This window comes from Malus domestica, chromosome 13 (genome assembly GCF_042453785.1).
Source record: "Malus domestica chromosome 13, GDT2T_hap1".
NCBI lineage: Eukaryota > Viridiplantae > Streptophyta > Magnoliopsida > Rosales > Rosaceae > Malus > Malus domestica.
In genome coordinates, this window is record NC_091673.1 from 13,120,790 (window position 1) to 13,259,119 (window position 138,330).

Here is a 138,330-nt window from a genome sequence, read left to right on the forward strand (position 1 = left end):
AATATATGGGTGCAAACTAAAAATAAAAATATATAATAAAAAATTTAGTCATAAATATAAATATACTAATTGTAACATTTTTAACACTAAGGGAATATATTTAAAAATAAAAAATATTTTATTATTGAAATAATTAATGATGTTATTAATACCCAATGATCTTGATCAAAAATTGAAAAAGAATAAGATTTTAATCAATAGAGTAGCAAAATGAGGAATGAGAACCTAATTTCTCCTTATTTAAATGTACCCACCAGTTCAAATATTTTCTGAAATGGAAGTCCATCTCTTCCTCCTTTGTTTTATTTTTCTGGCCGTGTGTAACTAAAACGACCCAAGTAACTCTCTAATGCGTGGAATCTTTATTGGATTATCCTTCTCCATGTTCCAATCTTTATCTATGCCTTTGCTTCCATTCAAATCTTTATCCTTCTGCACATTCAAAGAAACAAAGAAAATGAAAAGATTGACTTATTTACCAGATTGCATCGTTTATATATGAAAGGACAGCCCTGGTCATGTTATGATTTATTCTATCTTGCCGATAGAATGAAACGAAAGCAAAGAGAAACATGAGAAGGAGAAATGAAATTGATGAATGGTAAACAAATGTTGGATGGCGAAAGAATAAATCGATGTTGAGAAAGAATTTCGAACTTTTGTCACTGATTTGATTGCTCAATTCTTTTCTCGAATCTGGTATGTTGGTTGTTCTTCTTCTAGAGAAGCACCAAGTTTTCTCTATCAATGTGTTGTCTACACGTAAAACAAAAGCTATGAAGGTATGCAAATGAACTATTTATGTTGCCTTATTTAATATAGGTTTTTATGTGTTCTACATGTCCTTCATTTTTTCGTATTCTTTTTTCTCCATTTCTATTTTATTTGATTTATAAATACATTAAGTTCTCTTTTAATTGGCTATATAATGTGTGTGAGAGGCTTTATTAAACATGCGCACAATGGATGTCTTACACATTTGTCACATTTAACACACGTCAAGAATACAACTAAGAAAAGTATTACTCTCTATCTTGATAGATTAAAAAACATGTATTAGCATGTCCTAACATATGATTCTGTTTTGAGGGTCTAATTTGTCAATATTTGAAAGACACTCTTGTGCTCTCTTCAAAACAATAGGCAAGACAACAATATTGTTGGGAACTTTATCTTTTGTTCGATCACATCTTCTCAGTATCTCCATTAGCCGTTAAAACCTTCTCTATTAGAAGCAACTTGTCCTACAGCTGCATAATAAGCTCATATTAAATGCTTCATTAACAACTGGAGTGTTGTCAAATGGCATGTAGGCATACTCAATTGAAGGTGAGGTTCTGATCATGACAGAGTGCAAGAAATCCTGCATCATATTCAACCGAAACACCAATTAAAAGGCAAAAAGCTATATAATAAATTTTAGCTGGTGTTTGTTCTAAAACTTTAATCCATAAGAACCACAAAGGAACCTAAAAAAGTAGGAACAACCACATTTTAAGCTAGAAAAACGATAATTTTTTCTTTTTAAGTTTTTACCTATACATGCATAAAGCGTATGTCTAATTTCATGTTATATCTACAAAGAGTAAAGCAATTACAATTCATCTAATCTGAAGAGTTAGAAACGGTAGCCAACCATGCAAAGAAGTTCTCCATAAAAAAAGGAATGCAAAGAGAAGGATTTCTCAACGACAGACATCTTTTGCTCAAGATTTCTCTTGTCAAACATTTGTTTAGTAGAAATTGTTTACCAAGCATCATGATCATGATGGTTTTTTTCTCAGGCATTTCATTAAACTATACACATAAAACAAAATATAAAATGTCAAACAAACCAAATATTGGACTTGCCGCTTCCAGTTGCCATGGAAATCAAGTAGTCACTTCCCTTCTCTATGTTTATCTGGATATCTTTCTTTCTGTATAGAGGACCCATAGTTGCTATCTGAAACATTAAAAAATGAAAAGTAAATAAAAAAGAAAAGGGAGACAACTAAAACACGAAAATATAGAGCAGGGGACGAAGAGAAAAGGTCTTCCCCGGAAAATTTGACCATACCAATTTGATCTCAATGGTAAGTGGGTAGTGTGCCAAAGACAGACAAAAAAATGAAACACAAAGGAATTGAATTAAATTCCAATAAACTCCCATACAATTATATGGCATAGATGACAAATCAGTAAAAAGTGGAGAAAGGAAACCTGCTTCACCCACAGAATCACCAGAGACAAATACCCAATCCTTGTTCATAAATCTGCAAGATAAGAAAACATAACTATATGCTAATCTTAGAACCAAACTATGTGATCCATTGAAAAAAAAAAAACAGAAACAATGAAAAGAGTGCGGTGATCCAACAACTGCATGGAATCATAGAAGAGGAAACCTGTAATTCTCTTCAAATTTATGAGCGAGCAGTGGCTTTTGTATCATCTTCTCTTCCTGCAAAACTGTTTCAGTTTTTTCTTTTTAGTTTCTTACTTTGTGTCCTTCTATATATCTCTCATCCAGCAAAACTGCTTCTTTTTGCACGATTAAGGCATTTCTTTTCCTCCTCAACCCTACTCTGCATGTTCACGTTTATCTCTCCTTGTGCCTTCTCCATGTATTGGTTTTAAATTCCGTTTTATTTTTTCTTTATTTTTTTATTTATTTATTTTTTCCAATACAGTTTTTTGTTGAGTTATGATTTTTTACCAGTTTGTCCCTGCTATTTTGTTTCTATTATTTTCAATTAGTTGTAGATTTTTTTGTTTGAGGGGCTTTATTGTCCAATTATTTTTTATGAAGCCTTGAGACACCAAACCCTCATTTTGACTTTCTAATATTAAAGATACATCTAATACAAGGGAGTCTTAATGAAGCACTTATGTTACTGTTTACTTTTAACGTTAAGGACATTTTTACTTTAAAAAGTTACTCATGATACTATTTACTTACAACACTTTTTTGTCCTTTTGGTTAAAACTCAAAATTTTCAAGTTTCTTTAATTAGTTTTCCTTTAATACAACTATATTTTACGGTCGAACATTATATTTAATATCAATATGATGATTGTATTATACTTGTAAACATTAATTTAAAATTAATATCAATTTATTATGAGTGATACATTATGTAGTTTTGCCAATATTTCCAATATTTACCGTAAACTAAATATATAATTCTATAAAAAAAGGTTTTAATTGCCGTAGTTTTTTATTTTGAACAATATTTCAATCTAATTTAGAATACGAGAGCGAAATTCAAACTGTGTTGCATAGGAGAGGGTACATTGTTCCTAGTCAAGGTTTTAAAAGGTGCTAGGTGCTAATAGGACGGCGGGTGCGGATCTTGCACCTAAGCGTTTAGGCGGTGGCCTAGGCGGTTTTTATAATTATAATTAAATTTATTATATAACATATAAATAAAGTCTATTTATACTTAAAAAAATACATAATATTGTATTCGGGTTAATTACAAAATAAAATAATATATAAATTATAAAGTATCAGAACATATTGAAAACATGGAGAACAAGCATATAACGAGTGTTCATCCAAATATCTACAAGTCTCTTATAATTTAGCGAAAAAATAAAATACAAAATGAAACTAATTTATTTTTTTGTTTTAGTGAGAGTCGCGACCCGCCAATGCCTACATAGAGTGCCTAGGCAGTCCTAAGTTCAATTTCTTAATTTTCAAATGCATAAGAATTAATCAAGGTATAACAACAACTCTACAGATAAAATGACATTTTTACTCTCTTAAATGGTCATAAGTCAGTCTTTTGAGCTTGTGGGATAAATAGGGTGAATTAAGGGTCCCCTACGTTTGTTTAGCCCTCCTTCAATATCGTTTGTATCCAAAAAAAAACAAAAAACAAAAGAATTGCATAAAACAAGCACGAAATAACAACTTTGAAGGCATTCCCCTTCGGAGCAAACCCTACTTTATTGGTTTTTGCTTCGGTTGCTTGCATAAAACAAGCATGAAATAACAACTTTATAATAAATAGAAAGTTTATGCTTCCCATAGAAACAAACGATGCAGTTGCTTAGTTATTGAAGGGGTAGCAACAAAGCCATTTTCTGCTCTGGCACCGGCTTACTGATTCACGTCGGGGAAAAAAGAAGTTAAAGAACCGGCGGCTTCTGGAAACAGTCGTTGAGGTTGGACCCCATTTCCTTCCTGGACATGGCGATGATCGTTGGTTGCTGATGACAGGCTAGAGTTCATGTTCACAGAAAATGGAATGGAGTCTGCAGTCTGTCCAAGTGAAGGTGTTGTCTGCCCTTTCCAAAGCCAGTGCATCAAGTCATTTGATCTTCCCATGGAAGCGTGCGCCACTTGTGAAGGGAAATTGGTTGGCAGCTGCTGCCGGAAGTTGGAATGAAGGGGATCATTGCTTCTTTGATAACCGAAACCAAATGGGGATTCATAACTGGTTTGAACACGCACGAGACATGGAAAAGGTGCATGCAATTAAGATTCAAGATGGTATTAAGAAAAATGAAGGACAATGAACACAATGCGGTTTTCAAAATGACTTGGGAGATTTGAGTATATCGAAAGCTTACCCGCCCTCAACAACTAGAGGAACAAATGGTGCATTTGGCATGCCAATATAATCAATCCCGGAACTCAAGGTTGCCGATGGATACAAAGACCAATTAGCACCACCAGTATAGTCACCGGTTGAAAGCAAATTGGTACAGCTATCACAAATTAAAGGTTCGGGTCTCCAGTCAATCCTGGAAGGATTCGAAGGAAATACCTCGCTGGGTACCGGAAGGCCAGTCCATTGATTGTAGGTATAAGGATTACCAGAAAAGACCGAATAAGGGTCAAGCAAACCCGCTTCAAAATGTGGTTCTGAGCCTGTTGTGAAACTAGTTTTATATCAACTGATAATTTGAACTTAAGGTGAAAGCAAAAGAAGATGAACTTACTGTGACGGGTAGGCGATAACCATCCCATTTCCCTACAAGTTTTGAAACATACATATATAAGGCAAAGATCAAAAGAGGCACTAATCATGTTGTGAAGTTCAATAAACTGCTTGGAAATAGATGTGAGTTTCATGATTTCTGCACACGTTAACTTTTTTCATTGATTCTGTTTGCACTTGGAGCACACCGAAATTATCTCTCGTTATGTTCCTACGGTCCTCTTGGGCCATAATCTCTAGAGAAGAATCAGAATATCAGCAACCTAATTATTTCTGTTTGATATAAAATCTATCAAAAGGAAAGAATTGAAGCACAACTAGCAAATGCCAATTGAAGTAACGGGACACAAGTTAATTTAACATATCAATCTGACCTATTAAATAGACAGCCTACTCAACACGAATTTACAGTTTTCACATGTTAATAAAACAGAACGATTTGTATATTCTGATGACAATTAAGATGACATGAGAGCAACATCTAACACAAAAGCAGAAGGAGAGTAAGGAGCTTGCAGAGTCGAAACAGTGTTTACCATTCACCGTGATGGAAACGGCGTAGCATAGTTCCCTGTAGCCCCTGAAACATCCACAAACGTATTTACGAACTAAGAAATATTTTTACAAAGAACATTAAACATCCAGGTATGGTGTGCGATGGACAATGCTACTCACGAAATGGATGAAATTTACAGTCTAACAATATAAATTGGTTTTATCTATTTACAGATTTATAAACTACGCACATTAGTTATCGCATCTTGTTATGTAGGGGGGTGCACATCGTATTGTTTCTTGGCTCATACTCGCGATTCACTCAAATTTTACAACTTCTGTGAAGCTTGTTTGATTTGAAAAGAAAAAAAAATATTGATAAATGCTGTGATTACTTTTACCATGTCAAGGAACTCTATAGGACTGTCCTCATAATCCATCTCGTCCTCAGATAGGTCGGGCTCACGGTCAGGGCTACGAGATACATAGTACCTCCATTTGCCATTCTCAATTTCGCGACAATTAGGGCATTCCATGATACCCTTTACATTGAATGCAGAACCAATGCAATCTGAAGAAACAAGAGAGATAAGCATAAACCAGCACACTACATTTAGACCAAAAGCCATTTGAAATAGCTCCAACCAAGTTTAATGAGAAAACCAACAACTATGAATTAACTCAATTTAAACACCCTTGAGTTCTAAGATTTACATCAATGCTGTTGAAACAACCAATTTTCGAACAACTTAGGCACACAGAATCGCAAAAACAAATTTCGGACAACCTGATTTTTCGAAATCCTCCAATGTTTTCCTGATCCACATTTAAACAACACAGATAGCCTTGTTTTTCATGAACACACATTCAGGACATTGACTATTGAACTCATAGTGTCGGTAGTTCCAGCATCAACACACATTCAGGAAATAACAAAACAGTAATTGTGAACAAATATTAACTCCATAGTTATATTTACATACACAAGTATATGTGTGTGTGTATATATAGTAAATCCCAAAAACTGTAGAATTTTTAATATGTTGTGCTGAGCTGACCGCTAAAAGAGGAGTGTCAAAATCGATATCCTATAAATATACAAAGGATATACATACACAACATTAGGAAAAAAATTCAGTTAAAGCAAAAAAAAAAATTGTTCAAAAAAGGAAATAAAATTAGAGAAAATGATTTTTGCACGTTTTTTTCTCATTCTACACATCGCGGTTTTTTTTGTTCATTGATTCCTCTTCAAACTCAGCTCGATTAAAAGGCCAGAAATAAACCCGGGTGTGCATGCGAAAAAAATGGTATGAAAATCAGCTCACCGAGGTGAAACAAGTGAGAGCACTGAAGCTTGACGATAGTGCGGCCACAGTTGTCAGAGACGCCCTCCATGCAGATGGAACATTTCACGGCTGTGGCGTCGTCGGATGACAAAACGGACGACGGAGAATCCATTTGCGCTGTTCAAGCACACGAGAAACGGCAGGGAGAAAGAGTGTAAAGAGGAGCAGAGAAGCAGAGAGGAGCAAAAAGACGCAGATATTTATACGGCCAGAGGACCAAAGTTGAACAAATTTGTGTTTCTCCCGCGTCTGTATATGGTAACTTGTTTTATCAGAGTGGCAAGTGTATCAATGCGAATTAAAAGAGGGTTTGGTTTTCCTGTGGTCGAGTCTATGTGGGTCGTTGAGGCGGTGGAATAGCCGGCTGACACGTGGAGGGGTTTTCGATATGTCGGATGGTGATTGGTTGGTTGATGTTTGGATTTGTAAGCTTCGTGTGGTTTTAGACGTGTTTGAACATTGAGTTGTATTGATGATGAGTGGGCCAAGGATAATCTAACGGTCGTGATTCAATCTTCGATGCGTTCGAGAAAATAAATTGAATTTTTATTTAAAAAAATTCAATTTTCGTACATGTGAGCGTTACGGTAGTCTAGTGCGTTCCACGTAATTGTTATCAAAGTCATTATATTAAATGCGGGAGGATATTATTTGCTTAACAGTTGACGTTTGTCTGTCAATACGTGAACACTGTGTTGGCTTTATTTGCATCATCATGAAATTTGTGTGACAATTAAAGTCGTACAATGCAATTTCCTTGTTTGTCTTGCGCAATTGAAAAGGGATAAGGAATTTGGTTGTAAAAAATTTAAAATTATAATCGCGATCAGTTTTTGTTGTTGATACTCAATTTCTACAAGGCCCGATTGAGTGACTTGAATAACCTCAAAAGGAAAAGGAAGAACATGTGACGATTTTGACAGGACCAAACCTAAAATTACATGCATACATTTGCGTGGAAAGTTAAGCAAATCTTAATACTTGAGCGACTGACTACTTAAGGCTGAATAAACTCCAACAAAGAAGTAATTAAGGATAAAAGAAAATTTTAAGAAAAACTAATGAAAATAGCTTGAAAACTTCGAGTTTTTATGAAAATGACAAAATAAAGGGTAAAGTGAATAGTACCAGGATTGACTTTTTAGTGTAAAATGTGATTTTTTGTTAAAATAAACAGTATTGGGTGCTTGTTGTTAAAGTTCCAAAAAATATAAGGATAAACATGATATATTTAGGAAATGGTTGACAAACCATGTATCCCTATTAATTAATAAAACAATCACTGTCAACCAAAACCCTATAAAATTACCAGTTTATCCATCTAATTAAAACGTAACATGAATAAGAAATATATGGCAGAAATGTAATTTCACACAACCAAATTTTGCTTTTTTTTTTCTTTCCAAAACCTCATATACATGTAATCCTAACATATCTTTAATTTAAAAAAAAAAAAATCTTCCCACTCCCACATTCTCTATCACTCTCTTCCTCTCTCCTTCTATTTCAAAAACAAAAATAAAAAAATTTCTCAAATACTTTGTTTGTGCCCATATGCTATTATAGATAAAAGATGTGCAAACCATTCCACAAAAAAAAAAAAGATTATTGTTCAAATTAGTAGATAATGTCCTTTAACAAAAAAAAAATGTAGATAATGTCCTAATCAAATTTGAATTAATTGGGCCTTGTTTTATTACAATTCAACAGGCCTTTTTAGGCCCAAATTAAAAGTCCAGAAACTCCTAACAAAGCTAAAACTAGTCCGACCCAATCATCCAAAAAACCTCGTTCTACTCGGACTTGGAAACGAATATCCCCGATGGCTTAGAAGAAATTTTACAGAAAAGCGAGTACATTCCCGTAATTTCCCAGTTGCCCACCATCCTGCCATCTCCGTGTTCTTCCCAAACCCTCGCCTTGCCTATATATATCGGTTGCCAGGAAATTCTCACTCCCTCTTACTCTTTTCGCTGCGTCGCTCTCTGCCCTCCTCTCAAATCCCAATCTTTGTTGTTGGAGCGATCCGAGCCGCAATTATGTTGGTTTACCAAGACCTCCTCACCGGTACAATTTTTTCCCTAATCTTGTCCTGCTCATATTCAAATTAGGGTTTGTTTTTCTTTTTTTCGGTTCCAAAATTAGGGTTTCGATTCGTTAGTTCTAATCTGTTTGAAAAAAAAAATATGAAGTTGGATCTCTGTTTAATCTCCAAATTTTATGTTATGGTACGGATCTGGCGCCAAATTGTTGCTTTCCCGCCGTGTAAATTGTTTTACAAATCCTTCGATTACAAAAAATCTAATTTATATTGCTCGGTGATTTATGATTATCGAACTCTTTCTGTATTTATTTTATGTAACTGGGTACTGGGTACGCATGTTAATTATACTGTGCGAAGCTTTTGAATTTTATGTTAAACTTGCTAATTTATAATTTTGATATGTTGTTAGGATAGTCGTGTAATTAGAAAATATTGGAATTGGATATATCTGTGGATATGGTGGATATTGTGACGCAATTTTTAAACTAATTGTGTAAACTACTTGAACAGTTGAACTTAGAAAAGATTATAGATTTGTTTATGATGTCTGCTGGATCTGTTATTTTTTTTGTTTTCTTCTTTTTTTTTTTTAATTTTTTTAAATTTTAAATATGATGTTCTTGTTTTCTTTAACTAATATATTTAGTTGATTTTCTTTTATCAAGTTGTTGACCAAATTCATGCTTCTATTATAGGCGATGAGCTTCTCTCGGACTCGTTTCCATACAGGGAAATCCACAATGGAGTGCTCTGGGAAGTTGATGGCAAGGTGAGTTGGTCGATTCTTTGGTTTTTTTATTTTCGTTCCACACTTGTTGAACTGTATAGGGAAAATGCTTTGTTGTTGTTGTTGTTGTACTTGTTGAACTGTCTTTGTAATTTTATTATAAGTTTAACCGCTCGTTAGAAATATTTAGCTGTGTTTGCAATGTAATTTGAAGGTCAAATGTATAAGTTTAAGCTTTTTCCTGCGGGGTGTAGTCAAGGTGGTTGTTATTGAACTTTGTGGTTATAGGTTTATTTTGATATGGATCACCTGTATAAGGTTAATATGTTGATTGTTATGAATTGCGTAGTTGATTAACTGTAAGTTGTTTGAATGATTTTTGGTTCGCAGTGGGTTGTTCAAGGAGCTGTTGATGTAGACATTGGTGCAAATCCATCTGCTGAAGGTGGAGGTGAGGATGAGGGTGTTGATGATCAAGCCGTCAAGGTTGTTGACATTGTTGACACATTTAGACTTCAGGTATGTGGTGCTTACTGTACTGTTGCTCTCCAAGGTTCTTTGTGAGTAGAAATTGATTGTTATTGTCTGATGCTTGCAGGAGCAACCTCCATACGACAAGAAGCAGTTTGTCACATGGGTGAAGAGGTATATCAAACTGTTGACACCCAAGTTGGAGGGGGAGAGCCAAGAGGTGTTCAAGAAGAACATTGAGGCAGCAACCAAGTTTCTGCTTGGGAAGCTCAGCGACCTCCAATTGTAAGTTTTGTTGATACTGCGCCCATGGTGATTGATTGTTCCGTAATCATAAACTAATGTCGTGATCCTATCAGTTGGGGGTTCACTCGTTTCTATGTTACTCAATGATATTAACATTGAATCGGATGTTGTTTGCAGCTTTGTTGGGGAGAGCATGCATGATGATGGCGGTTTGGTCTTTGCGTACTACAAGGAGGGCGCGACCGACCCAACATTTATCTACTTTGGTCATGGTTTGAAGGAGGTCAAGTGCTAAGCAATTGGCCGAGAGAGTTCCAAGCAGAATGCATGTTGTAATCCTAGTCTATATTATTGCTTTCTTTACTTTTTATGTTTAGAATTGGAGGATGAGGAGTCTATTTTTGCTTTGTTTCGTTAGAATATTGCGCGTTTGTTGACTTGGATTTATGCCTATCTTGGTTTTAATGGCTTTTCAACTTGGATTTCTAATTTATGTGGTTCTAAATTTTGATTGCGAAATAACATTGTGTTCTACATTTTACCGCCTTCAAGTCGCTTTCGTATGCCGTCAAACAGTTGAAGGTGTGAATAGTTGGAACTGGTAATAGTTCTAGTTCATCTTTCAATTTCACCAACAAATCTAAATATGTCCCCTTTTCTTCACGCATTTTCCGGAGTTCTGGAGAGAGCCGCAATCAATAGGATTTTCTTAATCTTCCCTTCCCGAAAGAAAGAATGTGAGATTTCTTTCTTTTTTCTGCAGGAACCACAAGATTGGATCTAGCTGTAAGAAGAATGTTTGGCTAATGAATGAGTACTGAGCTTGTTTGTCCTTGTCAAACCTGGGATTTTACTGTAATTTGAATGCCTCCGGTAGTTTGGAATATTCCGAGGATACGGTCCTCGGTTACAAATATACCATCTAACGGTCCTTGTTTGCGAATAGGTTTTTTTAGCCAAAATAGTCAGATTTGCATAACACATTACTTTGGTCTTTGAGATTGAAAATCAATATAAATGGTTCTGAGATTGTCCATCATCTATTATTTTGGTCATTTCGTTAAAAACTCCATTAAGTGTCCCGGAGCTCTTGGCCGAAAATTTGGGCAATTTTCAAAGCTTCGTAACTCAATAGTTTCTTAATCAAATTCGGCCCATAATATATCAAAATGAAGATAGGAAAGTGTAGAACAAGATTATACCTATTTGGAAGCCCAATGGTTGCCGGAGATGGCAGGAAAATAGCCTAAAAGGTGACTGGTGGTCTGTGGAAAAACTGGAAAACTCGTCGGAAATTGAACAAACTTTAAATGTTCATAACTTCCTCAATGCTCAACGAAATTGAGTGATTCAAAAATGAAAATCGAGTGATTCAAAAACGAAAATCATACTTCTTGACGAGACGAAGAGAATGGTACCTTTTTTGACGACTAATTCGCTGTGGTTTGGCCGGAAAATGGCTCGAAAGTGGCTAACTAGAGACCAAGACAGCCACTTTCGAGCCATTTTCCAGCCAAATCACAGAGATTTAGCCTTTGAGAAATGTATCATTCTCTTCGTCTCGTCAAGAAGTATGATTTTCGTTTTTGAATCACTCGATTTCATTGATTATTGAAGAAGTTATGAACGTTTAAAGTTTACCTAGTTTCTGGCGAGTTTCCCAGTTTTCCCGCGGACGAGTCACCTTTCAGACTATTTTTTGGCCATCTCCGGCAACTATTGGGCTTCCAAATAGGTATAATATTGTTCTACACTTTCCTATCTTCATTTTGATATATTATGAGTCGAATTTAGTTTAAAAACAATTGAGTTACGAATATTTGAAAATTGCCCAAACTTTCGGTCAAAAGTTTCGGAACATTTAACGGAATGACCAAAATAATGGATGACAATCTGTGGACAATCTCAGGGACCAAAGTGATGTGTTATGCAAATCTCAGGGACCATTTTGGCTAAAAAGCCTTACAAATATAGCATCTGACTTTGGACTGAGAAACTCTAGCATTATGGTTAATAATATTCATCTCCATCAAGAATTTATAGATTTTATGTTCGACTCTCTTGGAAAATTCCCACTATCGTTGCCTAGTGATCTTCTTATTTACTTGTGAGTAAACAAATCTTAAGTTTGAATGTCATAAATGATAAGTTTGTAATCAATTTATTCTCTCCACCCTCTTAATGTAAATACTAAATATATTTTGTATTTAATTTAATTTAATTGCGTAATGTTACCTCATAGTGATGTGCTTAGATTTATTTGTTAAATCCGTTTGAGAACCGTAGTAGCATGAAATTATGAAAAATATGTCATGTTTTGGATCACAGAAGTTGATATAGATTGGGAAAGAAAATCGCATATACAAAATTCAATAGTAGCCAAATAGTTTAGTGCTTGACAAGTCTCTTCACCATCATCGAAGAGCAATTTGCATGGTGAGCACAATAGTTGCTTACATTTCTCATAATTATCCTCCAAATACATATTTGAATTTTGTCACATATTAATTAACATATTTTTTATTCGAGATTATAGGAATGCGAAGATCAATCGCACACAAGAACGTGAGTTTATTACGACCATTTTAGTTTTGTGGACTCTACAAAACATGAATGACTAAATTAGCTCATTGACAAGTGTATACGATTGTTCATAACACGTGGAATAGCTGGCTAACACGTGGAGTGGTTTCAATATGTCGGATGGTGATTGGTTGGTTGATGTTTGGATTTGTAGGCTTGGTGTGGTTTTAGACATGTTTGAACATTTTAAAGTTGCATTGATGATGAGTCGGCCAAGGATAATATGACGGTCGTGATTCAATTTTTGATGCACTTTAGAAAATACATTGAATTTTTATTTAAAAAATTACGCATGCATGTGAGCGTTACGGTAGTATAGTGCGTTTCACGCAATTGTTATCAAAGTCATGATATTAAATGCGGGAAGATATTATTCGCTTAACCGTTGACGTCTGTCTGTCAATATGTGAACATTGTGTTGGCTTTATTTGCATCGTCGTGAAATTTATGTGACAATTAAAGTTGTTGATGCACAAAACAGGAGGTCTTGGAACAACGTAAATTCGACCGTGAATCTGCATGAAATGTAAATAACACAGGATGTATTGTGGTTCACCCCAAGGTTTGGGCTACGTCCACACTGATTATATATTTATTTGAGGGGTGAGGGAGAGAACCTCTGAATATGAGAGGGGATGTGAGAGGGGTGAAAAGGCTTCAGAAATGGTCTCCCCTAATTGTGAGGGTGAGGGGTCCTTTTATAGAATAAGGACTCCTCACTCATCACATATTTGCCCTTTCCTTTATCACATAATTACATTTAAGTCCCCCGAGTATTTGTACGAGATCTAAATACGAGGCCTTAAATATGGTATAAACAGTAATCCCCCAAGTCTTCAGTCAAGAGAGTCTTTTGGTTTGAGACTTGAAATTCAGTCCATGTGTGGGCCGAAGTAACTAGATGTTATCTTGAACTGATGCTCGATATGAGGCGGTACTCAATCTGAAATGATGCTCAACTAATCTGAAATGATGCTCAACTAGAAGTAGTACATGCTGCGAGGCTGCTCGACTCGTGGCTTATGTTGCTTTGGTTGGCTTGGCTTGTGGCGTTGAAGGTGATGGAGTCCCTTTTATAGAATATGGGCTCGCTCCTCAATACATAAGTGATGGGTTAGGAGTGATGCTCGCGGCGAGGCGGTTGCTCAGCTGGCGGCGTTGCTTTCTAACGAAGGTGAGGGAGTCCCTTTTATAGAATAAGGGCTCGCTCCTCAATACATAAGTGATGGGCTAGGAGTGATGCTTGCGGCGATGCGGTTGCTCAGCTGGCGGCGTTGCTCTCTAATGAAGGTGAGGGAGTCCCTTTTATAAAATAAGGGTTTGCTCCTCAGTACATGAATAATGGGTGCTCTCTAATGAAAGTGAGAGAGTCTCTTTTATAGAATAAGGGCTCACTCCTCAGTACATGAATAATGGCCTAAGTCCCCTAAGTAATTTTCATGAGGCCCAATATATGGTACATGATGTAGTCCCCCAAGTCTTCAGTCAATAGAGTCTGTTGGCTGGAGACTTCAAATTGAATCTATGTATGGGCTGAAATGGCGGTTGTTCGGAAGCGGTATTTGTATACCCTGTACTGAAGTTTTGTAGGTGAAGCTTTGCAAGTGAAGCTTTGAAGCTAGAGCTCTGTGAATGAAGCTTTCGAAGCTGGAGCTTTTGAAGCTAGAGCTCTGTAAATGAAGCTTTTGAAGCTAGAGCTCTGTAAATGAAGCTTTTGAAGTTAGATTGACATGAGTAATGCTCATGAATGTTTATGTTGATTGACATGAGTGATGCTCATAGATGTTGTCATGAGTGATGCTCATGAATGTTAACATGAGTGATGCTCATGAATGTTGACACGAATGATGGTTATGAATGTTTATGTATGATTGTCATGCGTGATGCTCATGAATGTTTATGTATGAATGACATGAGTAATGCTCATGTATAATTTGGAGTATTGGGCGTACTTTTGATCACCTGGTTGGTGGCATGAAGAAGAGTACAGGTTGTACATTTCATCACTTGGTTGGTGGTAATAGCGGCAGGTTGCAGAATAATTTTGAAGTACTGGGCATACTTCAGATCACCTGGTTGGCGATAATAGCGGCATGTTGCCGAATAATTGTGAAGTACTGGGCGTACTTTTGGTCACCTGGTTGGTGATAATAGAGGGTCTGGCTCTTTTTGGCATATGAGCCTTCGCCCTCCACACGACATTGCAGCCTATTATTTTGGGCTTACCGTGTTTTTTTTAATACCCTATGATGGGGTTTATACAGATATCTCTAAAACATAAGAAAAATAAATTACATCATTAAAAAATAATGGTTTCGACAGTTGCAGATCGTTGGTGCGTACTGCGCCTACTGCGTACTGGGTTGCTTCTGTTGGTAGCGTTCGTTGGCTTGGATGGTTTTTGAGAGACTGGGAGTAACAGCTGCTGTCAGATCTGAATTCGAATGACCTGGCTTGTTGGCCCATCATCACCATGGTTATGGACTGCACCACCCCACTACGCATCACATTAATATTATATGTTTTTGCTTTTGTTTCCTTTTCCACCGCACATCTCTCTTTTACTGCATTTATTATTCTGTTGCTGAGGTCCAGGTGCATTAGCCTTTGTAGATGGCAGACAAAAGTAAAGTGAAGTTCTCTTTACTTTGCTTTACTTTGCAGATTGCAGATGACACTCAAGTTCTCTGTTTTTACTTTGTAGATTGCAGATGGCACTCTGGTTCCCTGCTTTTACTTTGTAGATTGCAGATGGCATGTGAGGAAAGCCTCCCTTTTCTTTTCCTAGCGTTCCGTGGTCCACGAGTCCACAACATGTGATCTATACGAAAAACACTTGAACAACATCAGAGCTCGGCGATAGGAGTCTCAAAGATGGCTTGCTCAGCTTTCTGCACCTCCTTCTCGATCTTCCTTCCCTTATTGGATTTGTAGTACACACTCATGAATGTTCCCAAAGCTTGAGTCCTCTCAGCCTGTTCTTTCAAAAGCTGCTCGTTACCTACCAAGAAGAACAAAAATGCACCAACCCCGTAACCAGTTGCGATGTTTGACTCCTAGACACAATAGTTATAATTTAACCCAGTGTCTTGAACGACATTCGCAGAGCTTCTCTTCTGCTCAGTCACTCTCCAGACATCTCATCTCTCTCTATCTCTCTCACTGAGTTGCCACTAGCTACACCAAATCGCAGCCAAACGACGACACCCACGAATTCGAATGAGAAAAGTCAAGCAAAAAAGATCGAGAATTTCCTTTCACTGTTAGGAAACGATTCAAGAATTCAATTCTCCAGCGTTGTAGTGCAAAAGCTCGTGGCTAGATTTTCCCGAGAAAAAAAGAGGGAAAGATTTTGCCGAGAAAATTTAGGCAGTGTGCTGTCGATTGAGCAGGAACGCGGAGACCCCTACCGATAGATGGTTGTTCAGATGGAACAACTTCTTAGAACTAGCCGTGAATGCCAGCGCGTGCCAATCTCGAGTTCCCTATCCATTTCTCTAGTGCGAGCAGCAGCTGAGCAAACAATCGTGTCGAAGCGGCAGGAGATGGCGTACTGACGGTCGAGGTGTTCAAAAGGGAAACTGCTCGAATCCGTCTTTGGCGTTCCGCCACGCGTCCTTCCCGAAGCTTCCGATGTCGCTACGCTGGAACGCCTGGATGTTCGGCACCTGGCAGTGGCGGTGATGGTAATAGCCTTCTGAGGATTGAGATCATGGGTCGCGCTTCTTGCGATTGAGATTGTAGCGGTGCCATTCTGACTTGTAATGGAGCTTCTGCTCTGAGTCGTCCAGAAACTCCTTGTTGCAAGAGTTGCATGTTAGCCCTCACATTTTCTCTCTCTCTAGCTTTCTCTGAGTCTGTGCTACTTTAATCTATTGTTCACCGACTTGTAAAACTTTGTTAATGAAAGCAAAAGATTTTCTTATATAACACTCTGCAGAGGGCACAGAGAGATAGAGATATGAGTGATTGTGTTTCCATTGCTGCCGCCGTGATCAGGAGCTGAAGCGGGAAACATGGGTTTTGCAGTGATTGTGCAGATTCACGGTGGAGGTGAAAAAATGAAAAAAAAATCGACACAACTTTTCGTATCGTTTCCCACAGACGGCGCCAAATGTTGATGCACAAAACCGAAGGTCTTAGTACAACGTAAATCCGACCGTGAATCTGCATGAAATGTAAATAACACAAGATGTATCGTGGTTCACCCCAAGGTTTGGGCTACGTCCACACTGATTATGTATTTATCTGAATGAGAGAGAGCTCTAAGAGTGAGAGCTTTGAGAGAGGATGAGAGGGCCTAGGAATTGGCCTCTTCTAATTGTGAGGGTAAGGGGTCCTTTTATAGAATAAAGACTTCTCACTTATTACATATTTGACCTTCCTTTATCACATAATTACATTTAAGTCTCCCGAGTATTTGTACGAGATCTAAATACGAGGCCCTAAATATGGTATAAACAGTAGTCTCCCAAGTCTTCAGTCAAAAGAGTATTTTAGCTGGAGACTTGAAATTCAGTCCATGTGTGGGCCAAAGTAACTAGATGTTGTCTTGAACTGATGCTCGATATGAGGCGATGCTCAATTTGAAATGATGCTCAACTAGAAGTAGCACATGCTGCGAGGCTGCGAGGCTCGTGGCTTATGTTGCCTTGGTTGGCTCGGCTTGTGACGTTGAAGGTAAGGGAATCCCTTTTATAAAATAAGGGCTCGCTCCTTAATACATGAACGATGGGTTAGAGTTGATACTCTCTAATGATGGTGAGGGAGTCCCTTTTATAGAATAAGGGCTCACTCCTCAATACATAAATATGGGCTAGAGTTGATGCTCTCTAATAGTGGTGAGGGAGTCCCTTTATAGAATAAGGGCTCGCTCCTCAATACATAAATATGAGCTAGAGTTGATGCTCTCTAATGGTGGTGAGGGAGTCCCTTTTATAGAATAATGGATCGCTCCTCAATACATGAATGATGGGCTAGAGTCCCCCAAGTATTTTTCATGAGGCCCAGTGGAGGCCCAATATATGGTATATAATGTAGTCTCCCAAGTTTTCGGTCAATAGAGTGTTGGCTGGAAACTTCAAATTGAATCCATGTATGGGCCGAAATGGCGGTTGTTCGGAGGTGGTATTTGTATACCCTGCACTGAAGCTTTGTAGGTAAAGCTTTGCAAGTGAAGCTTTGAAGCTAGAGCTCTGTAAATGAAGCTTTTGAAGCTAGAGCTTTGTAAATGAAGCTTTTGAAGCTAGAGCTCTCTAAATAAAGCTTTTGAAGCTAGAACTTTTGTAAATGAAGATTTTGAAGCTGATTGACATGAGTGATGCTCATGGATGTTGACATGAGTGATGCTCATGAATGTTGACATGAGTGATGCTCATGAATGTTTATGTATAAATGACATGAGTAATGCTCATGTATAATTTGGAGTACTGGGCGTACTTTTGATCACCTGGTTGGTGGCATGAAGGAGAGTACGGGTTGTACATTTCATCACCTGGTTGGTGGCATGAATGGCTAGTTGCCAAATGATATTAGAGTACGGGTTGTATATTTCATCACCTGGTTAGTGGTAATAGCGGCGGGTTGCTGAATAATTTTGGAGTACTGAGCGTACTTTTGATCACCTAGTTGGTGGTAATAGCGGCGGGTTGCCGAATAATTTTGGAGTACTGGGCGTACTTTTGATCACCTGGTTGGTGGTAATAGCGGCGGGTTGCCGAATAATTTTGGAGTACTGGGTGTACTTTTAATCACCTGGTTGGCGATAATAGCGGCGGAGTGCCGAATAATTTTTTGTAGTACTTAGCGTACGTTTGGTCACCTGGTTGGTGATATTTTGGGCTTATAGGCCTTCGCCCTCCACACAACATTCCAGCCAATTTATTTTGGGCTTGCCGTTTTTTTTTACCCTCTGATGGGGTTTATACAGATGTCTCCGAAAAATAAGAAAAATAAATTACATCATTCAAAACAAAGGTTTTGACAGTTGCAGATCGTTGGTGCGTACTGCACCTACTGCGTACTGGGTTATTGCAGATCTTTTTCCATGTGCATATTCCAGTGGCTTCTTCAGAAAAGTGGGAACATGCATGATGAAAGTTTTATTTTTCAAAAGTTGATGGCATCTTCTGATGGCTTGCCTTTACCGCACCCATTTTTTCCGGGAAGTTCATCCATAAACCTGTGCAGCCTAGTCATGATATCTCTTTATCCTCCTCATTTTTCTTTTTCTATTCTTTTCCTCCCCTTTTCTTTTTCTAACATTATGATTGATTCCAACCCATAGGCTTGCCAGGCGACAGTGAGCACAATCATAACCGAAAACAGCCACTGAATGACACTATTCTGTCTCTATACCTTTTTCTTTTCATTTCTTCCCTTTTCCCTTTTCTGAAATATTCTCTCAACAACTAGTACATCATACATTTAGCCCATCTTCCTTTTTCTTTTTCTAACATCATGATTGATTCCAAACTTTCAATTCTTTTCCAATGGATTGTTGTCGGAGACGACACATTTCCAAGCAATTTCTCATCGCCCTCACAGCAATGGATGAACCTCTACTTTCATCAGGGAGAAGCAGCAAATTGGGAGAGAAGGGGAGTGAGAAATGGAGCTCGTACGAGTACGTGGGAAGAGCTGGGTCGGTGATTCCGATAGCGGCGCTAGTTGGGACTGATGATTCTGATCGAGAGGCGGCTGCTGATTGCTACCCGTCTTCTATCCATGTTGGTCTGGTTAGTGGTATGAACACTGCGAGTTTCCGCCTTCATCAATACGTCCTTCAGATTGGGGGGGCGAGGTGATGCGAGCCTCTATCAACGAACGCGACCCATGATTCACAAAAGTTGAAATGGGGTCTCGACCCATGAGCAGGTAATAAGGTCTTAACCCAGAAGCTGAAATGGGGTCTCGACCCAGGAGCAACAATCAGAAATATGGTCAACCCCAATTATCTTACATATGGTCCAAAAACGATCCTCCCCTGAAGGAAAAAAATATATATATTGCTGCCCTTCCAATTCTGGTGTGCTCGATCTCCCACTGCTCCGGTTCAAACCACTGGGTTCATCATCCTTGACTTCCCACTGGGTGTAATCAGGGGTTAGGTGCAAGGACAACAGCTGGATGCGACGGCTGACGGCTTGGGATTCGTCCTCCACCGTTGGATCTGGGCTTTGCCTCTTCTTTTGATTGATCTCGTAGACACAGATTAGGAAGAGGTTAGGTGGTTTCATGGGGAAGAAAGATTTGAACAATTGGAATTGGGATGATCTTCTGGTTAGACTGTTTTTTGTACGGACGCGACCCATGATGGTGGATTTGCGCGGAAGAGATGGCAGGCGACGGCGTTGGTATATGCGTCTATGCATGATGAGAGGGTTCATCATCCTTGATTGGGAATGGTGTGATGACGAGCTTGTTGTCAGTTTTGGACCCCGAATGAAAGTCGGAGCTTCAAGACGAAATCTGCGTCTTTATCCACTAAAACACTTGTACCCATCTGGCGACGCTGTCTGTGCCACCTCGTCGTTGAGTGGAAGCGGGAAGGTATGCACTTGTTGTGCTCTTCACCGGGAAGAGGTCGTTTTGGGCTCTGATTCGAGGGCCGTAAGCGCGCTGCACTTTGAACGGCGAGACGGAGAAGACGACGACGACGGCCGTACTAGAACGGCAGACGGGCGTGTCGATGATTGAGCAACTGGTTCCGGAGATTACAACGCATGCCCTTAGCTATCTGGACTACCCGAGCCTATATAAGCTTTCGATGACCAATTCGCTTACGTGGAAGGTCGCCAATGACGATAATGCTTGGATGGCACTTTACCATAAAGTATGTGATTACTGAATTTGAATTGCATTTGAAGTATTTGAATTTGGGTGTTTGTTGGATTTTGATTTTTGGTTTTTGCAGATTCACGGTGGAGGTGAAAAAATGAAAGGAAACTGACACAACTTTTCGTATCGTTTCCCACAGATGGCGCCAAATGTTGATGCACAAAACCAGAGGTCTTGGAACAACGTAAATCCGACCGTGAATCTGCATGAAATGTAAATAACACAAGATGTATCGTGGTTCATCCCAAGGTTTGGGCTACGTCCACAGTGATTATGTATTTATTTGAGGGGTGAGGGAGAGAACCTCTGAATATGAAAGGGGATGTGAGAGAGGTGAGAAGGCTTCAGAAATGGTCTCCCCTAATTGTGAGGGTGAGGGGTCCTTTTATAGAATAAGGACTCCTCACTCATTACATATTTGCCCCTTGCTTAATCACATAATTACATTTAAGTCCCCCGAGTATTTGTACGAGATCTAAATACGAGACCCTAAATATGGTATAAACAAAAGTCGTATAATGGAATTTCCTTGTTTGTCTTGCGCAATTGAAAAAGGATAAGGAATTTGGTTGTAAAAAATTTAAAATTATAATTGCGGTCAATTTTCGTTGTTGATATTCAATTTCAACAAAGGCGCGACTGAATGACTTGAATAACCTCAAAAGAAAAAAAAGGAAGAACATGTAACAATTTTGACACAACCTAACCCAAATTACACGCATACATTTGCGTGAAAAGTTAAGCAAATCTCAACACTTGAGCGACTGAGTACTTAAGGCTGAATTAACTCTAACAAGGAAGTAAATAAGGATAAAAGAAAAATATAAGGACAAACATGATATATTTAGGAAATGGTTGAGAACCCCTGTATGTAGATAAATGTGCAAACTATTCCAAAAAAAAAAGAAAGATTTTTGTTCAAATTAGTAGATAATGCTCCTTAACAAAAAAAAAAAGTAGATAATGTCCTAATTAAATTTGAATTAATTGGGCCCGGTTTTATTACAATTCAACAGGCCTTTTTAGGCCCAAATGAAGAGTAGAAACTCCTAACAAAACTACAACTAGTCCGACCCAACCATCCAAAAAACCTCGTTCTACTCGGACTTGGAAACGAATATCACCAATGGCTTAGAAGAAATTTTACAGAAACGCGAGTACATTCCCGTAATTTCCCAGTTGCCCACCATCCTGCCATCTCCGTGTTCTTCCCAAACCCTCGCCTCACCTATATATATCGGTTACCAGGGAATTCTCAAACCCTCACTCCTTTGCTGCGTCGCTCTCTGCGCTCCTCCCAAATCCTAATCTTTGTTGTTGGAGCGATCCGAGCCGCAATTATGTTGGTTTACCAAGACCTCCTCACCGGTAAAAGTTTTTTCCCTAATCTTGTCCCGCTTATGTTCAAATTAGGGTTTCGATTCGTTAGTTCTAATCTATGTGAAAAAAAAAATCGAATTGGATCTCGGTTTAATCTCCAAATTTTAGGTTATGGTACGGATCGGGCGCCAAATTGTTGCTTTCCCGCCGTGTAAATTGTTTTGCAGATCCTTCGATTTATTGCTGCGCTAATTGTTTTGATTTATTTAGTGGTGATTGTGTGCATGTAATTTGTTTGTGGGTGCTTTTGCATGTTGTTTATAATTTATGAAGCCACTGGATTTCATCTGAATGATTACAAAAAATCTAATTTATATTGTGATTTATGGTTATCGAACTCTTTCTGTATTTATTTTATGTAATTTGGTACTGGGTACGCATATTAATTATATTGTGCGAAGCTTTGGAATTTTATGTTAGACTTGCTAATTTATAATTTTGATATGTTGTTGGAATGGTCGTGTAATTAGAAAATATTGGGATTGGATATATCTTTGGATATGGTGGATATTGTGACGCAATTTTTAAACTTATTGTGTAAACTACTTGAACAGTTGTACTTTGTAAAGTTTATAGATTTGTTTATGATGTCTGCTGGATCTTTTTTTTCTTTTTTTGTTATATGATGTTCTTTTTTTCTTTAACTAATATATTTAGTTGAAGTTCTTTTATCAAGTTGTTGACCAAATTCATGCTTCTATTATAGGCGATGAGCTTCTCTCGGACTCGTTTCCATACAGGGAAATCCACAATGGAGTGCTCTGGGAGGTTGATGGCAAGGTGAGTTGGTTGATTCTTTGGTTTTATTTATTTTCGTTCCCCTCTTGTTGAACTGTCTTTGTAATTTTATTATTAGTTTAACCACTCATTAGAAATATTTAGCTGTGTTTGCAATGTAATTTGAAGGTTGAATGTATAAGTTTAAGCTTTTTCCTGATGGGTGTAGTCAAGGTGGTTGTTATTGAACTTTGTGGTTATAGGTTTATTCTGATATGGATCACCTGTATAAGGTTAATATGTTGATTGTTATGAATTGCGTAGTTGATTTACTGTAAGTTGTTTGAATGATTTTTGGTTTGCAGTGGGTTGTTCAAGGAGCTGTTGATGTAGACATTGGTGCAAATCCATCTGCTGAAGGTGGAGGTGAGGATGAGGGTGTTGATGATCAAGCCGTCAAGGTTGTTGACATTGTTGACACATTTAGACTTCAGGTATGTGGTGCTTACTGTACTGTTGCTCTCCAAGGTTCTTTGTGAGTAGAAATTGATTGTTATTGTCTGATGCTTGCAGGAGCAACCTCCATACGACAAAAAGCAGTTTGTCACATGGGTGAAGAGGTATATCAAACTGTTGACACCCAAGTTGGAGGGGGAGGGCCAAGAGGTGTTCAAGAAGAACATTGAGGCAGCAACCAAGTTTCTGCTTGGGAAGCTCAGCGACCTCCAATTGTAAGTTTTGTTGATACTGCGCCCATGGTGATTGATTGTTCCGTAATCATAAACTAATGTCATGATCCTATCAGTTGGGGTTCACTCGTTTCTATGTTACTCAAATGATATTAACATTGAATCGGATGTTGTTTGCAGCTTTGTTGGGGAGAGCATGCATGATGATGGCGGTTTGGTCTTTGCGTACTACAAGGAGGGCGCGACCGACCCAACATTTATCTACTTTGGTCATGGGTTGAAGGAGGTCAAGTGCTAAGCAATTGGCCGAGAGAGCTCCAAGCAGAATGCATGTTGTAATCCTAGTCTATATTATTGCTTTCTTTACTTTTTATGTTTAAAATTGGGGGATGAGGAGTCTATTTTTGCTTTGTTTCGTTAGAATATTGGCTTTATGCCTATCTTGGTTTTAATGGCTTTTCAACTTGGATTTCTAATTTATGTGGTTCTAAATTTTGATTGCGAAATAACATTGTGTTCTACATTTTACCACCTGCAAGTCACTTGCTTTCGTACGCCGTCAAACGGTTGAAGGTGTGAATTGTTGGAACTGGTAATAGTTCTAGTTCATCTTTCAATTTCACCATCAAATCTTTATATGTCCCCTTTTCTTCACGCATTTTCCGGAGGTCTGGAGAGAGCCGCAATCATTAGGATTTTTCTAATCTTCTTGTGAAATTTCATTTTTCCGCGGGAACCACAAGATTCGATTTAGCTGTAAGAAGAATGCTCGGCGAATGGATGAGTACTGAGTTTCTTTGTCCTTGTCAAACCTGGGATTTTACTGTAATTTGAATGCCTCCGGTAGTTTGGAATATTCCGAGGATAATCGGTCCTTGTTTACAAATAGACCATCTGACTTTGGACTGAGAAACTTTAGCATTATGGTTAATAATATGAAGTTTTAACAAAACACTTCCGTATTGTTCGCTTTTAACGAAAAATCACATTTTTACCTTTTCCTAATACTATTCACTACACTTTTATTTGTCATTTTTCCATTAAAACTGAAGTTTTTTTTAGACTTTTCGTTAGTTTTCCTTTAATAATAATATTCATCTCCATTAAGAATGAACATGAATCCTTTCCGGACCCCAATATCCTAAACCTAAGAATCAAATCATCCGGGTTGTTGAAATTTGATTCAACGGCTACAAACAGGGGATTCCTCTAAAGTTATAATAATTGTAGCCATTAGATCAAATTTTAACGGTCTGGATTAAATGATCCCTAGGCTTAGGATATTGAGATCCAGTGAGGATCCGGGTTCATTAGGAATTTATAGATTTTATGTTCGACTCTCATGGAAAATTCCCACTATCGTTACCTAGTGATATTCTTATTTACTATTGAGTAAAAAAATCTTAAGTTTGAATGTCGTAAATGACAAGTTCGTAATCAATTTATTCTCTCCACCTCTTAGTGTAAATACTAAATATATTTTTGTATTTTTGCATTTATTTGTTTTGCTTAATGTTGCCTCAGAGGGATGTGCTTAGATCTATTTGTTAAAACTTAAATCCGTTTGAGAACCGTAGTAGCATGAAATTATGAACAAGGTGCCATGTTTTAGTCGGTCAATTTTCGATGGTTGGATCACAGAAGTTGATATAGATTGGGAAAGAAAATCGTATATACAAAATTCAATAGTAGCCAAATAGTATAGTGCTTGACAGGTCTCTCTCTTCACCATCATCAGGGAAACAGTTTGCATGGTGAGTACAATAGTTGCTTATACTTTTCAAAACCGTCCTGCAAATACATATTTAAATTGTGTCACATATTAACTAACACATTTTTTATACGAGATTCGAGGAGTGTTAAGATCAGTCACGCACACGAAGGTGAGTTGATTACGACCATTTTAGTTTTGTGGACTCTACAAAACATGAATGACTATATTAGCTCATTGACACGTGTATAATTGATCATAACATTTCCTAGAACCTGCATTAATTAGATTCAATTTTGCTAATTAATTATATCCTCGCTAATTAGTTTTGAATAACAAACAACAAGAAGAAGCTTAACTAATTGATGTAGGTTTAGGAGGTGGTGTTTGAGGTTAATTTAGTTGGAGTGCTTGGGGTGGTAACGGTTGGAGAGGATAGTAGCGTGCTAGTGCTTAATGCCGGTCGTATATATGCAATGGATGCAGTCGAGTCAAGTGGTAATATTATTCGGAGTAAGATTCATTCCCTTCTTTTTTTACTTCCTCTTCCTTCTTCTCCTATTTGAACGGTCACGGTTAAGCCACGTTAACATCTTATATTAATTTTTTATAAAAAGAGAAAGACAAAATAGAGAATGTGAAAGGAGGGGATAGAAAGAGGAGGGGAGAGAATCATAGTCCATATTATTCATCCTACATTTTTGGCAGCTGCTTGGGTTTTAAAATTAAAAGATGACGCCTAGACCTGCTTTGTCACCCCTAGCCCATCTAGGCGCGTAGGAGCTAGGGTCAAACCCGCTGCCTGACTAGCACCTAGTGTCTTTTAGAACTTTGAACGTTGACTAGCTTTGTCCAACTCCATTTACATGCACATCAACTAAACTTATCCAAAAACTCAAATGAAAGTTTTATAGCTCAAGCTGTTAAAAATATTTATCTACGTAGTTAAAGGTCTTAAGCTCAACTTGCTCCTCCCTATCACCGCTTACACAAAAAGAAATCAAATAAAAATAACAAGAAAATGTATTTTTCTGCTCAGCTTTCTGTAGGTAGCAACTTGAGACTTCAAATCAAAAGTGTTAGCTGATGTCGATTTATAAACTTATAGAACACACTCACTCATTTAGGATATCTTTCAACCACATTTTATATGTGGGATTCAGCTTTCAAGGTTACAAAATATAGATTGTTTGAGAACATCCGTTCGGATACTGAATTAGATGCTCAATAGGTACATGCAGTGGCAGATTTGAGGTATCGTTTGGTATGCAGACGGGACGGGATAGGACGGGACGGAACGGAGAGAGAGCAAAAATGCCCTTAGATGGAAACAAGGAGGAAGAAGAAGGAGACGGAGAGGTTATAATTTTGTGTTCCACGAATGTGGAACGAATCGTTCCAGGGGGTGAGGCGGAACGAAAATTCACCCAAAATTCGTCCAGTGAAACAGTGCATTCCACTCGTTTAGGCGCACCAAACGTGGGACGGAACGCCTCATCCCACTCTGTTCCGTCCCGTCCCACGTACCAAACGGTATTCCAATCTTAAGGGATCACAGTGTTAGAGGTTCAAGTTTTTAGATAGAAAAAGTGTGAAGCGTGCAAAAAAAAAGAAAAAAAAATCAGTTTATTCAATGAGGAATTTCTTCGAACACTTGATGAGCTTGTTGTTGTTAGCCGAACCAAAAACAATCTTATGAGTGTTCTTGAGAGAATTTGAAGAGTGTTGTTGACGCAACATGCGGGAGACATTTCGTCAAACATTTGGTTTGCACAAAAAAGACTCGGTACCATACATTCGGAAGATCCTTAGAAGACCTTCATATGTATATTTCTCAGACTCCGACTAGTCTTAAGACGACTTAGGTCCCAATATACATCTGTCACTGGATACGTGAGGCCATGTTCATGTTTGGTAAAACTAGTTGTGGGATTTATGAAACCTGCTACATATCAGAGCCACGAAGGAGGAAGCTCAAACCCTTGGACACCCTAGATTTGGTTTGGGGAAAAATGAGCTTGGGAGCGATAAATTGTTGTATTTTCGTGTTTGGGAAATTATTTTTTTTATGCACGAGAAAATAGAGAGAAAGTGAATTTCTCCATCAACTTGATTCTTATTTTGAAAAACTAAAACAAACATTAAAAAAGAAGTGACATTTGCTGATGATGGCTTGCTTTTTATTTACAGCACTTAATTCACCTGTAATGTAGTTGAATTATTTATTTATAATATATATATATATATATATATATATATCACCTTCCTTTGAGGGGTCTACAGGAGCCAATATTATGAAATTTGATTACCAAAATAAAGGACGGTGGGGGAGCTATTAGCCTAATTTGATGTGGAAATTAATTAATGTTTAATTAAACTTTAATTGAAATGAAAAGACTCCATCTTATCTCAACCTAATCACATGCTTTAAGTTAAAGCGATCGTTGTTCCCCAAAAAAAAAGTGTACGAGAAGGATGATAGGTTGAGATATATATCAAGGGTGATAGGGGGGTGATAGGGATCAGCTTAGAGAAAAATTAGACGAAACTAATTAAATTCAATGTTAAATGATGTGTCATATTTTAGGTTGGTTAGATTATTAGGAAACTAATGAAAATGGCTTGAAAACTTTGAGTTTTAATGATAAGGACAAAATAAAGGGTAAAGTGAATAGTATCAGGATTGACTTTTTAATGTAAAAATGTGGTTTTTCGTTAAATTGAACAGTACCGGGAGCTTTTCGTTAAAGTTCCCTAGATTATTATTATGTTAGTCTAGATATAGCGAAATGCGGTATATGTATAATCTCTAAATATAGAGACTCGGATCCCATTAGCATATATGACTGTAGACCCAATTTACCAGAAAAATTAAATTAATTAATTAATTAAAGACCAAAAGTAAAGATTGAGAATTTTATTTTTTTTTTTAACAAATGATATTATTTACAGTAAGGGATGGGAGGTGGGCGGGCTAAGTCTCCCAATGTGTATGTAATAATGTGGTTAAAATCCATTTTTAGCGAGAATCGAACTTAAGACCTCTCACTTACAAGTAAAAAGAAATATCACTAGATTATAGTATTAAATGATTAAAAGTGTGTTACAAGTAAAAAATTGGGAATTAGATATCAAATCATTCGATTCATTCCTATGTTAATTAAAGTTTATATGGAGAGAAAAGTGTGTTTGATGACGTGTATGTTTCGTGGCCTTTTCGATTCCAAGAGGGCATGATGAGGACGATAATGGACGATATAGTGTATAGTATTTCGATTATGTTATTGCGTACAGAACAATCTCATGTTTTACTCATTAATTAATGGATGTCTTACTCTTCCGATTTATATAGTAATTATATCGAGTTTATATTCATCCGGTCTAATATATTGTATTCGTATTGAAATACACATTTTTACCAACGAGTCTTTAGTACATTAGTAGTTGTCTTTTACTTGATTAGAGGAAGCCGCATGTCGAACTTATAAGAATATGAAAAAGATACATATTGTTTTGTTATGACGATGTTTGTGGAGATCTGGAGTGAGTTAACCCCCATCGAAAGATTAAGAAATCTTACAAGGGTACTTAGAAAACTAGTTTACACCTAGTCAATAAGCTTTAGATTGAAACTTCAGCTTTCTTAACAGTATTAGCAACTCGTGTTCCACATCATCCAATATATCCACATTCTCATTGAAGTTGGTTATTGGATTACCACCTCGACTCCAAATTCCTTGAGAATGAGAAATTGAATTTCTAATTTGGTGTAGACCTTACTTCTCTTTTGATTCCTCTATAGTTAACGAACACATGAATAATCCATAGGCAAGTCCAATTCTTTAATAAGTCATGGATTTTTTTTTTTCAAATTAAAAAGAAATTTCATTATAAATTGTCAAAAATTTACATAAGGCAAATATGTCAAGGTAGAGCGAACCAAGAGGCTACACATGCCAGATACAATACAATTACTTAAACATGATGGATCTAAATTCAACCAATAGAAAAGATATTCACGGTAACTAAATATTGCAAGTGGGAGAACCATCATAAATGCACCACAAGGGAAAACCCGCAGCACCATATGGTGCAATCGTTGACAAAGAAGCCATATTATGAGTCACTTCCAACTAACATTGAGCTTTCCCCTCATGGTTCCTTGCCTAGTGCACAAACCAGAACCGGTGCTGCAAAGGACTCACATTGACAAAACAAGAGAATAACTACAACCATAACCACAAAGACGCTCCTCATTAAAGTGAGAGTGCGACTATAACTACAAATGCTTTCCTTAATAGAGTGAGAAAACGATCACTACTAAACACACAAGAAGGAAAAGAGAGGAGATGATGGATGCTTAGATTTGTGTGGAAATCTCATTAATTTTATGTTGAGTTCATATTGTATATGTCATGGACACCTCCGTAAAATAGCAAAGTAAACATATAAAAATATAAAGTTAGGTATCGTACGATAACTATTTCTGTTTTTAGTTTTTATTTTTTGGTTTGCACTTTTCTTTTTTTTTAAATTAGAACTTATTTGGTAATTACTTTAAAAAAAATAAAAATTGAAAACAAGAAATGAAAACTCAAGACTACTGTAGCTTTCAGTTTTTGCCTTGGTTTTCATTATTTATTTTTTTAAACTGAAAATTGACAAAAAAACTTAAAATAGTTACTCAATAAGATCAATTTTCAATTAAAAAAAAAAAAAAAAAACTGAAAACGAACTGCTTATCAAATGAACACTTAGAAAAGCATGGTTTTTTTAAAGAATTATTAATTTTTAACTCAAAAAGTCCACCTAGAAAGCTACAGGGTTCATTTTTATGTATCTCTTTGCTGTCATCATCTTTACCACTAGTATGAATGATTATACAAACCCATAATTAATCATACAAATTACGTGGGGCTATCCTTCGTGGGTATCATCGACAAAAAAAAAGTTTGATGAGCGTAAATGCATAAATATGAAATGTTTAATTAGGTAAGCTTTTTTTTTTTTTTTTTTTTTTTTTGGAAAATTAGGTAAGCTTAACATCTCAAATCTTGAATCATTGAGTGTTTAGCCGGTTGTATTTTGGGTGACACTCGTAATTGCATTGATCTGCACCAATAGTATCTCAAGATTCAAGAACCTCTCTTTTTTTGACAATTTATTATAGAGAACTTTAACGAAAAGCACCTGGTACTGTTCACTTTAACGAAAAACCACATTTTTACACTAAAAAGTCAATCCTGGTACTATTCACTTTACCCTTTATTTTGTCCTTATCATTAAAACTCAAAGTTTTCAAGCCATTTTCATTAGTTTTCCTTTTATTCTATTCTAAATCACTCTAGTTAAGTATAAAGCGAGTAAATACATTGTCCAACCGAAAAGACATGAATAAATTTCTTTCATATTGTTCGTGATCAGCATCAATGCCTCCATGAGACGAACTTAGGATTAAAACAGCATTTTTTTGGGGGTAATTTTTGAGGAATGATTTAAGTAATATTTAGTTAATGAAAATCTTCTTTGTAAGGATTCCAAAGATCCTTCAATCATATTCATTCATTATATATCGTGTGGTAAAAAAATATGATAAATTTTTTCGTCTAAAATTAAATATAAACAATACCTGACGAAAACTGACCGTACGATGTACGATAAACGAATACGATTAGAGAATTATCAAAATTCTTCCAAGAGAATCCGAAAATGATCACCATTCAATGTAAAATAACATAAAGAAATAACAAGGTACAAACTTTCATGTGTTCATCGTTTTCGGTGGAGGTGCAAATCTCTAATTAAACCGACCCGCACTACGACTTATTGTGTTGCCTGCTGCCAAAGTGCCAAGCCTGCAACTGTGTGTAGATATGTATTTTAGTATTACCAAATTTAGCACATTGCTTTTTTATGCGTGTGATTATTCTATTTCATGAACCCTCGTGTGTGCACAATTTCAGAGCCAGAACTCGCAGTTCCCACCGTCCTATTTCTGAATTTCACAAAAGATTCCAGCCATATTATCTTCACACTAATTTTTATGGGGTCTGGAGGTACGAGATATTTTAGATTTGTTTAAGCGTCAAATTTTTTATTCGATATAAAAGATTTAAGAGATAATATTTATGTATTTTGATGCGAAAAAATAATTTATATGAAACGAATGTATCATCTTGTGACATTTTAATTCGATAAACAAATTGTCATATGGGGCAAAACGTACCCATGATAACATATTATTGAACAAGGAACGTAACAGACGGTGCACTTGTTTTATGTAAATCTTTCTATTAGTGCGAGTTTGACCCCCACCATCCTCCTCCCTCTTAGCATTTAACAATTTAATCCAACAACGTTATCGTTTGTCAAGAGATTTAACGTGAAAAAAACTTGAAATATCTTATACTCTGAAACACCATAATATTTTAAAAGATTTTGACTAGCATAAGGAAAGTTACAGGTGATTATGATCTCATTTGTTTGGACCATACTTCGTCAATTCCGAAACTACCAAGCACCGATCATCTCCATATTTTTAGGGGCCTCTTGGCCACCATCGTGCAATTCACTAGCAGCAGGAATCGAACTTAAGACGTGTTGTGTGAATTATGAGCCTGAAATTCATTATCAACCATTAAGCCATCCCGTGATAGTTACTCTTCAATGTGCTACAGAGATGGTGTCGGTTGATTCAAAACCTTAGAGATGGAGCTGGTTGATTCACCTACTATATCATCATATTCACCAAAATTCTAAAAATTATTTTAACTCCATATATAGAACTTTTGTAAAACCCCAAGAAAAGCCAAATGAGAACAAAAATGTATTTTCTGTTTAGGAAGGGAAGAGAAAAATGAAAAAAAAAATCTTTTTCGTTCAAAAGTTGCTGCATTGGTGGGTGTAGAAAGAACGACAACCAAACACGGCCTTAGCCGTCGGGTCCCCCTTTTGGAATTGGTTCCAAACCCAAGGCCCATATAAAATTTTAAAAATCCAGGGTATTTCCGTCAATTACATTATTTATCCAAAAAGCCTCTCTTCCAGTTCCGGAACGACGCATCCGAAAATTAGGAAAATTCGAGGACAAATTAGTCCTTTCAAAGTAATTTCAATTTTGTAAATAGCCGTTTAATAATTTTGAAATTTATAACGACGTCGTTGTCCTCTCTCTCTCTCTCTCTCTCTGACTTTCTCTCTCTTGTTGTCACAGAAAGATTATTTTATAATCCAAGCAAGCCGTCCAAATCTCTCTCTCTTCCGTGGAGCCTCTTACCATCATCAACCCCATTTGCGAAGCCAAATTCCAACAAACCCTCCCTCCCTCCTTACAATCAAAATTAGGGTTTTGCTTTCTCCCAATTCGCTCGCAGATCTGATCGAAATTGCTATTCTTTTCTTTTGATCAATTGATAACCGCAGATCTTGGTTGCGTAGTTTCTTCTATTTCATCCGGTCCGGTTCGTCCGATTGCGAATGCAAGAATTTGATTGATTTTCTGCATTGTTTGGTGTGGAATTTCTGAGATCGATTCGATCGAATTGCAGATTCTGAGGGTTCGAAATCGCATTTCCGTTGGTTTTACTTTCATGTCCCGCTTCGAATTCGAGTTTTCTCCACCCTGTGAGTATATGTAGTTTCATGCAGATCATCGTGCTTCTATTCGTTTGAAATTCTTGTGCTTTTTGCGTTTTACGTGTTTATATAAACGCATTTTGGTGGTGTGTTTTTGTGGAGCAGTTGTTGGTATTTAGATCCTGAAAATTGGCTCCTCAAAGACGGTCGCAGCGCCACATGGGTGGCCAGATGCAGCAGAGCAATGCCGCCGCGGCAACCGCTCTGTACGACCACGCCACCGGCGCTGCCGCAGGGCCTCTGCACAATGCAGGGCCGACAGGTGATGCTGGTGATGCGGTCATGGCCCGTTGGCTCCAGTCCGCCGGGTTGCAGCATCTGGCCTCACCAGCTTCCACGGGCATTGACAATCGTCTCCTTCCCAATCTCCTCATGCAGGTATTGTTAACTTGTATTTATAACCATTACCAATAAGATTGTGCTATCTTATGATTCTTATCCTCCTTTTACATGTGTGAATACGTGATCACTGATGTCTAAGTGTTTGATTTGTAAAAGGGTTATGGAGCTCAATCTGCCGAAGAGAAGCAGAGGCTTTTCAAATTAATGCGAAACCTCAATTTCAATGGGGAGTCTGGTTCTGAGCCATACACACCTACTGCCCAATCTCTGGGAGGAGCTGCATCGGATGGTTTATATTCTCCGGAATTAAGGGGTGATTTCGGAGCGGGGTTGTTGGATCTTCATGCTATGGATGATACAGAGCTTCTGTCCGAGGTATAGTTCTTAAATAATTAATGAATATTCTGCCTTTAACTCAACTTGAAAAGTTCTGCATGAATTGATTCTGTAAATTCATAACAACAGAAGCCAGTACATCAATAACTCTCGTGTCTACTAAGTATCAGACGATGAGGTAGATAACTAATCGGTGACAGTCATTTTATTTGAAGTTGCCTTACAACGCTTTATGCTATTATTCAAGATCTGCAGAATTCTGACCAGTTGTGCGCTTTGGTATATCAAGTTGTGACACCATTATTTTGGTCTGAAATTACGGCCCAGCTCTTATGAGCTAAAATAAATTGAAAATTCAAATGTCTCACTTGTTTTGCTGGGATACCCAAATGCTAAAACTCAGATTTGGGTTTTGACTCTAAATTTGGATTGGTCAAGGAAAAGTTTTATTTTATGTTATTTCTACCCGACCATCTTGGATTTGGCAAAAAACTTATATTTGGGTTTTGAGATTCTGGTGCATTGGAGAAGGAAAAAGATTTTTATTTAGACCCAAATCTAACATCTATGCTGCAGATGGCCAATATTTGATTCTATGGCTAGCACGGTTCCATTCTTGTTTCCTTTATCTATCTGTAATTGGTCTGTTTTAGATTTGATATATATTTATAGCTGCAGAAAAACTGTTTGTACCTTTGTTGGAAACTAGGAAGCAAGAGGAGTTAAATTCTCACTTACTTTGGAAATGTTGTGCATAACGATTACAGCTATCGGGCCATAGGAAGAAAAGAACTACAATTTCTGTTCTTTCTTGTTCTGTTCCTTTTTTTGTTAATAAAGTGCGGTATTGTTTACACGTGCAGCATGTCATCTCTGAACCCTTTGAGCCATCACCATTTATGCCTGGTGGTAAAGAATTTGAGGATGAGTTGAATTTGACAAGTAATAGGCAGCAAAGAGTGCTACCTGATCCAGATCCATCATTTCCATTAGCCCAGAGTGAAAAGGAGAGCACAAAGGAAAACAATGTGGCTAAGATTAAAGTTGTGGTATGTGTGCTTATATCTGACTTGGTTCCTTATTTCTGTATGAATGCTTTGTATCATATACCATTTTTGGCATCTTCTGTTGTGTGATTTGGAGGCATATGATGGAATGTCAAGTCTATTACGTTTCATGGAAATTTTGAAAGATTTGTGCTCTAATGGTTAATATTAGGTACGCAAAAGACCTTTGAACAAGAAGGAGCTTTCACGGAAGGAGGAGGATATTGTAACCGTGTATGACAATGCTTATTTGACAGTCCATGAACCCAAACTAAAGGTTTGTTCTCAGCATTCACAAGGCACCAGATGCTACTTGAACTTTTAGCTGAATTTTGTTTTTGGGATTGAAGTCTCTTTTCCTCACATATCTTCTTTGGGATTTACTTTTTGTTCTCATATGATAGGTGGACTTGACTGCATACGTGGAGAAGCATGAATTTTGTTTTGATGCTGTACTGAATGAGCAAGTTTCAAATGATGAGGTCAGAGACTAAAATTTCCATGTACACAAGTGTCTAAATGTTACCTAATTCCTTTAGTGTTTAGGATACTGTTGCATATTGGGCATAGTCTGTTCCTCTACGATTGTTATCAGTTCGATAGAATAAGTTTGATGACTTTAAATGCTTTTTGGAACAGGTATACCGGGCTACTGTAGAACCAATCATTCCCATAATTTTTGAGCGAACAAAGGCTACATGTTTTGCTTATGGTCAAACAGGTATGTTGTTCATATGATCTTCCCTTTTAATACACTACATGATTATCAGCTTATCCTTGTTGATACTTTATTCTTTTCCATACATGTATTAGACAGTCATCAAAATGCAGTATCTTTTCATTGGTTGAGTTATTAATTGTACTGAGCTTGTGATAAACTGGAGTTTAGATCTGAGACATTATATTAGTGGTTTTACTTAATGCTATGTGATCCTTTTCAACGAAGTTAAATGTCTGCATTATTGAAGTACTAATGAGGTTTGAATTATAGGTAGTGGTAAGACATTCACAATGCAACCGTTACCTATCAGAGCTGCAGAAGACCTCGTCAGATTGTTACATCAGCCAGTTTACCGTAACCAGAGATTCAAATTGTGGCTTAGCTATTTTGAGATTTATGGTGGAAAGCTCTTTGATCTTCTCAGTGATAGGAAGTACATCTCTTTGCTTCATTGGTTCTTTTATTTTGATGTTATGAACATATTCAAGTTCATTGTTTAATTTTTTTTCTTTTAAATTTTTAAATTTAAATTGCTACTATATTCGAATGGGATTTGAACCCAATATCTTATTAGAGGAGGTATAGGCTTGTAGATACTTTGGGGAATAGGCTATGTTAGTGCATTATAATAGTCTGATGAGTAAAAAGATTGGGTGCAAGTTAGATTCTGTGGAATCATTATGGTATTTGGGTTCTGATTATGTGCAATTCTGGGTTCGACATGCATTGTGCATCATTTTCTTTTATATGCAACACATTTCTTTTCATGCCATTTAGACATAATGTACATATGTATATGTATATGTGAATTTTGGTTCACTTGGCGGTGTACTTCTATAACTGTGTTATGACATGAGTGACTTCATTCCTTTACAATAGGAAACTATGTATGAGAGAAGATGGACGACAACAAGTTTGCATTGTTGGACTGCAAGAGTTTGAAGTTTCAGATGTACAAATTGTTAAAGAATTTATTGAGAGGGGGAATGCTTCTAGAAGTACTGGATCGACAGGTGCTAATGAGGAGTCTTCTCGGTCTCATGCTATTTTACAACTTGTTGTTAAAAAGCACACTGAGGTAAAAGATTCCAGGCGAAACATTGATGTAAATGAATCTAGAAGTGGGAAGGTTGTGGGAAAGATCTCTTTTATTGATCTTGCTGGTAGTGAAAGGGGTGCCGACACCACTGATAATGACCGACAAACAAGGTAATCTTCCAAGTTTATCTTTTTTTGGGCTGTACCTCTTCCATCAGGATAATGCTTCTTAGGCTATAAAATAAACCATTATTGTTCTTCGCATTCATTGTAATGCAAGTTTTATATTGGCATGATGATTTACTGGCTACTGCAGTTTCTTTAATTAAAATGGGTTATTGCAGAATTGAAGGAGCAGAAATTAACAAGAGCCTTTTGGCACTTAAGGAGTGCATTCGTGCCCTGGACAATGATCAGATCCATATACCTTTCCGTGGAAGCAAACTCACAGAAGTGCTCCGTGACTCCTTTGTTGGAAATTCAAGGACTGTTATGATATCTTGCATTTCTCCAAATGCAGGGTCATGCGAGCATACACTTAATACTTTGAGATATGCAGATCGGTATGCTTTATGCTATTGTCAACTTAAATAACTCTAAGGACTTTGCTACTGGTTAATGATTACACTTATGTTTCAAACTAAAAGATTATTTTATACAAACAGCGTGAAAAGTCTTTCAAAGGGTGGCAATGCTAGAAAGGATCAAGCCATAAATTCATTACCACCAGCGAATAGGGATGTTTCATTAGCATCTTCTACACTGGTTTCTTCTGAGGTAGAGGATGTCCGTGAGCAACATCAAGAAGTTAAAGTAGCTGATACAGGTAGAAGAGCTGTGGAGAAAGAAAGTTTCTCATATATCCCTCCTACTCCAGAGTTTGACAAGCAGCCAGCAAAGTCGTCATCAAGTAATCCCATCAATGTTCGGGAAGAAAGTGGGGTGCCTTCTGGTTCAATGGACAGGGAGAGATTTGAAATGAATAATTCGTATGGTGATAATTACAGTCAGAAGTTGCCCAATTATTCTAAAAACTCGGTTGATACAGAAGAGAGAGTACAAAAGGTGTCGCCACCTCGTAGGAAAGTAACCAAGGATGAAAAATCAGAAAGGCTGGGGAACTGGCCGAAAAAAGTTGGTTCGGATCTCTCCACCACAAGCTCTAAGCAGCAAAGTACCGGAATTTATAATGCAAGCAATGCTGGATCCAGACAATCTGAGCCTGAAGTTCCTGATGGGAATATCAATGCCATTCTTGAGGTTGGTACTCTGTGGCCTAACTCATTTTAACCGTGTAGTTATTTTTTTAAGTTCTCCTGCACCCCCTGCTAATTTGTTGAGTTCTTTGGACTGTTTAGGAAGAAGAGGCCCTTATTGCTGCCCATAGAAAAGAAATTGAGGATACAATGGAAATTGTTCGCGAAGTAAGTGAAAATTTTTGTCTTTTGATTTTAAAGATGAGATTTTCTATTGGCTATTATCAGTCGTGCATAACATGCAAACTCTCCGTTTTAAGTTATTGTTTGGTTTTGTACGTTCATGAACTTTGAATGGCGTTTTTTTTCATCTTTTCACATGGTGCTCATCCCTGTTGTTTGGTTACCAGGAAATGAAACTGTTGGCGGAAGTGGACCAACCGGGGAGCCGCATAGACAACTATGTGACCCAGTTGAATTTTGTTCTTTCCCGCAAGGCAGCCGGTCTGGTTAGCCTTCAAGCCCGGCTTGCAAGATTCCAGCACAGACTAAAAGAACAGGAAATACTAAGTCGGAAAAGAGTACCTCGTTAAGGCAGGCACTTTGTTTCGCTGCGCACTGTATCTTGTATTGTAGACATTACAAAGCAGGAGGCCTGTGGGAGAGGATTTGAGGCATTGCAGACTCCGGACTTTGTTCACATCCAGACTTCTGGCTTGAAGCACGGGAATGGGGATAGGATTCGTGTCTTTTGCCGGTAATTTGTGTTTTCTTTTGTAATTCTTTAGATAAGTCCGTCGATGTGTTCTTGCCGAGTTCCTCTGGATTTTGGATTTCGGCTGTTGTGTAATGGTGACCGGGGATTTGATTGCACAAAGTATTTTCTAGTAAAGGAAAAAAAATGAAAATATAAGGTTTATATTTCATTTTGTTTGGTTTTTACTGTTCCTCGAGTAGCCATGTCAGAGAGTTGCAAGCCCCTTCTAAAGGATTTGGATCCTCTCCTGAGCTAATGGAGAGGATCCTCCTAACCACTAATCATGGGCCGTTGGATTTTTATCCAACAGCTATAATTATTATAACTTTAAAAGGGCCCTCCTGGTTGTAGCCGTTGGATAAAAATCCAACGGCCATTGATTAGTGGTCAGGAGGACCCTCTCCATTAGCTCAGGAGAGGATCCAAGTCCCCTTCTAAAGGGCTTGCAACTCTAGTGCTAAAATCGCATTTACTCCTGCATCTGAGGTTTTGAGACCGTTTCTTTTTACCACAATTTTAACCACTCGAAGGGTTTCAAAAGCACTTGAGCAATGGTTTGAAGGTGCCTTGAGTAGCTATATTTCTGAATTCCCAAAGCATAAGCAAATTGGCCAAAACAAACGAAACCTTTGTTTTATAAATAGAAATATTTCTCACGACAGTTGGATCAAGATACAAAGGACCAAAAGGAAACCTGCAGTCTAGGATTTGTTCAGGCTCTCAACATTTATGTTTCCGGCAATCAAGGTTCCCACTTGTATTGTATATACAAGTAACTATTTCCGCATCGTGCTCTGATAAGCCTTGACTTACAGGACTCACCTCGCCAGGACAACTCTCAAATCACTCAAAAAAAATGCGAAACTGGCACGACCGGCAATAACACTATGAATCTAATGCAGACATTGATGGGCACACCTACTTCATGATATCATTAGCTAATTCCTGATTGGTACTACAGCATGTCAAAAGCTTGCTTCGTAGACACAATCAGTCTGCTCTCAATTTTAGGATCTCCTTCGCTGTTCTCGATCGAAAATATGGCATGTGTTCCTGCAATGACAATAAAAACAGGGTTGAATCATACTAACTAAAAGTTGTTCAGCAGAGCGAGGAATGGTTGGTAGTGCGAGTTTTTCATGGAAACCTAATCCAAGAGCAGGCCATACATGAGCAGTTCATTCTATTGCATACTAGTACGAGAGGAAAGAAGAAGAAATAAAAGGAGCCAGTACCGAGATTCTTCCCCCTAGAATATTGGCTATAATTTCCCATTTTAAAGGTTTGAATGCATGTGCAGTCAAATAAATATGAATTAGCAACAGAAGCATCTCTATATGCGTTACCTGTTTGAAACAGAGCCCAATATCCCTGCTATAAAAGTCAGCATATTTAACCATGAAAACACCACAGTCATACCTGTTATAAAGAAATTGATCAGAACAATTAATTATAAAGAGTTCGCAAAAAAAAAAATATTAATAATAATTTCCAGCAAGTGTCAAGACATGCAATGTTAGCCTACCCATTCTCCTGCTCAGGAAGGTTGTCAACATATTCTAATTCCCAAGAACTCAAATCGATATCCTCTCCACTCTTGTCCTTCACTTCATCAACGTAGTATTTAGCCTGCAAATATACACAGTGAACCGTTAGCTGCAACTCAATTGATTGAATGGATTTACTACTTTTCCTACCATTTTCTCAGGGCCTGCCATAAGAATCGAGAAAAGGAAAAAGAAAAAGATGAATAAACTACCAGGTGGGCCTAATAATATCTTCTGGCCTGCACAGAATATACTGTTTTTCTTTTGGCCGTCAAAATGAGGCAAATAAACAATAGTACCGGATGGATCAGCTAAATGAACAAAAGGGAAAATAGTGATACTTCTAACTATGATGTTAAAATCAAAGTTCTGACAAGCCATTGTTTCCAGAGATGTGATGTCCATATAGACTGGTGGAGCCAGAACTTCATATGGGTGGGCGGACAACCTAAATTTAGTAGCCATTTCCTAAAACTGCACAATTCAAAGCCATATACCTTGAGGTGGGAGACAAGACCACTAGCAGTCTTAACATTGAGACGGCCTGGTAGCCATAGTGTTCAAAGGGTTGGTTGGGAAATCATTATGTGCAACTACATAACAAATGAGGAGTGTATTGTCTGCACTACTTTTTGGCCTTCAAGCTTCTAGACAATTAATTCAAATATCACTTACCACCAATTAAGATTTTTTACTATGAAGAGTTAATTGATGGTAGATGATTGATGAAATGGTTGCTCAGACATCATGAACACTAAAATGTTTCTGAGTGGAGAATGGCTTTGGATTCAATAATTTGATGTGCAGATTGCATACCACATTAAGAGTGCATGCAGGGAGGGATATTCTTCCCAAGTTCCGCAGGCAAGGCTGACAATATGATTTTATACACTTTTAAAACCCAGACAGTTCCCACAGATGGTTTATAAAAGAGTAGCAGGAAATTATAAGGTACCAACAATGGCAAGAATTTTAGTATTATAAAAAAAAATACCAACGTCCCATACCCCTTACCACAAAAAATAAAATAAAACAGGTGTTATCGAGGGTAAGCACCATGCATCAATAAATTATATCAACAGCCAAACAAAAGATGACTACAAAACGTACCAATATTCTCATCACTTGGGTATCCCTTCCTTTGAGTGAATCAAGATACTGTAACTTCTGATCTACCTTGTTAATAACTGCCAAGCACCAATGTATTTCTTTGTGGATGGGGACAAATATCTGAAAAGAAAACCACTTATGAAATAAATGTGATTTCCGTAGAACTGAGTATATGGTGTAAGGAAAAAGGTTTGATTAAAGTTACTTTGTCGCAATCAATGAGGTAGTATCCCAACTTTCTTTCGGTAGTCCACCTTCTGACAGATTTATAATCATAGCCACCTTTCCCACTTATCAACTGCACATTAAATTTCAGAAAAATAAGAGCATGGAAAATCTTAATCGGACAGCAAAGATGGTACCCAATCTAGGCAAATTATTACTAGGAGTGTGAATGCACGGGCTGAGTTGACAGGCCTTGCCTGCAGTTAGCCTAAAGAGCACATGGCTGAGCTCTCAACCCAGCCCAGCCATCAGGCCTAAAGTTGATCAAAATGTAATATACGTAAACAATGGGACAAACAACTGGGGCATTTCGGGTCAGGCTTATATCAGGCTGATTTATTTTCTGAACTTCAAATCAAATGTTTTAAATCAGCCACAACTCAGACGAGACTTGTCCTAAAGGTCGATGAAATTGCAGCACAATTTGACCAATTGAAAATAAACTGGAATTAGAGCTTCATATATTATTAACATTTTCAAAACATATATTGTTTCAACTCTTAAGGAAGTTTCATAAATCAAGGAGTGACTATATAATTCATAATAGTGTGCACTTATCTAGACAAGAAATTAATGATATCAGCAAAATATTTGCCAAACTCTTCTGACTGTAAAAAGAAAAAAAGAAAAAAGAAAAAAAGAGAGAACTAAACAGGATATGCATATACAAATATGTGCCGAGAACCATGACTAAAAGATATAAGAAGACTACATGCAAATTACAAACCTTTGTATAGAAAAATGTGTTGAAGAAGTGACATTTTAAGAACTTTTGTGGTTCTCTCTTCTCCCTCTCTTTCAGCAATTCAAGGTACACATTTATGACCTGAAAGCAAGAAAGTGCACGTTATCAAGAAACTAAATTACCAGTTTGGTAAGCCCGTATAAGTCCCACATCAACCATTAAAAACAAAATCTAATGAAGAAACTTAATCTTTGTCATTGCTAAAAAAAAATGTAAACACATAACCTAAGAATACCTCATCCTTCAACCACGCCCCTGGTCTAAGGCACTGCAGAAGTTCACCAGTTATCTCTATGTTTGAGTTCTCATGAGTTACCAAGATCCTCTTCCTGTTGAAGGAACCCCAACAATGTTATAGTTTACCATACACCAATTTTAAAATGAACCAATATATATGCATAAATCCATACCGGTTGGAGGAAGAAAATGCTTGCTCAATCTCCGCCACTTCCTCCTTTCTAAGAGGGACAAATGGTTCAACGGGCACAACCTAAAAAGAAATGGGAATAGCTTATTAAGACTTCGTTACCAATCATTACTTCCAGGTTGATACAAGCTTTTTAACTTTAGAATTAGTAACAATTCTTCAAACTACATACCAAGCATATCCCCAGATAACCAAAGAAATGAAAATTATACTTTATAGTTTATAACAGGTAGAAAGTTAATGCAAAACGATAAAACATTCACCTCCACTGGTTTCTTTTGTGGACGCAGCGATTCAAGCATATACCGTTTCTTCCAATGGAAGTCAATTTGGAAATCCAAATGTTTCAGTTTCGGAGTCCGCCTCTCTACACTCTCAATCAACAGCTTGTATGCTGCCTTACTTGGCACACCCACCTCACGATTCAGCGACAGTGAGTCCAACATCTTCCCTGCACTGTCCTCTTTGAAAGCAGTATTCGTAGTTGTGGTCAAGTCTGAAACCACTGAAGAAGCCGATGGATGAGTAGCCTGAGTTCCACAATCCACCATCTTCGTATCCAATTCCTGCCCATAATCCACCACAGAAGGCCCTTCTTGGTCATCTTCCTCTATAGCCACAACTTCTTCTATGCTTGAATCCTCGGAAACCCGATCATCTTCAACCTCCTTATCCAATTCAATCACCTCCTTGTCCTTGGTCGAATACCGAAATGCACTGAAGGCGACGTTCTTTGCCTTGTCCAAATGGTAACTCAGTACATTGCCCATCGACCGCTCTTCAGGAACCCCTCTAGTTTTCGGACTCAAACCACGAAAGGACCCGAATTTTTGTGTTCTGCAAGGGGCGTGAACTCTAGGCAATGGGGGCTTTATATCCGGGTACCGAGAGAGCCTCGAACCGGCGCTTTTAGAAGAGACGATGAGTTGGTTCGGGCTCTGATTCACGTGAGACAATCTGGGTCGCTTCGAGCTTTGAAAATTAGGCAAATTCAGAGATGGGTGCGCACAATTGAAGCTCAAACGCTCGTCCCCTCGCTTACGGTTGCTGGTTAGCGCTCCCATTGATAGACCCGGAGCTCAAAAACCCTAGAAATTCACATCTCATCTGATGAAAACCATGTTAGGGCAAACAATCACCTGGCGAAACTTAAAACCCTAAATGTGGCGCAATCGGAATTCAAAATTAGGGTTTTTGGTAAGCTGCGAAGAGGAAAAAGGGGGGAGAGAATGGTTCGATTGGAGCTTGTTGAAATCGGAAATTTGAAGGGAGCAAAAACCCTAGAAACGCACCAGAAAATCTGTGGAGACAAAAGTGTTCCCGCTTCAATGAAGATTGAAGGGCTTGAGAAGAATTTTTTGATTTTGTTTAGTCGGAGAGTAATTTTAATTTTGACGCAGTTTGAGTTGGGATCTGCATTTCCCAATTTTGCTCGTGTGCGTTTTAAAAAAGAAAATTTAACCAAAAACTTCAAATACCGTTTCTTTTAACGAAAAATTATATTTTTATATTAAAAAATCAATCTTTATACTATTTATTTATCTTTTATTTTACCTTTATTATTAAAACTCAAAGTCTTGAAGTTATTTTTAATATTTTTCCTTTTAAGAAACGCTTCGGCTTTTTGGTAGAATTACTTTTTGTTTTTTTACATCGATATTATTTTAATCTCTACTAATTAATAAAATATTTATTGTCAACCAAAATTTTATGAAATTATTAGTTTAACCCTTTAATTAAAACATAACATGAATAAGAAATATGAGGCACAACTGTAATTTCATACAATCAAATTTTGCTATTTTTTTTTTCAAAACCTCACTTACATGTAATCCTAACATATCTCTAATTAAAAATAAATAAATAAATAACTTCATACTCTCACATTCTCTATCACTCTGTTCTTCTCTCCTTCTATTTCAAAAACAAAAATAAAAAAAAATTCTCACACACTTTGTGTGCACCCATATGCTAGCTATTTTTAAAATAACTAAAAAGTTTTTGGTGAAATTGATTTTACGTTTTAAACACTTTAAGTGTTTTTCAGAAGAAACACTATTTTTTGCATAAATCATTTAAAGTGTTTTTCAAAGATCCACTTAGATTTTTACTCATAATGAATTTTAAAAATATTTTCACTAAAAACGCTTTCAGTCATTTTATAAATATTTCCAAATAAGCTATACATTAAGGGGAAAAAAAACAATTCTTTTTTATGCAAAAAAATAAAGAAAAAAAAAACCTTTCACCCATTACTATACATAAGGTTTTAACTACTTTCGTTGTGACTTTCTTAGTGTTTACGAATAACCAGTAGTTCAAATCTTAACAAGTAAATAATAAATTAATTAGGAGAAAAATTAGTTTCGAACTAATTTCTAACTTGGTTGATCATTAATTATATAAACATGCCTGCTTGAAGAAATGTGTATGAAAATCGTATACGTTAAAGAGCGAGTGCGAAAGAAATTATTCATTATATTATGTGATAAACATAATTTTATGGCTTGAATGTCAAAATGATCAACGTGTTATAGTCATATGGCCAATTTAGTCTTTGTGTTTTTTATTTAGCTAATTTAGTCCTCGTATTTGTCTTTGTTAGCCAATTAAGGACATTTCATTTCATCTCTATTAAAAAATTCATAAAAAATTATAAGAGATATAATTACCTTTTATCTTTACAGAAAAATGATTTGAGAAATAATACATATAAGAGAAAAACGTCCAATATGAAAAAATGATTAAGGTTGTGATATAGAAAAGAGAGGGGGTAACGTTAGGGAGGAGGTCGGGAGTTGGGAGGAGAATAAATTTTCTTTTAATTTATTTCATTTGAGATACTTTAAATGGTAAATTACATAGTAGCCCCTCAGGTTTAAGGTCTATTACAATCTCATACAACGTCTTTAAAACATTTCACTTTCATACATCATGTACCATTTTATTTCAAAATAATACATCCGTTAGATTTTCCGTCCATTAACCTGTTAAATGCTGACGTGGCTGCCACATTTGTGCTGATGTGGCTGCCAAATGTGTGCCACGTGGCAAAAATAATAATTTTTTAATTTTTTAAAAAAAAACATAAATCTTCTAAAATAAAAAAATAAAAACCCAGAAGCTGAACAAAACCCCACCCCCGTGAACCCCCCTTATCCTTTTTCTTCCCTGCTCCCATCTTCCCACACCCCATACCTGCACCAGAGAACAACCCAGATCCCATATCCCCGCGAAACCCATACCCCATATGACCACCCCCAACCCATATCCTATTACCACGCCCCCCCGGCACGAAACCTAACCCAGATCCCATTACCACCCCTCCGACGCGAAACCCATATCCCCCCCCCCCGAACTGCAAGGACGTCATCCTCACCCGCATCATCTTCGTCGTCGAAGACGACAACGAGCAGGAGCAGCAGGGCGACAATGAGAAATCTCGGTCGACGACGAGATCAGGTGGTGACGAAGGACCTCCATGAGGAGCAGAGGGATCAGAGAGAGAGCTCTGCGGTATAGGCCGCGATGCAGCGCAGGACCCAAATTCACCGCCACGGAGACGACCAGAACGTTGAGCCCATTCCGACCCAACCCCTCATCCTCAATCTCTTTTGGTTTATAAAGATATTGACGACAAGGATCGTAGTTTTGGGGTTATTGAGTCGAATTGCGATGTGGGTATGGAGGGTTTGGACCTCGATTTGAGTTTAAGGTTAGGGTTGGGATTGTTGTTTGGATGGGGACCTCGATCTGATGTGGGTCGTCGCGGGGGGGGGGAGGTAGTAGGTCGTGTGGGTTTTCAGGTAGGTCGTACAAAGAAGGGGATCTGGGTTGCGGGGAGGTGAGGGGGTGAAGGTGGGGTGTGGGTTTTCATGTGGGTTGCAGAGAGGTGAGGGGGTGGGGGTGGGATGTGGGGTTGCGGGGAGAAGAGAGGTGGATGAGGGAAGGTTTCAATTTTTTTTTTAATTTTTTTTATTAATTTTAATATTTAGAAGATTTAGGTTTTTTTTTTTTTAAAAATTAAAAAATTATTATTTTTTCCACGTGGCAGCCACATCAGCACAAATGTGGCAGCCACATCAGCATTTAACAAACTAATGGATGAAAAATCTAACGGAGGTGTTATTTTGAAATAAAATGATATTGGATGTATGAAAGTGAAATTTTTTAAAGTTGTTGTATGAAGTTGTAATAGACCTCAAACCTGAGGGGCTACTATGTAATTTACCCTACTTTAAATCAAGTAAATTATTTTATAAATAAGTTTATAATAATTTATATATATTTTTTTTACAGAAATTAGATAAGAATGTTCTTAATTGGCTAATAGAGATAAATACAAAGACCAAATTAACCAAATTGAAAACACATGGATTAAATAGAAGACAAGAAAAGTGAGACGAGAAATTTGGTTGAATGTTTGCTCAATAGATATAGCCATAGGTTTGAATAGACGTCTAGCAACCGAACAAGACTGCAACTAAAACAAACATCGAATGCTACAGAACTCACCTGTACCCATTTGCATCAGTGAACGTAAAGATTGCAAGTCTTCGCTGCTCTCGAAGCACGAGTATAAGCACGTAGCAAAGATCGAAAGATGTATCAAACGCCCACCCGTAATCCAGCAGATAAAATACATTACATAGTCCACTTGGGGCAACACCACACATACGATGATATAGGTAAATATTTGACTAGCTAGCATAGCACTTGAGGTGCGAGCTTAACCAAATCCACTGCACACATTGTTTACTCAGACATTCGAAAAATAATACAAAGACAATTTTTCATGGGAGAAGACTTTAACACACCATTTTTCTCCACATGCACACCCCACGCCTGTTACCGACTGTTTGATCAAACGAATAAAGAAAATCAGCGAACAAAACCAAACAAAGGATGCAAATGGAGAAAAATGGTGTGTAAACATTTCCCTCTTTCTTTCCCTCAACACAGTATTTCTTCGCAAGAGAATCCTTAAATAAACAAAAGGCAACTACTTGTCAACACAGCAAAAAGGTCCAATTGTCACCTCGTATGTCGAAAGCCACCTTATTCGGTTGTGGCTTTTATCTGAAAAATAAGAAAATATCTGTGTCAGCAAGGAGGATAGTTACCATCATGTTCCAGATAAATTTACCACTGAAACTACCTCTGTATAATTCATTATTCATACAAGCTGTACAACAGCAGCCACTCTTAGGGCCCCGTTTTGGAGAAGATCAGCAAGCTCGTCAAATAGCAGAGCCGACCGCCATCCCCAGCCCTTGGGAGCTTTTGGTAAAAGCGTGCCTGTTTGCTTGAAACTCCCAAACACCATGACTTCCCTCTTTGATGGGCAAATTAACTGCATCATACAGGTATATGAAGCACGGATTCAATATACAAGGTTCTGGCGTAACATGAAAATGGGCTAAGTTGACAATGTTTGGTCACTTTGGAATGTTACCTGATAGCGGGCTGTAACCTTTTCACGAGAATCAACATACATCTGCACCTGTTTTGGGCACAAACCGTAAAGTATCAATTAACAATCATATGAATCACAAATGTGACAAAACATACTCGTCAGCAAAACACAGTGAAAAAGGGTGATCCTTTAAATGTGAAGATAAGAAGCATTCTTCTCCATAACTAAAATAACCCAATCATGCTCGAACAATCAAGGGAAGGCTGGCTAACCTTTCTGAATGAATCAGTAATCTCTGCCTTACGTCGGTGAATAAATAATCCTGAAATAACAAATATATGATATGCATTCAGCTTAAGCAACAAATTTAAAATATAATTCAGAAAAGCAAAACAACATGCTTCCAAGGTATATATCATTAAGCCAGGAACAGTACCAAGTGTTCGACGTCCTTGAGGATCTTCATCATTAAAAGCCTGAACGCTAACCTATAAATTGGAACAGAATACCCATTCTGTCTGAGAGCATGGAAATTGGAAATCGGAAAAGCATCACCACATATGTAAATCTTATATTGAAAAGAACAACAAGTTTGTACTCAAACACCTTCCATAAAGAACCAGCATAAAAGACTTCTGAAGAGTGCTTCACTTGGCCATCACTAAGCCTGTGCACATCCTCAAATTGCACCCTGTAAAAAAAAGGGTGACTTGTAATTAGTAGGACAGACAATTGAGCATGATGACCAATCATTACATCCACATTATAATATTGTTAATGACATTCGGACTTGAGCAGATTCTGACTCAACCATCCTCACACACACAAAATCCAGTCCCAAGCAGAAAGGAATTGCATAAGTAGATGTGCAAAGGCACTTATATAATTAGGTAATCAATTTGTAAAGGAGACTTCTAAGCTAGTAGATCATAGGACAGCATCCTAAAAAGAATGTATGATTATTATTTTCCAAAGAGAGTTCAAAATCTGAAGCGCAGGTGGAAAGGAGTAATGGAAAGAGCTCACATACCCAAAGCGGAAAGGAGGGAAGTGACTTAAAGGTGTTTTCATATCCAATGAGATGGAAGAACTGCTTGCATTATCCCACTCAATCCCAAGCGCATGGTCTGACGACTCTACCATCTGAATGGGTACACCACTAGTACTTGGCACCGACATGGACGTTCCAGCCATTCTGCTCTGCATATCCATCTCATAGCCTCTCTCTGTTTGCTCCCCATGAGCATTAGCTACATTGTTCCCTCCTTGGCTTAGCCCAACTAAAGCTGTTAATCCATCTCCAGACAGGTCCCCATTATGGTCAGCTCTAGCCTCTGAATCATCATTAGCAAGAGACTGCTGGCAATTTCTGTTGCCCATGCCAAATGGCACACGGGAAAAGACAAACCGAGTTGGAGGCCAGGCAGTTGCTGGTACAAACGTAGTTCCGCGTCCGATACCAGCAAGCCCATCAACAGGACCCCTGACATGCACACGTACAGGCCTAAAGAGACCATTTCCTTCACCTGGGGCAGACTCAGCAACATATACACCAGGAGAATTATTCTGATTATGCTCTTGCATGTAGTATCCGGTAGTAACTCCCTGTGAGAATGAAAATTGCTGTCTGCAACTGCAAGCTATATTTGTAAGACAGCAATTTTTGCACGTATCAGCACCAACTTCTTGGACTCTCTGGCTTAAAAGCATCTACATGATTGCATACCAAACAATTAAGTCAGTAAAAAAATAAACAGATAGGTTTTCTTTGCAACATATTGATATTTAAACACACATAGAAACAAATAAGACATCTCTTCAAAAGCATAACCGCGGGCAACAATGTGTGTATGGAAGAAAGAGATGCCTGGCTTTCTCAAGGTGAGAGGTGGGCAGAGAGCCCTTGCAGTCAGTCTGCCAGGGCCTGTAAAAATAGTTCTTCGACTGAAGCAATTTATCAGCACTATGGTTTATAAGATATTTTCCAAATGGTTAACTATACCAGTTAATAGGGATAGCATGTTAGACATACAAATTGCATACCAATCAAAATTACTATAAAAACTAGATGCACCTTGTTTGTGCGCACAACCAAAACATTAACAAAGTAACTGTAATGATTGCTCTTTCATTTCCCCCACACTTGTTTAGCAAAAGAAAGATGGACTTAAAAAGAAAACAGATATAGAAAGAAACCTGCAGCCAAAGACCATCGTTTACAGCTTTGCAGGGGAACCCCAGTTCCTCAAGTTGCTTTCGTACATTCAAAAGTGCCTCAAAAGACATGTTGCAGTATAAAAGAGATCCGCCTTCAAATATATTAACAAATGCATCATATTCCTCCCCACCCACCCCAAAGTTCCCTTTAGCATAACCTTTAACCTGTCTTCTCCCTACAACCCTGCCACCCCATGAAAGAGGAGGCATGCCACATCTTCCCCAATCATTTGGCATGAGCTCACTAGTGGAAGAGTTCATTGAAGAGCATTGCCTTGACTGGTCCCTGGCAAACCAACTGTTGTTATTTAAGTGATAGCATGATCCTTCATCAGATGGCCCTTCCATAGCCACTCCATTTGCCCCCAGTCTACTTGCTCCAACACCAACTGGCATTTCAGCATAACATGAGGTTCTCATCACACCTATTTCCGATAGTGAATTTTTTAATGATGAAGGACCACCCATGCTGCAGTTGTATCCTGGCTCCAAATTGGATTGAGGTTCCACAACTTGTTGGACTTGCTGTTTGGAATTTGAAACTCTTGTTTGGAAATCAACCACACAGTCTGCAAGCTCTATCAAAAGACTACGAGCAGTATTATGGCCCTCTACGTCATCTTTTAGGGTTAAGCGTCCGACTTCAGACTCCAACCTTTTGTTAGCAAAGCTATCAATCAGATTCTTTCCCTTTGCGTTAGAAGAATCAGATGGAGTATCCGTTCCTGCCTCAGAACTGGAACTTCCATGATCATAGTCTTCCTGTTTGCTTTGAGCACCTTTTGCAAGGAATGCATAGAATGCCAGCTCAAACCTTTCCACAAAGGAAAAACAAAGAACACATCAAAAGGAACTCAAGCTGTGATTAATAAACCCGAGTTAGAGGCCGTCAATGCTCCTTACCGTTTCTCTTCACTGGGTACCCACAGCTCATCAGAGGTCAGCAATGCAAGCAGGGTTTGAGCTGAAAGTTTTGGAAGCACCTGTCCATGACCATGTCAGGAAATAGAATATGTAGCAGTAGGTTTGCATTAACAAAACTGAAAAACCTTGAAATATACTTAATCCTTATAAAATCAAATATACTGAGTCATTGACAATGGATAGATCCAAGATCGTACCCAGTGCACAAGGCTCCCGCTTTACGCAAGGTCTGGGAGAGGTGAATGTCGGCTAGCCTTACCTCCATTTTATGGAGAGGCTGCTCCCAAGTCTCGAACCCGAGACCTACCGCTCATGGGCGAAGGCACTTGCCATCGCACCAAGAGAGAAGAAAAATTGAGATATGCTATCATAATTAAATAAAATAACAGAGCTTAAGCCATATTTTTCTAGACTGGGCAAGGTTAAGTATGCTAATATTGCAAAGAAAAACAAATATGTTCCTTCGGCATCCACTGTTTTGTTCTTCTCTCTCATCTTTTCTTATGTTGTCATGTTATATGATCTCAAAGGAAAACAGAAGGAAGAAGAAAATGTGTGCAAAACCCACAAGTGATTACTACAAAATAAGCACACCATCTTTTACCTCTTTCAACTCCATGGAACCACTTTGACAAAGGTAGCCCCAGCAAGCATTTCTTACTCGTTCTCCATGTATGCCATAATCTTGGCTCTCTGCAAACACCTAAAAGCACAAGTAGGCATTCTCAATTACAAAAGAAAATGGTAGCATGTGGGTCATACATAAACAAAGAAGCGGCACAAGCATTTCGAACCTGATAGGCTAAGAAGTTTGAAGTCCATAATTCAGATATAATGAAGTCTGTGCATATTGCACACAAATCCTGCATCAAAAGAACATCAAGCCGTAACCTAAATGCACATAAAGGGACGGGACTTCTAGAGTGGAAAAGAAAATAGTCACGCAAAGTAAAAGAAGAAATCAAAACGAGAAAATGATACCTGAAGGTCAAGAAAAGAAGCGGCAGCCAAAACACGAAATGCATTGTTATCATTAAGCTTGGGGTGGTGACCGTACAGATACGCCAAAGCCATTGCAATTGCTTCTCCGTTAACATTCTTATCGTCAATATGTAAGGTTAAAACGGGGGCACTGGCTTCTTTCCAAGGTCCATGAAGCATGTTCCTGCCAGACACATTACAGTCCAGCATATGAAGATTGCACAAGGTGATTAGTAAGCACCTAATTGCTACATAATTACGCGTGCATTATCGAAAACAAAAGTAATTTCATCAACTCCCCATTGCCAAGCTCAAGCTTAATAGTGCAAATGCTAATCTAGGTACTCTCCATATATACATACATCCACATAACTATTCAAATTAACAATAAAACCCCACAATTATTAATTCAACATCATCCAACAACGCCGATGAAGCCGGCGAGGGGGCGAATTCAAGTTGCATTTTGGTAAATTGACAAAGGGGGTTTAGGGAATTGGGGACAACGGACCTGAAGTAGGGGCTGCGGGAGAGAATAAGGCGGTGGAGGTGGTAGGTGGAGCCCATGGCGTGGACGACCATATCGGAGAAGGCACCGGAATTGAAGCCCTCCGTCTGTATGTGGTCGCAGAGGGCGGTGAGGTTGCAATCGAGCGCGCGCAGCTCGCCAGTGGACCGGTCGTTGTCAGAGTGCTGCGAGGGCTGAATCGTCATTTTCATCTGCGGCCCGTACGATCGCGCCGGCTTGGTCGGGTATTGCGGGTCCATGTGAGCCGCAGTACCACTGGAGTTCTTCCGATTGCGAAGTCTATGAGAGTGTCGATGGGAGTGAGAGACCGGTGTTAGGCATCAGAGAGACGGAGTTTGTTGATGCGCTGCCGTTGTTACTTGGTGCACACGAGAAACGCGACATGGATGGGCGTGGGTCGGATCCGCTTGAATTGACCCGTTTAGCTCGCCCCGAACCATCTTCGTATATTTTTCTTTCATGGCATGTTTACGTAGAATAATCGGAATAAAGAAAGGGAATTGAATTCCGATTACGGAGTATTTCGGTGTTAAATAAATATTAAGGAATAAAAAAAGTGGTGGAGCCCACACGAAACAAGGAATCCAATTCCTGAAATTGGAGGAACCAGATTTCCTAGTTTTGTGAAGTATTTGAATTCCCTGAGGGCAAGGGAATCGGAATGCATCTTTTATTCCAATTATGCTCTCAATTGTTTCTTATTATCCCAACATTGCCCTTCATTTGACACTCATTATGTCATTTTTAATAAATAAATAAAACATATTTTTATATTTTTATATAGATAATTTTATTATATAAATTTAATTAAGAATTTAATTTAATTAATTAGTATGAAAATAATTTATTTATGTAAGGGCAATTTAGTCATCAACTTAGTTTTCATTCCGATTGAAGTGAATTAGTAAACAACTTATATGGACTCAACATCATTCTTGCCATCTTTTAATAAATAAATAAAACCTATTTATACATGCTTATATAGATTAATTTTATTATATAAATTTAATTAAGAATTTAATTTAATTAATTAGTATGAAAATAATTTATTTATGGAAGGGCAATATAGTAATCAACCTAGTTTTCATTCCAATTGAAATGAATTAGTAAACAACTTATATGGACTCAACATCATTCCTACTCCGATTCCTGACAGTTTTAGTAAACAACTTCAACAGGAATCTTATTATGATTCCACCTAATTTCAATTCATCCTCAATCCAATTCACCCTCAATCCAATTCCTCTCAATTTGATTACGGATTAGTAAACGCGCACTCAGTATATTGCACAAACACCACGTGGAAGATATTTTTGGCAATTCCACACCTACAAGGCTACACACACCTATTTTAATGTGGATGTCAATATAGTAAGGGGTGTGATATCCACACATCCTTTTTTACTTCTCCCACACCTTTTTGGTTTTCAGCCATCGGATTGGATGAATGGAAAAAGATCAATTGACAAAAATTAACAAGGTGTATGTGAAGTAAAAAAAGGTGTGTGGATAGCACATCCCTATAGTAATATACCATCTACGTCTAAATTTTGATTAAAATTCACTCATTACACATCACGTGACACATGGGCCTTTCAAACCATTTTTTAAACATTGATGACCTAAGGTGAAAATCAATCATGTTGAAGTAAACTCGTGCTAACATATCTTTTTTCTTTCACAAAGCTTTAAAAAAATTAGATTTCAAAAGAACTTGAAGTATCAATTACAAGGGCAAAATTGGTTGTGCTGTAGTCTAGCCCAAATTTGGTGAATAATAATTAGTAGGTATGTTAGACACTGCTAGTTAGGTTGATGTATTCATCGGAATTTTGAATTCGCTTTAGATACAGAATCAGTGACTACAACTCAGTTAGGAATATGATGATATGTCATATTTCTTATAATACAAAATGTTGTCGTTTAAAGATTTGTCTGGCTTTGCCTTGCTATCCGGTTTATTTTTGTTAGGAAGCTAAAACCAAATGCCTAATAAAAAAGGAGGTAATGCTCTAATGCTACGTATCATCCAAGTTAAAACCAAAGCAACCCACCACTATAGATGGTGGGTTGTTTTGTGGCCATCTTATGGTCATTCGAGCTATCACAAAAATACTTATATTTTATTAGCACTCCATATATTGTTGAATAAATCCTTTGAAAATCAAATACAACAACATCGATCATTAAACGGCTCTCTCTCTCTCTTTGTTTCTCTCTAGAAACCCAAATCCACAAGCTCCATCACCAACTTCAAGCTCAGCCACCGACCCTTACTTTTGCTCAAGGTAGGCAGTAGCCCACTACTATTTCTTCCCTCCTCGTTCCCTCATTCCCTTCCCTTCTCTCTCTTCTGCCTTTTCCATCTTTTTCCTTCTCTCTCATCTCATCTGCTTCATCCCCTTCCCTGCATCCACCTCTTCTTTCTCTCCCCTTTCTAGTCTCCTCAATTCGTTTTTATTCCTAGTTTTCGCCTGAGTTTATGTTAGTTTCCATTGAGTCGAGTCTCAACTATCCCCTGAGCTTGTCTCATATTTGGGTTTCATGCCCCTTACCTGGCGTTTTCGCCTACTTTTATGGCTTTCTGCCTTTTAATTTTATTTTCTCCCTCATCCTTAGTAGTGATACTCCATCCCCATCCCACCATGTACTTGGATGGGCAGGCTTCGATCCGAAATTGGATTTTATATCCACTACCCTCCTTCATTTTCCCTCATTCAACTGGCATGTCGGATCTCCATCGAGACCAAGTGTTGGGTATTTTACATACCCCCTTAGCCTCACTCTCTATCCATATGATATTTTGTTTGTATATATTTGCTCTATTCTCTCAGTTCGAAGTTTGGCTTCCTCCTAGGATGTGGCGGCGGTGGCGGTATGACTTATGTTGCTTGAGACTAGGGTTTTTTGTTGTTTGTTATCGCAGCCTACGTGCCTAAGTTTGTAAGGGCCTCCCGTTGTATCTTGGGTTGCTGTTCTCACTTTGCTTGGGCCTTTTACTTTATCTGCTATAGTTTATCGGGTTCCTTTTGGGCCTTGTATTAGTTTTTATTGTAATGAAAGTTTATATTGACAAAAAAAAAACATTTGAAAATATGCATTAAATAACTTATATACCTTTTTTTTTTTAGGGAATTGTTATTAGCACTCCAAATTTTCTATAATTAAAAAGAAAAAATACATTTTTAAAGAGTGTGTAATGAGATTTTTTAAGTGCTAATAACAATTCTTGTGCAGCAGTGTTCTATTTGCAACTCATATGCATCCTTTTTCATAATTTCTCAAGTTCCACAGGTACTTGTTGCATTTGACTAAATACTTGTGGATGCAGGTATAGAGTATCAAATTTGTCTCAGGTGCAAGATATCGAAGAAACCGAGTTATAATTGTAGCATTAACTTCAGTAGCAGTTATTCAGGAGCATGAGTTTAGTTTCGAGAACCATCGATGCTTTAATATAGTGTTTTGCCAATTGTTCAGGTTACTTGGTGTTGAGAATTGAAGATGTGTGTTGGAGTTAATGACCCTCACTGGTGGACGCACGCCTCCCCAACCATTAGAGGACCTTTATTGTCTGTTACAGTAGATGAAATCAAACTCTTGACCTAGAGAGCAAATTTTTTGTGTTGTATGGCAAATTGCCTATGTTGGATATAGTTGTTGGGCGCCCATACTGGTGAATAACCACACATTTTCCCTTCATATGAGTATGGTCTCTTATTTCGCAATTCAAAATGCTTTACAATTTATGTTATATAACTATGTAAAGCCATATATTGCGGATTTGATGATGATCATCATTCTATATGCTATTGGGAATTGGGAAAGTTGATACATTGGTCAGTTTGATTTGGACGGTTTTTGCGATATAATTGATCGCTTACCCCGTACCCTTGGGGGTTATTGTGTTCAACCCGTCATGTGCGGCCCAAGACACAAGATTTCGGGTGTCTGGGCCTTACATGCGAGAGAGTCTTTTGTTTGGACACCTGACTAAGGGCAAAAGACAGGGGGTGGGACCTGAAAGTGGGCTATGGTGAGCCTGCAAATAAGAGAAGTAGGTAGGAAAATTGCATAATTTGGATGCCAAACCATAGAATTTCTCCTTACGTGCAAATGTGAGATAGGGAAACTTTTTGTTTCAAAGTCGGAGGAATATGTTAATCCAACCATCGGACTTCAGAATTTCTCCTTACCCTAGGCCCCCCAAACATCAATTGCCTTTTCTCATGAGGACTTCCATGGTAAAAAGGACTAGGATTATCTCTTCTTTTCCTTCCATCCCCTCCTCTCACATTTTATATTTTATCTTTCTCTTTCTATATAAAATTAATAAATTAATATAAGATGTTAACATAGCTTAACCGTGACTGTTCAAATAGGAAGGGAGGGATGAGAAGGAAAAAAAAAAAAAAGAATCCTACTCCTAGTAAAAAAAAAAACATCGACTTCATGCCACGTATCTTAATACAGCAGACTCTAGTTCTTAATACGGCAGACTCACTAGAGTATAATCCGTTTTGTTGAATGTGACCGTTACAAAAGGGAAGGTCCAACGGAGCTTTCTACCGCTTTTCAAATTTTAAAATTAAAAATTAAAAAGGTAAACAAACAATTTCTTCCCCTACTTTCTTTATCTCTGTCACACAGACCAACCCTCATTCATCATCGAAACCCAGAGATTTTCAATCTCAATCTCACATCTCTTTCTCTTTCTCTTCTATCTTCTTTGCTCCGTCACCGCGTTCGGTCTCCGATTTCAATGGCAATGGCTCTCAGACCCATCGACAATGCTCTCCCAACCACACCGGAAAGACCCAAAAAGCAAACCAAAGTTGCTGTTCCTATGCAAAAGCAGCAATCCGGCCTCGTAAATGACGAAAATCAGGCTCCGCTTCCTGCAACCGCGGATTTCGCCATCGATTACATCTCCTCTGAGAATCTCAAACCCATCTCAGACCCGGATCTCAAGATCCAGGTAATTCTCTATCTCATTGGATGTCCCTTGCACGCGAATTCGACTCCCTTCATCTGTGTATTAAAGTAATTTATTTGAAATTTCAGAGCTTGAGTGAGGGATTCGAATCAAAGGATTGGGTAAAGGTGTGTGAGTCTCTGAACAATGTTAGGCGTTTTGCACTCCACCATTCTGCTCTTCTGGCTCCTACTCTGTGAGTGCTTTTCTTCTTAGTTCCAACTTTCGATTCTCTGCTGTAACAAGTCCACTAAAACGACGTCATTTTTGTATGTACAGAGAGAATGTTGTAGTGGTGCTGGTGAAGGCAATGAAGAATCCGAGAAGTGCCTTAATCAAGACCTCGATTATGGCTTCTTCCGACATCTTCACCGCCTTTGGTGATGGTTTACTTGACTCCGCAGCCTCTAATGCATTTGACCAATTGGTGTGCACCCAAACTTTTCTTGTTTTCTTAAATTTAGGGATCGTTTGACAACAATTTCGTTTTCATTTTTTTTATGTTCTGATGAACGGCTTGGATTGTTCAATGGGTTCACAGCTGCTGCAATTGCTGCTCAAGGCATCTCAAGACAAACGTTTTGTGTGTGAAGAAGCAGACAGGGCACTGAGCTCAATGGTGCAGTCCTTGACCCCTCTTCCTCTGCTTCAGAAGCTCCGAGCTTACGCTTCCCATGGCAACCCCAGAGTCAGAGCCAAAGCTGCCGTTTCCATCGCATCTTGTGTCGCCAAGATGGTATATACTATGAAACCAAAATGTTCTCTTGAGTTTTGACGTTGGACATGCCATTTTTCTTGTTAACCTTGTTATGGAAAATGGGAATTTGGTACCGATTTTCAGGGCCTTGAAGGATTGAAGGATTATGGGCTGGTTTCTCTGGTACAAAAGGCTGCAGATTTGTTGAATGATAGGCTGCCCGAGGCGAGAGAAGCAGCGCGGGGAATTGTGATGTCGGTATACAATGCCTATACAGAGAATGAAGAGGAGAAGCTGCGGGAAAATGAAGAGGAGAAGCCGGAGAAGCAGGAGATTTGGTTAAGCTTTTGCCAGTCTAATTTGTCAACAATTCATGCTCAGTCCATGGTCAAAATTACTTCTTCTCAGTAGAAAGGTTAGAAGAAGACGGTGGATTAGGGGTTGGGTTTTGCTGGTAGTAGAAGCTAATAGTGGGAGTGCTAGTTTGGTTTGTGATTCTGCTGGTAGCTTTTTAGCTGCAGTTAGAGTTTGAGAGTGCTATGAATTTACATCTTCCAGCTTCGTCTAAAAGCTGTTTTTACGTAATTTTATGTTGATGAATTTCTTCGTTTAATAAAATTTTCGTTCTTGATAATATCAAGATAGCCGACCGACCCCACTTAGTGGGAAAAAAACTTTGTTGTTGTTGTTGTTGTTGTTGTTGTTGATAATATCAGAAATAGCGAAATAGTTGCAGAACGGTAGTAATTTACCAGCAGTGCAAGTAACCAAACCAACCCCTCTCCGACTGTCTCAAAGAATATCTTTGAGATCTACAGGGAAGCAAGCGGGCGGTTATATACAGGGCGACTCAAAGACTTCACTGTAAAGAAATTTTCAGCTGTGTTCTGGTGTCTGCGATTAGAACGTGCCACAATGAAAGTCAGCAAATAATTTCACCAAAAATCGAAATCATTTCAGCTCTCTTCCCACAATATATTGTCTCTCAGTACGAACAAATACATGGATTCCTACAGTTGAACTATTTCCTATTCATTTGAAAGAAGAGAAATATCACACGACAGAAATACGAAAATCTCTGTAACTGCATTTCACTATATTTTCCTACAACGGGGTCATTCAACGCTTCCCTTGCATGTTACCAAAACCACGAGGAGACCTTCGCTTGAGATCAGCAGACCCAAGCCATCGTAATATCAGGAATGTGGCAGAACTCTGAAACCAAAAGCATTCCTGATTGGCGGAAGAACTCTGAAAGAGGAAAAAAGTCTAAGCACTTCACTCTTGTTCAACCAGAGAGCGCAACGCTGTCTCAACTTCTTCAAAAGGTTGCCCGGCATACAGCTGAAGCTGCCCTCTCTTCACAAAAATCAGCTTCATGTTATCTGACTTTATGGCTTCGCGAAGTTCCTGCAAAACATAAAGTTGCTTTATCATCTTAACACTGATGACTTGAATGAAGAAAAATGCATGTCTAATGGGAAAAATTGTACTTTGAACACTTTTAAAAGTTGAAACGCCGACTCCTTTGTCCTCATGCAATGTTCAGCAGCTTCAGACTCATAAATATTGAGTAAAAGTATGAGTAAGTTTTGTGAAATCAAATTAGAATTATTACTTTGTTTGGTAAAGGAACAATATCAGCCCTGAAATCACCCAGATCTTCGAAAAAAGTTTCCAATAGTATACAGAAGTTATTGGCATCAGTGCGGTGTTCGAAAGCGACAGTATAGGAAAAATCACTCTGGCTTTGGTGCTGAGAACTGAGCTTTAAGGTATAGAGTCCGCCTTGCCCCTCGCTACCAGAACCTCTACGGATCATAATAACCTGACATGGGATACATAGCAATTTGACTGTTAGTTGGAGACAAAAAGCTTACCCAAATACCAAAATAAGACACAAAAAGAAGAGCTTATTGATCCGATAAGTAAAACTTGTGAACGTAATTCATAACGGAGCATAAAAGGGAAAATATACAACTAAAATGGCATAACTATAGAATGAGTGACTGAATCATAAAGCATAAGATAAAGATTGCAAGTATCCATTTTATGACAGCATCAATGAGTGCTTAAAGTTAAATAGTTGGCTAAGATGATTTGGTCAAATGCAACAAAGTTCAATTGCTAAACAGGCAGCACAACTTATAAAAAAATGTAAAGATAGAAAACTACGAAAGAAAATTAAGAAAAGTTTCGGGATATACCAGAACATAAGGAAGATCCAACCACCACGGATCAATATCATTCTTTGATCGATTGCCACTGACTTTGTTAGCCACTGGTTCCTTTTCAGCTTCTTTGTTTTTTGAACTGCCATTTACACTCAATACAGCATTATCACCAGATTTTATGGTAGTTTCCTGAATTTCTTTCTTTGAGGAAGACTTTTTCTTCCCCAACGCCCTTGATTTTCTTGACTTTACTCCTTCAGAGGACTTCCCTCGTCTTTTCTTCTGGACGGTACCTACAAAGTTTAACAAATTAATAACAGAGCCAAGCTAACAACGAAGTATGCAGTCTTTGTGCAATTCAAAAGCTTTACCATTTTGTGGCTCAATAGTTCCAGCTCCTATGTCGTTTCCGCTATCCATACTCCGAGTTCCTTTCTCCAAATGGTTCCCGTCATTTTGCAACTTGGGTTCGTCCTCTACGGTCTTGGAAACACCTTGTCCAATATCACTCTCTCGCTGGTTTTCACCATTATCCGAATCCAACAATTCTTTACCATCACTACCAACACTTGCATCTCCCGCCACTGTATCTACACCGCCCGAACCTCTCTTTATCCTCCTAGATTCACCATGCTCATCCAAACCCCCAAACCCCTTGGGATTGCTTTTCGCTTCGGCCTTAAACTTGACCTTTTTCTTAAACAGCAATGTCCCATCCTCCTCTTTAGAATTCCCATCTTCTACTTTCTCATTCTTTTCCATATTACTCACATATGGACCCTGCAACTTCTCCCTTTTAGAATTCAAACTCCTCTGCAACCTAACCAACCGCTCTCCGACCTCTTTTTCGATGCCTATTCTATTCCTTGCATCAGAAATATCATCTTCATCACCGATACTTCCCTTCTTCAACTCCCTTTTCTCCGACTTTCGTGCTTCCCTCGCCATTGCTCTAATTTCCTCTATCCTCTCGTCCAATTGTATCTCGTCCAAAGAAATCACATTGCCCAATTCAGACCCAACATTCGAATACAAAGCTTTCCCTTTCGATTTGCTTAAAGTTTTCGACTTCCCAGTTTCCTGATCAGGATTATCATCTCCCAGCAACCAAACAGTAAAAAAAGCCTGAAACAAATAAGCCCCAACCACATACGCCCCAAATTTAAGGACGGACTTGGCAGAAAATTTACCAACAATGCCATTTTGCTCGGGGGTCGTCACAGACACGCTCAGTTCTTCAACTGTATCGCCTTCTGCGGCAACGACGTCGCTTCGGTCAGAGCTAAGTTCGGTATTGGAGTCGTTCTCGGAAGGAGTTACCGGGGACTCAATGGGAATTACAGGCTCCGTCGGGGGTAGTTCGGGAAGGAGAGGGGTTTTGGGTGGCGGGTAGGGTCGAGTTAGGGTTTTGAGGATTTTGGGGCGCAAATGGTTTCTCCGTCGGGTGGGTTTTGACGGTACGGAAACGGAGGCTGAGAGGATTGGTTTGACTGGTTTGGCGGTGGAGTGGATTGGGTGTGCGATGACAAGGGAGGTGGCGCAGTGCGCACCCGCCATTGGTGGTTCAAGAAAGGAAAGGAAAGGAAAGGAAATGCTGCTTTGGTTTGAATTTCAGCTGGAAACTGTATTTGGAGGGGCTGGTGCGAGATAATTTGCGCCATGTGTGAATGTTTGGGAACTTAGCAGGTGAACGGTCAAAGTCCTAAAAGCCCATTGACTGAAGGAATGGGTGTTGTCATATTGTGGGCCAATCTTTTCTTTTGTAGTGGCCCAATATTTTAGTTTCCTTTCAAGGTGAGCCCATCTAATTTCTAAACCCAATCCACAAAGGAGTGATTCTCTTAACTTTTAATCTCTCTCTCATTCTCTTTCCCGTATTTAAAGGGTTACGAATAAGACATGTTACATCTTGTGTTGACTTTTTTTATAGAGAGAAAGACGAAGAGGAAAGTGTGAAAGAAGGGGAGGGAAGGGGATAGAATTATGAGGCGAGGAGAGCGAATGAGATAGAATTAGGAGAGAAGATAATCCCACTTATAGACAAAAGGACGAAAAAAGAAAAAATCGAAGAGAGAATTCACTTTGTCAACTAAAGATAACGTCTTTTAACATTAAAAAAGTTGTATCAATAACGAGTTTGTAACCAATTTATTCCCTACCCTTTAGTGTGATTATATCAAACTTTGAAAATTATGGATTTTTTTACCACAAGATTGAGGATTTGGAACTCAAAATTCTAATAATTTTTGTTTTGTGTTAATCCGGTGTTAATCTAGTTAATGGTGAATTCAAAAAGTTTTCTTACTGATTACAAGATGAAATTCGCACGTCACTTTACGTAGTTGTTATTAGCTCCTTTCCCTTGCTTATTCTCTTTAATGTAATGGCTACATAGTAGCTTTCCTTAAAGAGAGCATCAAAAGAACATTGTGAAATGACATGAACTTTTATGTAGACCCGCCAAGTTTTATGAAGTTAGTATTAAGTGTCCAATTACTAGTTACAACTTAGTTTGAGATGGTTACATGTATTAATGCACATTTACCATCTCTAATAGGAAGCTTATATTTGGAGCACCCATTGTATATTTTTAAGTCAAATGTGTGAAGTTTTATTCAGAGCATAAAAAAAATAGAAAGTAAATAAAACGACAAAAATTTTGTACCGAATTTAACACTTTTAACTTTTGATGCATTAGAATGCGGTTGTGGATGCTGAAGTCCCAAATTATAGTGTAGCAATTAACAACCCGAGAATCCATCATTGGATAAGACCTAGCATTAATTTGGATGATAATAATGTTTTGTCAAATTTATATGGAGTAAAAGAAATGAATTTTGGAAACAGAGTATATCAATTGCTTTGTAATTCGTCATAATACGTATGTAAGAGTAGAAATTATCTTTGTTTAATCATAAAAATTTGACCGCTATCCACAAATACATGTATATATAACCCCAAATAAATATGACTCTATGTTAGTTCAAGTCCCAGAGATGATTCACAAGAAGCAGCTCTCGCGGCAAAACGTTTTGAGCGTTAAAGTCCCACATCGGCCGTGAGAGATAATTGAGCAAGCAAACAGGCGTATAAAATGAACACTCCAGCTCGTTTCTGATCATACCTTTCTCGGCCTTTTGGCTAAGATCAAGTGTAGTATCTGTTCTTATCAGTTTAATATCTGATACGTGGATCAATGGTCCACACGATATTAAATTAATTTTTCTGGGAGGAAGGTCCATCACAGTAGCTTGCTACTGGGATCTTCGCGTGTCGCCCTAGTGTTGCACTACTGCTAGGGCTGGCGCACTCCACCAAAACGAGTAAAATTTCTAAATTACTGTATTTATAATTTTGAAGTTCTGTCTCAAACAAGGCGAACTTCAATTTATCATTGTAAGGAAATTTTGTCTAACTTCTGTGTGTTCATTTGGAGTTAAAAAATAAATTAATAAATATGATTATTCTCTCGGTAATCCGTCTCAACCGCATTATTTTCTGTCCAAATTTCAACTTTTCACGAAGTCGCAAAACCCAAATGAAAAAGAAAGCAGAAAACTCAAACAATTTCTTCTTACCAAAGAAAGGCAGGACGGCGGATAGGATATGAACATATCGTTTGGGACCATACTCATTTGACCCATCTCGTTGAACCATTAGTCATTTGCAGAAACCGACGCCAGATCTGACCAGCGAGAGAGGAGAGATTTCAGAGGAGTCGAGCGCGGTTGTTGCACAGAGGGGATGGAGGCCATGGTCCATGGAGATATCGAACGACAAGTCCGTTGTCGTTGCCAATGGCGGTGGTAGCCAGGCTGTTGCCAGCGGCGGCGACGGTTGCGATGTCGCTACAGCTGAAAGAAGAAGCTAAAGATAAAGAATTGGATTGTACTGAAAAAACGACGGCTTAGCGCCATTGTCGGTGATGGCCGCATGCCTAAAGGCGAAGAACGAGATTTGGGCGGCTGCGTTTGGGAATTTTTTTGGTTTCTAGTTGGGATAAGGGTTCCCCATATGTTCTGGAAGTGTTGTGGCACAATTTGTGACGTGTCGAATTAGGAAGTCCAAATGGGCAATGAAGTGGGCCCCGCGATGGTCATGTAGTCAATTAATTGAAAATGTAACAAATGTATGACATTGAAATGAAATTGTGAGTATGCATGAAATTGTATGTTTTAACGAAGAAATTGTAATGTTTTAAATCTTAACTTTGTAGACAAATTGATGTGTCTGCTGCAGTATAAAATTCTTTATGCTAATTGTTCACAAATTCAATGGTTTAGCTATTTAGACTCGGCGCTTTTGTAAGAAACTTTTGCTGTTTACAAGCATTTTAGTCCCACATCGACCAAAAACAAAGAAAGCGTGTTTTGAAAGTGAAATCAGGCTTCTTAACAATTTTCTCGGCCTTCATAATCAAAAGAAATTGAGCATGTTTCCCATCTCTTCTCGAGAAACAAGTGGGTTATGATAAATTGTGCTCAAATTCATATGCGGCAATTCCGTCGATATCTCTTCTTTAGTTGGAGGAAGAATCCGCACGAATCGGATATTTTGAGGAACATATATAGAGAGAATTGGTTACATAATGTGTGGTTGTTAAACAAGTATCGGTTTTTTAGCAAAGTACGGAATGCATCGTCAAATATTCAATATGATTCCACAAGATCTAATTTCGTTCAAGTTACGGATTCTCTTACCTTTTAAGGTGAGCCCATCTAATTTCTAAACCTAATCCACAAAGGAGTGATTCTCTAACCTTTTAATCTCTCTCTCATTCTCTTTCCCGTATTTAAAGGGTTACGAATAAGACATGTCACATCTTGTGTTGACTTTTTTTATAGAGAGAAAGACGAAGAGGAAAGTGTGAAAGAAGGGGAGGGAAGGGGATAGAATTAGGAGGCGAGGAGAGCAAATGAGATAGAATTAGGAGAGAAGATAATCCCACTTATAGACAAAAGGACGAAAAAAGAAAAATCGAAGAGAGAATTCACTTTGTCAACTAAAGATAACGTCTTTTAACATTAAAAAAGTTGTATCAATAACGAGTTTGTAACCAATTTATTCCCTACCCTTTAGTGTGATTATATCAAACTTTGAAAATTATGGATTTTTTTACCACAAGATTGAGGATTTGGAACTCAAAATTCTAATAATTTTTGTTTTGTGTTAATTCGGTGTTAATCTAGTTAATGGTGAATTCAAAAAGTTTTCTTACTGATTACAAGATGAAATTCGCACGTCACTTTACGTAGTTGTTATTAGCTCCTTTCCCTTGCTTATTCTCTTTAATGTAATGGCTACATAGTAGCTTTCCTTAAAGAGAGCATCAAAAGAACATTGTGAAATGTCATGAACTTTTATGTAGACCCGCCAAGTTTTATGAAGTTAGTATTAAGTGTCCAATTACTAGTTACAACTTAGTTTGAGATGGTTACATGTATTAATGCACATTTACCATCTTTAATAGGAAGCCTATATTTGGAGCACCCATTATATATTTTTAAGTAAAAAATGAGAGGTTTTATTCAGAGTATAAAAAAAATAGAAAGTGAATAAAACGACAAAAATTTTGTACCGAATTTAACACTTTTAACTTTTGATGCATTAGAATGCGGTTGTGGATGCTGAAGTCCCAAATTATAGTGTAGCAATTAACAACCCAAGAATCCATCATTGGATAAGACCTAGCATTAATTTGGATGATAATAATGTTTTGTCAAGTTTATATGGAGTAAAAGAAATGAATTTTGGAAACAGAGTATATCAATTGCTTTGTAATTTGTCAGAATACGTATGTAAGAGTAGAAATTATCTTTGTTTAATCATAAAAATTTGATCGCTATCCACAAATACATGTATATATAACCCCAAATAAATATGGCTCTATGTTAGTTCCAAGTCCCAGAGATGATTCACAAGTAGCAGCTCTCGCGGATAAACGTTTTGAGCGTTAAAGTCCCACATCGGCCGTGAGCAATAATTGAGCAAGCAAACAGGCGTATAAAATGAACACTCCAGCTCGTTTCTAATCATACCTTTCTCGGCCTTTTGGCTAAGATCAAGTGTAGTATCTGTTCTTATCAGTTTAATATCTGATACGTGGACCAATGGTTCACACGATATTAAATTAATTTTTCTGGGAGGAAGGGGTCCAACACAGTAGCTTGCTACTGGGATCTTCGCGTGTCGCCCTAGTGTTGCACTACTGCTAGGGCTGGCGCACTCCACCAAAACGAGTAAAATTTCCAAGTTCTTGTACTTGTAAATTTGAAGTTCCGTCTCAGACAAGGGGATCTTCAATTTATTCTTGTGATCAACAACGTTATATAAAATTTCCAGTTCCGTCATAAGCAGAGGGAAATTTTCTCTAACTTCTGTGTGTTCATTTGGAGTTAAAAATTAAATTAATAAATATGATTATTTTCTCGGTAATCTGTCTCAACCGCATTATTGTGTCCGAATTTCAACATTTCACGAAGTCGCAAATTGAATTCAAAACCCAAATTAAAAAGAAAGCAGAAAAAACCCAAACAATTTCTTCTTACCAAAAAAAGTCGGGCGGATAGGATATGAACATATCGTTTGGGACCATACTCATTTGACCCATCTCGTTGAACCATTAGTTATTTGCAGACACCGACGCCAGATCTGACCAGCGAGAGAGGAGAGATTTCAGAGGAGTCGAGCGCGGTTGTTGCACAGAGGGGATGGAGGCCATGGTCCATGGAGATATCGAACGACAAGCCCGTTGTCGTTGCCAATGGCGGTGGTGGCCAGGCTGTTGCCAGCGGCGGCGACGGTTGCGATGTCGCTACAGCTGAAAGAAGAAGAAGCTAAAGATAAAGAATTGGATTGTACTGAAAAAACGACGGCTTAGCGCCATTGTTGGTGATGGCCGCACGCCTAAAGGCGAAGAACGAGATTTGGGCGGCTGCGTTTGGGATTTTTTTTGGTTTCTTGTTGGGGATAAGGGTTCCCCATATGTTCCGGAAGTGTTGTGGCACAATTTGTGACGTGTCGAATTAGGAAGTCCAAATGGGCAGTGAAGTGGGCCCCGCGATGGTCATGTAGTCAATTAATTGAAAATGTTATGACATTGAAATGAAATTGTGAGTATGCATGAAATTGTATGTTTTAACGAAGAAATTGTAATGTTTTAAGTCTTAACGTTGTAGACAAATTAATGTGTCTGTTGCAGTATAAAATTCTTTATGCTAATTGTTCACAAATTCAATGGTTTAGCCATTTAGACTCGGCGCTTTTGTAAGAAACTTTTGCTGTTTACAAGCATTTTAGTCCCACATCGACCAAAAACAAAGAAAGCGTGTATTGAAAGTGAAATCAGGCTTCTTAACAATTTTCTCGGCCTTCGTAATCAAAAGAAATTGGGTATGTTTCCCATATCTTCTCGAGAAACAAGTGGGCTACGCAAAATTATGCTCAATTTCATATGCGTCAATTCCGTCGAGATCTCTTCTTTAGTTGGGGGACGAATCCGCACGAATTGGATATTTTGAGGAACATATCTAGAGAGAATTGGTTACATAATGTGTGGTTGTTAAACAAGTATCGGTTTTTTAGCAAGATACGGAATGCATCGTCCAATATTCAATATGATTCCACAAGATCTAATTTCATTCAAGTAACGGATTCTAGCCAAGGTCAAGTGGACCGCCTGACCAATTGATTGGTGACAACTTGTTATTGAGAAGTTTGGTAGAACGATGTAAGTGGATGACGAGGATGATTGATCATCAAAATCTGATGTTGCCATTGCCAAGTGCAAAACTTACGAGGGCTAAGCTAATTATCTTGACTTGAAGATTAAAGATATGGAAAAATGAATGATAGTTTTGATATGGATTAATAATTGTTACATCTATGTAAAAGCTAGAGTGTATATATTTAATTTTGATTTCTTTACACTAATGACAATTTTTAAAATTAGTATTTTTAATAACGCGCCTAAGCTGTTTCGGAAGCAAGGCGGCCATAAAAACATCTCTACTAAGTGGGAGTAGGCTTAAACTCGTCTAGACATGGTCGAGGCATGCCTGACACGTTCGACCGGCGTCCTCTCTATTTAAAGGTTGCCTAAATATGGATTTTTATCATTTGAAATCTGAAAGTTTTAGTTGCAAAGCCATTGCAATTTGAAGAAGACAACCTTGTTTAGATTGATTTCTTTTGCTAATTTTTCATTTTCTCTACTATTTTTTGTTTTCTTTAACTTTTTTTCTCTTTAAACTGACCCACCGATTGTTGTTTTTCAGCTGTCCAACATATTCTTTCAGTACATTCTCTCATCACATTTCTATAAAAGCATCTTACATCTTTATATTATTTTTTCTTAAAAACGTGATTGGCCAACAGGAAAAAAAAGAGAGCATCTTTTTACTTTTATTATTCTTTTTGTAATGTTAAATATTAAATACTAGTTTCTTAAATGTTATATTATCCTTGTTTTTCTTACCAAATAATGTGTTTGCACTTTAACATACACCCCAGTATCTTACCGAAAGAACAAATTCTACCTGTGAACATAGATTTTATGGTGTGAATTGAGTTTTATAAAACATGCAAGTTATGTTAAATTTCGTTTGGTAATACCTTTTTTTTCTTTTTTTTGGTGAACAAACAGGCCACTTAGTAAATAAATAAATTTTGAATAGAAATCCATACTATTAAGAAAATATATAAACAAATAAATGAAACGGGTTGAGCCCCGTTTCTTTGGCGGGTCGGAACCGGAAAAAACAAACGGCTGCAAGGTTTTGGCTGGTTTTATCCTCATTCGCATGGTGTTTCCCTCTTTCTGCTAACACTTCAGTGGTAGTCACAGTCCCCAGAAAAGGCGAAGAAGCTGCTCTTCCAATGAACTTCAAATCCTTCGCCGCCCACTCTTTGGCGCTCCAACCCAGGGAGGCCGCCATGGCTGCGATTCAAACCTCCCCCTACCGGGTATACACACTCACACGAGAAATATATCTGTATTGGATATACACGCGCACACCAGCACTTATTTTGAACTCACAGTTGAGTGTTCACTTTCTGTTTGGTTCCCGAGAAAATGTTAGGAAAGACTAGAAACACTTGGAAGTTTCGGGAGGGCCTTAAAATTGTTCTGCTTTCTGTTTGAGATTTCGAGCTTCGTCTTCTTCCTACATTTGTCCCATGGTTTCTGGGAAAAGGAACGCAGGTTTCAACTGTTTGAAGAACGTTTTGGGTTGCTTTTTTAAATTTGTGATGATTTTCAAAGTTGCGATTTTTGCTTTTTTAAATTTGTGGTGAAGTGATGATGTACTTGAATTTGGAATTTCAGTTTGAGTTTATACTAAAGTGGATTACAATTCGGTTTCATGTGTCTGCATAATGTTGCGATTTTTATCGGCATGTGAGAGTATGAGGCATTGTTAGGCTTTTTTTATTTTGGCGCATCAGTTGCTTGATGGAATGTCACACAGAGACTTTCGATGGCGTTCTCTATGGTCGGAGTTTTGAGTGTTTTTTTTTCTTTAATTCGGTACCAGATTGAGATAGAACAAATAGAAATTACGAAATGTATGCGGTCTCTTGTTTATTGTAAGTGAAATTCAAAAGTGAGAGAGCTGACAGAATTGATTTTTCAAGATTTGGAAACTGGCATTATTTTTTTCTTTCTATTTTACAAAGTGCAAAGGGAACTCTATAAATGCTCTTAACTTCTAATTGGAATTCGACAACCAAACCGAATCACAATGATGGTAATAACCAACTGTGAACAAATTGTACCTTACTATTAACAAATAAATTTAGATTCCCTTCCACAGTTCTGAATTGTTCAGTTTCTTTTCTTCTTCTGAACTTCTTTGGACATAATTTTTCTTGAAATAAATGGCTTGATTCATGATTGAGTTCAATTTCTCATTTAGACACTAGATTTGTATCTCATTTAACTCCATCTTAAATCTTCTTAATATTTTCTAATAAACAGAACTGACAAATTGTGTTGTACATGGATCAGGTTCTGTCGCCAAGAACTTGCTCATCCTTTAGGAGCACAGCTTCTGTTGGCTTATTTTATTTCAGAGATAGGTCTTCAGTTAAAGTATTCTCCCTCTTTAACATCGCACACTATTCTACGTATTCCAATGACGAGTTTGGTTCGTCCTCAAAGCGAAGATCTCGAGGACCTGTTATGGCCGCAAAGAAAGTAGCTGAAGGTGTTTTTCTGTGTTATTATTCTTCTTTCAAATTTGGTGCTTGTAGCGTTGATCTGTCACACGATTTCTAGAGAAGTCCTTTTGAAGTATTTGTAATTTTTGTCTGAAAACCAAACGCAATATTCCTTTTATTCTTCTCCTAATTATTTGGGTTGATTGTTGTTGTTTAGGGAGAAAGCAAGAAGAGGGAAAATACAAGCACACAGTTGAGCTGCCAAAGACATCATTTAGCATGAGAGCGAACTCTTTAATGCGAGAGCCTGAAATCCAAAAAATATGGGATGACAATCAAGTGTTCAAAAGAGTTATTGGTAAAAATACAGGGGTGAGTTTCATACCATGCCTTAGATTTAGGTATCTGTGACCTGGCGTGACTTATTGGCAGACTTTTGCTTTCTTGGTCAGGAAAATTTCATTCTTCACGATGGTCCTCCATATGCCAATGGAGATCTTCACATAGGCCATGCTTTAAATAAGATTTTAAAGGATTTTATCAATCGTTACAAGGTATTTATTCCTCCTGTACTTATCCATTCACTATGATATTTTTACACATATTTGACATTCATTTTCAGCTGTGACTGTGAGTGAGGTAATTTGGATAGAAATTACTTAGGATTGACCAGTTTGGCTTGATTTGTCTTTATTGAGAGTGACCAATCAATCAAACAGTTGGACCACTCACAAACAAAGGTTTCCCTTGAAAACAACTTTGAAACTGAAAAGTGTTGGTAAACCAAGTTTTAATTAATTAAAAAGGATTGTTCCAGATCACCAATTGCTTACTAGCTTTTCGTATACATGCTTGGCCAATGTTAATATTCTAGCACATATCTTATATGTTCCAAAATGAATTGAACGCTTGCACGAGAATTTTAGCTCTCATTTGAAGAACATGGTGATATCTTGATTTCATTTGTTTCTGCAGTTCTTTTAAGTATCAGAATAGGTATAACATTACAACTTTGGATGCTGGTTAAGAAAATAAAAAAGCATGAGAGTTTCATGCTGCCTTACAGTTATTTATTCAACTAACATTTTGACAAACTCTTCTCATAACATACTAAAATAAATAAAACAAAACAGCTTTAGTTACATAAACCCAGACCCTATCCTCTTTATACATGCAAACTAAGCTACATTTGATTGGCTGTCAAAGCTCAATGACCCTTTCACAAAAATAAGTAAAGTTCATTCCTGTATTCTTTTTCTGTGGGCAGCTTCTTCAAAATTATAAGGTTCATTATGTGCCTGGTTGGGATTGTCATGGCTTACCAATTGAGTTGAAAGGCAAGTAATGTTTCGATCATATTCATTTATGTCTCATGAAAACCACTTTCAGAGGGAAAATAAGTTGAAGGGTTCTGTTGAATCCTCTCAGTTTTCCTAATGTAGCCTTAATTGCTAGAAATCAAGGTTTTTATTTTTTTAATTAATTTTTTTTATTGAGAAGTAGAAATCCAGTTTGAGTACATTAGGTTTATTTTCCTGGGTGAATGTGCTGATTAACTTGGGCATCATTTCGATCATTTCAGTTCTGCAATCACTTGATCAAGCTGCTCGAAAGGATCTTACACCAATAAAGTTGAGAGCAAAGGCAGCTAAATTTGCCAAGCAAACTGTTAAAACTCAGATGGAATCATTTAAGGTAAATACCCTTTATCGTCTCTCACATTAACTGTTTGTTTCTTGGCTCTATAAGAGTGATTCTTTGCAGATTATTTTCTTGACCCTTTAGGCTTAATTTGCAATTTAATTATGTTGAATCCACTGCTTGGAATAGTCTTGAACATTGATTGTTTCATCTGATTGCAGCGTTATGGAGTGTGGGCAGACTGGAATAATCCTTACCTAACTCTTGATCCAGAATATGAAGCTGCTCAGGTAGTTACAATGTTCATGATTTATTTGTAGACAATTTAAAGTTTTAAACTGAATGTAACCTCTAGAAGATGGTCAACAACCTATACTGTGGTAAAAAAATGTCTACTAATGGACTTCAGATAGCATTCTTTTTTGTCTAACAAACATTAAAAGGAGAAATTAAGAGGCCTAAACTTGCTCATCATTCTGTTTAAGGATGTTGATCTTGTATGTGGTTGAGTCAGTACACGTTTGTCTCATTTGTGTCGTATCATTTCCTAGATAGAAGTATTTGGCCAGATGGTCCTTCAAGGTTTCATCTACAGAGGCAGGAAACCAGTTCACTGGAGCCCCTCATCACGAACTGCTCTTGCAGAGGCTGAGTTGGAGGTAAATTTTTTTCTGCTTAATGTAAGTATATAGAAAATGTCACTGCTATGACATGTGCAGTTTGTTACTCTGTGGAGCTTCTGAACAGTTCTGAATTCTGACCAGGCTTAGATTGTGCTCTATCTCATGTTCACGTCTATGTATAAATGTGCTTTATTTATCCAGAGAAAACGGTTCATATGGCCTTCAAGATTTTCCAGTTAATTAATATTATAGACCTGGTACAGAATCATAGATTCCTTCATGTTTTCCTTTCATAATGTTTTTTCCATCCTTCTGTAAAATGCTGTCACTTTCTTGTGATGCTTTTGTAAAAGGATGTCAATTTTCATGTATTATCTCATTTTTCTTTCATACATTGTATTGGTATAGTTCCTATTTACTTGACTGAAACTTTTATTTGCAGTATCCAGAGGGGCATGTTTCGAGAAGCATATATGCCATTTTCAAATTGGTCAGTGCCTCTCCAACTTCAGGTGGCTTATTAAATGAGTATTTCCCAGATGTGTGCTTGGCCATTTGGACAACAACTCCCTGGACTATTCCAGCCAATGCTGGTGAGTGCCTATTCCAAAAATCTAAATTATTGGTAGCAGCATATTACTTCAGTATTTTTGTACAGTTTTTACTCGTTATATTAGTCTTTTTCGTTTGTATGGATCTCGAGGTGATAACAGCATACTAAACCATAGTATTTGGTTAAACTCATCTATGCTTATAATATCCATCTCTATTCTTTACAATAAGCTGTTTACTGAAGCTGCCTGTAGTTATTCTGCTAAAATTTTCTTCAGCCTAGATTTTGCAAAAGAAACTTCTTGATCTTAAGTTGTTATTAGTCAGTCATCTTTGTTCTTAATCTGTTTTATGCCTTGAATAGAAATAGTGTCAACTGTTTGTAATTAAGCATTAGCTTGATTTGGAAATTTGGATGAACTGACTTGGAAGAGAATGTACCATTAAAATCTTGGCCTCTTCTCACTTGTAAATTGTAATATAACTTGCTACACAGTTATTTATAATTAAACATCAGCTTGATTTGGAAATTTGGATGAACTGACTTTGAAAAGATGTACCATTAAAATCTTTGCCTCTTCTCACTTGTAATATAACTTGGTACACAGTTATGGATTCTCATCTTGCTGGTAATTGGTGTTAATTAATATGTCTTTTCCTACATAATTAAGCATTCCCACTTGTAGATATGACATATGAGCACCTTCCTTGGTCATTTAAGTAATAATTTTACTGTCCCTGTTTCATTTCACAGCGGTGGCTGTGAATGCCAAGCTTTTATATGCCATCGTTGAAGTACAGTCACTCCCAGAAGATTCTTTATCTGATGGAAATAAAAAGGGAAGGTCTGGAAATCTTTTGAAGGAAGAAAAGAAGCCTTTCCTTATTGTTGCTTCAGATCTTGTGCCAGCGTTAGAATCAAAATGGGGTGTGAAGCTTGTTGTTAGGAAAAGGGTGTCGGGTTCAGATCTTGAAAACTGCAGGTTATGGATTTAAAATGATACCTACGAAGAGATGTATTTATTTAACATAATTACCTCCCTTTTTTAATCACGGATGAAACTGAAAACTATTGACTGAGGTGTGATTTCTAATTTTCATTTCAGGTATGTCCATCCGGTTTTTAATAGGGAATGCCCCGTTGTCATTGGAGGAGATTATATTACAACAGAATCAGGAACAGGACTGGTCCATACAGCTCCTGGACATGGCCAGGAGGATTATGTCACTGGCCAGAAGTACGGACTACCTATGCTTTCTCCTGTAGATGATGATGGAAGGTTCACTGAAGAAGCTGGAAAGTTTTGTGGGCTTGATGTACTTGCTGATGGTAATATTGCTGTCATGAAATACTTGGATGAACATTTATCAATTATCATGGAAGAATCCTACCGTAAGTTCTTTCTTTCCCTTGAGCATCATAAGGGAACTTTCCTATTATTTTTTCTTTCGGGTTATTGCAAGCTGAGTCAGTGACAAGCTCTTCCTTCTGTTATGCAGAGCATAAGTATCCATATGACTGGAGAACAAAAAAACCCACAATATTTAGGGCAACTGAGCAATGGTTTGCTTCGGTAGAAGGGTTTCGTGAGGCTGTTATGGATGCAATTGGTCATGTAAAATGGATTCCACCTAAGGTATTCGTGGGGACGGCATAATGGGCTAGTCTTGTATGACTTTATTTATTGTATGCATAATAAGGTCATTTTAGTTATCTCGGGCTCTTACATAGTTATTGTGCCCTTTGCCAGCTTGTTCTTGCTGTTCAGTGTTGCTTCATCATCTAGCAGAATTTGAATCCTTGTTTTTGCAGTGTTTCCGAGTACTATATGACATCTTCAACTGCATTTCCTTCACTCATACTTAGCACAAGTCCCAATTCGCCTTCATTAAACTTAATAAGCGGTTCAGTTCAGCCTGCCTAGATGGAAAATGTGCTTGGAATTGTGAAGTTTATGTATTATGTTTTCCTAGGAGTTTTACTGATTTAGCAGTTTTAGATTTAGTCATTATTTATAGGTCTGGATTTACATTAGTTTGAATGCTATTATTCAGGCAGAAAACAGAATTTCTGCAATGACTTCCAGCCGCTCTGATTGGTGTATATCGCGGCAAAGGACATGGGGTGTTCCAATTCCAGTCTTTTATCATGTGGAGTCAAGGGAACCTCTGATGAATGAAGAGACTATTGAGCATATCAAGTGTAAGAGCCAGTTAGATTTACACTTCCTCTTTCTGTCTACTTATTTCCAAATATTATACTTATTTCCAAATATTAGTGTCTAATTAAGATCTTATAGAAATTAATATTTGCTTTAATTTTGAGCATCAGTTGTGAATATTTCCAACTGCATATGAGATGAGGGTTTTCTCACTTTTTCTAATGCATGGTGTCTGTCTGGCACACACAGGTGTGTATTTGTGTGCTTTTAGTACATATAAGAACTAAGAAGATAGATCAATGAATGAATATCCAATATACAAAGACTGCTCGAATGATTAGCCTACTTTTAATTGTTTTAAAGATGAATGGTGTATTTAATAGGTTAAATTTTGATTCTTTCAGTCCTCTGTTTTTGCAGCGATAATATCTGAAAAGGGTAGTGATGCGTGGTGGTACATGAAGGTCGAGGATCTTCTCCCTGATAAATATCGTGATAAAGCATCTGATTATGAAAAGGGGACTGATACAATGGATGTATGGTTTGATTCAGGTATTGATGTAGTTTTTATTTAACCTTGTCAGCTCTACCTTGTGCTGCTATATAAGAATATTCTCTATTACTTGGTAATGGCATGAATATAGATAGATAATTTCATCATTGATGATTTTCCCTTACAGAAGGGTAGTCTGGAAATATCTCATTTTGCATCTCAATCCATTTGTATCTTCGTGGTCATTTTTATCACATTGATATATGCAACTTCACTTGTTAGGTTGAAACATATAGTGGTTCGTTGTTGGTTCTTTTGTATAGTTGCCTTGCCTATACCAGAACATAATTTTTTCTCGGTCAAATATTCCAGAACATAATTGAACTTTGTCTTTTCGCTTACCATATTATTTATTGGGATCAGTCGGTGTTTACTACTTTGGATGCGTGTACATAACTGCATCTAACCTTTTCAGTTCTGTAATTTAATCTTTTATGTTTCTATACATGTATTTAAGTAAATGGTTAAGTTCTATTTCAGGCTCTTCTTGGGCTGCAGTGTTGGGGAAAAGAAATAGCCATAGTCTTCCTGCAGATTTGTACCTTGAGGGTATGGATCAGCATCGTGGGTGGTTCCAAAGTTCTTTGCTAACAAGTGTTGCTACTAAAGGTAATGAGAATCTGGACATGTTCATTTATCCTCACTATGCATTATAACATTGAAACTGGTTTTCTTAATAATAATTAATAACCAATAAAACAGAGGGTTGATTTTTATTTTTTAAATTTTATTTTGTGTAAATAGCACATTTTTGCATTACTCCTCGTGTTTGAAATGTGATTAATTTTGGGGAGGTGTCATATACACATTTTCGATGGAAGTCTTCTTCTTTATTTAAGACAATTAAACATCCTGTGGTTCCCTTCACCCATACCTGATGTAGGATAAATATGTTTAAAAAGGCCGCATTAATCCTTCCATTGCATTATCTTCATACCCTTGACTATGAGTATTGGCATCATAGCTTAATAAAAATAGTACATTGAGAATGCAAACCAGACTTAGATTGGTTGCCAGGTAAGATCTTTGGAATTAAATCTTGACCGCTGCATTGTAGTGATTATAATGTAGTCTAGTCTCTAACTACAGTAGTTGAACGCTGAGGGAAATGGTATGTAATTTAAATAGTTTCAGCAATGCTAGTATATAATTGTTTATGTCCAGGTGTTCATTCTTCTGATTTTAAGCCACAGAGGCTATTTTCATTTTAGAGAGAAGTATTTGTTTCAAACAGTGACACTGCTTGAATCTGTTACTTTGCTTTGATACAGGAAAGGCTCCATATTCCAGTGTTATAACACATGGATTTGTATTGGATGAGAAAGGTTTGAAAATGAGCAAATCTTTGGGTAATGTAGTAGATCCACGGACTGTGATTGAAGGAGGGAAGAACCAAAAGGTAAGTAATTGTTGTGAAGTAAATTTAAACCTACTCAATTACCATCTGAATCAATCTTCAACAGTATCTGCATACTAAAGTCTTCATTTCTCTGCTGGCAGGATGGCTATGGAGCGGATGTCCTGCGTCTTTGGGTTTCTAGTGTAGATTATACAGGCGATGTTACAATCGGCCCTCAAATTCTCCGTCAAATGTCAGATATTTATAGGAAGACGCGAGGAACATTGAGATACCTTTTGGGAAATCTTCATGATTGGAATGTATGTTCAACTTTCACAATCAGTGCTTTTGAATTCAGATGTCTGACCCTATAAAAAATTCTACATGTTTAGTCATCTTAAGAATCCCAGCTTTACTACCTCTTGCTGGATAACTATCTCTTAATCCCAAATACACAGATTGGTGCACATGCTCACAAAGGTATAAAATATCGATGATATCGGAAATATCGGTAGTCCAAAAACACGGAAATTTTGATGGAAATATCGGGATATTATCGATATCGATAATAATTGAATAAAAACCACGGAAATTGTAAGAAAAACTTGGAAATTTTTATTGAAACTTTGCAGGATGTTTATTTAGTCAATTATCTATTAGTTTATCACAAAAAATTGGAAGGAAATGCATTGCATGATGGATTTAACTGATTTAAGTTGATTATATAGCGAGCTGGCAAACATTGTGAGTGTAGAAAATATGTAGTAATTAATGAAAGAAGTTTAAACACACCATAATCATTTATATATAATGAATTAGTACAATATTTTACACTTTATACATTGCATGGTAAGATACATAAGTGACTTAGTACCACATAGAGTTCCTATCAAGGTCTAAAATATCGATGATATCGGAAATGTCGGTAGTCCAAAAACACGGAAATTTCGATGGAAATATCGGGATAATATCGATATTTTAAACCTTGCTCACAACTCATGTATAAAACCTGTTTATTGCTTCTTTTTGTAAGTCTATGCTGCAAGTGACAATGCTGTTTCAGGCAGTTTTATCTCTTGGTCTGTTGTTTTCACTTATACATAACTACATCATTTTGGCAGGCTGATAGTGCTATCTCTTACCACGATCTTCCCATGATTGATCAGTACGCACTGTTTCAGCTTGAAATTTTTGTGAAAAACAGTAAAGAGTGCTACGAAAACTATCAGTTCTTTAAGATATTTCAGGTGAACTTTCTCTTAAGCCTTTTGATTTGATTTAGTTATGTTTCTGTTTAAAGTGTATAGTTTTATGGTCAATTAAATGATAGCATTGCATGTGAGGCTTTGTTTCTCGAAATGGCTCCTAGAAATATATGTTCACGGATGTAGCAACTTTGGATTATCTTTCGGTTGCCATTATGGCTGACCAAAGTTGAGTACTTTGTACATAAACCAAATAATAGTTGAAGAAAAGAGTGTAAATGTATGGTGGGTCTTACATCCCCTTTGAAATAAATCTTACCATTGTTGTTTTCATACTGCGATGGCAATCTGAGCCATTGTAAAAATCATTTAAAAATGCATAGCAATAGTTGCCATTAGTTGGTACTGAATCCTGATTGTATGTCAACTTAGCCCCCTTAATTTAGCTGGAATTCCATGCAACTATCTAATTAGCTTTCTTCATATTCTCAGATCATACAGCGGTTTGTTGTCGTTGACCTGTCAAATTTCTATTTTGATGTCGCCAAAGATCGGCTTTATGTTGGGTAATTCACCTCCTGCTCTATCTACCAGTTTCTAGGCATCTGCATAACTCTTGTACCTTCCATTGATCTGTCACCCTCGTGATGTTCATATGCTTTTACATTGCAAGTCTTCATTTTCTAGAATTAGAGATGAAGCATAGTTTATCATTTCAGGGGTACAAGTAGTTTTACTAGAAGAAGTTGTCAAACAGTTCTTGCAGCACTTCTCCTCTCTGTAGTGAGAGTGATTGCTCCGATATTACCTCATTTGGCTGAAGATGTATGGCAAAACCTTCCGTTCCAGTACACTGACGATGATGGCTCTGCTGCCAAATTTGTTTTTGAATCAAGATGGCCAGCTTTGAACAACACATGGCTCTCTCTTTCGAAAGAGGAAACTAATTTCTGGGAAAAGGTTCTTGAGGTAATCACCATTCTGTTTAATGTTCTTCACACATTAGTACAATTTGGGGTTTGTGCAGTCCATGTCCTTGTGACATATTACAACTGAGTTGTTTAAGGGAAAACCTTGGAAAATTTAAACTCCAGTTTCTTATTGGTTGTCAGTAAAAAAATTAACGATCTCATAAACTTGATGCTCTTGAATCTCATCGTCTATTGTTCCTCTCTAAGCCAAAATTAACGATAACATACACTTGATGCTCTTGGTTGTCTGGTTTTGACATTTCGTTCTTGTTTACTTTCTTTTCCTGACAGGTTTTATTCACCTGTAAAATAATCAGATAAATCTAGATTCTAATGTTAGAAGTGCTCTTAGAACAATGAAAGAAATGCCACGGTTGATATCTGTCTCTGATGTATTTCACTTGTTTCTAATGCGTATGCACTTGTGAGCAGTTGAGAACTGAGGTGAACAAAGTCCTGGAGGTTGCTCGTACGGAAAAGCTAATTGGCTCTAGTTTAGATGCCAAGGTCTACCTTCACACTTCGGATTCCGGTCTGGCCTCTAGATTAGGTGAAATGTCTGAGGCCAACAACGACGCAGACACACTGCATCGCATATTCATAACATCTCAGGTAAGTTCAAATTCCTACTCGCTGGTTCACCTGGTAGCTAAACAGACATGATCCGCCCTCTGATCACTATTTACATTTGTTTATATGAATGCAGGCAGAGGTTCTTCCTTCGTTGGAAGATGAGCTGATTGCGAACATACCTCACAAAGGAGAATACCTCATCGAAGAAAACGTCAAAGTCTGGATCGGAGTGTCTCGTGCCGAGGGCTTAAAGTGCGAAAGATGCTGGAATTATTCACCTCAAGTTGGTTCCTTTCCAGAGCACAGCACGCTTTGCGGCCGCTGCTATAATGTGGTAAATGTTCAACAATCTCCATCTCCAGCTGTAGCTGTGGTCAGTTGAGATTCCGTCAGTTCGACATTTGCTCCGATTCCCTTCCTTTCTGGGTTGAGCAGACAAGCGTAGAGCATATTGCTTAGAGCTGCATTTGTACAGACTACAGAGCATCATTGAAGGTTTTGACGAATATTTCAATCAATACAATAATCCAAGTGTTGTACGGAAAATCCCTCCATTTTTTAGGAAACTACAAGGTCCAACTACAATGGTACTTTAATGCAGGATCTAACCGTTGATTTTTCGGACCAATCACAAGTATTATATTGACAGTGAAGAGCACGCCGAGAGTTTAACCGGACAAGGACTGGGATTGGGTTTTCCTTTTTTCGGGAACTAACCCCAATCTAAGTTGGGTCAAACTAGGTGACTGATTAATTAGCCTTCTAAAATACTAGAACATACGTGTCACGATCTTAAAGGTCAACTGAAGTCAACAATCGAGGCATTTTCGTTATTTTCCACCTTTGAGAATTAAATTATATTAAAATCAGGAACGGTAGTAACATCTACTCTTTTGAGAAGGAAAATGCTAGAAAGACCATATTTTTATACCAAATTTGTGTATCATCTGACGTGGTAAATGATGTGTATATATATGCCACGTTAATTAATAAATTTTTCTGACTGGATGTCGACTGTACACATCACTTACCTCAAGAGATATTGCGGGAATATAGTAAATATGTGGTCTTCCTAGCCGTGACAAGCTTCAGTTTTATAATGAATTTTATCAGTCCACGTAAGACTGAATCTGGGACGCACCTTGTAATGTCATAAGATAGTTGTCTAAAAATAAACAGTACATTTCTTTGCAAAGGATCACCATCTCAAGTTGGTTCCTTTCCAGAGCACAGCACGCTTTGCAGCCGCTGCTATAATATATGGTTGATGTTCAACAATCTCCATCTCCAGCTGTAGCTGCGGTCAGTCGAGATTCCGTCGGTTCGACATTTGCTCCGATTTGTTTCTGGGTTGAGCAGACTAGTGGCTTTTGTACAGCACATTGCTTAGAGCTGCATTTGTACAGAGCATCAATTGAAGATTTTGACGAATATTTCAACCAATACAATAATCCAAGTGTTGTACATAGGGTCCAACTAGAATGGTACGCTACGTTCCATGCAAGATTTGACCCGTCAGATCTCTATATGCAAAATCTAACCGTTAATTTCTCGAACCAACAGTGGTACATACCATGAATTCTTTGTTTTACTGTGTAATGCAAAGGGACATCGAATCTATCAACCTAACATTGCATAACATTCAGGGAGTCAACCCTATAGGAAAACTGAAGACAGTACTTTCCATGGATCATCAATGCAAGACAACCGGGTGGCCATGTAGCAACCCTAAACCCTACAGGGTAAAACTGCCTGAGTCGATGACCTAACGTTGAACAACGTTCATGGAAGCAACCCTAGTGGGCGGAGGAACAAGGCTTATCACAGGTGGTCCGAGCCCTCAACTCATTTCTCAAAATGTAAGACATTCGGGTACACTCGCAACGGAGTCTTATTGATAAGCTGGTGAAATCAAGATAAAATTGCATAAATATGCTGCACAAGCCACTCAAGTGAATACCTAATTTACAGGGGTTAAACCCTAGGACATGGAGGAAGTGAGAGACCAGAGTTAAACGGGAAGTGGTGGACGACTAACAGGGAACCCTAGCACTTGCTGGAGTAAAACAGTTTATGTTACAAACAAACAGAGATCAAATGTTCTTCCAAGCCCCCGCGGATTTGGCAAATTCTTCCAGTAAGATCTTTGAGCCTGAAGTCGGTGAGGGTTGTTGTGGAATAAATTCAGAATCGTCCAAATCCTGGGAGTGAATGGGTATAATGTAAGAACACAAACCAAGTCATTATGCTTTGAACCGAAAAACAATAATTCAGATATTCAGAAGGATAGGATCCAGTTGACGGTGATAGCCCTTACCTGTGTCTGTATTTGCTGATGTGGTTGCTGATCTTGGGCAATTGTGCAGGCTTGCGGTTGCGACATTCTATAGTAGGGCTCTTTGAGATCAAGTTTACAAGAAGACTGCTGAATTATTCCTCCTAGCTCAGCCCCAGGGCCCCACATTTTAGCTGAAGGTGAGGCCATAACTCGTTAGAAAACCAGAAAAAGAAATCTGAAGCCAAAACAAGTATTATATTAGACACTGACCTGCCAAAGTGAGATATATTGTGTAACTCTGAGAATTGTGGGCAACCATGTGGAGTCGGCCAGTGATTTCTTGTCCTGCCATCACATAAATTGGCTGAGAGAGAACGCAGCGTAATTGGTACCAATGGGTTGTTGGTGCACCAGGCGCGGTGGTAAGCCACCTTTGTACGGTACTGTAAATAAGCAATGTGAAAGCAGTTATGAGACCCACAAATTTGCATCATAAATGAAATGCAGAAGATTATATTGATTACACAAATCATTGATTCAGATGATTACCTCCCATCAAACAAGACATCGAACCAGCATGCTAACCCATGCACTCTAGTGCCTACAGCAGCTGTAAACCGTAAAGGTATGTCGATTTCATACAAGTCCTCTTCGCTTGTTTTGGTAAAGTCAATCACATGAGACATGGAAGGAGCCACCAGTAATCTTGGATCAAAGGCATCTACCACAGGCTGTACGAGAATAAAACAGAATAATTCAGCACATCATCAAGTCCTAGCAACCAAAACAACCACCAATAAAATGTCTTGCACAGATAAACTTTTGGATCCTGGAATTTTTAAATAATCACTCACCAAGGAAATTCAGCCATTTCGGTCTGAGGGATTTGCAAAAAGCCCTTGGAAAGTTATTGATGTTGCATATGTCCACTTATTTTTGTTGTTTCATTTAAGAGATGCATAAACCCCCCTTAGCTCAAAGGCCTAGGCAAGTCAATAAAAGTTGCTGGGTTCTTACAAAACCATACCAATCAACTAAGGGAATTAGATTCTTAAATAGTGATGGCAGAGGGTACGTAGCTATCCCTTATTTCACTAGACCATGAAAAGTGAAGAGCGCGCCAAGAGTTTACCAAGAACAGGATGAATGGGAGATGCACAGAGTGACAAATCAAGTTTGATTAGGTTTATCGTCAAGCGTAATTTCATGGAATAGGAAATAGGAAGAATCCAGGAAATCCTAAAACTAAAATTCCATTTAACAAGTTAAAAAAAAAAGATAGTTTAATTATTCAAGTTCTTATTTAACCTACACATGTAAACTATGGTTGCAAAACACAGCAATAACGTACAAGTTTTGCAATACTTTTAAGTTATGTGTAAGAAATATATAGACCTGTGAAAAATATCCCTTGAATGCAGATCCATACAACGGTTGCAAATCAACTCCATAATAATTTTGTTGCTGCCAGAAGAGGGCCTGTATATTTACAAACAAGAACATTAATCTACATCAAATAAGAGAGGAAATTGATTGCACTACACGTTTATAACAGCAATCTAATAGAACTTTTAGATCAGCTGCATTGTGCATGGCTTGTAGGTTACAAGTTTCTGAATGGTTATCCATGCATAATGTCCTTCCTTATATAAATTAACGAAAAATGATGACGACATACGCACCTTATTTGCTATTTCAACAAACAAATATTCATCACTGAAAGGTGCCATGTGAATCCTGCGGAAGTAATCAACTTGAATTGATGAGAAAAATAAAAGTAACAGATATAACGATTTTGAATAGGTACTAATAGTAATCAATATACACTAGGACCACAAGCAAATGAAATGAAAGATCTAACATAGCAATATAGCATCACCGAACAACCCAAGAGAAAAATAACGTGGCCAGGCAACATGTAGGTAATATGATATCGAATATTTTATCATGACTAGTAACTAACATTACCTAACTAATCCTGATCTGAACTAAAATAATTTTACTGCTGGGAACCCACTTCTTGTCTAAAAAAAAGGTAAATATCCCACAGCTGACATCTTTTTTTTTTTTTGTTAACCTAGAGTTGATATTTTCAAAGAGTGTCCCATGATACAAGTAAAATAACGTAAACAAGAGATACCAGAAAACAAAACATAGAAGAAATTCAAAGGTTAAATTACCTTCCCAATGTGGGGAACATTTTCCCATTTGGTTGAAGAAACCGATCTCTTGCAATCACATAGGTTTCCAGCATTCTTTCATTAATTAACAAAGTGCCTAAAGCCATGACAAAGAAAAGTTTACATTAGGACTAGTTTCAGACTATCAGCGGAGCAGATACATCAAGAAAAGCAGGGCAACATCCATTTGAATGTCTATAGCAAATACATATAGAGGCTTACCCATTGGCTCTGAGATCAGGATATCTGCTTTCTCTGGCAATTCAACCTCCTCAATTTTACCTTTGATTACCTACATGTAGATGACATATGTTCCCATTAGAGAACAGGAATGAAGAAAAAAAGGACAAAAGATTCAGAAATGACATCATTAGTCTCACAGTTATCCTTTCACCCAGTGAAGGGTTCCCTGCAATTAGCTTGCGTGCATATTCTGCCATTTCAGATGCTTCCACAGCATAAACATGTTTAGCACCAGCCTATATTGGGAAGAAAAGAAATAGAAGATCGAGAAGAGGTATGCCAAAACAAAATATGCAAGATTACTATACACAAACTTAATTGATCAAAGAGCTGAGTGTACCTGAGCAGCAAATAATGACAAAATACCACTGCCAGCACCAACATCAACAACCACACGACCATTAAAATCCACACGATTTTCTATGACTGCAGCATAATAGGTTCCTGAAGTAGATAACCAGGGCACTTACTAACATATTCAACATCAACTCATAGGATATTTTTAGTGAAACTAATAAAATTTAGTGTAAATACTAAATTTACAATATGGATTCTGAAGCTCAAGAATACATCTCAACTCCAAAACAAAAGAAACGTGAAGTTGAAAATGAACAAGAATATAGTTAGTGAACTAACCTGTCCTAACATAATCCTGTAACATGTTCTGTTGATGTAGCAATTGTCCGTAGTAATGGAAATACATTTTAGCAGAAGACGGCTCTATTTTGTCGTCAAACTTGCTTTTGGTAGATGATAGTTCTCCATTTGGTAACTTTTGTCCTGCAAGAGTGCACAAAAACGGATTAATTGACAAGAAATGAACGCCGCGCGACAAGAAGCAAGACAGTCAAAGTATAGGAGTATTTGCATGGAAGAACTCATAAGACACAATCATGTCACAACAGAATAGCTATGTTCTAGATGTGCAATGATATTCATCTAGTACTGCTTCGGTCAATTCATCCACAAACAGAAGAAATACGTCAAAATAGTCATAAGTAAACTTTCGGAACAGAACCTTGATCAACAAGGTCCTTCTTCCATTGCTCAAATGCATGATGGAAGGCTGCACTCTCCTCCTCGTTATTAAAACGAATAGTGACTCCCCTTGAATACGATTTCTGGTTCAAAAGAAGTAATGTTACAAGAAACAAACATCCGACAGATATTGAATGAATCGTATAAAAATGTTGCGCACAAAGGTACAAACAACGAACAATGTTGCATGAAAAAGTACAATCAACGTGAAAATCCACTGTGATACATATTTGGCACTGCAAAAGTTTGCAAAGTAAAATCATCAAAATGCAAACGCGTAAAGATAAACTATTTCGGTTACCTCTTTGTCGGTATCAGAACCTTCCGTTATGCAAACCGACTGCACCGGACCTAACTTGAATAGCTGCGGACGGAAGAAACACATACCAAAATCAAACAACAAACTTACAACATTGTATCAAATATTATACTACCGACAAAAATCAGCATATTCATATATCTATGTATAATTAAATTTTTTAAGCAGTAAAGCCAGAGTAAACTGTTCTCAACTAGATATTTTATTTTCCTTCACTTTCTCGGCAACCAAACAAAGCTGAATACTTCTTAACTTAAAAAGACTAAACTGAAACAGCATACTCCAAATAAAAGGCAAACCTTAGCAGTTCGGAGATCGACATTGAGGCGGGCATCGGACTCAGCCTCCTGCTGAAACCGGAGCTCTGCAACTCCGTCTTCGGCGCTGAACCGAGCCACCGCCGGTGCCAGAGTAAAAGAAGACGACGACGAAGCGAGCTCGGAGGCGGATGCCAATGCAAACTCCTGCCGCTTCTTCGCTGCTTCTGCCGCAGAGCCCTCCATTATCGCCTTCTCCAACCTCAATCGGGATATTTACTAAATTAAAAAATCAAAAGAATAAAGGAAAAAAAAAAGGAAAAAGAAAAAGCAGCGACTGATTATTCGAAGTCAGTGGAGGAGTGAGAAAATTAGGGTTTGGTTAGAGAGAGAAAGTGAAGGAGGGAAAGGGTTGGAGAATTTGGAGAGCCGCCAGAGAACGAAACAAACAAGAGAGTTGGGATTTTATAGTGAGAGAGCGAGCTTTGAGGAGAGTTGAGTTCACACATTCCTCAGAGAAAGGTTCCAACGTGGACATGTGCTGACGTGTCCATTGTGTTGGCGGTGAGTTGAGAATCCGGATTCTGGTCAGATTTTTTTTATGAAGATTTCGGAAGTTTGTAAATTGTATTCATTTATCATAAATTGTGTGATTATAAATTATATTTTATTTAAAATTAAATACAAATACTATCTTATAAAACTAGTAGTACGATGTAAATGAACATAATTTACGAATCTCGAAAAAAAAATTCGGAGAGGAGAGAATTCTGTTACTGCGATTGCTGGATTCGGTTGTGGGACCCAGGGGGAAGCGGAAGGGGTTTCCTTGCTTGTTCGGGGAGTTGAAATTTTAAAGGTAGTGGGGTTTTGGGTGTGTTAACGGTTTGTTTGGCCCAAATTTAACAGCTCGCATGCTTTTGCTTTTGAGATCTTCTTTTGCTACTGGGATGTTCATGGGCTGGACTGGACCCACCACTACTAACTTGTAAAATACACTGTGTTGGGCTGGGTCAGGAATTTTAGCCCAAAAACTTAGGTAAATTTTAAATAAGAATTGTCGTTAGATTCTTAATAAAAAAAAACCCACGATTTTAAATCAATGAAATAGCTACATTGGTGTAGGGGTGGGCAAACGGGTCCTGGACCCGCGGGTCGGGACGGGTTCAAGCGGATCGGGGCGGGTACGGGACGGGTCTAAATATTTTGGAGAAGAAATGGGGCGGGGCGGGGCAGGGTGGAGGAAATGACGGGGCAGGACGGGTCTAAAAATCAGGAAAAACGGGGGCTCGGCCCGAACCGTTTCTACCGTTGGATTATTGGATTGGATTTAATCACACCTCCACTTCACCGTTTGATTGGATCTTTTCTGAGTCAGACTTCTCTCTTGTCTCTCCCATTCATTCACGAAAGCCATCACAATTCACCGACTCGACACGAAAGCCTTGAGATTGTCAAACAAAATTCATCACCATCTCATCTTCTTCCAATTCACTGTCTTCGATTCCCCCTGTCCGTCTTCCAACTCTTCAAAAAAAATCAAAATTCATCACCATCTCATCTTCTTCCAAATTGAAATCGAGATTGTCGAACTCTACAGTCCCAAGCAAAGAGGATGAAGATCCTCAACATCAGCGCCTCGAGATTGTCAAACACCACCATCGTCAGCGCCAAGCGAATCGAAATCGACCACCATGCCCTTTGTTCTTAGTCTTCCAGTGTCTCCTCTCAGATCTTAATTTTCTGCAAGATTTGGCATTTGGCCCATCTGGGTTTTCATTAATCTGCAGGTATGGTGGGAAATCTGAGATGGTTTTTTTTTTTTTAATTTGTTGTGGAGTTTAGACTTTAGAGCATCTGGGTTTTCATTGAAAATGCCCTTTGTTTTTTTTTGTTTTTGTTTTTTGTTTTTTTGTTGTGGGTTCTAAGAGAATTTGGGTTTTCATTGAACATACCCTTTGTATTTTATGAATTCGTTTGTTCTGAGAGCAGTTCGGCTTGAGCCATCTTGATTTTTTAATTAGTGGATAAAACCATTGGGTTTCTTGGCATGGATTATCGTAGTGGATGCTTCATTGTTGTGGATATACTGTTCGTCTTCAGTACTTTTAGCTTTGAATTGTTTGATGGCAGCTAGAAATGCATCGTCTCCTCTGATTTTAAAGCCATTGCTAATCCGCCACCGACGAGCATGCAACGTTTGAAGGTTACCCTTAGGACCCGTGGGGACCCGTAGGAATCGGCCCGTTTTAAAAGGGCCGGGTTAGGTCCGGATCCTATTTTGAAAAATCCAAAACCCGTCCCGCCCCGCCCCGTTTTATTTACAAACGGGTTCGGTCCGGTTCCTTCAATTTTGGGCCCAACCCGGCCCGTGCCCACCCCTACGTTGGTGTTTGTTGAGAGCATTGGATATTGTCATTTAATTTTGAGTGAAATGCTCATATTATAACATGGTATCAAAATAAATTATTATTATATGAGACTCAACGTGTGTCACAAAAGAAAAATTAAAGTTGAATGTATGATGAGAGTATCCCAGAAAAAGCATGTTGAGCATTCTCTAGTAACTAGAAAAAAAGATTGTTTCAACGATGACATGTGGACCATTTCCAATGTAGATGTTAAATTTAGTTTTTACAGCTAATGGGACAAAATAACATTTTATAAAGTCTCATATTCTAACTGAGAAGTTAAATTATAATGTTTTTTGGTTATTTATAAATTTAAGTGGGTCAGAATTTAATAATAAAATAATCAATAAGTGAAAGAAAAATGATAAAAACTATGTGGGCCAACATTAAAATAAAACAAAAGAACATTTTTACATTGCCTTCAAATTTGGCTGCAAAGTGGAAAATATCAATTCATTTAGGATTTTGACATCTCCTCTTAAACTAGAAAACCACATTTTTTGTCAAAATAATCCCGTAAGATTTTTTACATATCCTTTGGAAATACTCTTATGCAATTAAAATGTGTTAATCACAATTGTCCCGTAAGATTTTTTACATATCCTTTGGATTCTCTGTGTGAAGATTCTGGAAGTTTATGAATTGTATCTGTTTATCGTACATTATGTGGTTATATATTATTTTAATTTTTTTATTTAAAATTAAATACAAACAGTATCTTATAAAACTAATTGTACATTGTACTATAAATGAACACAATTTACGAATCTCCACAAAAAAAAATTCGGAAGGAAGAGGATCGTGTTGGGTGAGTTGAGGTGAGGTGATGCGGTTACTTTGCGATTGCTGGATTCGGTTGTGGGACCCAGAGGGAAGCGCAAGGGGTTTCCTTGCTTGTTCGGGGAGTTGATATTTTAAAGGTAGTGGGGTTTTGGGTGTGTTAACGGCTTGTTTGGCCCAAATTTAACAGCTTGCATGCTTTTGCTTTTGAGATCTTCTTTTGCTGGTGGGATGTCCATGGGCTGGACCCACCACCACTAACTTGTACAATACACTGTGTTGGACTGGGTCAGGAATCCGAGCCCAAAAACTGGATATTATTTATATTGAAATTTTTCACTGTTATATCTTGGTCGGTGGATTCTTAAATGAATGAGGTAACTAAATTGGTGTTTCTTGAGAGCATTCTACGATGGATATCGTCATTTGATTTTCAATGAAATGCTCGTATACCAACATGGTATCAAAACAAATTATTAATATATGAAGCTCAACAATCAAACATGCTATGTATGTCACAAAAGAAAAACTAAAGACGAAGGTGTGCTGAGAGTTTCTTGGAAAAATACATGTTAAGCATTCTCAAATAACTAAAAAAATCAATTGTTTCAATTATGACATTTAGACCATCTCCAATGCAGATGTCAAATTTATTTTTACAGCTGATATGACAAAATAACATTTTGTAAAGACTCATACTCTAACGTGATGTCAAATTAGAATGCTTTTTGGTTATTTATAAAATCAGTAGGTCAGAATTTAGTGATAAAATAATCATTAAATGAAAGAAAAATAAAGAAATATGTGGGTTAGCATTAAAATAAAACAGAATAAAATTTCGACGTTGCTTCAAATTTGTCATCCAAGTGGACGATGTCAATTCATTTAGGATTTTGACATCTTCTTTGAAACAAAAAAACCTACCTTTTTTTGTCAAAACAAACTACGTCGAATTTTTGACACTGTTAATGTGTTAATCACAATTAAAGTTATGCTTGAGTTAGAAATTTAAAGTTATAAGAAATTGAGATCAAGTTAATAAACAATAAACTAGAAATGATTTTCATGAAAATTACAAATGTTTGTGAAAGGAATTGCAAATTTGTACTTGAAGTCATTTACAAATTCCTCTTACATACATGTGCATTTTAAAATCTCAATCGAACACACCCGCCTAATTAAACATCAAAATTTATCACTCCAGAGAGCAAGGAGGAACTTGACATAGGAGGAGAATTCTCTACCCTTCTAATCTCTTTACCCTTCCATGCCCTCCTATGTAAACAGTCACTGTTAAGCCACGTCAATATCTTATATTGATTTTTTTATAAAGATAATAAGACAAAAAATAATGTATGAGATAAAGGGATGGAAATGGATAGGAATAGGAGGGTAGATTGATGAAAATGGATAGGAATAGGAGGGTAGAAAATCATTCCACCTCGATATATGATATGCATTTTTTTCCAAACAAAACCCAAGAATCAATAATACATTTGAAGTTTAATATTCCTTCAAAGATAAATCATTAACAAAAAAACATCAAAAGTGAATTACAAATTGACAGTATTATTAACTTAATAAATTAAAAAAATAAATATTAGCAACAAATAAAAAAAAAATCAGGAAGATGATGACTGCCTGATAGCTTTGAAAGCAGGGTGCAGCAATCCAAGCTTGTCCTTCACCTCCAGCGGATTGCTACTCTCATTCCTTACCCTCTTCACTCTCCTACTTCCCAGCGACTTATGCTCGAACCCGTACATCTGCAACACCTGATTATCCCCAAAATTGTACGCCCGGTCCATCTGCTTCAAGCACCGCTCCACCGGGTAATCCCCGAACTTCCCGCACGGCTTGCACCCGACGAAATGCGTCACCAGCGGCCACCGGTGGTCGCCCAGCCCCGGGTGGTGGTTCTCGATCATCTCCTCGTATCTGTCCACCAGAATCCCCCAATAACCGTGGAGATAATACCCGTTTTCCAAGTACACCTTCTCCCCCCAAGTGTCCCTCCCTTTCGCTAATATATAAACCATGGCGGACTGGTCGTCGGCTTCGAAAACGGGTCGACCTTTGAGCTCCCGGGTCAGGACCTTACCCGCCTCGTCCCGGATCTTCCCCTTGGGACCCATCGGCGCCCAGACGTCCAGCATGTCGAGCGACCACTGGCAATTTCTGAGCAGGAACGACCCGGTGTTCAACCCGATCCAATTCTTATCACCATACACCATCTCGTTCCATCCGTGCATAACGAAATTGTGATCCTTGTATCGCTCCCAGGGGACCTCGAACGCCATGTCGGTGAACATGGCGTCGGAATCCATCCACCAGAGGAACTCCACCTCCGGGTGGGACAGGAGGAGCTTCCGGATCAGCGGCAGCTTGGCCCAAAACCCGGCCATTTCCGCGTCCAGAAGAGCAAAATTGTAAAAGACCTCGATCCCGTGGAGGCGGCAGTAGTCGATTTTGTTCTTGATCGATTTCAATAGGTAGTGGTCACCAACCGGATTTTCGCACGGTTTGGGCGACGACCCGGTTACCAACAGGACCCGGGGCTTATTGGGTCCGACAAAATTGGGGAAACCCGGGTTTTTCTTCAGCCAATCAGATCTCTGCTCGTCCCAGTTCGATATTTTGGGGCCGAGACTGTAGGGCTGGTTCGGGTCGCGCTTCTCGTCTTCCGTTTCGGGTTCGTCTTTGAGGATTTTGGATATGTCGAACTCGGCGTAGTTGTTGGACTGGCCGGCCTGGTCGGCATCGTTTTGGTTGGTTTCGGGGGTGGCTTCCTTGAGCACTCGATGGGGCTCCACGCGCCGGTTGTGCGTGTAAAACCGTTCGCGGATGTCGTTGAAGTCCTGCTCTGGTGTTCCGAACTTCCCGGCTCCGACTGTGCCGCGCAGGACAACGACGGTTAAGAACAAGCACAGAAACGTCACCATTCCCTGCCGCAAAGCTCTCTGGATCTGGCGGGCCCGGCGAGGCCATAAGCACCGGTCCAGCATTCTGACTCGCCCGAGTTGAACCGGAAGGTGGATACAAGAACTGCAGCGTTTGAGGCTGCCTTCAGGATTTTGTACTCCGAAGGAGGTTAGGATTGTAAATATGGAGGAAATGGTGGGCGTTTAGGGGGTGAGAAGGAGAAACGTCGGTGCTGGCTTGGGGGAATGAACATCAGAAATGTATATAAGCTCCCGACAAGTTTCCGAATTATTTAAAATTAATTTATAGAAGTTGTATTTTTTATTTAAGTTCTTCTCGCACGTCATCCCGTTGGAGGGAAAAACTACTCGGCGGTCCAATCCCGCCAATTTTCTCTTTTTTTTTTCTTTTTTTTTTAATTTTTAATTTTTATTCTATATCAAAGTAGACTTATATCAAAATGTAGGGTTCATTGATTATTTTTAGGGGTGTGATATCCACACACCCTATTTTACTTTTCACATACTTTTTTAATTTTCGGTCGTCAGATTTGATGAATTGAAGAAGATCAAATGACTGAAATTATCAAGGGGTGTATGAGAAGTAAAATAAGATATGTGGATAGCACATTCCTATTTTTATTTATTTTTCTTTAGTACATTGATATTTTTACAGTAAAAAAGTGAGAGTTCGGTTAAGCCACACAATATGCAGCTTAATTTGGTATCAAATTCACCATACACGATATTCGAATCTAATACCTTTTACTTCTAAATGAATATGAATATCATCAAATTGTATTACTGAATGATGATAATATTTTTTTCGTTTTATATAATAGTAATTTACTAAATATTTTGTCCACCAAGAAATATAATTTAATGTGTTGTGCAAGGGTTGGAGGCTAAAACTAAGCTCGACAAAATGATGATATAGCCTATCAATTTGGTTTTTTGGCGAGAATTATAAATTTAAGCGCGTCCTACGCTCTTAAGGGTTGACTTTCAATTTCCCCGGACGGTGCAATGTACTTTTATCATGCACGTTGTTATTTGATTTAAATTATCTTCTACGTGACGAGTTTATTGTAAGTTATTTTTTAACTTAAGATCTTGATGAATACAATAATAAATTATTATAACTAACTGATTGTGAACTTTAAACCATTATATAGTACTCTGCAGAGTTGCCATAAAGGAATTTACCAAATGAGAAGCATCATAAAGTCGTGGGTAGTATTTGAGATCGAGATTTTGATACCAAAAATATTTGGGTGATTATTAACTCATTATTGATTTCATGAGTTGTTTCAAATCTAAACAATTATTTGCACTCCTACTTTTGGTGCAGTTCTTAATTGCATGATAAAAGTAATTTTTGTATTAATTCTCTTTTTTTTTTAATAATTAACTATTTAACCCACTACAATTATGCTCATGCACTAGGGTGTCCTCATCGATGCCCTTTTCCCTAATAATTTTCATTTTTTCATAATAATACACATATTACAAAAAAAAAAAAATTAAATAGGCGAATTTTTCATAATGTTTTTTCATAGTAAGTTGAATAATGCATGTACAATGTTTTGTTGATATGTATTTTTTTTTCCTCCACTTTAGCGTTATGAGCCACTTGTAAAACACGATGCTGATTTACATATTTCATAATGTAAGTAATTCTTGTAAACATTAATATTTGAATTCTATAAAATTCACTAAACTAGGAAACAATATTCGTATTTTAACGTACGAAATCAAGAAAATCGAGCAAAATCATGAGGCCTCATTGTTTAGCTAACTAGAAAGTAGAAATATTATTATGATTATTGATTCACTATGTGACCACAAGAACGAGATTCAGCTAGATTGATCATGTTCATGGGGCCACTTTTGTTTACGTAGAGATCATGAGAGGCTTCACTTCACAGTTTCACAGGCTCACATCAAGCAAATCAAACTCCAAATTAAGTGAAGAAACCAAAAACATGTGTTGTGTTTGTGCGCCACTAAGATAGATTAAACAAGGCACATGGATCTGTCTGTGTCCGCGTGTGACGGCCTGCACCGGCCCGAAAACAAAACGGAGTTTTGAATTGATAGCATGTGCGATATATCTACATGTGGCAATAACTGGCAAGCACTACGCGACTCCAATCACTTTCTAACCTAGATAATTAATATAAGGATAAATTATATAGTACCTCATCAGGTTTGAGATATATTATAACTTTATACAATATCTTTAAAATATTTCACTTTCATACCTCACGTACTATTTTATTTCAAAATAATATATCCGTTAGATTTTTCATCTATTGGTCTATTAAATGCTGACGTGGCGGCTATAATTATGTCACGTGGCTGCCAAATATGCACCATTGGTCTGTTAAATATTATAATATTTACTCAGAAAAAAAATTAAAATTTTCTTTTAAAGAAAGGATTCATCTCTTTGTCGACTAGGATTCATCCCTTTTCTGGTTTCTTTGTCGACTAGGAAAGAAACTAAACCCCGTTTCTTCCTCCCCCATTCCTCAAGCACTCCGCGACCGAGGACCCAAACTCTCCCTCCCTCCTCCTTTCTCTCTCATCTCTTTCACTACAATTTTTTGAATTTTTATCTCCCTCTCTCTCACTACAATTGCATATCCGTTTGATGGTTGATGCGAAATATATAAGCACACAAATTAAACCCTTTTTTTATCAATTGTAGCAAAGTATGTAAGTAGGGATCGTTCTAGGCCGGGGATTAGGAGGGATTGCCAAATCACTTGAAACTGACTCAAAACGTAAAAACAAAGTTTAAAACACTAAACTAGACTCAAAGAATGCAAAACTAAACTATAAAACACCAAAACAAACCAAAAGACTCAAAACAGCAAATAAACACTCAAAACTGCCTTAAAAACACTTTCTGGGCAGTTTTGACACCTAACACTAAATTGGACGAAATTGGGTTATAACTTGACTCAAGACCTTTAAAAACACAAACTAAATTAATTTCTACTTAATCTAACACTTTAAAATAAATGGGGAATTGGTTTTGACGAAAATTGAAAACAAAAACAAAACTTGTAAATTGCACAGATTCTAAAACGAATTTGAGAAAAGTGAATGGATGGAAAGCTAGCTAAGGGGTTCTTCTCCACACATGTCACACTTGCATACAAAACGATTTCCAATTGCTTTTCGATAAACCATGAATTCCCAACACCCCAGATTAACCGTGAATTGCACTAGTTAACCCTCAGATTTTCCTTAAGTTATTGAATTGGATGAATTGCATACGACAACCCAAAGCATTCCCCACAAGTTCCCTACATGAATTGCATAATAGAGATACAAGCAAGAATCATTAAGTTCTATGAAAATCATAAGCATTGGCGAAGCACTCGTTACTATGAATTGCATGAAACTTATGTCAATAATTTACTTAACACGATTGTGATCAACAACCTTTACTACTTGTGAATATAAGTTCATAACGATTAGGTGAAACTCCCTTATATTCTAGCATCAAACTTATGCATGAAAATTAAGCGTGCACTCTCAACCAACATACACAAATCAGTTTTAATTCATGTAGATAAGTAAATTGAATTCACAACTTATGAAACGCAATTAGAAGTAATCAAATCATATAGCGAGCATAAACATGGTTTCAAATTCCCCCCTAGCCAAGGGGGGTTTAGTTCCTCATACTCACAAAGCAAAGATACATAAATTTAGACATTAAAATCCAAATAAAGAAAACACCTAGATGATCCAACTTGGACAGCAGGTGCATCCACAAGTCTTCTTTCCTCCTTGCTGCGGCACTTGGTCTAAAGTCAGGTTCTAGGGTGGTATTTGTATGGGAGAATGGGTAGGGAATGGTATGGAAGGGTTTAGGATTGATGGGGGGTACGGCTAGGGTAAAAAGAATCAGAAAAATATGGAAGAATAGTGCAGGAAGGCTGCGGCAAAGAGAGGGAATGATTTCTGGCGAAAATTCTGAATATGGAGGTGTGGTTGATGTGTTTTTGATGTAGTGTAAAATGTAGTGTTCTTCCCTTCACTCCCTATTTATAGAAGCTCCAAAGCAAAGAATCACTCAAGTGGCTTCAATAAACAATACAAACAAAGACCAAAATGATGCAAAAACAGCTAGTTTACATGCTCTTTTATCATTGTGTCTTGCCTTTAACAAAAGGCAATCATTCCTCTTTTGCTAATTTAACTCCTTTGTAGCTGTCCATGTGCCTTCATTCTTCAATTTCTAATGCATTTGCCTTGTATTCCATCCATTTTCCACATGTACTAGTTGTTAGACAACTTTCACACACATGTTTTGCATCATTTCATCTTGCAAACATCAACTTTCGGCCACTTTACACCTCTACACACATGTTATGCATCATTTCAGCTTGCAACTATGTTTGTAGTTGCTGAAAATGTGAATACATCTTGTAAAGCAATCCAACAAATGGCATCTTTCACTTCTTTTCATTTCAAAATGTTCCTTAAGTGTATGTATCTGCACACTTTCACACTTCAACTTCATTATTCAGATTTTTGCATGTGTTGAAACCCTTTTTAAAACACCAAAAACGTCCATCCCACTTGCTCCATATGCATGCAATCCATTTTGGCCCAAAATTGCTCTAAATTGCACCAAAATGCACTTTCTTTCCAACTTTGTTATTAGGACCTACAAACACACGAAAATAGCTTAAAACACTCTTATAAGCAATAACTAACTAAGTAAATGCAAGAAAACATGTTAACTAAGTCGCATAAATATGCTCCTATCAATGGTGGAGCTCACCGAGATCGGAGGAAAAGAGGGAAAGGGGAAGTGTCCAGGATGTTAGGTGGAAAGGTATGTTGAAGGCTGTAATTGAAGATCTGCAATTACAGATCTACTTTTTGTTTTTTTACATATTTTTCTTTCATTTAAAATTTTTTAATTTGGTTTAATTGATTATTTCCAGTATTGAAAACTGGAAACGAGAGAGCTCTGCGGTGGTGATGGGGAGGGGGTGGCTGGGTGGGAAGATATGGGTTTTTTTTTTTTCAAAAAAACTTTTCTTTAAATAGAATGGATGAGATATTTGGGGGACTCAGAGGGGAGATTTGGGCGATGATGATTTGAGTAATTTGGGGGAAGATTAGCAAAATCGAAAAATAAGCAAAACCCAGTTTGCATAATCGAAAAATGAGCAGAACCCAGATGGGGATTTGAGTAATTTGGGGGAAAAATTAGGGTTCTTACCTTTGAACGTCATGTGCAACTGCATCAATTTCTGGGTGTGATGTGGCAACCATGGAGTTTGGGCTCTGCATTTGCAGCAGGTTGGGGTGGAAATGGTTGTAGCATACAGATTCTCGTTCGAATAGGAGTTGGGAGCACATACAAATTCAAATCAAAGAGGAGTTGAAGTTGTAGTGAGAGAGAGGGAGGTGAGGGAGAAGGTGGGATGGGGGGCTGAGATAGTGATGGGAAAGGGATGTGGTGGTGATAGGAGGAGAGGGAGGTGGGTCGGGGGGAGGTTTCTGGGCTTGTTTGCAGGGGTAGGGGTAGAGCGGAGGTGGGTTTCAATTTGGGTTTTTTTTTATAATATTTAAAGGGTAAATTAATATTATTATAATATTTTATAATATTTAAAATATTTAAAATATTTTTATAATTTGGGTTTTTTTTATAATATTTAAAGGGTAAATTATTACAATATTTAAAATGAATAAAAAAGAATTGACATGTGGTACATATTTGGCAGCCACGTGGCACAACTGTGGCAGCCACGTCATCATTTAACAGACCAAGGGATGGAAACTCTAACGGATGTATTATTTTGAAATAAAATAGTATGTGAGTTATGAAAGTGAAATGTTTTAAAAATATTGTATGAGGTTGTAATAGAACTCAAACTTGAGAGATACTATGTAATTTACCCTTAATATAAATAATAGTCCAAGTTTATTTTTGCACTTTATTAATATAGGGATTAATCTTAGTTTATTATATTAACACCACATAAATTGTTGAATAAACCACACATATTTAATACATTTCACATTTGCTTTTTCAATTAAAAATTATCTTAATACACTTTCACATACTTTTCCATAATACCCTCACACCCAACGTTCTCAATATACACTTTACATTTTCTACATGCATCCTATATTTTCTACACACCTCACATTTCTCAAATCTTATAAAGCTTTTAATTTAGACAAAAAATGCCGATTGGAATTTTGACAAAATATGCCGCCTGAGATTTAAAGTATATGTGGGTTGTTTTCAATTCCACCATTAAAACTCATGTTGTCTGTTTTTAATATTTGGTGATAATTTTAGATGTTTAATTCTTCATGTAATCCATATGATCCCTAAAAGATGAATACGAACATAGAAGTTTAAATAATGCAGCAAAAGCAAAATTAAATAATTATCGATATCGTCAAAATCACTAAAACAATAAAAAAAATATGAAGTCTTACATCATGTGAAGCTTTCGAAACATCGATTTCATGTTTCATTCGTTAAAAAGAATTGTTCTCAATCAATATGTTTGTAGTTTCATTGGTTAGAGTTTTGTTCATCAATGGAGGGTCGGAGGGGTTTTGATAGTTAAAGAAGATTAATAATATGTTAAATGTGAATTCAGGTGTATTTAGATTTTTTTTAATAACCTAATAAGGTCAAAATTGCCATTGATAATAGGGTAAATAAGTTATTTAATATTAAATTTTAATGTATAGTGCATTCAACATTTTGTAAGGTGCTAATATTCTTTTCTATTCACTAATCTACTTTAGTCAAAATTGCCTTAATCTTCTTTAATCATCTTTTATATTCACTAATCTTCTTTAGTCAAATCATGTCTTTATCTCATTGGAAATGTTTGGCATTTGGATGTGAAAGCACATATGAGGGAGAAAGACTTACATAAAACAAGTTATGTGCAAATTTTTCTTATGATATTGTGCTATTGAACAAGAACTCTACGTGACGGTAAATTTGTCGTTTTATGTAAGTTGCTCTCCATATGAGGGTACCCACACAACATTCTAACTTCATATACCATATGGAGTGTGATATCTGCACGTCCTTTTTTACTTCTCACACATTTATCAAATAATGGAAAAAAGACCAAAAAACAAAAATTAACAAGAAGTGTGAGAAGTAAAAAGGATGTTTGGAAAACACATCCCATACCATATATTACAAGAGAAGGAATTGAGCATATGAGTTTGGTCACATCACTCATAAACACCTTTTAATTTTCATGGAAAGAGATCATCTCCGGATCTCTTCCGCTAAGGCCACTAAATCAAGTGATCCGGACCTTTAAAATTTGATCAAACGGCTAAAAACAGAGACCCCCTTTAAAAGTTATAATCATTTTTGTCGTTGGATCAAATTTCAAGGGCCCGGATCACTTGATCCTGTGCCCTTGGTGGAAGAGATCCAGAGATGATCTTTTTTCAATTTTCATCCAAAAGTATTACAATATTGATAATTTCATATAAAAAAATATATGGTAAAAAAAAACTGATTACATGTTCTAGTAAAGGCTAATGGCTAAAAACCTGGAGTATTGTATACGCCATATCACCAATTTTTGTTAAAAAATGTTCATACTTTTGTTGTGTGACTGCAATAAAAAAAATATAAACAAGTAAAAAATTATATCCATGTTGTTTTACATCTCTTAGATTGGAGAAATTTTTGCATACAACTGTTGTACACAACTTGTATTTAAAAAAACTCGGTGGCCTAACTTGCATGCGAAAAATTATGCCAATAGCTTTCTTAAATATGCTGATTCTGGACAGGATTCGTTCTCCAAGGCGATTGCTAGTTTGATTCATCCCGTGCCTCTAGCCCTAAAATCCTAAAACCTAACCATGAAGGCATGAATAATTAGTTTGTGTACATTTCAAAATCCAAGACGCACAAGCTTGCAAGTAACAAGGGCAAAATATGTCACCCAAGCCAAACATGGTTCTAGAAGATCTTTGGCAAACGCATTCACACGTCGAAAGCACTTTATAGCAGGCGAAAAGACCTCCAAAATGCACCAAACAGAGGAATCGTCCAATCCAAGCAACCCCAGTCCCTACGCACAATAGGATCCCACAAAATGCTCAAAGAAATTCGAGTAATGCAGAGGACATATGCATTGGGCTGTTCATGGAATCCACCGTCGGCCCAAACAAGTCATGCTGCTGATAGTCCAATGAGGAATGAGGAGAAAATGAGGCTCCGGGCACTTGGCATGTTTACGTAAGGGTAATCGGAATAAAGAAAGGGAATTGAATTCCGATTACGGAGTATTCCGGTGTTTACTAAATATTAAGGAATAAAAAAAGTGGTGGAGCCCACACGAAACAAGGAATCCAATTCCTGAAATTGGAGGAACCGGATTCCCTAGTTTTGTGAGGTATTTGAATTCCCTAAGGGCAAGGGAATCAGGAATGTATCTTTTATTCCAATTATGCCCTCACTTGTTTCTTATTATCCTAACATTGCCCTTCATTTGACACTCATTATGTCATTTTTAATAAATAAATAAAACCTATTTATATTTTTTTATATAGATAATTTTATTATATAAATTTAATTAAGAATTTAATTTAATTAATTAGTATGAAAATAATTTATTTATGTAAGGGCAATTTAGTCATCAACTTAGTTTTCATTCCTATTGAAGTGAATTAGTAAACAACTTATATAGACTCAATATCATTTTTGCCATCTTTTAATAAATAAATAAAACCTATTTATACATGCTTATATAGATGAATTTTATTATATAAATTTAATTAAGAATTTAATTAAATTAATTAGTATGAAAATAATTTATTTATGTAAGGGCAATATAGTAATCAACCTAGTTTTCATTCCGATTGAAATGAATTAGTAAACAACTTATATGGACTCAACATCATTCCAACTCCGATTCCTGACAGTTTTAGTAAACAACTTCAACAGGAATCTGATTCTGATTCCACCTCATTTCAATTCCTCCTCAATCCAATTCCCCCTCAATCCAATTCCTCTCAATTTGATTACGGATTAGTAAACGCGCCATAGTGTAGTAAGGCCTTTCCGGAGGACAATAGACAACTTAATCCCCTTAAATGAATAATAATTGTCAAAATGCATCTTAACCCATATAGCTCAAACAATTCATATTTTATAAAATAATAAAAGATAATTTTATTTTTAATTTCATATAATAATAAAAGATTGGTTGAAAGTATTTGAAAATGTTGGAATGTAGTGTAAAGTGGAAGAACGTGATTAGGTATTTATAGAAAAAAATTTATAATTTTGTATATTTTTTTAGTTTTTTTTAATATTATTTATAATTTTTAATAATTTAAATTGTGGTTGACATTATGATGAAGTCAGCTTGAGTTTAATTGCCCGAATGGGTTGGAGTGTTTTGGGAAGGAGGATGAGTGGATTGGATTGTCTAGTCCCAAGGCAATAAGCAACGGTAGGGTTGATCTAAATGTATGAGCCTAAGGCCATCTCTAATGGAAAGGGTTCCATCTCCAACTAAGCCGGCCAAAGGGCTAAAGGCCAAAACATAGCCCGTTTGACACAAAACTAATTACATAGCCAGCCAACCTTGAAAGTTGGGCCCAGCTGTGTTGCTAGCTTACATCATGTAGTTTTTTTTTTTTTTTTTAGACAAAATTTAAAAAAAAAATTAAAAATTCTAATTTTTTCCTATATATACCTAAGACATTTCTACACAATTTCTCACATTATTTTCACATTTCCATACTATCTTATCTCATTTCAATGTCTAAGTTGTTAACATACAAGTAAAATTAAAATATTTAATAACATGAAACTTAAAATAACAGTTAGTGATAAGTGATCCTCAAAATATGTCCAAAAACCTTATTTTAATATGATAGTGTAATTCACTTAACCGATAAAATTAAAGAACCAACTTAAACAATAAATTATTGAGGGGGCTAAAAAATAGTCATTTCGGTTGGAGATTGTATATAGATATAGCATGGCATTGTTTATTAAAAAATAATTTCTTGCAGGGTTATAATCTAGACGGAGGCTAAATGTAGCCCCTTCGGTTGGAGATGGCATAAAGGTCCAAAAGCTAAAAAAAATGGCCTGATTTGCCCAAAAACTTATCTCAAACCAATGACTAAACTATAATTCTATGGAGCCCACCAGACTATTATGTGGCACAAGAGGCGTCAGGCAGGCTAAATGTAGCCCCTTTCTTAGCCATTTTTTTGGAGCTAGCTCTTCAGTTGCAATACTTGATTCAAATTCAACGATTAGATTTGAAAACATTTAACGGTAATTTAACTAAGTTAACCAATAAATTTAAAGTATAAACTTAAAACTAATAAATTATTGAGGGGTTATGTTTAGCCTATTCGGTTGGAGATGATATATGAGTATAGTCTGACATTGTTCATTTAAAAATAATTTTTTGGGGGGTATAAGTAGCGCCCCAAAAAAAACAAATTGGAAGCTAATCACGGTGATAGGCCCAAAATAAAATCATGGTTAATCAATATTCTATTAACCACCATAAATCAAATTTGATAATTTTATGGCTGCATCTAACTTCCTTGTTAGACTGCCTACGTACCCTTAAACGGGATCAAGTCATTCGTAGTTCACTATTCACTACACTCCGATGTTTAACACAGTACATTCAAGCAAAAAGCATGAACAAATGAAAACAAACACAAGTAAACACCTATTAGCAAACATGGAAGTGAGTAATTACAATTTATTAACTTGTGTAGCATAGGCATGATTTTAATACAACTTATACTTCAAATAGCAACGCTAGTTAAAGCAAAGTAATTTAAAGAAAAACTCGGATAAGAATTGCATAATGTGGAAATAACACTCTCTTTATGTGCAAAAGTTGCATATAACTCCTTTGATCAACCAAGTTTAAGCTCATAATGAACGCTCAAACCTGAACCAAATGGTACCATCTTAAATGGTTTTTGGAGGTAAAATCATATAATAGTGGTAGAGAACGGAGCCTTAAATTGAAAGTTAATGTCAACTATAAAATGGAGTCCCAAAACTGGAAATACAAAACTTGCTACTGTCTGACGGCCCTGTGACTCAACTTTGGACATAATTTTGATCAATCAAAATTCAACAGAATTAAGTGAAATCAGATGGGTTTTGATCACGAACATGTCTAATTTCAAAACACACAATATTAGATCAAAAGGAACTCACAAGGACATAGAAATCAAGAGCCAAAGTAGGCTACTTGAAACATAGTTTCTCTCTGCAAAATGAATAAGTTTTCTGCAATGTAGAACCCATACTCGTTTAATCCAATTTACAATTTCAGGGCAATCCCAAACTATCCAGGAATCATATTTAACTTCTATTTCAATGAGTTAGCTTACCCATATCATGCTTAATTCTTCCTCTTTTAGCCAAAGACTACAAACAATTCAATAAAATTAAAGTATGAACCATTTCATCAACCTACCACTTAGCTACTAAGCTCTTAAATCAATGTCACCACCACAACTCCTCAACAAGAACACCAGAAATTCAAGTTAAACACATAAATCTCAAACTTGTTCGAAAATGAAACTTGAAATTCGGAAGATCCACTTACATGTCCTGAAAGTGCATGATGAGATGAGTATTTTTCTCTTTTGGATCGAGACCCATCTCTGGCGAGGTTGGCCGGAATCAACGAAAAGCCCACGAAAACCATCGAAACTTCTAGGCTTCAATATATGAGCATGCTTGGTTTTAGCATATGGTTTTGGTATCAAATTGAAGAGGGCTTCGCTATGAATGCATAGCCTTCAACCGTGCGTAATTTCATTGCCATATGAGAAAATTATCATTTTTGGAGTGAAGAAGAATTAAGGGGAGAACAACACAGTAGTTCCCCTTGCTGCATCTGCCTGCCGGGGAAAGGAAAAAAAAAAAGAGTGGCTTCTAGAGTACTCCCTCCCAAAATTACCATTTTACCCTCTAACTTTAAAAATTCATAACTTACTTGTCCTAACTCCAAATCACATTCCGTTTGCGCTCACGCGTTCATATCGAAACGTACTATTCGAATATGTAAAGAAATCTGAAAAATCATGAAAGGATCAAATACGTCCGCGAGGAAATCCGTTTAATACAATAAGGCAATTTCATCATTTTCTACTTAACAAAAAATTATACGACATAAATAATAATGAAATACGGAAGCGGGATTTCACGTTTTCCCATTCGAATTTCATAATCATAAATCTATTTATTCTCGATTTACTCCACATATTCATATATTTTAAATTTTCAGGGTATTACAGTATAATTCTGGACCTGATTACATTTAGCTCTTGGTTGGAAATGGCCTAAGTTGTGGAAGCCAAAAGGGTTTGGCCAAGGCCTTGTACTTGGAGCTTGAGCAAACCAGGAGAATTGTGATTGTGGTTAAAGAGATGGGGATTGCAATCCCGATGGATAGAGATCGAAGAGCTCTTTTGGCTTTGGAGTTTTTGGTGTCTTGTTTGGTGGTGATGGTGGTGGGTTTGGTGGGGATGGATTGGACATTGTTGAATCGGCGGTGGAGGAGGGGATTGGAAGCCATGGATGGCAAGAAAATTATGGGGAAGAATGGGATGGGATTAGGGATGACAATTATAACCGTTAAACCTGATAATCGTGGATAACTGTCTAAATGAATTGGATTTGGATATGAAAATTCGGGTATGGTATGGATAAGGGGAAAAACCGTGAACTTTATTCGGTTATGATTTTGGATATGGTTATAGGGGTCCCCAATCTGTATCTGTTCCCGAATCCGACCCGAATATTATATATATTTCATATATAATATAATTTTATTCAATTTACCGAACCCTCCCTATACTAATTCATTATGCATGCATCAAATCCTATACTATCTTTATTATGCACCAAACATCATGCATGGGGCATACCAACAACCTCACCAATTCAATACTCTTATTATTATACTCAACCAAATTAATTCATTGAATCATTTTATACATCAATTATCAAATGTTCCAAATTTATCAGATACATCTCTATGCAAGAGTCTCACTGTCAAGAAATTGGTGCATGTTGTCAGCTCAATAGGTACTCTTTCATTCTTTTTCATGTTATTTGATTCATGCAAATTCTCAATTCGCATCAGTTTTCTAGTTTATTACATATGTTACAAGCCCATAGAATTATGAAAAATTAAAACAATAATTGTCTTCTTGTTTGTTGTTATATATTTAGTTTACATGTTAATTGATTCAGTTTCAGTATTATACCATGTCTTTGTTTACATATTAATGGATTTGGTTGTGTTCGCAACAATCAAAATGTCTAAAAGAAAATTTAAGTCTCAAGAAGAAACAATATCTACCCCAACTGTTTGTAAGCTAGCACCTACATTGAATCCAAGTGTTGTGCAACAAGAAATACCAAATCAAATTGCTCGGCCCCAAGATATACCAACTCCAAATGAGGTCGTTGGTGAGATCGAGGAACCTAGAGGTGATGATGGTGAAGGTAATAATTTGAGACTTCGCAATTTGGTGTGGCAACATTAAACGAGAACAGTAGTTGATGGGGGTGATGAAAGCAATATGTAATTATTGTAACAAGAAGCTTGGTGGGAACACTGGAAATGGAACTAGCCATTTGACGCATCATGTGACGATATATCATTGTCGGAGACAAAAAAATTTGAAGCAAACGCTAACCCAAAAAGTGGGAGATGGGAAAGTAGAGTTGTATACATTTGATCAAGAAAGTGCAAGGAGAGCTCTTGCCCAAATGATAATAGTGCATGAATACCATCTTTTCATGGTTGAGCATGTTGGATTTAGAAACTTCATGAGTGATGTCCAACCATTGTTCAAGGTTGTTTCAAGAAACACAATCAAGAGTGATATCCTAAAAATATATGATTATGAGCGTTCGAAAACAATGCAATTGTTGGATGAAAATAAGAGTAGAATTGTCATAACTACTGATATGTGGACTGCAAGTAATTAGGACAGATGATTTATGGTAATAACGGCACATTTTATTGATGACTCTTGGATGTTGCAGAGCCAAATAATAAGATGATATTTTTAATACTTTAATTTCTATTTAATTATTGTCCAGCTTTAGATTTATATTTCAGATTCTTTATTGTAACCATCTTCTTCGTAATTTTTTTTTTCAGATTTATTTATGTGCCTTGTCTGCATATCGTCGAGACACTTTCAGATGTTTTGATGGAGGGCTTGCTAGATTGGAACCTCAATCGTAAGCTTTCTAACCGTAGATAATTGCACTACAAATGATAAAATGATTGATCTTATTCTTGAAAAACTTTCTAGTAGTTCACTTTTGTTAGGTGGAGGGTTCTTTCACATGCGTTGTTGTGCGCATATATTAAACTTGATTGTGAAGGATGGTCTGGAAATGATTGGTGGTGGTGTTGAGAGAATTCATGATAGTGTTGTTTACTGGACATCAACACACAAAAAAGAGGAAAAGTTTGAGGAAGCAGCACGTCAGTGGAATTCCACTTTTTTAATGATTCTGCTTTGATTTACAAGGATGTTTTCCCTCATTTGAAACAACAAGAGTTGCAATCTAAGTGTTTGCCGAATGATAGAGATTGGGAGATGGCAAGAGAGATTTGTGAGAAGTTAAAGTTGTTTTATAATGTCTCTGAGTTGTTTTCTGGAACTAAGTACCCTGCATTCAATCTTTATTTTCCAAAGATTTGTGAAATCATGTTGTCGCTAACCCGGTGGCTTACCTCTAGACGTGATGAAATAAAAATTATGGCAAGAAGTATGATTGAGAAATTTGATAAATATTGGAGTATGATTCATGGAATAATGGTTGTAGCTACTGTATTGGATCCAAGATTCAAGATGATGCTGATTGAGTATTTCTTTCCCCTTATGTATGGGCAATATGCTTCGAATGAAATTGATAAGATTCGCAAATATTATTATGATTTGGTAAAAGAGTGTGGATCTAATCATATCTCTAACATGGGTCATCAACCATGATCCACTTCATCTCAATTGAATCAATCTGACTTTGAAGAGATGAATCATTTAACGGATAACTTTGACTTGTTCGTTTCTAGTACTGTAAGTACTGATAATGTAAAGTCATAAATAGATCACTATTTGGATAAGGCTGTTTTGCCTAGAACATCTTATTTTGATATTTTGGGTTGGTGGAAATCAAATGGGACTAAATATCCTATCTTAAGTGCTTTGGCAAGGGATATATTAGTTATTCTTGTATCTACAGTTGCTTCCGAATCAGCTTTGATTACTAGTGGGAGATTTGTAAGTCCACATCGTAGTAGACTTCATCCAAAGACATTGGAAGCCTTAATGTGCGCCCAAAATTGGTTATGGAAAGAAATTCCAGGTACCCCAAAGTATTAATTTATTTTCATCTTATATTTGTGCATGTTCTTTAATCTTAATTTCGAACTTATTTTTCAAACTTAATCAATTAGTATGCATTCAGTTTTAGAACTATAAGTATTTATGTTTCACAACTAGCTATTCTTGTTCTAATGCCACGTCGGTTGCTGCACTTATTTTGAAGATATGGATATGGATGAGGTAAGTATTGGCAATTATATTATATGTATATAACTATCTTCTTTGTAGATTATATGTGTACAACGATTCATATTAATTATTTCATCATTTGCTTAATAATGTAGGAATCATGCTCCATTGATGGGTGTGAAGGAGAAGCACCATAAAATATGATGCTGGCTTGGTGGAACTAGAAGTGAAGTGCAAATATCTCGTTCTTTTGTCGTCACAAGTTTTGTCTTCCTTTCGTCTTTGCTTTTGTCCTCTTTTTCTTTTTTATTGGACCAATTTATCATATTGGCTTATCATGAACAACTTCAAATATATTGTTATGTTTTTTGTAATTGAATGTTGCTATTTAATGACGGAATTAGTATCTACTAAAATTTATAGTGCGTCAATTGAATGAATGTAAATTTTTTTTTTGCTGACGAAGATGGATATAACCGATAACCGATTAAAAATCCGTTACCCGGTAAATATGGTTATGGATAATCCCCGATGGTTAATTTGCAGTTATGAATATGATTAATTTTCATGATTATGGAAATGATTATAACATTTCTATCTCCAAACCAAACCGTTGCCATCCCTATCATATGATGTTTCCAAAAAGACGCAAGGTTTAAAGGATGATACTATCGGGCCCAAAAGAAATGAACGTTAATGAAGCACATTTTGGGTTTTTTTTCTTTTCCCTAGAATGTGGCTTGGTATGCGAAATTGCTTTCCTCTCTTCTTGGCAAATTAACCATTAAAAAATATGGAAGAGACTTACACAGTTCAAGTGCTCAATAAAATTTATTCCGGTGACAAGAATGTTTGTCTTCAATTTCTACTCTCTAAGTATCATTTTGACAAGAATGACTTATATGACACGGATATACCTTCAGGGTGGTGTTACATACTAAAAATAGAAAGACATGTGTTGGTTTCTCTTCATGTGTCCTTGTATAATTTGCACAAAATGTGCGGTAGTAGCACATCGTACCATACAAATTACTCTCCACATGACAAACTCTATAAAAGGAAGTTGAAAATTTTATTTAGCAATCATAAGGGCTTTTGACAACATTTGGTAAAAGAATTTAAAAAGCACCTCTAGGTCATAGTAATGTTTTTTTAGAAGAAAGTACTTGACATGTGCTTCCCTTGTTCATGAAGCACCGCAAAGTACCATTTTGAGAAGAATCAATAAGATGTGCAAGTAAAATACATCATTTGTATAAGAAAAGAAAAAAAACTGAATATAAGGGCAAGAGAGAAAAATTCGTCCAGGTTAAGTAAAAAAGAAGATAATTTCATTCCAATAAGCAATAGTCATTTAATATTACGATTTAATGATCTTCATCTTTACTTGTAAGATGTCTTAGGTTCGCTTCTCGCCGAAAGACAAATTTGAATCACATTATTGTTAGTCCATTGTAATGTTAAGCTCACTCTTTCTTCATATTATAGATAATCTCATTTGTTAAAAAAATATAAAAAATTCCAAAATGTAATAAGGACAAATTGGTAATAGCGTTTATACCAATTCCCCTCTTCTTCCAACCAAATACTACGTATACGCCTTTCTCCGCTCTCTGTACTCACTACACTGCACAACCGAGCGTCTCCAAAACCTTCCCACAGAGACTTCCAACATGGTAATTTCCCTTTTACTTGTCAACGCATTTACACTGATTTCATTAGGGTTTCGAAAATTTCACTCACTTTCACCTGTAAATCCGTTGATAATGGTTCCCGATCTGTTATTTTATGCCGTATATTACAATTTTACTAATCTCGTGCTGTTTGGCTGCTTTGAAAGTTTGAATTCTGTCGATTTTTCGAGTCATTTTCGTTTTGTATTTAGCGTTCTGTTTGGTTGCTGAGAAAATTGGTGTGTGTTTGAAAACATTTGCATTGTTTCTGAAATTGTAATTTGGAAATTCAATTCGTATGGCAAGTAGTTCTGATGTGATAGTTGTTGTGATGGAATTTGAGCACTTGCTTTTCGGTAGCATGTTTATACTTGTTGTGATGGAATTTGAGTACTTACAGCTGCTAACTAAAGTTCATCAGACTCAAATAAATTTGGAATTCCTTGATGGTGTGATATTACGAGTTGCAGTAAATTTGGTAGCTTGTCATTGTCGGGTACTCATTGAATTGTAACTAGTGGAGCACTTATTAAGTGGGGGTTCAGGTAATGAGAGAAGCTCAGTAGTGTCTTCTACTACTTTAGTAAGGAGAATCAGGTAAAGGCTGGATTACCCTGCAATGGTGATGGTGTGACATACGTGATTATCATCCTGAAAGTGTCCAATGTCGATACAGAATTCACAAACGTGTGCATAATAGTGTATGGGGAAAGTAATGCATGTTCTTTGTGGAAGCTTGACATATAAAGATTAGAGAACCGTGAAACAAGTACTTTTACCATATTATGGTTACAGACAATTGCATTGATATGCCTGTTGGCAAAAGTTTCAATATTATTTGTTAGAGTTTGGAGTTTCTGGAACAAGTTTGTCTTTGGTGAATTTCGGAATCTTATACAAAGGTTGAGTGAAGTTCATCTTCCTTTCGGTACATGAGATATCAAGGGCACATTCGTAAACTTGTTGGATGAGATAAAAATAAAATGTACGATATGTTAATGTGAACCGAGTGTTTGGTGCAAGATCTAGGCTTACATGTCAGTGACATGTCCAGTTGGGTGAAAGAGTCCATACTCTGCAGCCCTTTGTAGCCTTTGGGGGTAAAAATAGAAGTCAGTTAAACTACAGTCACTTCACATTTATCAACTGAAAATGGTTTCGTACTGTTAAAATTCCTTTCATATGAACTTGCTATGTATTTCGTCTGATCCAGCACCATTGTATGTACTAATAGTTATACTATTGATGACACTTTGGTGAAGCAGCTTATCTATTTATTTTTGGCAGGATGATACAGATGATCCAAAGCAAAGCACTGCTGACATGACAGCTTTTGTGAGTTCCGGTTCTAGTTTTTTCACTTTATATGTTAAAATTAATTTGCACTACTTCTATGTGGCCGTATGGATGAGTAGTGGGCATGCTGAAGCTGATGAGTATGCGGCTTTAAGCATTGGGTATCCTAACCTTTCAATGATGATGGACATTATTTAAAACTGAACGATGAAGAGATTAGCAGTTGTTTAATATGATGATTTGTTGTTTTTGCCACTATTCACAAAACCATAATACCATGTTAAGAGGCAGGCATTTTTTTTTGGTTTCGCAATTATTGGTGTTTACCATGTACACGTGGTAGTTCCCATATGTTTACATAATATTGTCACTCTGTTTGCGTGTTAGTTTCATAGCTGAATTTTATACAGCAATCGAAATATCACCAGATGGTGAGTTTTATACGCTATTATTTGGTTTTTTCAGGTCCAAAATCTTCTTCAACAGATGGTGAGTTTGCTATACATTTTGTGAGGTTTTGTAATTGAAATGAAGTTCAATGGACTGTGTGACTTATGTTTTTGAGTTTTGCAGCAATCCAGGTTCCAGACAATGTCCGACTCCATCATTACAAAGAATATCCTTATTGTTTTGCTTGCTAATTGCAAATTGATCATTATATTATTGTACACTGGTTTTATGAATTATTTTATACTAGTTTTGTTATATGATATTAGAGAGCAAAATTATTAAGTGGGTAGCATTTGAATTTGGTCCATTTGGCTGTCCTAGATTTCTGTTCTGCTTGCTTGGCAGCGTATGAGAAAATTACATAAGAATCTTGAGGAATGTTATAGATTATGATTAATCCAATCATCTTTCTTTTTTTTTCTCTGTCAAATTCTTCAGTTGGTGGACTCTGTGATTGGTGATACCTGTCATATTTATACTTGATTAATAAGGTTATATATTTTCTTTTGATTGTTGTGGGAACCATGTTTGTTTGACCTATATCTTTCTTGATCACATTTGAATTATTCTTTGCGCGGGACTTGTAATTTCTTTCGAACATTGACTGCGATGAGATATATGGAACCAGTATTATTGTTATTGTGATTATAAATACAAAAACTAAATAGATCACATTGGTTTGGATTAAATTGGTTTTTTGTTTCGTTGACCTTGATGCACTTGATGAGATGGGCAGCAGGATCGACGAGTTGGAGCAGAGCATCAATGACCTCAGAACTGAGATGGGAGTGGAAGGATCACCATCTCCTTCAGCCTCGTTGAAGCAAAAAATAGAGCCCAAGTCAGCTGATGATTCAGGCAAGGAGTAACTATGTCATGTTGTGTTGCTTTAATCGATAGGGTGTGTTTACTGCCTGATTTTGAGCGTTCGTTTGGCTGTTCCATTTGGATCCAAATCATACCATATAGAAGATCTCTCGGAGCAGATCTATACTCCATGGATTTGTAAGCAAGGCCAAATTTGATTCTCATTTTCTGACAGCAATGTAGGAAGCCGTTTTGATTCTCATTTCCTCGCTTATATTTTCATGATGTGTCTTACTGGTGTGATGCCCTTTATCATTGAAAACCTTGGCACGAGGGGCGCTGAGTCTAATTTTAAGGGTTTATCGTTCAACTAGCTCTTAATCTAATGGTACATCTCTTCTCCAAGGAGCCAGACATTCGAACCTCATTTCCCTGTAATAATATTATTGATAGGCATCTTCTTCTGTATCACATAACTTCGTACTTGTCTAAATTTGGTACGTTACTGGGGTAGTATTTGTTGGTATTCCAAACGAATAATGTAATCTCATGTTTTTACCTTTCCACCATAACGTAATATCATGTTGTGGTCCTGCCAGATTCCCAAATGTTGATGGATGGTTTTGGTGGTTTATGGAAGGCTAATGCGACAAAGACATATGAGGTGTTGATTTGATTTGATTGTGTTGTATGTCACAAAAAGGTTTAAAAGAAACCCATAATTCAATTTCGTGCTCTCACATCCACCGATTTGGAGTCTTGGACCTTCCGCAAGTGCATGTGGACGGCAATTGACGCTGAGATTCCCATCCTCCATTATATTATCACTTTCCATCCATCCATCCATCCATCCATCCATCCATCATATTAAAATGCCAATTAGAATGCGCTGGATTTGTGACCCTTGGCAAACCCCAGCACCATACGAATAACGCTTTGACAATAACAATTTCTGTTTTTATTACGTGACACAATTTTTCTTCATCAGTGCGTTGGATTGGATGGATAATGAACGATTAATATTGAAAATATGATATCTAACTGTTGTGAAAGTCAAATTTAATAGCTAAAACATCAATTAGTGCTGCGTCGCATTGAAGCCGCACATTCCATGTGTTTGTACTAGTTTCAATATTTGGTATATAAAAGGGTATATAAAAGAGCTGTTATTGATACTCAACATTGTGAGATGTTTATTTTAGGGTGATGATAACAATTGTTTATAACTAATTATTTATTTGTTTTTGTTCTCTTGATAACTAACTATATGAATAAGGGCTCATTTGGATGCACTTGTAAAATGATTAAAAACGTTTTTAGCAAAAATGTTTTTTATATCAATCCTTAGTAAAAATCCAGGTAGATCCTAAAAAAACACTTTAAGTGTTTCCTGCAAGAATCACATATCTGGTGCTTCTTCCAAAAATCACTTAAAGTGCTTTTGGAACTCAAAATCAATTTAACCAATAGCGTTTTCAGACATTTTAAAAGTATATCCAAACGAGCCATAAATGAAGTCTGGTATGAACAAATAAATTTATTTTTCGGTGAGGGTTGTATTACTTTTCATAGCAACATTTCTTCTGCAAACAAAGTATCGACCTGTACATTAATATCCACCCAAATTTGTTAGTTTCTCATAATTTCACTCCCATAGGCTACCACCCCACTAAAGAAGAGAAAATCTACTCTACCACGGTCTAACCAGTCGTACATAACTATATATAATCATATATGTACATATCTCTCACATCCCGTAACACATAAAAATATCCCACAAAAAAGCCGCAGCCGAAATTGAAATTTTGCATCTAAATTTCATTTGCTTTAAAATCCAATCATGTTGTATGTTCTTGTTTGCACTATCGCAAGACAGTTGTACACTGCAAGGATACAGATCACACGCACACGCGCCCCACAAAGTACCCTTTACAACCCACTTGCACGTTTTCTGGAATCTGGATTTTTATCACAAATAATAATAATATTATTATTATTTTCTCTAATTTTCATCACAAATAATCATAAATAAAAAATACAAAAATGGAAGAGCAACAATATTACAACATGGATTAAAATCTTATCAGGTATATAACACACAATCACTCACTAGACCGTAAACAATATAATTTTTATAATAAAAAAGGAGGTGGAAATTAAATTTAAAAAAATAAAAATTGAAATTAGCGCCTGCAGCGAGTAATGGCGCTACAGCCGCGACGGTAGGGATTTGCCTGAGCCCCGGGTCGGCAGTTGTAGTAGGACGCGCCACGTCGCGAGCAGGGTACAGTGTTCCTCCTCAGCGCACCGTAGCTAATGTACCTCCTCCTCCAGGCTAAGATGCGCCGGTTGATCTCCGAGTCCATCAGCATCTCCGCTTCCTCGTCCTCGTCAGCTATCAGTCCCCCCGCCGCCGATCTAATCGAACCCCAGCTCAACTCGCCCAGCTGGTGGCCGCCGCTGAAATCAACGGCCGAAGCAATCGCTACCAAATGGGCGGCCAGGATTGCACAGATTAAGATGCAGCCAAAGAGTGATGGAGTTCTTGAGCTTGAGCTTCCCATTTTCTTTTTTGGGTTTTTGTCTAAAATCTGAACTTTTTTAGAGGAACTGGGTTTGTGGAGTGGTTTGGCGTTATAACTGACCGTTGGAGAGGAAATGCCACTTGTTTTTGGATTATTTACAGGGATATGCCACTTTACCGTCTTTGGCTTCTAGTTTAAGAATGCCAATGACTTTCTGGACACCCACTAATCACGCATTTTCTTTGGGAGCTGTCATGATTAAACAAAAATAATAATGTTACGATCTCAATTTCTTCGTGATATCAAAGCATGTTGATTCACATGTGAACCTCAACGGTCACGCATATCTTACATCATCAAATTCGTGTTGTTCACGTATTTGGCCTGAAAATTCGACACACGTGAGAGGGTGCGTGATGATGTGAAGGTAAAAAAGTCTCACATTAGTAGAAAGATAAACCTAACAAGAGTTTATAAGGAGTTGGACAACTACCAATATTGTCAATTAGTTTTATAGTGGAATCTCAACTTCTTCAAACTAGCATTCATTTTCTTCTTTTTTTGATAGACACATTTATATTATTTCTAACTAACAATAACATCGTAAATTCATACTAAATGGAGTGTTAGGTTGGATAAAAAATACGTGCTTCGACATCAACTGATAATATTGAACAAGTGTGTTAGGTTTAAAAGACGACACAAGTGAAATGATATATTAAGAGTATCTCATATTAGATGTGGAAGCCTTTTGTGTTTAAAATCTCCGATACATCTACAACCATTGTCACTTTACTTTGAGTTCAATGCTCATTCTAACAGCACATAAGAGTATGTTATGTATGTGGCCGGCCAAATTGCTACATGTGCTCCAATGTCACTCTCGAAACCACATATTAAGAGGGATGATGAGAGTATCTCATATTCAATAATCAAACTTTAGCATAAGTGCTTAAAGAATTAATTTATAGTTGAATATTCACATATCATAATCGTTTTACCCTTTTTCATTGCAAAAATTATATTTGAAGTTAAAAGAGTGGAGGATGATTTAGGTAAAGTGTAAAGTAAATTCATTCCCCTTGACGTTGTAAAAAGAAATCTCTTTCTCTCACCCACTTGAGTTAGTGCATCGGGTTGTTGGAGAATTTGTAAAATCCTTTTTTTTTTTTTTTTTTTTTTGTCGAAAGTAAAATCTTTCAAATGCTTAGTTTGATTGCTGCAAATCCAAGGACTGAACCCAACAAGCTTGTAATCTAGACTTATGGAAGCTAAACTTGTGGTCAGGTAGAGTCTCAAATGTCTCTGTGCATCTTTCCAATTTTCAAAAAAAATGGATAACCGTAACTTGCCACCAGTTGTCTACTAAAAAAAAAAAAGCTGGTAAACCACTTCGAGTCTACAACTACGTGCCAAGCTTAATTGGCAAAAAATGCGAAATATGTATGAAAACATTAATGGCGCGTTTATGTAATCGTAATGAAAATAGGAGGAATGAATTGAGGAGGAATTGAATTGAGAAGGAGTTGGAACGAGGAGAAGTCAGAATCGGATTCTTGTTGAAGCTGTTTACTTAAATGTTCTGGATTCGGAATAGAATTCTATAAAGCTGTTTACTAATTCAGCAGAATTAGAATATAAACTAGTATGATTACTAAAATGCCCTTGTCCCAAATCAAATATTTTTTGTACTTTTTTAAAAATAAAATTTGATGTAATATATAATAGTAAGAAAAAAAAATTAAATTGCTTTTTTATTTCATAGACACACTAAAATGCTTTTGTTTTTATTTTTTTTTTATAAATTTAAGTATTTACTTTAATATTTAAATTTTCTAGCTCAAGTTGTAGTTTCTTCTCTTCGGCATATGCATGGAGTTGTGCATAATGTGAATGAGCATGAAAATAAAAAAAGTAAGAAGTTGTGCATAATTAAACTAGGGTTAATGGGTTTATAAAGATAGTATTGGAAATAAAAAAGTAAGTGAGGGCACAAAGGGAACAAAAGTGTCATTCCGATTGCCCAAGCAATCATGAATTAGATTACTAACATACATCTAGGGAATCCAATTCCACCAATACAAGGAATTGAATTCCAAAATTTGTGTGGGCCCCACTGCTTTTTTTATTCCATCATGTTTAATAAACATCGGAGTAATTTGTAATCAAAATTCAATTCTACATTTTTATTATGATTACGGATACGTAAACATGCCCTAAGTCTTTAAATCATGCATATTTGGATAGGTAAATATAAAGTACTGAATCTTGCCATGCTTCAAAACCCTTTACATCAATAGTTAAAACCTTCTTGATCACTGTGTTTTGGATTGAAATCTATTGACGTCGGACAACAAAATTATAAAATTAGCTAAATTTAAAATACATATACCTTTTTTTTTTTTTTTCAAAACAAGGAAAAAAGTTCTAAGGTTCCGTTCGTCATACTACGGGCTGGTTTGGTATTGCGGTATTTTAAAAAAAAACTGCTTCTGCTGTGCTGTGAGAATAAGCAGCTGTGAAATAAAGTAGCAGAGTGTTTGGTAAACTTTTTTGTAAAAATGTTTTTGGAAAAAAAAAAAAGCAGTATTATAGTATTTGATAAACTTTTATGTAAAACAAATGTGAAAAAAAACTAGTTTTTCAAAGCTGAGTTTTGCAACTTTGTGTTTTTGATTTTTTTTATTATCCAAAATTATGAAGAAAAAAAAACTGAAGCTGAATGTTTCAAACATAAAAAAAAAACAATTTTTTTAATAACCATTTTTTTCCGAATTATCTCAATACCAAATTAGGGCTACATGTCTGTGCAACACACGAAAAAAGGCTCAATGTATTCCAATTGATTTCGTCTATACGCGTGGTCCCACCTTTCTGGCGAATATAGTTCTTAGTGTGAAAGTTCAAAACTTCTTGTGGAGGATTGAATGTGACTTTTGCCAAATTATGTTAGGCCATCTCCAACCGAAGGGTCCAGATGGCCAGAGGGCCGAAAATAGCCCTAAAACCGTCTCCAACCGAGGGCTAGGCCAGAGGGCTCTGGAATCTGGGAGGGCCCCACGGGATCGGAGAGGGCTGGAGGGCTGGCTGCTTTCGGCCAGCCAGCCAGCCCCGGGGCTGGCTATTTTTTTTTTTAATGTTTCCTATTGCTGTCGGTTAAAACCGACAGCATTAAACAGCTTTTTTTTTTTAAATAGTTCTACTATTAGTGTCGGTTATAACCGACACTAATAGTTTGAAATGTTTTTTAATGTAACGGCTAGTAGCCGTTGGATTATTAGGCCTTTTTTTTTTTTAATGAATTTAAACTTCTTTTTTTCCCTTTTTTTTTCCTTTTCATATGAATCAAATTTTTTTTCATATTTTTTTTCCTATAACTTCTATTTCACAAAATTTGTTTCATATTTTTTTTCAATTCTATTTTTTTCGTATAACTTCCTAGGCCATTTATACAACATTAAATTGTAGTTTTTAAATAATAAATTATGTTTGGCCCTATGGCCCTTTGGCCCTCGGTTGGAGACGGTTTTTTGTGACAGGGCTAAAACGAGCCCTTTGGCCCTCTGGCCCTCGGTTGGAGACGGAGGCAAATATGGCCCTGTACTGTTCATTAAAATATTAATATCTTGGGGAATCTTGGAGGGCCAGAGGGCTCAAACGAGCCCTCTGGCCAGCCCTCGGTTGGAGATGGCCTTAGGTGGTGGACGTATCGACATTTTCCGAGCTATGCTGATGAGGCTTGTCGACCTATGCTGAGCAATGATGTCGAGGTCCAACGACATCTGTCAAGCTGTGTTGGGCATCACTTTGCCGAGCCTTGAGAACTATCCTCCATGCATTTCATCAAACATTTAAGGGTAAATTACATAGTAGCCCCTCAGGTTTGAGGTCTATTACAATCTCATACAACATCTTTAAAACATTTCACTTTCATACCTCACGTACTATTTTATTTCAAAATAATACCTCCGTTACATTTTCCATCTATTGATCTGTTAAGTGCTGACATAGCTGCCACATTTGTGCCACGTGGTTGCCAAATGTGTGCCACGTGGCAAAACAATAATTTTTTATTTAAAAAAAAAAACCTAAATCTTCTAAAATAAATTATAAAACTAATAAAAAAATAAAAAATAAAAAACCAAAGCCCACTTCGTCTTCCCTCCCTCCTCCTCCCCCCTCCCCCCCCCGCAACCTGCAACCCAGAATAAGAGGAGGAGGAAAAAAAAGAAAAAAAAAATCATCTTCATCTTCCCCATGGCACCCATCGCGCACCCACCCTCTTACCTCCTCTACACACCCCCACCACACCCATCTTCTTCCCCATCTTCATCTTCTCCGCAACCTAGAAAAAAAAAAAAAAACACCCTTTAAGTTCATCTTCCCCCCTGCAACCCAGCCCAGCCCACCCCCTGCAATCATCTTCCTCATCCCCATCCCCAGCCGCATTACTTCTTCTCCCTCCCTTCATCTAAAAGCCTACAAAACCCTAATTTTTCCCCCAAATCGACTGCTCTACTCAGAAGACGACTCCCGCCGCCATGGCCGTTGTCAATAGATTCGAATGCACTAGCTACTGCGGCTGCAGAGGCTCCAGATCCACCTTGAAATGCCTCTCAAGTAAATATCCGATAAAACCAAAAATCCAATTTCAATAAAAGAAAATAAATTTTGGATTGTTGTAATTTTCCAAGAAAATTCAAACAAATTTCCAAAATAATTACATAAATTTTCAAAAATCAATAAAAAGAACAAAGGGTTTCTGTAATTTTCCAAAAAGGCAGATCTTTCATACCTTGATTTGGAGAAGACAACGGCTGGGGGGGGCGTTTCTAATGAATTTGTCGTGCCTCATCGATGCAAGCAAGAAAGTGTGGTTATAGAAAACGAGGGAATGGGCGAGCTGAAAGAGGGTGAGTCATGTTGCCCAGAAACCCAGTGAAGTGTGCCGGGTCTTCGACATCCTCCTTCTTTTCTTCGACTTCTTCTTCTTCAACTACTTCCTGTGCTGGTTTGATTTGGGGTTTGGGTATGACCTGTTGTTGCTTTTTGGAGGGTTTGGTGGAGCTGAGCTTTCTCTTTTTCGCCATTATAGGAGGGGGAGCAAGGCGTCGTGGATAAAGGGAATAGGTGGGGCCGTGGGGGTGGGGTGGGATGGGGGATTTGGGTTGCAGGGAAGGGGTGGGTTTTTTAGATGGGAGGGGAGGTGAAGAGAGTGGAGGAGGGTGGGGGAATGAGATTCTGGGTTGGAAAATGTAAACAGGGTTGCGGGTTCAGCTTTTTTTTTTTTTTTTTAAATTTAGAAGATTAAGGTTTTTAATTTTTATTTGCCACGTGGCAGACATTTGGCAGCCACGTGTCATATATGTGGCAGCCACGTCAGCATTTAACAGATCCATGGATGGAAAATCTAACGGTTGTATGAAATTGAAATAAAATAGTACTTGAGGTATGAAAGTGAAATGTTTTAAAGATGTTGTATAAGATTGCAATAGACCTCAAACCTGAGGGGCTACTATGTAATTTACCCAACATTTAATGAACTCTATTGAGGCTTGTACCAGACTGTCAGAGTTCCCAAAGGACCTTTCGAGCCGTTTCCGGTTTTTGGTAAGAGGTTGGGATCCAACATATCCCTTAATGGAACCCGCGCTTATTCCCTCGTAATTAAGAGAGACCGCATCGTATACAAAATTCTCTTCCAAAACACAGTGCCTAAAAAGGCTTTAACCCTTCAAGTACATAATTGAAGCATGTAACGCACTGTGTCGGACTCTTAGGTATCGTTTGGTATGCAGACGGGACAGGATAGAACGGAATGGGACTGGACGAGACGAGACAGGACGAGACGGAACAGACAGGGAGCAAAGATGCCATCAGATGGAAACAAGGAGAAAGAAGAAGGTGACAAATAGGTTATAATTTTGTGTTACACGAATGTGGAATGAGTCATTCCAGGGGGTGAGGCGGAACGAAAATTCACCCAAAATTCGTCCAGTGGAACAACGCGTTCCACCCATTTTAGGCGCACCAAACGTGGGACATAACACCTCGTCCCATTCCATTTCGTCATGTCCCACATACCAAACGGTACCTTACGTCATATTATGTTAGGTGGTGGACTAGACCTGGCAGTTTTTTACACGACACGGTGACATGACACGAAAACGACACGAAAATAACAGGTTTCGGGTCAACACGATAACTTATCGGGTCACTATCGGGTGACCCGTTAAGAACCCGTTAATAACGGGTTCTTAACAGGTATACACGCGGGTAACACGTGGGTAACCCGTTTCGACCCGTTAAGAAAAAAATTATTTTAATAATTTTAAAGTTTAATTACTAAAAGATTTATTATAAAATACAATAGTCATATTAATATATACAATATATTCTATATTAAATATATAGTTTTGTATTATTGTTCTATATAAATTATAAAAAAATAAAAAAAAGTTTTAGTCATTATTTATTTTTATTACGAGAGTTCCTTATTATCATTACTAGGATAAATTTTACATAACATATTCTTGTCCAAAATTAAAATATACTAGTATAGTATTTGTATATGCAAGAACTAAGAAGACATACATACAAGTATGAAAAATGTGAAAGAATATATAAACACTCGTGATTTATCATTATTCCTTCACGAATAGATAATTGTTACACTTATATTATCGTTTAGATTTTTAAAATCCTTCAAACCCTCATGAATAATGTTTTTTATTTGAGGGCAAAATTAATAAAATTAATAATAATTATTGTAGAAGTGTAAAAAATGTAAAAAATTATATATACAATCACTCATATATAAAAAATGTAAATACTTTAAATTAAAGATCAAATTTATTCATTACATTCTTATAGGGTCAAGGAGTGTATATGTACAAAATCATCAAAATCGGAGCTAAAATAACCGTTAAATTGTGATTTTTCGTTTATAACCGTCGAAAACTTTTGTTCCGTTACGTAATCTCTGAATGTTTGTTTTTTACAATTTTTTACGTTTGCAATCTCGGAATGTGTACAAATAAGTTTGACAGTTGGATCGTTGAAAAAAGTTTCGTAGAATGCATACTGCATCAAAACGATAGATTAAACAAACACTTAGAGTTAATATTATACTTCTATTAAGTATAAAATAAGTTTTTGTGGTATCCACTAGTGTAAATACTTTAAATTAAAGATCAAATTTATTTATTACATTCTTATAGGGTCGAGGAGTGTATCTGTAAAGAATCATCAAAATCGGAGCTAAAATAACCGTTAAATTGTGATTTTTCGTTTATAACCGTTGATAACTTTTGTTCCGTTACATAATCTCTGAATGTTTGTTTTTTACGATTTTTTATGTATGCAATCTTGGAATGCGTACAAATAAGTTTGACGGTTAGATCGTTAAAAAACGTTTTGTAGAATGCATATTGCGTCAAAATAGTAGATTAAACAAACACTTAAAGTTAATATTATACTTCTATTAAGTATAAAAAAAGATTTTGTGGTATCCACTAGTGTAAATACTTTAAATTAAAGATCAAATTAATTCATTACATTCTTATAGGGTCGAGGAGTGTATCTGTAAAAAATCATCAAAATCGGAGCTAAAATAACCGTTAAATTGTGATTTTTCGTTTATAATTGTCGAAAACTTTTGTTCCGTTACGTAATATCTGAATGTTTGTTTTTTACAATTTTTTACGTATGCGATCTCATAATGTGTACAAATAAGTTTGACAATTGGATCGTTGAAAAAAGTTTCGTAAAATGCATATTGCGTCAAAACAGTAGATTAAACAAACACTTAGAGTTAATATTATACTTCTATCAAGTATAAAATAAGTTTTTGTGGTATCCACTAGTGTAAATACTTTAAATTAAAGATCAAATTTATTCATTACATTCTTATAGGGTCGAGGAGTGTATCTGTAAAAAATCATCAAAATCGGAGCTAAAATAACCGTTAAATTGTGATTTTTCATTTATAACCGTCGAATACTTTTGTTCCGTCACGTAATCTCTGAATCTTTATTTTTTATGATTTTTTACGTATGTAATCTCGGAATGTGTACAAATAATTTTGACGGTTGGATTGTTGAAAAAAGTTTCGTAGAATGCATTGTGCATCAAAACGGTAGATTAAACAAACACTTAAGAGTTAATATTATACTTCTATTAAGTATAAAATAAGTTTTTGTGGTATCCACTAGTGTAAATACTTTAAATTAAAGATCAAATTTATTCATTACATTCATATAGGGTCGAGGAGTGTATCTGTAAAAAATCATCAAAATCGGAGCTAAAATAACCGTTAAATTGTGATTTTTTGTTTATAACCGTTGATAACTTTTGTTCCGTTACGTAATCTCTGAATGTTTGTTTTTTACGATTTTTTACGTATGAAATCTTGGAATGTGTACAAATAAGTTTAACGCACCAAACGTGGGACATAACACCTCGTCCCATTCCATTTCGTCCTATCCCACGTACCAAACGGTACCTTACGTCACCAGTCTAGCCCAAAGTCCAAAATTAGTCCCAATCCTTATGCCTTCCTAAATGGGCTAAAAAGCTGACAATCCAGTAACGGGTCCAGAACAGAACCCGCCCAACGGTGCCATATGACCGTTGCATATAATTATTTGGGCCAATTGGGTTCATCTGATAGGCCCAGTTTTATAGTTATCACTGTCGCACTCCTCATTCCTATAAAAGCTATAACCCCTTTAGATTTTAGAAAACCCTAACAAACGCAGAGCTTCTCACTTCCAGCAGCTGCCGCCACCACTCCGACTTCCCCAAAGGTATAGATTTCTTCTCTCCTACTTCCATTCCGAGTCTTCAAAATCCTCGCCGATTCGATAAAATTCTCAAATCCGTTTCTGTGTTTGCTGGATTTTGTTTCTAGGGTTATAATCTCGACCGCCAAGATGCAAAACGAGGAGGGAATCATCACCGAGCTCTACATCCCGAGGAAATGGTACCCATTCGAATCTAATCGGCGATTTATTTTTTTGTGCGATTGTTTTGTTTTTGGGATTGGGATTTTAGGGTTAAATTTTGTGGTGTTTGTTTGGATGCAGCTCGGCGACGAACAGGCTGATCACCTCCAAGGACCACGCGTCTGTTCAGATTAACATTGGGCATTTGGATGAGCATGGCATCTACACTGGCCAGTGCTCCACCTTTGCTCTCTGCGGCTACGTCCGTGCTCAGGTTTTGCCGTCTTTCCCTCGTTGTACTGTGTTACTGTGTTAATATTTGTGCTTTTATTGGGCATTTGTGAATGTATTGGTTGTTAAGAATGTGTAGAACGGTTGCGGAAATTGATTATATTTGTGTGTTTTCCGTTGGGTTAGTCTCATCTGGTTCTGTCGTTGGCTCGTAAGACTGCATTCTTTAGCTATATTACAAAGTACATGAATTCAGAGGCTGGATTTGAACCCCACAACGGGGAAAATAACATACAAGTCCCACATCGAATAACTCTTGCTGCGGTTGTAAATCCTAAACTGTGCCGAAACCATCACTTTTTATTCAGCCATCATTTTTTATCATATCGGGACACAAGTGCTACTACAGTTTTGGAAATTGTTCGATTACTGATAAATTTTAAACAAAATCATATTGACGCCTACAGTCAAACTCAAAAATATTGGGTTACTAATGGTTTTTTATTAGGTTTTCAGTTGTTCTCCAATGATAATTAGCATCCTCTTATAATTTCGGATCGGTCATTTGCAATATTGGCATTCCATCTGTTGTGCTCTGATTTCTTGTGCTTTCTTTTGTTTTGTAGGGAGAGGCCGACAGTGGTTTGGACCGTCTCTGGCAGAAGAAGAAAACCGAAGTTAAACAGTAGAAAGAGATGATTCTTCTTCAGTTCATGGGGATGAGTTGTTTAATTTCTGAACTAAATTATGTGATGTCTTATTCCATTAGTACTGAATGTTGCAAGTAGTTCCCAACCTTTTGGTGTTCTTGAAATGGGCTGTTCTTTTGACGATTAGGTAGTGAAACTTCTACCCATTGAGTATCTTAATTATATTTCTGGTTTCGTAAAATTATTTCCACTGATGATATGCATGATTATTCTTATGATCTATGTCAAAAATTGTCCACGGATGATTATTCTTTTGAGCATCGACATAGATAATGTTCTGTGGGTATTGCCTTCTCTAGCAAGTAACACAAGTTTAGATCCCCCTCACTTATGAATTGTCGTTAACTTGTCAATACTCATGTGAATTGTCAATGCGTAGAATAATACGCAATGTTTTATCATTAATTACGGAACATTTCCTCTCTGGATTCTGTTTCGCTCAACCCTTTCGATTTGTGGCGGTTGAGCAAGTGCAGAAGCTCGAGGCCTTTCTGCCTCAAATCGACCCCATAATGCACCAAGACCGTGCTGTACACGTAGGTTGCTTCTATGAAGTGGTCGCACATCCCTTTGCCGATGTTGACCTCCTCCAATATTTGATTGTCCTGAGCGCTTTTGTTGAAATTCTTGCAACTTAACTTGGCCGAGTAAACATCATCGAAAGAGCGCACAGCAACCTTCGCGAGTCTTCGACAAAAAGCTCGTTCGGAAGAGACTATGGATGATGAGGCGTTTCATCGACAAAAAGCTCGTTCGGAAGAGACTGTATGGACGATGAGGCGTTTGCTTTCTTCATTGATATTGTGAGAGGCCATTGACGATGCCTGAACAAAAGCCTTCTAGGTATTGAACCAAAAAAAAAGCTTCTCTACGTTTTGTATCTTACTTTTGCCAAGCTTAAAAATACATTAAGATTAAAAATAAGAAGAAATATATATATAGATAATCTGAGGAAAACATCAACAAAAACCCTAGTGAAAAGTACCTGAAGAGCAGAAGCGGAAGCCTCAAGAACTTGGGAAGGACAAAACTAGCATACTTCATAAATAATACAATTTTTTTTTAAATAGATATATGCTAGCATCAGTTGCAAACGAGACACACTTCTGTTAGAAATTTTAGACCATGAAAAACTCAAACCATCAACCATAGAAAAATGCTTCAAGCAAATAGCTAGAATATAACCTTTTTGGTAGTGCTGCAGGCCCTCGTGTGATGTGGCATAAAATTGTAAACCTGGTGGTCACAAATCTTTACCGGAAAACGGTGCCAAGGTTGGACAAGTGCGACAAATTAGAAAAATTCTTCCCTTCCGACTGCTCGTATACGGCAATACACTCACAATCTGAAGGGTGTTGCTCTGAATCGACAATAGAATTAAAAAAAATTCTCAACCAATAAGGATGAAAAGGAAGATGGTACGTAAATTTTTCTAATGATGTTATTAGTTAAAAATCAAATCTAGCAATTAAAATACGTAGCGATATGAGTAATGTTTTATTGACAGTTACCATACAATCTTTTGTTATTATAGCACGTGCGAATTAAATAACAGGACCTAGTAAACTTCTCATTAACACGGTAATTTCTTCATGGGAATAGATTGCGTTACGTACACGTAACTAAAAGGTCAAAGTTTCAAAAAAGGTGAAAATTTCAAAATTCGACAGCTAAATAATAATTAAAAAATTAGAAAAATCAAACGTGGCATTGTATTTTAGGCCGTGGTGGACTACTAGAGGCGCCAGCGCCACGCAACGGCTTACGAGTTCCGAACGCCGCGGCGACTCAGTTTTCAAATCGGCATTCGCCGGCAGCCATGGATTCGAGCAGCTCGGGCTCCACGAAGCTTGATTACTTCGACGACACGTGGAAGCTCCAATCCACCGCCACATTGCTATCCGTATCTAAAGTCAGTTGCTTTTCACTTCACACTCTTCATTCCTTTCCTTTCTATTCTGTTTGTTTCCCGAGAAAATACTGCCAGAAAATTAATGCAATCCCTAATTGGATTTTACCGTGTGCTTTGTTGTTTGAAAGGGGGAAGATGGACGAACCGCCTTGGTATTGGACCGGACGATCTTCTATCCCCAAGGTGGCGGGCAACCTGCCGACACCGGCTTCATCGCCGCTTCCGATTCCGGGGTCAAATTCGTAGTAGAAGATGTGCGGTCCCGAGACGGCATAGTAAGTAATCAAATTGTTGATATGGTCTCTCTCTCTATAATTTTCAAATGTTTGATTAGAAAATAAAAAATTAATGTCTTTGATTGGTGTTTCACTTAATTTTGATTAGGTTTACCACTACGGTTTCATTGAAAATTCCTGTGAGGAATCGGAGTCGAAATTCGAGAAAGGGAAAGAGGTGCTGTTGTGTGTGGATGAGTCTAGGCGCAGGCTTAATGCTAGGTACGCATATACTCGAAGAAATCGGATCATTTGATTGTTTATATTTATAATTAAGTTGCTCAACTTGTTCTTTGATTGAGCATTTATTGTCTAACCAAAACCAAGTTCGATTTCGGCCAAAAAACTCCGAAGATGGTTTGCTTACATGCTGTTTCGTGTTCTATATTTTGAATGTTGTGGAATTGTTTATGTGCAGGCTTCACTCAGCTGGGCATTTGCTGGATACATGTATGAGAAATATGGGATTGGGTGATTTAGAGCCAACCAAAGGCTACCATTTCCCTCAGGGGTATGATTTATTTCTGCTTTATTGCTCCCTCAGGGGTATGCTTTATTTCTGCTTTATTGCTTTAAGCCTAGATTACAAAGTGTAGGTATGTTTCTTGTTGCAAAATCTTCTGTTAATATCAGGGACCTAAACGATTAGTCGGCAAGAATCTTGTTTCTAATTCTTTCCTCAATCCTCGTTTCTTGGCATTTGAGTTTCTTTGTTATGCAATTTATATTGAAAAATTTCGTAGTTATCTTAAAATAAACAAAATAGAAAAGACACGATCACTCTCAATTTAGATATGTTTAAATGTGAGCTGCCAGGATTTTTTTCAACGTAACAGCACAATGATCCTTCCTTTTGAGTGTAGTAACCACTCACTTGTACTTCAATTTTCCACGAGTCAATCTATCTGTGGAAAACAGCACAATGATCGGTCTTCGTGGGCTTTAAAGTGAAAACTTTTCACCATCCCATGAATGAACACTAGGAACTTTTATGTTGTTGACGCGTGAATTCGGATCGACATATGTAGATGGCCTAATAACAGTCACATGTAAACACGATGATTTGAGTGTAGCCGAGAGCACCCCCACCCATTTGGCTTGGGCAGCAGCTGCCTTATGTAGGCCTCCAAACCTTCTCCATAAAGTCTCCTGTATGTTATGTGGTTCTAGTGGAAAGGGTTATGGGGCCCAATATAAGCCACCAAATAAATACGCTACTTAGAGCCAATTAGGTCAATAGTGTTCCTTTGGATTGAGGATCCAGTGGAGTTGTCTCGATATATCGGATAAGCTTTTACCCCAAAACAGATAAACCGTACAAAAAAACCAGCACTGGCATAAGTGATGAGTAAATGACACATGCTTCACCAATTCTTCTCAAATTTAAATTAGTTCATTGCTAGCCTCAGTATTCTGAGATGTGAACAGTTTTTTATCTTTGAGACACGATGTTGTTGTTTGCATATCCTTCTGAATTAGCACTTGTAAATTCATAATATTTCCAGGCCATATGTGGAATATAAAGGCACAGTTCCACAAAAAGATACAGAAAGTAAGCGAAAGGAGTTGGAGGTAGAAGCTAATGTGTTAATATCGAGAGGAGGAAAAGTGAGTTGCAATATTTAGGATTTATCTAAAGTTGCATGCTTGGTATGGAATATTAGATCTAATCCGTTTCCATATTTTTGTAAGGTTTCTGCTGCCTTGTTACCATATGAAGAAGCGTGTAAGCTGTGTGGTGATTGCCTTCCCGATTATATTGCAAAGGTTATTCCTTACACTAGACCTGTTTTCAATACATGCTCATATTGGACCCTTCAAACTTCAGTGCTGAAAATCGTCGAGTGCTAACTTTAACTGCATTTACTTTTTTGCATCTCTGATCTCTTGCAGGACAGCACTCCTCGCATTGTGAAGCTAGGGGACAGCCTTGGCTGCCCATGTGGCGGTACCCATGTTTCTGATATATCAGAGATCAAGAGCATTACGGTAAGATCCATTTGCTTCAATGTTCTTATGAACTGATTGATGTCCCAATTTTTTTGCAAAATTAGTAGGATGAAGTGAGTGCTTCAAGAAAGTCTTTTACTGCTTGTTCAGGTTACTCAAGTACGGACAAAGAAAGGATCGACAAAGGTCTTTTACAATATCGGGTGACTCGGGTCCTATTTCTTGATGTAATATTTTGCACTCTCATTGATACAAAGATCTGCATCATTGTGTAGAAACTAGAAATTGACAATTTATATTTTTATTATAGAGTGTTCTTGTAAAACTATAAATTTTTCGGGCTTTTAAAAGGATTTTACGAGTAGTGAATCACTGGTTGTAATTTGTTTGTATTGTGTACATGATGTATTCAGTATTTAATTAAACAGTCGCCGCTTAATTAGTATATACAGAGAAACTCCATCGACACTCCACAGGAATAGACAAGGAGCGCAGTTTGTCTCGTTCGGACGAGTCGAAAGCGACACCATCCTCATTCGGATTTCCTGGTTTGAGGTTCCGATTAAGACTCGAAACTTAAATCCGGCAGCCGGAAATCGCAATGCCTGCGGGGTGTACCCGGAGATGCCATACGTGTGCGGTCCACAGTCGACATCTAAAAATGCATGAAAATTTTCGTACAAAATGTCGAACCCAGTCACTATTTGCCACAAAATTACAAAATTATTGGAATTGTACACAAATTTGGATTACACATTTGTCTCGGTCAAAAAGTTTCTTTTGATAAGCGATAGGACAACTACGTTGAATTCATCTAAGATATGAGGATGGAGATTTGAATTTGGGCACAAAAGATAAAACACATTGTTTTAGCCAACTTAGCTTAACACAGACGACAGTTAGAAAAAGTTTATGTTGGCTCTTATTTTCTTTGACTTCATATCTTTTCAGTTGAAATGTGGCTTCTCGTTAGGGTTTAAAGCCATCTTTCATTAACATGACATCTGATGACATATTGACACAGCCAAAATATATCATGTGATGGAGACCTTCGTTGACATTTGTATACGAGGAAAAAAAACAAGGAGCAAAACAAGGACACAAGCTATATATTTCAACTTGGCTTAAGCCAAATTGATTAAAGTAGTGTATTTATCCCTTTACAACTTGTGTTTGAATTATATTTTTGTAATTTAAATGAATTTAATGTAGATTATTTTATTATTTGTTAAAAAATAAATATAAAAATAAGAAATTATTTTCATCCGCCCAATTAAATTATTAATTCGTAAAATTATAATAATAAAATACCTCACTTGTAGTTTGCATGAGTTCCTAGGGCTAGGCTTACGTAGATATGAGCTTTAATTAATTAAGTTTGTTTGCGTAATGTGCTCCCTTTTCCGCACTCAAGTTTATATTTCCTTCCTGTAATTTAGCGTAGATTATCTTATCAACTGACATGTTTCAAAAATATTATTTTTACCATCTATTTATACTATCATTTATACAATCTCTCTAATAGAGATGGAACCTACGTGTTGTTGGATCCTACCTTGTTAGAGGGATAATACAAATTGATGGTAAATGTAACATTACTTGACATGTTCACTTATAGGTAATGAGAATTGGAATTATTCTCGAGTTTTGTTTTCTAAAATATGAGTATTGAAGTCATCAAATTATTAGTTTTTTCTTGGGTTTACTACATATACAGAAATAGAAGAAAAAAAATCTTTAGTTTTTCATTTCAAATCTGTAATTCAATAAAAATTATGTATCAAATTAACAAAGAGGGATTAGTTGGTTTAAAATTAGATTTTCTTTCCTCACTTTATTACTAAATTTTTCGAATTTTTTACTTTTCGTTTCTATTAAGTAAATATGTCACAAGTGGAAATATTCTAGTCAAGTGTATCATTTCAAAGTACACTTTAGTACATAGATTATCTTGTAACGCATAATGTGGGCAGAACATAATATCAACATTTAATGCGATGACATTATTAATTGACATAACATACATATATCACTTGTCATCTAATACAACATTAAAATACAATAATATTACCTCATGATGTTAATAATATTATGACTTTAGTGAATTAGTAATACTACGTGCCGACTCACCCACACAATGCCTCCTTAATGGCATTATTGTTGCTAATTATATGACCTTATATGATTAATTTTTGTTTTTATTTATTTGGAAAACGAAGATTTTTGAGTTATTTTTTTTAGAGTTAAGAAAGGAATAATGTAGTAAGCATAATAAATATTTTGATGAATGGTGGAGTTGAAATGGAACTTGGAAAACGGCATTACCGGTAAGAGGAGGAATAGACAAAAAGCCAAAACGCCAGCGAAACAAATTCCGCTAATTTCAGCAAGGACCCCTTCCTCACCATCCATTTTCCCCATTCCCTTTCTTCTCCCTCCACCTCCACCTCCCCCTCCCTTTTATGTACCACCCAGATACAGATTCTCCACTCCACTCACCTCTCTCTCTGGGTCTCTCTCCTTCTCTCAGATCTGCTCTTTGTTTGCTTTTTTTGCTTTTTCTTTCCAAAGTCGTATCCTTTATCACTTCCATCACTCTTTTTATATATACACCTATATATGTTGTATAGCTCTAGCCGCATTCTGGGTTTGCTTCCATTGCTCTTCTGGAGGCGTCTTTGTTGAAGAACACCAACAAACCCAGGTGGGTTTTCAATCCCAGCTCCGTTTCTTCGTGTTTTTCTTCGATAATGTATTGCAATTCACTAATGCTTATTGGGTTTTGTTTGAACCATATTCTCTACGTCTCTGAACCTTTTATTTGATTGAATTTGCTTATTGTTTCACCCTTTTTATTGCGTCTGAAATGCAAAGAATCACTTTTGGAACCGTATTTCGATGGAGCAATGAGGATAGAATGATATTATGATTGCTATTTGTTTTCGAATTATCGTAATTTTCTTATCTAATTTCCTTAAGCTCTAAGTTCTTTTTTCTTTTTCACAAGGCGATATTCTATTCTAAACTAGTCTAATCTATGGGGTGGGGGGGGGGTGTTCAAACTTGAATGCAACGGGCCGGTCACACTGCCCTGGTTCTAACTTTTAAGTTTCCTTCTGTTTTCCTTGATCGTCAAGTTTATGTAAGGGGACAGAGTAGTGTTCTTGACCACAAGCTATTAGCCCCCATAAGCTCCATGTTTAGTTGATCAGCCCAATTTATTTATCTCTGTGTCTGTTTTATTGTTCTGGATAAGCATTTGAATTATTAGTATTGATCATTGAACTTGGAGATGTATGCATTCTTGTGGCATATAGCTAGGAAAATTGTCTTTTGGCGTTTTGCTCTCTCACACATCCAATCAAAGGCACACACTTTTTACATCATCGTCATAAATAAAAGAATTTGGAGTTGAGAAGCTGTCTTTTTACTGTTTTATTTTGTAGTTATATCAACTGATTTTCAAGAGTTCCAATGTTTCACCATTGAATGCTATAATGATGCACTTTGAAAAACAGTGGTACAGTTATGAATTATAAGTTCATGTTATTTGAAAAAAAAATTGGTATTCATGCAATAAAGATAACCAAATCAATTCCAAGTTGTCATGTTGCAAACGTTTGAGTTAATGAATAACCAAGATGTTTGTACTTTGTATGTTTTCATCTGTAGATCATGCAAGGAGAGACTATGGTTAAAACTAAAGGAGAACTAAAAGTAAGCTTTGGCTATCAATGCAATAGCAACAGAGGCAGTTTTTGTGAGGATTCCGATGAATATGAAACCTTGCCTGAACTCCGAAGGAACAGTAGTTTCTCTTGCTTGTCTGGTGCTGCAATAGGCGCAAATGCCACTCTGGCAAACACAAATATCTGCAATGGTTTGATAGGGGTAGAAATACTTCCTAGTTGGGACTCTCCTAATTCATTTCGTAGAGTTCCCTCTTCACCGGCTATGTCGAGGTTGGATATATTATCATCTTCTCTTCAGAGTAGTATGTCAAACTTAAGTTGCAGTCCGTCTACGCCTGATTCTGATTCCTACTTAATGAAATCCACGAGTCCTTCCAGAAATGAAGGTTTTCTTAATGGTATGGAAGTGCAAGTGGCGGGTGGAGCTGCTGGTGAAGACAGGGTTCAAGCTGTTTGTTCTGAAGAAAATGAGTGGCTCTTTTGTGCAATTTATGATGGTTTCAATGGAAGAGACGCAGCTGATTTTCTGGCTGGGACACTGTATGAAACCATCATATTTCACTTTAATTCATTAGACTGGGAATCAAGTCAGGAATCCATCAAAGCTTCTAATGGTCTAGATATAGATGGGTCCCTTCCATATATAGGAGATGGTAGAAATACTATCAGCGAAGAAAGATTTTCATCCAGAATTTATACACAAAAGGATTCAAGTGTTGACCATATCTCTGAGAATGCTCCACGTGCTAAAGCAAAAACGTCAACTGATTCGTTTAGGCACAGGGTGCTTGATAGTCTCCAACGAGCTCTTAGTCAGGCTGAGAATGATTTTCTGTACATGGTTGACCAGGAAATGGTGGATCGCCCAGATTTAGTTTCTGTTGGGTCTTGTGTTTTAGTTGTGCTTCTACATGGGAAGGATTTGTACACACTAAATTTAGGTGACAGCCGAGCTGTATTGGCAACATGTGGTGATGATTATTTAATGAGTGGGAGTGAGAGGTTAAAAGCCATCCAGCTCACTGATAGTCATACAGTTGATGACGAAAGTGAAAGAATGCGAGTTTTGTGTGAACATCCTGACGATCCCATGACCGTCGTGGCTGGAAAAGTAAAAGGGAAATTGAAGGTCACTCGAGCTTTTGGAGTTGGATACTTGAAAAAGGTGGTCACCCTTACCGTTTAACAATTATGTACCAAAACCAAGTAGGTTAAAAAGAAGTTTTTTTTAGATAAACTGACATTATCTGGTGTGTTTATATCTTAAGCCCCTTCTTCATAATTAATATATTTTCCATTAGTGGATTTTACTGATTCTATTTTCTTTTCACTTTTGTGCAGAAAAACCTGAATGATGCATTGATGGGAATTCTTCAAGTTCGTAACCTTATAAGCCCACCATATGTTTCCACTCAACCATCGTTGAATGTGCATAGAATATCAACATCTGATTGCTTTGTAGTACTTGGTAGTGATGGCTTGTTTGACTTTTTTACCAATGACGAGGCAGTAAAGCTTGTCCACTCCTATATCTTGAGCAACCCCTCCGGCGATCCAGCTAAGTTTCTGCTCGAGCAGCTTGTAGTAAGAGCAGCCAATTCTGCAGGTAGACATGTTTTATATCATGTGGAGATTTTGTTGTCATTCCATCCATATCCCTTACAAGTTTGCTTTGTTTCATTTCGGCTACCTTTATTAAACACAGAAGCATGTATAACTAACCCTCGATCAGATTAACCAAGATAGAAAAACAATTGATTTGTTATTGGAGAAGGCTATGCTCACCCTCCATGTTATGTGCTCTTAGTTCTCTCCCTTTCATTTCTCTGCTTCGTAGACCCTGCTTCTATGGCCTATGCGGTATTATTACCATACGGCATCTTGCATTTGTTGAAAGATAACAGATCTTTCAGTTTAAAATAAGTAGTTTCAGTTTGATTTGCTGTCTTTTGTTAACTTCTCATATAATGTTCTCTTAATTGTAAATAGAAAATACTTTTTGGTGATGGGTGAACAAAGCTCCAGTTTTGATCCCGAAATTGAAACATTTTAAGACCAAGTTTAACTTGAATGATATAAATATATACATTCCGCCCACCACACCACACCCTAAGGCATGCATACACATTTTTCTCTAACGTATGGTATTCTAAAGTCTTCAAATAGGAAATCCCACCACAGGGTTGGTTACATTTTATTTTATCTGACAGAATAAGTAGCCCTTTCGCATAGTTTTCGTTTGCCAGGTCCTTAATACTTTCGTTGCAGGTTTCAGTATGGAAGAACTCATGAACATTCCAGCAGGAAGGCGGAGGAAGTATCACGATGATGTAACAGTAATGGTGATTATTCTCGGTACAAATCAGCGCACGACAAAGGCGACAACTTGCGTGTAAGATTATTTTTTGTGGTGTAATAGAATGTTTAATATTTTTGGCAGTCTAGTTTTAGGTTCCAAATTGTATATAGTTGGATGTCAGCGATATACTTTGCTCCTGCTGTATAATAATGTTTATAGTTTGTCAAGTTTTGCTTGGCGAAAAGACTGCTTCATTGCATTCGTCTGCAAATTACAGATCTTTATTTTCCTTAAGAGGCTTGTTCAAGAAGGGCAGATAAATTATATATTATAACAAAGCGGGAAGCCTTGTTGCTTTAGGATCGCTCTTTTTGTTATTATTTTGCTGATAATTAAGAATATTTTTCTAGCATTCAACCAAAAAGAAAGAAAAGAATATTTTCTGGCAGATACTCAGGAATAAAGATGGGTTGCTCTTTTTTTGACCTGTGCTTTTTCTTGAGAATGTCAATTGCAGTTTCAGATGGGAATCAATATATTGATTGGATTCTATTCTTTCCAAACTTCACAAGGAACCCTATGAGCAAATTTGAGAATGCTTTTGTAAGAAGCACTTATGTCCATGATCACTTTCAACATAAACGCTTTTATTAGAATTGAGCAAAGCTAAAGTTTCTATGAAAAGTTCTCGTGCTTCCTAGAAAAAATTTGAGCGATTCTTGAAAATCACTTTCTTTTAACTCAAAAACGCCTTTTAACTGTATCAAAGGCGTTTTTGATTATTTGAATGCATTTTCAGTCCTTACCATGGATTTAAATATCGATATTATCGGCGAAATATCGCCGATAATATCGATTTTTCGGGTAATGGATATTTAAACTGGTTTCCGTGTGGTTTTCGTCCAAATATCGCGATATTATCGATATTATCGATAATATCGCGATATTTTGGAAATATCGAGAAATTTCGTTGAACGGTGCAATCGGACTCCGATATCGGACGCCGGAGAAGAACGCCGGAGATGGTGTGCCTGTTCCCGAGCCCATTTCGTCCCAAAAACCTTGCAAAAACACGAATTTTAACTTAAATTTCACATATAAGCTTCAAATTTCACGCATGCATCAACGATTCAACATATGTGATATCGGTTTAGGGCTTAGGGTGTCAATGGAATCTCACCTGAAATATCGATAACTGGGCCAACTCCTTGCTCAGCGGCGCACCACCAGAGACGACTGAGCCAAGTTCGACTTCGCCAGACCCACGATCAACGGCAGCGAAGGATCGAGAGAGTGGGAGAAGGGGGAGATCTGTGTGTGTGTGGGTCGAATGGAGAAGGGGGAGAAGAGAGGTCAGGCCTCAGAGAAGAAGAGAGAAGGATCGAGGGCCTCAGAGAAGAAGAGAGAAGGATCGAGAAGGGCGAGATCTGTGTGTGTGTGGGTCGAAAGGAGAAGGGGGAGAAGAGAGGTCATGCGCCTCAGAGAAGAAGAGAGAATGATCGAGGGCCTCAGAGAAGAAGAGAGAATGATGGAGAAGGGGGAGATCTGTGTGTGGGTGTGGGTCGAATGGAGAAGGGGGAGAAGAGAGGTCCGGCGCCTCAGACTCAGAGAAGAAGAGAGAAGGATCGAGAATGAGAGAGAGAGAGAGAGAGAGCCGTATGCGTGTGTGATATGTGTGCGTGTGTTGTGTGCGTGTGTGATGGCATGTCTCTGTGTGTGTGTGCCTCTGTGGTTGAGTGACCCATCTGACTCACCTCATGAATTATTCAATCACTTTTTACAATTGTAGACAATGGACAACGAATAATAGCATGTCTGTGTGTGTGCCTCTGTGGTTGATTGACCCCATCTGACTCACCTCACTAATTTTTCAATCACTTTTTACAATTGCAGACAATGGACAACGAATAATAGAACTTTAATAATGAAACCGTGTATCACTGTGAGTCTGTGATATGCTTTCACAGGCAAAACCATGTTCCACTCTCCGTTATATACTTATATTCCCTCAGAGCATGTGCAAAACCTTATGAGAGTTGGAGTATCAGAGGCATTCCCTCAGAGCAATTTCGTTTCTTCTTCTTCCCTTACCATTTTCAAAGTCATTCCAGATCCATTCCAAAGCTTGAACACAAAGGGTTCCATATTTAAGGTAAGTTTACAAACTTATATTTATATTATTGTAATTTATACAACAACAAATAAATTTGTATGGACTCGTATGTTAATTTTTTTAAGTAATTAATACTTGCATGTTAATTTTTGTAGGTAATTAAGTAATGTTAACAATTACATGTTAATTTTTTTTAAGTAATTAAGTAATGTTGTATAATTATTCCCTAGGATTATTTTAATATGTTTAATGTTATTTATTATTTTATTTCCCTTACCATTTTCAAAGCCATTCCAGATCTATTCCAAAGCTTGAACACAAAGGGTTCCATATTTAAGGTAAGTTTACAAACTTATATTTATATTATTGTAATTTATACAACAACAAATAAATTGGATTATTGTTAAATTGGATTATTATTCATTAAATTGGCTTATTATCAAATTGGACTATTCATTAAATTGGATTATTATTAAATTGGATTATTATCAAATTGGATTATTATTCATCACTATGTTTTATATTAGGATTAATTTTTTATCAATTTGGATTATTATTCATTAATATTAGGTTTTTTATTATTCTCAAATTGGATTATTCATTAAATTGGACTATTCATTAAATTGGATTATTATTAAATTGGATTATTATCAAATTGGATTATTATTCATCACTATGTTTTATATTAGGATTAATTTTTTATCAATTTGGATTATTATTCATTAATATTAGGTTTTTTATTATTCTCAAATTGGATTATTCTCAAATTGGATTATTCATTAAATTGGACTATTCATTAAATTGGATTATTATTAAATTGGATTATTATCAAATTGGATTATTATTCATCACTATGTTTTATATTAGGATTAATTTTTTTTATCAATTTGGATTATTATTCATTAATATTAGGTTTTTTATTATTCTCAAATTGGATTATTCTCAAATTGGATTATTCATTAAATTGGACTATTCATTAAATTGGATTATTATTCATTAATATTAGGTTTTTTATTATTATCAAATTGGATTATTATTCATCACTATGTTTTATATTAGGATTATTTTTTTATCAATTTGGATTATTATTCATTAATATTAGGTTTTTTATTATTATCAAATTTGATTATTCATTAAATTGGATTATTATCAAATTGGATTATTATTCATCAGTGATTATTTTTTTATCAAATTGGATTATTATTCATTAATATTAGGTTTTATCAAATTAAATGTAGGTACGTTTAAGATGTCTAGTGGAGCTACTAAACGTGATCCAGCTTGGGAACATGGAGACCCAATAGACGGAAACAAACATGGCACAATTTGCAAATATTGTGGTTGGGTAATGAAGAGTGGTGGAGTGACACGACTTAAGTACCATCTTAGTGGATTAGATCCAGCAAAAAATGTCCAACGATGCGATAATGTCCCCCCAGAAGTGAA

General features: G+C 37.1%; 16 protein-coding genes, 2 long non-coding RNA genes and 2 other non-coding genes across 22 annotated transcripts; 12 read left to right on the forward strand and 8 right to left on the reverse strand.

Moving 5' to 3' along the window:
* Nucleotides 1-3,895: 3,895 nt before the first annotated feature.
* Nucleotides 3,896-7,028, reverse strand: LOC108172089 (uncharacterized). Its single transcript, XM_029091981.2, has 6 exons — nt 6,758-7,028; nt 5,831-6,000; nt 5,471-5,514; nt 4,936-4,967; nt 4,564-4,864; nt 3,896-4,427 (listed from the first exon to the last, which is right to left on the reverse strand). The coding sequence occupies exons 1-6, from the start codon at nt 6,888-6,890 to the stop codon at nt 4,091-4,093; spliced, it is 1,017 nt and encodes a 338-aa protein (XP_028947814.1). The 5' UTR covers nt 6,891-7,028; the 3' UTR covers nt 3,896-4,090.
* A 1,557-nt stretch (nt 7,029-8,585) lies between these two features.
* Nucleotides 8,586-10,755, forward strand: LOC103452900 (translationally-controlled tumor protein homolog). The gene is made up of 5 exons (XM_008392430.4): nt 8,586-8,845; nt 9,518-9,591; nt 9,940-10,068; nt 10,148-10,305; nt 10,444-10,755. The coding sequence occupies exons 1-5, from the start codon at nt 8,818-8,820 to the stop codon at nt 10,559-10,561; spliced, it is 507 nt and encodes a 168-aa protein (XP_008390652.2). The 5' UTR covers nt 8,586-8,817; the 3' UTR covers nt 10,562-10,755.
* Nucleotides 10,756-21,784: 11,029 nt separating this feature from the next.
* LOC103423984 (translationally-controlled tumor protein homolog) lies at nt 21,785-23,950 on the forward strand. The gene is made up of 5 exons (XM_008362054.4): nt 21,785-22,056; nt 22,775-22,848; nt 23,151-23,279; nt 23,359-23,516; nt 23,655-23,950. Exons 1-5 carry the CDS (start codon nt 22,029-22,031, stop codon nt 23,770-23,772), a joined length of 507 nt encoding a protein of 168 aa, XP_008360276.3. The 5' UTR covers nt 21,785-22,028; the 3' UTR covers nt 23,773-23,950.
* Nucleotides 23,951-32,194: 8,244 nt separating this feature from the next.
* On the forward strand, nt 32,195-38,425 carry LOC103452902 (kinesin-like protein KIN-13A). Of its 2 annotated transcripts, none has more exons than XM_008392431.4 (13): nt 32,195-32,808; nt 32,926-33,198; nt 33,319-33,537; nt 34,362-34,547; nt 34,717-34,821; nt 34,949-35,026; nt 35,184-35,265; nt 35,536-35,698; nt 36,145-36,474; nt 36,648-36,866; nt 36,969-37,563; nt 37,662-37,727; nt 37,910-38,425. In XM_008392431.4, exons 2-13 carry the CDS (start codon nt 32,980-32,982, stop codon nt 38,090-38,092), a joined length of 2,445 nt encoding a protein of 814 aa, XP_008390653.3. In that variant the 5' UTR covers nt 32,195-32,808; nt 32,926-32,979; the 3' UTR covers nt 38,093-38,425. The 2 variants fall into 2 exon arrangements, with proteins under 2 accessions (XP_008390653.3, XP_070666580.1); XM_070810479.1 differs by having other exon boundaries at nt 32,386-32,812.
* Nucleotides 38,426-38,863: 438 nt separating this feature from the next.
* On the reverse strand, nt 38,864-43,780 carry LOC103452903 (ubiquitin-like-specific protease ESD4). Its single transcript, XM_008392433.4, has 9 exons — nt 42,574-43,780; nt 42,294-42,373; nt 42,119-42,212; nt 41,866-41,964; nt 41,119-41,211; nt 40,914-41,033; nt 39,782-39,885; nt 39,603-39,675; nt 38,864-39,309 (listed from the first exon to the last, which is right to left on the reverse strand). Exons 1-9 carry the CDS (start codon nt 43,372-43,374, stop codon nt 39,247-39,249), a joined length of 1,527 nt encoding a protein of 508 aa, XP_008390655.2. The 5' UTR covers nt 43,375-43,780; the 3' UTR covers nt 38,864-39,246.
* Nucleotides 43,781-46,990: 3,210 nt separating this feature from the next.
* LOC103414603 (uncharacterized) lies at nt 46,991-52,846 on the reverse strand. The gene is made up of 13 exons (XM_008352969.4): nt 52,360-52,846; nt 51,849-52,032; nt 51,662-51,730; nt 51,472-51,570; nt 50,847-50,926; nt 49,923-50,757; nt 48,757-49,436; nt 48,333-48,417; nt 48,163-48,214; nt 47,999-48,048; nt 47,766-47,813; nt 47,469-47,663; nt 46,991-47,389 (listed from the first exon to the last, which is right to left on the reverse strand). Exons 1-12 carry the CDS (start codon nt 52,614-52,616, stop codon nt 47,487-47,489), a joined length of 2,616 nt encoding a protein of 871 aa, XP_008351191.2. The 5' UTR covers nt 52,617-52,846; the 3' UTR covers nt 46,991-47,389; nt 47,469-47,486.
* A 4,051-nt stretch (nt 52,847-56,897) lies between these two features.
* LOC103452905 (uncharacterized) lies at nt 56,898-58,683 on the forward strand. Its single transcript, XM_008392435.4, has 5 exons — nt 56,898-57,355; nt 57,442-57,548; nt 57,632-57,779; nt 57,894-58,088; nt 58,194-58,683. Exons 1-5 carry the CDS (start codon nt 57,140-57,142, stop codon nt 58,458-58,460), a joined length of 933 nt encoding a protein of 310 aa, XP_008390657.2. The 5' UTR covers nt 56,898-57,139; the 3' UTR covers nt 58,461-58,683.
* Nucleotides 58,684-58,982: 299 nt separating this feature from the next.
* LOC103452906 (uncharacterized) lies at nt 58,983-61,879 on the reverse strand. The gene is made up of 4 exons (XM_008392436.4): nt 60,595-61,879; nt 60,257-60,516; nt 59,668-59,877; nt 58,983-59,459 (listed from the first exon to the last, which is right to left on the reverse strand). Exons 1-4 carry the CDS (start codon nt 61,778-61,780, stop codon nt 59,328-59,330), a joined length of 1,788 nt encoding a protein of 595 aa, XP_008390658.2. The 5' UTR covers nt 61,781-61,879; the 3' UTR covers nt 58,983-59,327.
* A 1,464-nt stretch (nt 61,880-63,343) lies between these two features.
* Nucleotides 63,344-63,538, forward strand: LOC114820763 (U2 spliceosomal RNA). Its single transcript, XR_003768241.2, has one exon. It is a non-coding gene; the product is annotated as a U2 spliceosomal RNA (small nuclear RNA).
* Nucleotides 63,539-66,257: 2,719 nt separating this feature from the next.
* On the forward strand, nt 66,258-66,454 carry LOC114820764 (U2 spliceosomal RNA). Its single transcript, XR_003768242.1, has one exon. It is a non-coding gene; the product is annotated as a U2 spliceosomal RNA (small nuclear RNA).
* Nucleotides 66,455-68,912: 2,458 nt separating this feature from the next.
* Nucleotides 68,913-80,628, forward strand: LOC103452907 (isoleucine--tRNA ligase, chloroplastic/mitochondrial-like). Its single transcript, XM_008392437.4, has 22 exons — nt 68,913-69,187; nt 70,230-70,428; nt 70,599-70,753; nt 70,834-70,935; nt 71,649-71,718; nt 71,964-72,076; nt 72,244-72,312; nt 72,574-72,681; nt 73,088-73,238; nt 73,952-74,180; nt 74,304-74,590; nt 74,698-74,834; nt 75,253-75,400; nt 75,780-75,911; nt 76,393-76,521; nt 77,184-77,311; nt 77,413-77,571; nt 78,373-78,498; nt 78,949-79,022; nt 79,176-79,425; nt 79,860-80,039; nt 80,134-80,628. The coding sequence occupies exons 1-22, from the start codon at nt 69,101-69,103 to the stop codon at nt 80,380-80,382; spliced, it is 3,282 nt and encodes a 1,093-aa protein (XP_008390659.2). The 5' UTR covers nt 68,913-69,100; the 3' UTR covers nt 80,383-80,628.
* Nucleotides 80,629-81,873: 1,245 nt separating this feature from the next.
* Nucleotides 81,874-86,784, reverse strand: LOC103452909 (probable histone-arginine methyltransferase 1.4). Its single transcript, XM_008392438.4, has 14 exons — nt 86,358-86,784; nt 86,041-86,103; nt 85,720-85,822; nt 85,338-85,481; nt 85,042-85,145; nt 84,839-84,937; nt 84,681-84,750; nt 84,459-84,555; nt 83,961-84,015; nt 83,674-83,757; nt 82,828-83,009; nt 82,549-82,721; nt 82,318-82,469; nt 81,874-82,201 (listed from the first exon to the last, which is right to left on the reverse strand). The coding sequence occupies exons 1-14, from the start codon at nt 86,559-86,561 to the stop codon at nt 82,094-82,096; spliced, it is 1,638 nt and encodes a 545-aa protein (XP_008390660.2). The 5' UTR covers nt 86,562-86,784; the 3' UTR covers nt 81,874-82,093.
* A 4,129-nt stretch (nt 86,785-90,913) lies between these two features.
* Nucleotides 90,914-92,883, reverse strand: LOC103430782 (xyloglucan 6-xylosyltransferase 2-like). The gene has a single exon (XM_008368925.4). The coding sequence runs from the start codon at nt 92,509-92,511 to the stop codon at nt 91,129-91,131; it is 1,383 nt and encodes a 460-aa protein (XP_008367147.2). The 5' UTR covers nt 92,512-92,883; the 3' UTR covers nt 90,914-91,128.
* A 3,767-nt stretch (nt 92,884-96,650) lies between these two features.
* On the reverse strand, nt 96,651-97,991 carry LOC139190737 (uncharacterized). Its single transcript, XR_011575098.1, has 2 exons — nt 97,682-97,991; nt 96,651-97,117 (listed from the first exon to the last, which is right to left on the reverse strand). It is a non-coding gene; the product is annotated as an uncharacterized lncRNA (long non-coding RNA).
* Nucleotides 97,212-97,668, forward strand: LOC108175086 (uncharacterized). The gene is made up of 2 exons (XR_001791902.3): nt 97,212-97,288; nt 97,401-97,668. It is a non-coding gene; the product is annotated as an uncharacterized lncRNA (long non-coding RNA).
* Nucleotides 97,992-109,543: 11,552 nt separating the features above from the next.
* On the forward strand, nt 109,544-112,494 carry LOC103452911 (heat shock factor-binding protein-like). Its single transcript, XM_008392440.4, has 5 exons — nt 109,544-109,682; nt 110,967-111,014; nt 111,441-111,464; nt 111,549-111,591; nt 112,146-112,494. The coding sequence occupies exons 1-5, from the start codon at nt 109,680-109,682 to the stop codon at nt 112,292-112,294; spliced, it is 267 nt and encodes an 88-aa protein (XP_008390662.2). The 5' UTR covers nt 109,544-109,679; the 3' UTR covers nt 112,295-112,494.
* Nucleotides 112,495-114,195: 1,701 nt separating this feature from the next.
* Nucleotides 114,196-114,890, reverse strand: LOC103423988 (protein RALF-like 33). The gene has a single exon (XM_008362058.4). It carries the CDS (start codon nt 114,794-114,796, stop codon nt 114,416-114,418), a length of 381 nt encoding a protein of 126 aa, XP_008360280.1. The 5' UTR covers nt 114,797-114,890; the 3' UTR covers nt 114,196-114,415.
* An 8,532-nt stretch (nt 114,891-123,422) lies between these two features.
* Nucleotides 123,423-124,824, forward strand: LOC103414607 (small ribosomal subunit protein eS21y). The gene is made up of 4 exons (XM_008352973.4): nt 123,423-123,564; nt 123,669-123,740; nt 123,844-123,976; nt 124,560-124,824. The coding sequence occupies exons 2-4, from the start codon at nt 123,691-123,693 to the stop codon at nt 124,620-124,622; spliced, it is 246 nt and encodes an 81-aa protein (XP_008351195.1). The 5' UTR covers nt 123,423-123,564; nt 123,669-123,690; the 3' UTR covers nt 124,623-124,824.
* A 1,528-nt stretch (nt 124,825-126,352) lies between these two features.
* Nucleotides 126,353-129,149, forward strand: LOC103452913 (uncharacterized). 2 transcript variants are annotated; one of them, XM_008392443.4, is made up of 8 exons: nt 126,353-126,555; nt 126,684-126,830; nt 126,940-127,052; nt 127,249-127,341; nt 128,336-128,438; nt 128,523-128,597; nt 128,724-128,819; nt 128,931-129,149. In XM_008392443.4, the coding sequence occupies exons 1-8, from the start codon at nt 126,463-126,465 to the stop codon at nt 128,985-128,987; spliced, it is 777 nt and encodes a 258-aa protein (XP_008390665.2). In that variant the 5' UTR covers nt 126,353-126,462; the 3' UTR covers nt 128,988-129,149. The 2 variants fall into 2 exon arrangements, with proteins under 2 accessions (XP_008390665.2, XP_017192135.2); XM_017336646.3 differs by lacking the exon at nt 127,249-127,341.
* A 2,001-nt stretch (nt 129,150-131,150) lies between these two features.
* Nucleotides 131,151-135,065, forward strand: LOC103430783 (probable protein phosphatase 2C 40). Its single transcript, XM_008368926.4, has 4 exons — nt 131,151-131,484; nt 132,453-133,637; nt 133,814-134,078; nt 134,741-135,065. Exons 2-4 carry the CDS (start codon nt 132,456-132,458, stop codon nt 134,866-134,868), a joined length of 1,575 nt encoding a protein of 524 aa, XP_008367148.2. The 5' UTR covers nt 131,151-131,484; nt 132,453-132,455; the 3' UTR covers nt 134,869-135,065.
* The last annotated feature ends 3,265 nt before the right edge of the window (nt 135,066-138,330 follow it).

What these genes read in the sequence shown, in the direction of transcription:
- LOC103452903 (XM_008392433.4), bottom strand. Translation starts at nt 43,374, where the DNA reads ATGGGAGCGCTAACCAGCAACCGTAAGCGAGGGGACGAGCGTTTGAGC. An exon ending in CACAAAAGAAACCAGTGGAG is followed by an intron (nt 42,374 to 42,573) that starts GTGAATGTTTTA and finishes ATTTCTTTTTAG; the next exon opens with GTTGTGCCCGTTGAACCATT. An exon ending in CTTCCTGAGCAGGAGAATGG is followed by an intron (nt 39,676 to 39,781) that starts GTAGGCTAACAT and finishes TCTTTATAACAG; the next exon opens with GTATGACTGTGGTGTTTTCA.
- LOC103430783 (XM_008368926.4), top strand. Translation starts at nt 132,456, where the DNA reads ATGCAAGGAGAGACTATGGTTAAAACTAAAGGAGAACTAAAAGTAAGC. An exon ending in GAGTTGGATACTTGAAAAAG is followed by an intron (nt 133,638 to 133,813) that starts GTGGTCACCCTT and finishes ACTTTTGTGCAG; the next exon opens with AAAAACCTGAATGATGCATT. An exon ending in AAGAGCAGCCAATTCTGCAG is followed by an intron (nt 134,079 to 134,740) that starts GTAGACATGTTT and finishes CTTTCGTTGCAG; the next exon opens with GTTTCAGTATGGAAGAACTC.
- LOC103423984 (XM_008362054.4), top strand. Translation starts at nt 22,029, where the DNA reads ATGTTGGTTTACCAAGACCTCCTCACCG. An exon ending in TTACCAAGACCTCCTCACCG is followed by an intron (nt 22,057 to 22,774) that starts GTAAAAGTTTTT and finishes CTTCTATTATAG; the next exon opens with GCGATGAGCTTCTCTCGGAC. An exon ending in TTGACACATTTAGACTTCAG is followed by an intron (nt 23,280 to 23,358) that starts GTATGTGGTGCT and finishes TGATGCTTGCAG; the next exon opens with GAGCAACCTCCATACGACAA.
- LOC103430782 (XM_008368925.4), bottom strand. Translation starts at nt 92,511, where the DNA reads ATGCTGGACCGGTGCTTATGGCCTCGCCGGGCCCGCCAGATCCAGAGA.
- LOC108172089 (XM_029091981.2), bottom strand. Translation starts at nt 6,890, where the DNA reads ATGGATTCTCCGTCGTCCGTTTTGTCATCCGACGACGCCACAGCCGTG. An exon ending in CTATAGAGTTCCTTGACATG is followed by an intron (nt 5,515 to 5,830) that starts GTAAAAGTAATC and finishes TGGATGTTTCAG; the next exon opens with GGGCTACAGGGAACTATGCT. An exon ending in CGTTTCCATCACGGTGAATG is followed by an intron (nt 4,968 to 5,470) that starts GTAAACACTGTT and finishes CAAAACTTGTAG; the next exon opens with GGAAATGGGATGGTTATCGC.
- LOC103452909 (XM_008392438.4), bottom strand. Translation starts at nt 86,561, where the DNA reads ATGGAGGGCTCTGCGGCAGAAGCAGCGAAGAAGCGGCAGGAGTTTGCA. An exon ending in GTTCTGATACCGACAAAGAG is followed by an intron (nt 85,823 to 86,040) that starts GTAACCGAAATA and finishes CTTTTGAACCAG; the next exon opens with AAATCGTATTCAAGGGGAGT. An exon ending in TGTCATTATTTGCTGCTCAG is followed by an intron (nt 84,938 to 85,041) that starts GTACACTCAGCT and finishes TTCCCAATATAG; the next exon opens with GCTGGTGCTAAACATGTTTA.
- LOC103414603 (XM_008352969.4), bottom strand. Translation starts at nt 52,616, where the DNA reads ATGGACCCGCAATACCCGACCAAGCCGGCGCGATCGTACGGGCCGCAG. An exon ending in CAAACTTCTTAGCCTATCAG is followed by an intron (nt 51,571 to 51,661) that starts GTTCGAAATGCT and finishes TTGTGCTTTTAG; the next exon opens with GTGTTTGCAGAGAGCCAAGA. An exon ending in AGGTTACAGCCCGCTATCAG is followed by an intron (nt 47,664 to 47,765) that starts GTAACATTCCAA and finishes TGTATGATGCAG; the next exon opens with TTAATTTGCCCATCAAAGAG.
- LOC103452907 (XM_008392437.4), top strand. Translation starts at nt 69,101, where the DNA reads ATGAACTTCAAATCCTTCGCCGCCCACTCTTTGGCGCTCCAACCCAGG. An exon ending in CGCAAAGAAAGTAGCTGAAG is followed by an intron (nt 70,429 to 70,598) that starts GTGTTTTTCTGT and finishes GTTGTTGTTTAG; the next exon opens with GGAGAAAGCAAGAAGAGGGA. An exon ending in TCTGGGAAAAGGTTCTTGAG is followed by an intron (nt 79,426 to 79,859) that starts GTAATCACCATT and finishes ACTTGTGAGCAG; the next exon opens with TTGAGAACTGAGGTGAACAA.
- LOC103452911 (XM_008392440.4), top strand. An exon ending in CTGCTGACATGACAGCTTTT is followed by an intron (nt 111,015 to 111,440) that starts GTGAGTTCCGGT and finishes TGGTTTTTTCAG; the next exon opens with GTCCAAAATCTTCTTCAACA. An exon ending in CGACTCCATCATTACAAAGA is followed by an intron (nt 111,592 to 112,145) that starts ATATCCTTATTG and finishes ACCTTGATGCAC; the next exon opens with TTGATGAGATGGGCAGCAGG.
- LOC103452902 (XM_008392431.4), top strand. Translation starts at nt 32,980, where the DNA reads ATGGGTGGCCAGATGCAGCAGAGCAATGCCGCCGCGGCAACCGCTCTG. An exon ending in TTCCCAATCTCCTCATGCAG is followed by an intron (nt 33,199 to 33,318) that starts GTATTGTTAACT and finishes GATTTGTAAAAG; the next exon opens with GGTTATGGAGCTCAATCTGC. An exon ending in ATATCAATGCCATTCTTGAG is followed by an intron (nt 37,564 to 37,661) that starts GTTGGTACTCTG and finishes TGGACTGTTTAG; the next exon opens with GAAGAAGAGGCCCTTATTGC.
- LOC103414607 (XM_008352973.4), top strand. Translation starts at nt 123,691, where the DNA reads ATGCAAAACGAGGAGGGAATCATCACCGAGCTCTACATCCCGAGGAAA. An exon ending in CTCTACATCCCGAGGAAATG is followed by an intron (nt 123,741 to 123,843) that starts GTACCCATTCGA and finishes GTTTGGATGCAG; the next exon opens with CTCGGCGACGAACAGGCTGA. An exon ending in GCGGCTACGTCCGTGCTCAG is followed by an intron (nt 123,977 to 124,559) that starts GTTTTGCCGTCT and finishes TTTGTTTTGTAG; the next exon opens with GGAGAGGCCGACAGTGGTTT.
- LOC103452900 (XM_008392430.4), top strand. Translation starts at nt 8,818, where the DNA reads ATGTTGGTTTACCAAGACCTCCTCACCG. An exon ending in TTGACACATTTAGACTTCAG is followed by an intron (nt 10,069 to 10,147) that starts GTATGTGGTGCT and finishes TGATGCTTGCAG; the next exon opens with GAGCAACCTCCATACGACAA. An exon ending in AAGCTCAGCGACCTCCAATT is followed by an intron (nt 10,306 to 10,443) that starts GTAAGTTTTGTT and finishes TGTTGTTTGCAG; the next exon opens with CTTTGTTGGGGAGAGCATGC.
- LOC103423988 (XM_008362058.4), bottom strand. Translation starts at nt 114,796, where the DNA reads ATGGGAAGCTCAAGCTCAAGAACTCCATCACTCTTTGGCTGCATCTTA.
- LOC103452906 (XM_008392436.4), bottom strand. Translation starts at nt 61,780, where the DNA reads ATGGCGGGTGCGCACTGCGCCACCTCCCTTGTCATCGCACACCCAATC. An exon ending in AACTATTGAGCCACAAAATG is followed by an intron (nt 60,517 to 60,594) that starts GTAAAGCTTTTG and finishes TAAACTTTGTAG; the next exon opens with GTACCGTCCAGAAGAAAAGA. An exon ending in TGGATCTTCCTTATGTTCTG is followed by an intron (nt 59,878 to 60,256) that starts GTATATCCCGAA and finishes ATCCCATGTCAG; the next exon opens with GTTATTATGATCCGTAGAGG.
- LOC103452905 (XM_008392435.4), top strand. Translation starts at nt 57,140, where the DNA reads ATGGCAATGGCTCTCAGACCCATCGACAATGCTCTCCCAACCACACCG. An exon ending in ACCCGGATCTCAAGATCCAG is followed by an intron (nt 57,356 to 57,441) that starts GTAATTCTCTAT and finishes TTGAAATTTCAG; the next exon opens with AGCTTGAGTGAGGGATTCGA. An exon ending in CTAATGCATTTGACCAATTG is followed by an intron (nt 57,780 to 57,893) that starts GTGTGCACCCAA and finishes ATGGGTTCACAG; the next exon opens with CTGCTGCAATTGCTGCTCAA.
- LOC103452913 (XM_008392443.4), top strand. Translation starts at nt 126,463, where the DNA reads ATGGATTCGAGCAGCTCGGGCTCCACGAAGCTTGATTACTTCGACGAC. An exon ending in AGGCGCAGGCTTAATGCTAG is followed by an intron (nt 127,053 to 127,248) that starts GTACGCATATAC and finishes GTTTATGTGCAG; the next exon opens with GCTTCACTCAGCTGGGCATT. An exon ending in TTCCCGATTATATTGCAAAG is followed by an intron (nt 128,598 to 128,723) that starts GTTATTCCTTAC and finishes GATCTCTTGCAG; the next exon opens with GACAGCACTCCTCGCATTGT.